A 144,179-nucleotide genomic window follows, 5' to 3' on the forward strand; every position below is an offset into this window, starting at 1 on the left:
CTTTCCCTTTCCTTAACCTCAAAGTCAAGTTGTTTTGACATCGCAAAAGTTAATTTGAGTTAACTGATTAACTCTGACATTGCTAATTGTAACATGTTAAAAAGGACAAATAAGGAGACATGGAGTGCTAGCTTCTCTGTTCTTTTCAGTGGGCTTCTTCCAATGGTCACTGACCAACATATGAAGAAGAGAGGTGTGCGCCTGCAGCAGTAACACTCCAAATGGTTACCTGGTTACAGAATGGCATTACAGAATTTGCAATTCCATATGTGGAAACATTGCTACTGCAAAATGTTAACACCACCTTTTCACATGTGAGGAGAATGACAATATTTCACCACCACATGTGAACTTGCAATCCCACATGTGAAAGTTAGATTTGCACATGTGAACATTTCTTACATGTTTAAACTGCAAATTAGATTTTTACATGTGAAGTGATTGTTTTTTATATGTGAAAATGTAATTCCATTTGTGAAAGCGAGATTTGAATGTGGAGTTTTCTTACATGTGAAACTGCAAATATGATTTTCACATGTGATTGATTATCACATGTGAAACTGCATATCCAATTTTCACATGTGAAACAGCAAATGTCACACGTGCGACTTCAATTCACATGTGAGGTGAAAACATGTTTTTCTTCTCACGTGAAAAGGTGGTGTTAACGTGTGAACTCTAAATGTAACGATTTCACTTGAAAATGCGATTGTACATGTGAAACTGCTAATTTGACATGTATTTTTTGTAAGGGTGGGATAATATAAGGGTGGGATAATATGTTATAAGATGGGCTACTAATACAAGTTATTTTACATTTTCAAAACAATCGTCTGTTATAATCTAGTCCCGCACTAAAACATCAATCTTAAGTACTGTAGGCCTCTCTGTCTCTCACTAACAATGCTGCTGTGAGACTAGCTCCATGTACTGTAGGAGTTGTCTGTGGTATTTTTCAATGAATGGAACACATCACATGATCTTAATCACCATGAGGCTTCACTCAAAGGCATACATGTTATTTTTCCCCTCTTCTCTTTTTAAGGTTGGAGAGAGAGAGTGAGCGGACATTCTTACTTAATTGGGATCTTGAGTGCATTTGTTTCCAATAAAGAGGTGTGGTTGGGTTGCATTCTCTCTTTTATCAGTTTTTCTCTTCTACTCTCTAAGAGGAGTGCCTGGCTGATCTGACTGTGCCCCTCTCCCAGCTATAGCCTCAGGATAGCTAGCAAACAAAGCTGTTGCATCTTGCCTCATTCATAAATAGTCAACTAAGAAAGCTTATTGATTCAGAATTAAGGGAGATATTCATCATGTGTGTTTAGTCGCAGAATATGAATAATGCTGCTGTTATGTTCCCTCAGCTGTCATCTCCCCCTTAAAAAAAAAAAAAAAGTTATAGCACTTTTAAGAAAATATGGAAGTGCCGTAGTATTGTCAACAAACTATGGGTGGGAGCTAAGACAAATAGAAACCAAAAGGTTTGAGGGATCTATACTTTATGTATGTATCTCTGCTATAGAATGAAAGCAACACCTGCAAAACATATGCATTCATATTGTGTAGCACTTGAATTTGGAATTTGAGAATGGACCTGGCACAACAAAATAAACACGTTGGGCTTGACGAGAATATTTATGCGCAGGCACCATGTTGCTCAGCACAGTATAATCCACCTGCAAATCATAAATAACTGAATGCACTAATAGGGTTTTCCCATTGCCGTGAGCCAGCCATCAACCCTTAGGTGCTGAAATATGTGATTTGTTGATGAAGTCATTCTGAGAGACACTTGGCCAATTCCAAAAAAACACATGTCAAATTAGTTTATTCACATGTTAAAAACTTTCACTTGAGAATTGGATATGCAGTTTCACAATTTTTTTTGTTTCACATGTAAAACAACTCCACATGTGAATATCGCACATGCACATGTGGAATTGCAAGTTCACATGTGAAAAACATTCCCGTGTGAAAATCACTTTTGCCGTTTCACATGTACGAATACTCCACATGTGAAAATCTCACTTTCACATTGGAGGTTGACGTTTATTGTCATGAATCTTGCCCTTGGGTCATAACTGAGCGATTTCCGCTAGATGGGCCTGCTGCAAAGTCAAAATGTATATATCTTAAAAATGTATAAAACAAAAATATACTTTTTGGTCTTGATTTAAGGTTAAGGTTGGGCATTAGGGTTAGCAGTGTTGTTATGGTTAGGGTTAAGGTTAGGGTTAGGTTTAAAATCAGATGTTATGACTTTGTGGCTGTGCCAACTAGTGACCAATCTGCAGAGCTGCCTCCAGGGCAAAATCTACTTTCATTTATAAAAATCCAATTTGCAGTTTCATATGTGAAAACTTTCACGTGATTGTTTTTCACATGTGAACTTGCAATTCCACATGTGAAAGTGAAAATCAAATGTGCAGTTTCACATGTAAGAAAACTCCACGTGTAAATCTCACATTTACACCAATGTTTGTAAACAAACACTGTATAGCCTAAAAACATGGTTAAAACTATCATTTTGATATCATGGATGATCAGTCCTTGCATGCATAGCATAATCTATGGATTTGAGTGGTTGCATTTCTCCAGCCATCCCTGAACTTTTTACAGAAACGTTGTTAATGTTTCAATTAAGGATTGCCGCTTTAAACACCTTTAATAGAGTAATAGTGTTATTATATGGTGCAATCCTCTAGTAAGTGATTGACTTTTGTGCCATTAATATCAAGCCAAACTTCTGAAGTCGAGAACAACATGGTGGTGGAAACACTTTTATGCGCAAATATTGATATAATAACTATCACATTTATAAAACACAGACTAGACAGCCAGTGCCGGTACCCTATACAATTATTAGTATTGCAAACAAAAATAATGATATTGAAAGCAAAACATAAACACAAAAGTATTGACAGCAAAACAAAATATTGCAAGGAAATACTTTTTTAATGAAAGAGCAAATTAATTGTAAATGGAAAAAATGTTTTCAATGACAGAAAAAAAGTATGATAGCGCAATTAAATAAAATGGCTCCATCTTTCCTGCAATTTTCCCTATCTTTGGTTTACGTTACCCTGGCCTTGGCTTTTGCTGCCTTTTTTCCAGTTGCAAGTTGTGGCATATTCATTCCAGCAACATAGCTCCATGCATCCCATTGCTGGATTACTCCTGAAGCTAAGCAGCGTAGATCCTGGTCAGTCCCTACATGGGAGACCAAATGGTGGTGGTGATAAAGAAATGTAATGTGGGTTGTTTTTTTCCCACATGATAAATTAACATGTGAAACTTCACACGTGTCTGAAACCCACATGTGTCTGACTCCTGAAAATGTGTTCACAAGTGTTCTTTTCCACGATTTGTTAATGTTTTTTTTTTTTTTTTGGGGGAGTAGGAGCTCAAAGATACAATGATGACAGTGTAGGGACATAGGGATTTGGGATTGGGCATCTCTTCGATGATGTTGGTGTGGAGATTTGAAGCCGATTCTGATGCATGCCATTGACGGCCGAAACGTCATGATTTTAACTTGAATTAGATTAATTAATCATCAAGATTTTAATTGTGAGCGAGAGTCGCGCTTATTCTTTCCAAAAGTTATCCAAACATTTTCTCAAGCACCAACCAACATGCACAAATGGCACATGAGCTGCTTTAAATTGCAACAGTATCAACCTTCAACTGATCTCTGATCCTAACATGAGAGGTTAAAGGTTGACTAATAAGAGTATCCCCACTTGGTATTCCTGAGACTAAAACAATCTGACACATTTTGGAACATGATGTTAAATAAAAAGGAAATATGTTCATGCTTGGATGAGGGTGTTGGAATCCTACGTACATATTTAATTAGGTAATCCAGATGCTTACAATATAATCTTCTTCAGGCTTTTACTGGCATATCTTTACAATTTATTCTACAGTATTGGAAGGTGAAGAAGAATTCCCACAATTACCTGGGATGCTTTGATGGACTTATATTACCATCTTGAGAGGAAACTTGTCGCTGGGAAAGTCTGGTTCTGAGAGACAGTCATCCAGGCCTATAGTTTTGTCTGTCTTTATTTTCATTACCACTATCATAACCACCATGTTGCTTAGCTATCTTTCATAACCATTAGCATAACCCTTGGCATAAGCAACATAAGCAGTTGCTGCTTAGGGCCCCTGGCCACTGCACACACCCCCCCTAAAAAAATTTAAACATTCTGAATTTACGGTTGAGAGATAGTATAGTAAAATGCACAAGGTGACATTTCAAAATGTGGTTGTGCATCAACAGTTTTTCTTTTTTTATGGCAGTCACTGAAAGTCACTCAGTGCAGACATGCATAAAGAGGACGGCCCCCATGTACTTGGCCACAAAGGCATCATTTGCTAAATTCACTCTTGTTTTGCATCAGAATCAACACAGTAAACTTGATCTCAATTCTCGCTCCAAGATGACGGCAATTTGAAAACACTTTTTTTATTTTTTTTTATTCAAATTTATTGGCACTTTGAACCATGTCACGCACCGTAATTTAAAAACTCTGTGGGTAGTGCTAAAAACAATGACGTAATTTCAGAAATCCTCCATCTTTATGCACCTTTGCCATTTGCCCATGTCATCAATTTTTTTTAAAAGATTGGCAAGTAAGTCTAGCCAGGTATCTAAACCTTGTAGAATTCATGGCCAAATTACCGACCGGGCATGCAGGGCACATACCCAGGGGCCCTGACCTCCCCATTGATTTTGTTACTCTCACTCAGATATCATATTAACATGGCATAAGTCATGGCAAAATGTGTAGAATTACAGGAAATTAGCTTTCAAACTACAAAAATGTCTCTCCACCCCTTGGCAAAATATGTACAATTGTAGGAAATTAGCTGTAAAACTGCAAATACTTCTCTCCATCCCATGGCAAAATGAGTAGAATTTCATGAAATTAGTTATAAAATTGCTAAATGTTCTCTCCTCCCCTTGGCAAAACGTGTAGAATTCAGGAAATTAACTTTAAAACGTCAATTTAGTTGTCAGTAATCTGGGGGGGTAATTATGAGCCTCTCCAACATAGCGGAATGCCTGCAACCAAGACGGATAAGGATTACGGCGCTCCGGGCTCTTTTTCTCCCTGATGATAAATACATATTTTCATCTACATCATAAGTGACAACTGTCTGAGTCGGGGGTGGATATTATTGAGTTTAACACACAGTTTTCCCCTGGATAGAATATGGTAAGTGGTTGGCTGGCTGGCAATTGATATTTGTTCTACTAAGTGGTTACAGAAACGAATTACGGTATTACCGTGATTAGTACGGTCTGGTGGATGATAATGATGTTGCCTGGCGATTCGTTTTAATGTCGATGTCTCAAAATTAATTTGATTTAACTTTTGATCTAGCCCACGACGCGCATTTCATGCGTAATGGACAATAACTTCATCCTTTAAAACTTGGACTTTGTTTCCTCTCACTGATCTTTTCATTCGTGTGTGTTATATTTGTATTCATGTATTGCAAACATCAATGTATCAGAACAACGTCACTGTGCGCCTTTATAGACAGCAACAAGTGATTGACATGACAAAGAGGTATGACCATATAATTAGGAATGAGAATAGGCTACGAGGATCTGTCACTCATACTGTGGAAATATTGTGGATAATTGTATTTTCATCATTAGCCTACTTCAACATGTCATTATTAGGCCTACTGATGGGACAATTATGCAAGTCATCTTATGCTGTGGAATGGTGACATGCTTACATTAGGCTGCATGCAGTGCCTTCAGAAAGTATTCACACCCATTTACTTTTTCCACATTTTGTTGTGTTACAGCCTAAATTTAAAATGGATTACATTAAGATTTTGTGTCACTGGCCTACACACAATACCCCATAATGTCAAAGTCAAATTATGTTTTTAGAAATGTTTACAAATTAATTAAAAATGAAAAGCTAAAATGTCTTGACTCAATAAGTATTCAACCCCTTTGTTATGACAAGCCTAAATAAGTTCAAGAGTCATAGTTTGCTTAACAAGTCGCATAATAAGTTGCATGGACTCACTCTGTGTGCAATAATAGTGTTTAACATGTTTTTTTTTTATGACTACCGCATGTCTGTACACTACACATACAATTATCTGTAAGGTCCCTCAGTCGAGTAGTGAATTTCAAACACAGATTCAACCACTAAGACCAGGAGGTTTTCCAATGCCTTGCAAAGAAGGGCACCTATTGGTAAAAAAAAAAAGCAGACATTGAATATCCCTTTGAGGATGGTGAAGTTATTAATTACACTTTGGATGTTGCATCAATACAGCCAGTCACTATGGCACGAAACCATGCATACTATTGGCACATAGGATGGGCCTTCAATGCTATAATGTGAGCATGGGCCCTATTCTGGAGAGGATGATTGGTATTCACCATGCAAAAAAAGAAATAATGGAATAGAATCAAGCAACACTTTAAGACAAGTTTCTCGAGATGACCTACCTAAATTAGTTATGTGTAATTAATTACATGATCTCCTTATAGTGTAATGTCCACATTAAATGATACAATCCTATGGACCCCAGGAAGAGTAGCTTCTGCATTTGCAAAAGTTAATGGGGATCCTAATAAAATCCTATACAGATATTTTATTACACACAATACGTTACAATATGGGTGAGATTAGAATTGGGCCTGTATTCCCAAAGCGTCTCAGAGTAGGAGTGCTGATCTGGAATCAGGTCCCCCCTGTCTGATTCATAATGATCTGAAAGGCTAAATTGATCCTGGATCTGCGGTCCTACTCTGAGACACGGAGAATACGGGCCCTGAAATGCTTTTTGAAGATGAAAAAAGGGACACACAATGCTCACACCCTGCATTGATGGCCAAATGATAGGCCTTTACAATAGGCTACTATATACAGTATATATGCAGTATATGTATATGTTGTATTGTCACGTACACCGGATAGGTGCAGGGAAATGTGCTGTTTTATAATAGGCTAGATCAAATAGATAATGGCATGAAGTACATGTTGCATTTCAACATCCCAGTTCACTTTGAGTTGGATAGGTAGTCCAAAACTGATTTTATTGACCCCCCAAAAAACATATTGTAAAGTGGTTATCCCACTGGCTATAAGGTGAATGCACCAATTTGTAAGTCGCTCTGGATAAGAGCGTCTGCTAAATGACGTAAATGTAAATGTAAATGTAATAACATGAATGATGATAGATTGACAGTAGGCCTCCAGTTAGTGGAGTCTTTTCCTGTTAAAGGGTGTTAGAAACACACAGACAGTGATATACTGTATAATACAAATTGTTATTTGAATCATCAGGCAATCATTGTTATTATAATGATTGAAAATATGTATTTTGATCTGACAGTGGCACGTACACATGACCCATCCATTACGCCTGTGTATCTGCTGAATGGGTAATACAATACATATCTACCTTAAGCTCCCCCAAAGTGTTTTGTTTGTTTGAAAGTGAACATGGCCGAAGTGTATGTTGACCATTCCTGTTAGAAAGCAATACCATGTTGTTAATAGGTGAGTGAACTATACACAACATAGGCCCACAATTTATAATGCCTTTATTACAAAGCCCTAGCCTACCATCTCTTGCATAATCTCTGAGGACATGACTTTTCGCAGTTCCTCACTGGCGGTGACTGCAGAGTGATGTTGGGACAGCAGGCATTGTTTGGCATGTCTTTACGCATCAGCACACAACAGAACGCTGGGGCTAGGGAGAGAGGGAGACCCCTAAGATCATCCAGTTCATAATAGACATATGACATCCGTTTATAGCTTACGTGTTGTTTAGCCTAAGTGGATTTTAGTGTAATGGATATAAAAAATGTTGCATTTCGTCCATTTTATTTGTGAGAAAGAATCAATAAACTCAAACTCAATATTTGTAGCATTATCCAATAAAGATTAGGCCTTTCCAATTGTGCGCTATTGTGAGCAACATGCAAAAACAAAAGTGTCATTTATGCTTATAATATTAGATTGATATGCTAACTGTAGAGAGTATTGATAGTTTTAAAAACTGTAGTTTTGTCGCACCTGGACTACTGTCCAGTCATATGGTCATCAGAGTGCGCAGCTGAACATTGTATGCTGGAAAACACTCAGTTTGTTATTTTTGATTAAAACAAAAACGCTATTCATAAATACGAATACAGGAATTGTTTCTGCGTGGATTCCACGACGCGGTTAGCTTTTAACAGCTAGGACCACTATTTCTTGTCCCGGAATCCCTCTTAAGAGACAGGTTGAAGCCTGCTTGACAGAGACGCTAAACTGCTAGCCATCAAGCTAACGAAGTTGGTACTAGATGAGTTATGCAATGGAGCCCTCTTTGTCTGGAGAACTAAATGAATGGTTCCAGCGCTCTAGGAGCTGTATCTATTACGCTTTGTTTCAGGACAAACCGGATCACTCGGAGTTCCAATGCGGCAATTGTTTACTTGCTGAGGATTATAGGCTTGAGGTGGCTTTCTTGATCACACAGGTCGCCAGCCTACATAAAAAACTGGGGAAAACGCAGAGTGGAATGTTTACATTTTCTAAGCAGGTGGCTGGACGGCGTTCGCGCTTGTTGCATGCATCTCCGCATTATCGTTTGTCGTTATCCGACTGGCCGGTGTTGCCCGGAGCTCCCCCATCTGATAGCGCCGTCGAAGGAGCACAGCATGAGGAGAAAGGCAATCAACGATGGTCGCATGTCACGATCCGTGGATGCCAAAGACAGCGACCTCCCGCAAAGCAATCTACACTCCCAACGAGAGGCCCGGAGCGGATACAAACAACGAATCGTTTCGCTGTCCTGGAGCCTGATCTTCCTGCACCTTCGTCGCTGGGGGTGCCTCTGTCTGCAGCCGCAGTGCCTACTACTACGATTTCGAAGTTGAGGTCGTCAACCTTCCGTCCCTACTCTGGATCGAGTGGGGCTTCTCCATCTGTCGGAGGCCTGCATCCTGTGAAGCGTGGGAGTGGGTGGATTTCCTCATCCTTCTCGCCAGCCGTGATTTTGGGCAGCTCCATGGTAAGAAATGTGATCGTTCCTGGTGCAAAAACAATGTCCTATCCCAGAGCTCGAGTAAATTACATTACTAAGCTGCTCCCGAATGTACTACGTCAGGACATGGAAATCGGACATGAAAATACAAATGTACATTACATCAGGGGCGTCGGTAGACACAATATAAGGAACGTAATTGATTTTCCCTCTAACTGCCCTGAATGCCTCTGCTGATCCTACAGCTATTGTGTGCAGTAATAATGTACCTAAGAACCAGATGTATACTGTTAGCACTGAGCCGGTGTGCCCGAGGAGGCAGTCCACTGTGTGCAGCTCACCCTGCACTAACATAATGTGATGAGGTGGTGTTGAAGGAGTCAGACGCAGGAGGGTAAATCACAGAATAACAGGCTTTATCCCGCAAAAGACAGGTTTACGCAGAAATGCGTCAAACAAACTCCAAGGCACAAAACAGGTGCTCTGGAAAATACAAGGCACACGGGAAAATACTCCCGTCGATAGAAAATACACGAGCTCCACCGAGCTTCACTAACCTCCACAATAAACAATCACCCACACAGACAAGGAAGCAGAGGGAACACTTAAGGACCAGGTGTGTGTGATTGAAGACAAGAAAACTGGAGTAATGATAAATGGATCGGCAGTAGCTAGTAAGCTGGTGACGGCAAACGCCGAAATCTGCCCGAACAAGGAGGGGAGGCAGCCTCGGCGGAAGTCGTGACAGTATCGGGGACGGGCAGGAGGACGCGGAGCAGGGCGAGCCGGATGGCGACGGTGGAAATCCCGTAACATGAAGGGATCGAGGATATCCCTCACCGGGACCCAGCACCGTTCCTCCGGACCGTACCCCTCCCACTCCACGAGGTACTGATTGCCCCCCACCTGACGCCTCGAATCCAGGATGGAACAGACAGAGTATGCCGGGCCCCCTCGAAGTCCAGAGGAGGTGGAGGGACCTCCCGCACCTCAGACTCCTGGAGCGGACTAGCTACCACCGGCCTGAGGAGAGACACATGAAACGAGGGGTTAATACTGTAATCAGGGGGAAGTAATAACCTATAAGTGACCTCGTTGACTCTCCTCAGGACTTTGAACGGCCCCACAAACCGCGGGCTCAGCTTCCGGCAGGGCAGGCAGAGGGGCAGATTCCGGGTCGAGAGCCAGACCCAATCCCCCAGTACAAAGACGGGGGCCTCACTGCAGTGGCGGTCAGCATTGGCATTCTGACGACGCACGGCGCATTGGAGGTGAACGTGGGCAGCATCCCACGTCTCCTCCGCGAGCCGAAACCAGCTCTGGTGCCACGGTGCCAGAACCGGTTGGTAACCTAGAACACACTGGAAAGGCGTTAGGTTAGTGGAGGAGTGGCAGAGAGAGTTCTGGGCATATTCTGCCCATGGCAAGAACACCGACCACTCCCCCGGCCAGTCCTGGCAGTAGGACCGCAGGAACCTACCCACGTCCTGATTTATCGTTCCATCTGCCCATTACACTCGGGGTGGAACCCAGAGGTCAGGCTGACCGAGACCCCCAGACGTTCCATGAATGCCTTCCAGACCTTGGACGTGAACTGGGGACCTCAGTCAGACACTATATCCTCTGGTACCCCGTAGTGCCGGAAGACGTGTGTAAACAGGGCCTCCGCAGTTTGCAGAGGTGTGGGGAGACCAGAAAGAGGAAGGAGGCGGCAGGCTTTAGAAAAGCGGTACACAACGACCAGGATGGTGGTGTTACCTTGGGAGAGGGGAAGATCTGTTAGAAAATCAACACTTAGGTGAGACATTTACATTTACATTTAAGTCATTTAGTAGACACTCTTATCCAGAGCGAGTTACAAATTGGTGCATTCAACTTAGGATAGCCAGTGGGACAACCACCACTGGGGGAGGGGGAGTGTAGAAGGATTACTGTTATACTATTCCAGGTATTCCTTAAAGAGGTAGGGTTTCAAGTGTCTCTGGAAGGTGGTCAGTGACTCCGCTGTCCAGGCGTCGTGGGGGAGCTTGTTCCACCATTGGGGTGCCAGAGCACCGAATAGCTTTGACTGGGCTGAGCGGGAACTGTGCTTCCGTAGATGTAGGGGGGCTAGCAGGCCAGAGGTGGGTGAACGTAGTGCCCTCGTTTGGGTTTAGGGTCTGATCAGAGCCTAAAGGTAGGAGGTGCCGTTCCCCTCACAGCTCCATAGGCAAGCACCATGGTTTTGTAGTAGATGCGAGCTTCAACTGGAAGCCAGTGGAGTGTGCGGAGGAGCGGGGTGACATGAGAGAACTTGGGAAGTTTGAACACCAGATGGGCTGCAGCGTTCTGGATAAGTTGTAGGGGTTTAATGGCGCAGGCAGGGAGCCCAGCCAACAGCGAGTTGCAGTAATCCAGACGGGAGATGACAAGTGCCTGGATTAGGACCTGTGCCGCTTTCTGTGTAAGGTAGGGTCGTACTCTGCGAATGTTGTAGATCATGAACCTGCAGGATCGGGTCACCACTTTGATGTTAGCGGAGAATGACAGGGTGTTGTCCAGGGTCACGCCAAGGTTCTTTGCACTCTGGGAGGAGGACACAATGGAGTTGTCTACCGTGATGGTGAGATCATGGAGCGGGCAGTCCTTCCCCGGGAGGAAGAGCAGCTCCGTCTTGCCGAGGTTTAGCTTGAGGTGGTGATCCGACATCCACACTGATATGTCTGCCAGACATGCAGAGATGCGATTCGCCACCTGGTTATCAGAAGGGGGAAAGGAGAAAATGAATTGTGTGTCGTCTGCGTAGCAATGATAGGAGAGACCATGTGAGGATATGACAGAGCCAAGTGACTTGGTGTATAGAGAGAATAGGAGAGGGCCTAGAACTGAGCACTGGGGGACACCAGTGGTGAGAGCACGTGGTGCGGAGACATATTCTCGCCACGCCACCTGGTAGGAGCGACCTGTCAGGTAGGATGCAATCCAAGAGTGAGCAGTGCCGGAGATGCCCAACTCAGAGAGGGTGGAGAGGAGGATCTGATGGTTCACAGTATCAAAGGCAGTAGATAGGTATAGAAGGATAAGAGCAGAGGAGAGAGAGTTAGCTTTAGCAGTGGAGAGCCTCCATGACACAGAGAAGAGCAGTCTCAGTTGAATGACCAGTCTTGAAACCTGACTGGTTTGGATCAAGAAGGTCATTCTGAGAGAGATAGCAGGAGAGTTGGCTAGAGACGGCACGCTCAAGAGTTTTGGAGAGGAAAGAAAGAAGGGATACTGGTCTGTAGTTGTTGACTTGATCGGAGGGATCGAGTGTAGGTTTTTTGAGGAGGGGTGCAACTCACGCTCTCTTGAAGACGGAAGGGACATAGCCAGCGGTCAAGGATGAGTTGATGAGCGAGGTGAGGTAAGGGAGAAGGTCTCCGGAAATGGTCTGGAGGAGGGGACAGGGTCAAGCGGGCAGGTTGTTGGGCAGCCGGCCATCACAAGTCGCAAGATTTCATCTGGAGAGAGAGGGGAGAAAGAAGTCAAAGCATAGAGTAGGGCAGTGTGAGCAGGATCAGTGGTGTCATTTGACTTAATAAATGAGGATCGGATGTCGTCAACCTTCTTTTCAAAATGGTTGACGAAGTCATCCACAGAGAGGGAGGGAGGGGGAGGAGGAGGAGGATTCAGCAGTGGTCTAAGGCGCTGCATCGCAGTGCTAGCTGTGCCACTAGAGATCCTGGTTCGAATCCAGGCTCTGTCGTAGCCGGCCGCGACCGGGAGACCCATGGGGCGGCGTACAATTGGCCCAGCGTCGTCCTGGGAAGGGGAGGGAATGGCCGGCAGGGATGTAGCTCAGTTGGTAGAGCATAGCGTTTGCAACGCCAGGGTTGTGGGTTCGTTTCCCACGGGGGGCCAGTGTGAAAAAATATATATAACAAAAATATATACATAACAAAAAAAAATAATGTATGCACTCACTAACTGTAAGTCGCTCTGGATAAGATCGTCTGCTAAATGACTCAAATGTAAATGTAAATGTGAGAAGGTGGCAAAGAGCTTCCTAGGGTTAGAGGCAGAGGCTTGAAAGTTGGAGTGGTAGAAAGTGACTTTAGCAGCAGAAACAGAGGAAGGAGGGGCGTACCAAGTGGCGTGGCGAGAAGCTGTCTCCGCACCACGTGCTCTCACCACTGGTGTCCCCCAGGGCTCAGTTCTAGGCCCTCTCCTTTTCTCCCTATACACCAAGTCACTTGGCTCTGTCATATCCTCACATGGCCTCTCCTATCATTGCTACGCTGACGATACACAACTAATCTTCTCCTTTCCCCCTTCTGATAACCAGGTGGCGAATCGCATCTCTGCATGTCTGGCAGACATATCAGTATGGATGACGGATCACCACCTCAAGCTGAACCCTGGCAAGACGGAGCTGCTCTTCCTCCCGGGGAAGGACTGCCCGTTCCATGATCTCGCCATCACGGTTGACAACTCCGTTGTGTCCTCCTCACAGAGTGCGAAGAGCCTTGGCGTGACCCTGGACAACACCCTGTCGTTCTCCGCTAACATCAAGGCGGTGACCCGATCCTGCAGGTTCATGCTCTACAACATTCGAGAGTACGACCCTGCCTTACACAGGAAGCGGCACAGGTCCTAATCCAGGCACTGGTCATCTCCCGTCTGGATTACTGCAACTCGCTGTTGGCTGGGCTCCCTGCCTGTGCCATTAAACCCCTACAACTCATCCAGAATGCCGCAGCCCGTCTGGTGTTCAACCTTCCCAAGTTCTCTCACGTCACCCCCCTCCTCCGCACACTCCACTGGCTTCCAGTTGAAGCTCGCATCCGTTACAAGACCATGGTGCTTGCCTATGGAGCTGTGAGGGGAACGGCACCTCCGTACCTTCAGGCTCTGATCAGTCCCTACACCCAAACGAGGGCATTGCGTTCATCCACCTCTGGCCTGCTGGCTCCCCTTCCTCTGCGGAAGCATAGTTCCCGCTCAGCCCAGTCAAAACTGTTCGTTGCTCTGGCACCCCAATGGTGGAACAAGCTCCCTCACGACGCCAGGACAGCGGAGTCACTCATCACCTTCCGGAGACATTTGAAACCCCACCTCTTTAAGGAATACCCAAAAAATAAATAAAAAAAATAAGAAAAAATAAAATAAAAAAATAAATTGTAAAGTGGTTATCCCACTGGCTATAGGGTGAATGCACCAATTTGTAAGTCGCTCTGGATAAGAGCGTCTGCTAAATGACGTAAATGTAAGGGAGTGAGGGAGTGAAAAGATGACAGGTCCGCAGGGAGTCTAGTTTTCCTCCATTTCCGCTCGGCTGCCCGGAGCCCTGTTCTGTGAGCTCGCAATGAGTCGTCAAGCCACGGAGCAGGAGGGGAAGACCAAACCGGCCGGGAGGATAGGGGACATAGAGAGTCAAAAGATGCAGAAAGGGAGGAGAGGAGGGTTGAGGAGGCAGAATCAGGAGATCGGAGGGAGAAGGATTTAGCAGAGGGAAGAGATGATAGGATGGAAGAGGAGAGAGTAGCAGGAGAGAGAGAGCGAAGGTTGCGACGGCACATTACCATCTGAGTAGGGACAGAGTGAGTAGTGTTGGAGGAGAGCGAGAGAGAAAAGGATACAAAGTAGTGGTCGGAGACTTGGAGGGGAGTTGCAGTGAGATTAGTAGAAGAACAGCATCTAGTAAAGATGAGGTCAAGCGTATTGACTGCCTTGTGAGTAGGGGGGGACGGTGAGAGGGTGAGGTCACAAGAGGAAAGGAGTGGAAAGAAGGAGGCAGAGAGAAATGAGTCAAAGGCAGACGTAGGGAGGTTAAAGTCACCCAGAACTGTGAGGGGTGAGCCATCCTCAGGAAAGGAACTTATCAAGGTGTCAAGCTCATTGATGAACTCTCCAAGGGAACCTGGAGTGCGATAAATGATAAGGATGTTAAGCTTGAATGGGCTAGTGACTGTGACAGCATGGAATTCAAATGAGGAGATAGACAGATGGGTCAGGGGGAAAAGAGAGAATGTCCACTTGGGAGAGATGAGGATTCCTGTGCCACCGCCGCGCTGACCAGATGCTCTCGGGGTATGCGAGAACACATGATCAGACGAGGAAAGAGCAGTAGGAGTAGCAGTGTTTTCTGTGGTAATCCATGTTTCCGTCAGCGCCAAGAAGTCGAGGGACTGGAGGGTAGCATAGGCTGAGATGAACTCTGCCTTGTTGGCCGCAGAATGGCATTTCCAGAGGCTGCCGGAGACCTGGAACTCCACGTGGGTCGTGTGCACAGGGTCCACCAGAATAGAGTGGCAGCAGCCACGCGGTGTGAAGCGTTTGTATGGCCTGTGCAGAGAGGAGAGAACAGGGATAGACAGACACATAGTTGACAGGCTACAGAAAAGGCTACAATAATGCAAAAGAGATCGGAATAAAATTAACTAAACATCTGGGGAAGCAAGAGAGCGGGGCCTCCCTCACTTACCTTTCACTGAAACACTCAAATATAACTCTCCCAACTTCCACTTTAGAAATTATAATTGTTGTAAACTACAGGAATAGACTCTAACTTAGTTTATTCAGCTAGCTAACTTGGTACAGTATTCTTCCGTGAAAACCGCCCAGGGCACCGTATCCTATGACACCATAGCTAACTAGCATGCTAGCATCCAATAACACACAGTTTAGCACCAATACTTGGTTACAACAAACTACCAATAGTGTGTTAACACACTAAACAGATAATTCGTGTCCGTGTCTAGTTCCTTTCATAACGCAGAATTAAACGTTGGCTAGCTAGCACAAAGTCAGTCATGCTAGCTACACAAGTGGACTACACATCTCGAATGTTCAGAAAGTGAAGCTTTACGTTGCAAAATTCTCATTGACTAAAATGATATTGTATTTAGTTGCTACAGTACTGCTAGCTGGTAGTGTTGGCTAGCTAGCAATGGCTGCGGTGTGACTTTGTTTGAAAAACGATGTCGCTGCGAACGAATGTAGCTGGCTAAAATGGTATTGTATTTAGTTGCTACAGTACTGCTAGCTGGTAGTGTTGGCTAGCTAGCAATGGCTGCGGTATTGACTTTGTTTGAAAAACTGCGTTGCTGCGAATGAATGTAGCTGACTAGCTAACCTCGATAGTTTCTCTATACTACACCTTTATCTTTGATACAAAGACATCTATTTAGCTAGCTAACATTACACTAATCAAATCGTTCCATTGTAATGTAATGTGTGTCATATTACCTGCGGAGCGAAGTACAGCATGACTACTCACTCCAACTCCATTAGACTACCGCTCAGCCTGGCGGAGCAGAACTGGTCGTTGAGAGACCATAGTCGTTGTGGAACTGGTAAAGGTTGTAACTTACCAGCTGGGAGGTGCCTAGGTGCCTTACTCTGGGCGCACACTGAGCAAGAGACATACACCCTCACATCCTTAGCCAAGGTAGGCCACCAGTATTTTCCGGTCAGGCAGCGCAATGTACGTCTGATACCTGGGTGACCAGAGGAGGGTGACGTGTGCCCAGTAGATCAGACGATCACGGATAAGAGCAGGCACATACTGTAGCCCCTCTGGACACTGAGGTGGAGAGGGATCCGTGTGTAATGCCTGCTCTATATCCGCGTCCATCGCCCATACTACCGGCGCCACAATGCAGGAGGCCGGCAGTATGGGGGTGTTGTCGCTGGGCCTCTCCTCTGTGTCATACAGCCGGGACAGTGCGTCTGCCTTCACGTTCTTCGTACCCGGGATGTATGATAGAGTGAAATCAAACCGGGTGAAGAATAGGGCCCACCTGGCCTGGCGAGGATTCAGCCTCCTCGCTGCCCGGATGTACTCCAGGTTACGGTGGTCCGTCCAGACGAGGAAAGGGTGTTTCGCCTGCGAAGTCCTGCGCAGTCCTTGTCCCCTGCCTCAGGTGGACCAGCCGCTCGCCTGCCTCTCGACCCTCGGGCGGGTGATCGAAGACCGCCCGGAAGAGGCGAGCGAACTCCCCGTAGTTCTCCAACGCGGCTCCTCCTTCGTTCCACACCGCGTTGACCCACTCCAGGGCTTTCCCCGAGAGGCAGGAGACGAGGGCGGACACCATCTCCCGCTCCGATGGGACCGGCTGGATGCTGGAGAAGTAGAGCTCCAGTTGGAGAAGGAATCCTTGGCACAGCGCCGCTGTCCCGTCGAACTCCCGTGGTCGGGATATCTGGATCCCTCAGGGTGCTGGGGTGTAGGTGGCGGGATCCGGTTGGCCAGCTGGTCTCGACGGATCGGGCTCTCTCCTCTTCAGGCGTTGGACGACCTGAAGAACCCTATCCATCGCTTCACCCAAGCTGGCTAGCATAGTTGAATGCTCCTGGACCCGTTCCACGACTCCAGGCATGCACGTCCCTCCCGCTGACTCCATAGCGGGTGGGTGATTCTGTGATGAGGTGGTGTTGAAGGAGTCAGGCGCAGGAGGGTAAATCACAGAATAACAGGCTTTACTCCGCAAAATACAGGTTTACGCAGAAATGCGTCAAACACACTCCAGGGCACAAAACAGGCGCACTGGAAAATACAAGGCACACGGGAAAATACTCCTGTCGATACAAAATACACGAGCTCCACCAAGCTTCACTAACCTCCACAATAAACAATCACCCACACAGACAAGGAAGCAGAGGGAACACTTATACAATGACTAATGAGGGAATAAGGACCAGGTGTGTGTGATTGAAGACAAGACAAATGGAGAGATGATAAATGGATCGGCTGTAGCTAGTAAGCCTGTGACGCCGAATGCCGAAACCTGCCCGAACAAGAAGGGGAGGCAGCCTTGGCGGAAGTCGTGACACATAAAGAACATGAGCACATCTACTGCTGCTAAGGTTCCCAGTAAAGCAATAAAAACAAGTAAGCATCCCAGAAGAAAAGTGCTCAAAATAGCCCACGTTAACATATGTAGCTTAAGAAACAAGGTTCATGAAATCAATAATTTGCTAGTAACAGATGACATTCATATTCTGAAACTCACTTAGATAATACCCTTTATGATACAGTGGTAGCAATACAAGGTTATAACATTTACAGAAAATATAGAAATGCCAATGGTGGAGGTGTTGCTGTTTATATTGAGAACCACATTCCTGTGAAGATTAGAGAGGATCTCATGTTAAATATGGTTTAAGTAATATGGCTACAGGTTCATCTGCTTCACCTAAAGCCAATTCTGGTGGGAAGCTGCGATAGACCACCAAGTGCTAACAGTCAGTTTCTGGATAACATGTGTGAAATGATTGATAATGTATGTGATATCAATAGAGAGGTGTACTTTCTGGGTGATTTAAATATTGACTGGCTTTCATCAGGCTGCCCAGCGTCGTCCAGGGTAGGGGAGGGATTTGGCCGGCAGGGGATGTAGCTCAGTTGGTAGAGCATGGCGTTTGCAACGCCAGGGTTGTGGGTTCGATAAAATAATGTATGCACTAACTGTAAGTCGCTCTGGATAAGAGCGTCTGCTAAATGACTTAAATGTAATGTAAATAATAGTGGACGATATTGCCACTCCTATTTGCCATATTTGCAATTTAAGCCTACTAGAATGTGTGTGCCCCCAGGCTTGGAAGGAAGCAAAAGTCATTCCGCTACCTAAGAATAGTAGAGACCCCTTTACTGGCTCAAATAGCTGACCAATTAGCCTGTTACCAACCCTTAGTAAACTATTGGAAAACATTGTGTTTGACCAGATACAATGCTATTTTACTGTAAACAAATTGACAACAAACTTTCAGCATGCTTACAGAGAAGGACATTCAACAAGCACAGCACAAATGACTGATGATTGGCTGAGAGAAATTGATGATAAAAAGATTGTGGGGGCTGTTTTGTTAGACTTCAGTGCGGCTTTTGACATTATCGATCATAGTCTGCTGCTGGAAAACGTATGTGTTATGGTTTTACACCCCCTGCTATAATGTGGATAAAGAGTTACTTATCTAACAGAACACAGAGGGTGTTCTTTAATGGAAGCTTCACAAACATAATCCAGGTAGAATCAGGAATTCCCCAGGGCAGCTCTCTAGGCCCCTTACTTTTTTCCATCTTTACTAACGACATGCCACTGGCTTTGAGTAAAGCCAGTGTGTCTATGTATGCGGATGACTCAACACTATACATGACAGCTACTACAGCAACTGAAATAACTGCAACACTTAACAAAGACTTGCAGTAAGTTTCGGAATGGGTGGCAAGGAATAAGTTAGTCCTTAATATTTCCAAAAACTAAAAGCATTGTATTTGGGTCAAATCATTCACTAAACCTTAAACCTCAACTACATCTCGTAATGAATAATGTGGAAATTGAGCAAGTTGAGGTGACTAAACTGCTTGAAGTAACCCTGGATTGTAGACTGTCATGGTCAAAGCATATTGATACAACAGTAGCTAAGATGGGGAGAAGTATGTCCATAATTAAGCGCTGCTCTGCCTTCTTAACAACACTACTGTTCAGTAGTGTGGTCAGGTGCCACAAAGAGGGACTTGGAAAAATTGCAGTTGGCTCAGAACAGGGCAGCACGGCTGGCCCTTAAAAGTACACGGAGAGCTAACATTAATGACATACATGTCAGTCTCTCCTGGCTCAGAGTGGAAGAGAAATTGACTTCATCACTGCTTGTTTTTGTAAGAGGTGTTGTCAAGCTGAATGCACCGAGCTGTCTGTTTGGAATACTGGCACACATCTCTGACACCCATGCATATCCCACAAGACATGCCACCAGAGGTCTCTTCACAGTCCCCAAGTCCAGAACAGACTATGGGAGGTGCACATTACTACATAGAGCCATGACTACATGGAACTCTATTCCAAATCAGGTAACTGATGCAAGCAGTAGAATCAGATTTAAAAAAACAGGTAAAAACACACATTATGGAACAACAGGGACTGTGAAGAGACACACACAAGGGTATTGACACATGCATATGCACACATTGTGATATTGTTGTACGGTGGTATTAAACATTTTGTATTGTAGATACATTGAGGGAAAAAAAGTATTTGATTCCCTGCTGATTTTGTACGTTTGCCCACTGACAAAGAAATGATCATTTATTTGAACAGTGAAAGACAGAATAACAACAAAAAAATCCAGAAAAATGCATGTCAAAAATGTGATAAATTGATTTGCATTTTAATGAGGGAAATAAGTATTTGACCCCTCTGCAAAACATGACTTAGTACTTAGTGGCAAAACCCTTGTTGGCAATCACAGAGGTCAGATGTTTATTGTAGTTGGCCACCAGGTTTGCACACATCTCAGGAGGGATTTTGTCCCACTCCTCTTTGCAGATCTTCTCCAAGTCATTAAGGTTTCGAGGCTGACGTTTGGCAACTCGAACCTTCAGCTCCCTCCACAGATGTTCTATGGGATTAAGGTCTGGAGACTGGCTAGGCCCCTCCAGGACCTTAATGTGTTTCTGCTTGAGCCACTCCTTTGTTGCCTTGGCCGTGTGTTTTGGGTAATTGTCATGCTGGAATACCCATCCACAACCCATTTTCAATGCCCTGGCTGAGGGAAGGAGGTTCTCACCCAAGATTTGACGGTACATGGCCCCGTCCATCGTTCCTTTGATGCGGTGAAGTTGTCCTGTCCCCTTAGCAGAAAAACACCCCCAAAGCATAATGTTTCCACCTCCATGTTTGACGGTGGGGATGGTGTTCTTGGGGTCATAGGCAGCATTCTTCCTCCTCCAAAGACGGCGAGTTGAGTTGATGCCAAAGAGCTCCATTTTGGTCTCATCTGACCACAACACTTTCACCCAGTTCTCCTCTGAATCATTCAGATGTTCATTGGCAAACTTCAGACGGGCATGTATATGCGCTTTCTTGAGCAGGGGGACCTTGCGGGCGCTGCAGGATTTCAGTCCTTCACAGCGTAGTGTGTTGCCAATTGTTATTGTGTTCGTTGTGCGTGGCTTATGCCTGCCCATACCATAACCCCAGCGCCACCATGGGGCACTCTGTTCACAACGTTGACATCAGCAAACCGCTCGCCCACACAATGCCATACACATGGTCTGCGGTTGTGAGGGCGGTTGGACGTACTGCCAAATTCTCTAAAATGATGTTGGAGGCGGCTTATCGTAGATAAGTTTACATTAAATTCTCTAGCAACAGGTCTGGTGGACATTCCTGCAGTCAGCATGCCAATTGCACGCTCCCTCAAAACTTGTGTCATTGTGTTGTGTGACAAAACTGCACATTTTAGAGTGGCCTTTTATTGTCCCCAGCACAAGGTGCAGCTGTGTAATGATCATGCTGTTTAATCCGATTCTTGATATGCCACACTTGTCAGGTGGATGGATTATCTTGGCAAAGGACAAATACTCACTATCAGGGATGTAAACAAATGTGTGCAGAACATTTTAGAGAAATAATATTTGTGTGTGTATGGAACATTTTTGGCATCTTTTATTTAATGAAACATGGGACCAACACTTTACATGTAGAGTTTATATTTTTGTTCAGTGTACATAGAGCCCTATTACATGGAACTCTATTCCCCATGTAACTCAGTCAAGCAGTAAAATCTGATAAATAAATAAAAAACTGGTAAAACTACACCTTATGTAACAGCGCGGACTGTGAAGACACACACACACACACAGGCACACACACAGTATTCGCAAACACACGCTAACACATGTACTCTTTACACACATACATTTTAATATTGTTATTTTGCTGTATTATTGATTTTGTATTGTAGATATGTTATGGTAGAGTAGTGTGTACTAATGTGTTGTGTTATGTTTTGTTTTATTGTGTGTCATTGTGATTGGACCCCAGGAAGAGTAGCCGCTGCCTTGGCAAGAGCTAATGTGGATCCAGAATAAATACAACATAGTATTAAGTATTTGATGTTTCTTAATTTGTTTTAGATGAAGGGTTGTCATATTCACCCTATTATGATGTCTGTTATCCACTTTACTGTCATTAGAACATTGAGACGGACTAATATTTGGAACCTTCCCCAGAAACGCTGTAATTTGAGGCCAAGCTACTTCCAGATCAGGCCCTGTTGGTAAAAAAAAAGTTCAAAACTGCAGTTCTGATATTCGTTGAGCCATCTCCAACAAACGAAGTGTGTTTTCTTCAAGAAATGCTGCTTCAATAAATACAGTTCCTTGTGGAAAACCAGAAACTCCAGTCTTGGTTGCGCGCAAACGTACAAGAGGGCTGGCTTTCTGAAATGCTCCCCTGAAGGTTGAGACGCACACACGAGGGTTCCCGGCTTGGGTGGTCGCTCTACTTTAGTGAGCTGTTGCTAAGCAGCTAATAATAGTAGTGTTTGCTGAGTAATTTTTGCCCTTCTGGAACCAATCAGATGCGAGAAAATCCGTCCATCTGACAGCCCTAGAGGCGGGATTTTGATTATTTTCGCTTTTACCCCTCCTCCTCTGTCTCCAAATGGAGAGAGGTCTTTTTTCTCCTCTATTGAATCTCAGAGTTCGCCGTGTCGCGCGGCCTAAGGGAAGAACACATAGAACACACAGAATGCTACGACCATCGAACGTTCCAAGCCGCCGTTTTGTAGATGGGAACGACTTTTTCCACTTTGCCGTTTAAGATAAATAACTTTTTTGAAAGAGAAACGCTGAATGTGCAAAGCGGTGGAGACCTCTGGATCACGAAATGTTGGGATGGAAGGCGCAGACTTTGACTCGCCGTCTCCAGCAGCAGTATGAAGTACTTTACGGGTGTGAGATCACCGAGAGTGAAACTGTGTTGCCTTGGGACATTACTACACGCTTTCGGGGAAATATTATAACGTGGAAAAGCAGAACCAGCGCGAAGTCTCCGCAACATGGCCTCGGCTGCTAATGCCTCCTCTGAGCAGGAAAACAGGGACCCCGATCGGCCGAGGATAACGCGGAGGAACAGGGGGAACTATCGCTCAACAGCGCCGGATTTGGAGTATTTGCAGCGGCCAAGTTACTGCGATGCAGCTTTCGCCTTGCAGCAAATATCCGAGGTGCTTATTATTTGACATGTTTGAGTGAAATGATATTGGTATGGTTCTACTATAATGAAACTGCCCAACAATGTCAAGTCGCTAGGTAACGGGATAGGGGACGAGCAGGGGAGAGGGTTTGGGGTGTAGAGCTATGCGGTGTAATCTATTTTGACTTTTCTCGCGTTTAGACCATTCCTGATCAATTTTTTTTAATATAGGCTACACATGATATAGGCTACACTAGGCTACAATGTTTCAATAACAGTCGCGCAACTAGGCTACACAGTGTATGCTATTTCCTACTTTTGCACAATTAAAATGTGCATAACAGTTTAGGCTTATGTGTTTTCGCACTGATCGAACACGATTTTAACTGCCCAGACGTCTGTACGATGTTATCTTTACTGGGGAGTCGTTCTCTTCTCTAAAGCAAAAATCCATGTGGCTACCCTCTTCCGTTCACAAATGTTATCGTATCCTAACTCCCTCCGTGATGGCTACTCCACTCCCCCAACGCAGATCACACACGCAGCTCTACAGGAATGGAATTGTGTGGTGTGTGATTTTGCAGCAGCGTAAAAACTCACGTGAACATTTTGGGGGATTAATAGCATCATTCGATACAATGTATCGCAACAAGGCTTGCGCTGTGTTACAATGTGTCACTGACTGACTGCAAGCCATGCTGCGCTTTCCCCTCTTGCCGGTGTGTGTGTGGTAAAAACAACAAAGTAACGGACTATAGTCCTGTCGTCCAAAACCGGTGCTTACGTCGCTGGCTCGCGAACTATCTCTTTCCTCTCTCGACGTAGGAGGTCCAACCACTGCCATTTTTGGCCAGAATAACAGGTCTACTCCGAGGTTCTTATTCAGAACAGTAAACATTGATGTACCATATTGAACACACTTCACGTGCACAGTATAGGGTAGCCTACATTAACATATCCCCATCATTGCTCTTATCATACCAATGTAATAACACATTCATTAACATGTATTTTATTCTATGATAACCGTGATGTCCTCTCCACATAACACTACATTCAATTAATCAACGATGATAAATATTTGACACTCCCAGCACTTGTTTAGGGAGTAATATGCGGCCTTTCTCTTGTCGCAGGGCAAAGCAACTGGAAGAAAAGCACCGCTGTGGCTGAGAGCGAAGTTTCAGAGACTCTTGTTTAAGTTGGGCTGTTACATACAAAAGAACTGTGGAAAGTTTTTGGTTGTGGGCCTCTTGATATTCGGAGCTTTCGCTGTTGGCTTACGGGCAGCTAATCTGGAAACCGACGTGGAGAAACTCTGGGTAGAAGGTAAGAAAATAATTTATAATTTTTCACGTTGAATCGCTTGTCTTTCCTGTTGAGAATAAACTCAAATCTGGGAAGGGTAGGGTGGGGTGGAGAGGGGTAGGGGGTCTTCCAAACAAGCCGGGGGGGGTGTTTATTGTATAGCAGTTTGGCAAGGAGCCAGGTCTAAACTTCAAAATATTTGTATTTCGTTTCATGTTATGGTTTTTGTTGCTTTGGATTCGTTGTTGTTGAGTGTAGATGCGCAAAGAAAGTGCACGGAGTAGCTCAACATTTTTCTTTACGTTAAAAGGAAAGTTATTATGAAATTCATGAGAAGTTTTGGAAAGAGGAAATGTTGTCAATGCCGCCATTTTGTGAGTGTGTGAGTGTGTGTGTGTCTGCCTGCCCCCAGCAGTTGAATGTGATCCACGCACAGCTCGGAGACTGTGTGTGGTCCCGTTTTGGACAGCTCTCAACTTTCCAAGAAAGATTTGTCTCCGGCTAAAATTGTGGACAGAAACGCATGTTTACAAAAGTAGATCATCTGAAACTCAGGGTTATGCTATTCTTTTACGAAATCCGTTATGTAGAATAAGTGTATTTGAGTTTGAAAGGGGGTCTTTGAGTATGGGGGGTGATTTTGGGGAAAGGGGGAGGGGCAGCGTTTTTTCGTCCTTTGATCTGCATTCCAGTAGTTTAGAAGGTGGTAGCCTATATTTGAGTCAGGTATGGGTCATCAATTGACTTTGTTTTGAAATGTGAGCAGTTTGAAAGAGATCATAATTTGGATTTATGATTGAAATGTTATTGCCATTAGTCCATGGTTATTTACATAATATATTTCAGAAGTGTCTTTATTTGAAACAGTAATAGGTTATTACTGTGTAATAATATGCACTATTATTTTAAAGCATGTGGATTTAGTCAACAACAGATTGTCTAATTAATCCCTTTAATGTCAATGTCCAAAGGCCTTTCCTTTGCTCACTATCCAATGGCTACTCTATAGTTTACTGTAGGGTTGGGCGGTATCCGGATTTTCATATGTCATGCCGTCCTTCTCTCATCCCGGGATTTACGGTATTACCGGTTTAGTACACAAGGGGGCGCCCAAAAATAATCAAAAAACCCCATTGGGCGTCTATTACCAGATTGCTAACAAAATTAGCACAAGTAATTGCGAATTTCTGTGGAGGCTGCTAGCTAAATATGCTAACTAGTGCAAACGAAAATAAATGAATGGCAAAGACAGGCAATCCAGCTCATAAAGTTATACATATACAGTGGGGAGAACAATTTGATACACTGCCAAAGTTCTGGGTTGATCCCTCACCTTCCTCATGATCATTGATGCCCCACGAGGTGAGATCTTGCATGGAGCCCCAGACCGAGGTTGATTGACCATCATCTTGAACTTCTTCCATTTTCTAATAATTGCGCCAACAGTTGTTGCCTTCTCACCAAGCTGCTTGCCTATTGTCCTGTAGCCCATCCCAGCTTTGTGCAGGTCTACAATTTTATCCCTGATGTCCTTACACAGCTCTCTGGTCTTGGCCATTGTGGAGAGGTTGGAGTCTGTTTGAGTGTGTGGACAGGTGTCTTTTATACAGGTAACGAGTTCAAACAGGTGCAGTTAATACAGGTAATGAGTGGAGAACAGGAGGGCTTCTTAAATAAAATAAAATAAATTGTTTCAATGGTATTGACGGTATTGAAAAACCATCCCGTGGCTATTTCCAAAGACCCCAGTATACGGTATACAGTTGAAATCTAGAAGTTTACATACAGAATCTGGAATCTAGAAATCTTGAAGTTTACATACACTTAGGTTGTTGTCATTAAAACTCGTTTTTCAACCACTCCTCACATTTCTTGTTAATAAACTATCGTTTTGGCAAGTCGGTTAGGACATCTACTTTGTGCATGACACAAGTCATTTTTCCAACAATTGTTTACAGACAGATTATTTCATTTATAATTCACTGTATCACAATTCCAGTGGGTCAGAAGTTTACTTACACTAAGTTGACTGTGCCTTTAAACAGCTTGAACAATTCCAGAAAATGATGTCATGGCTTTAGAAGCTTCTGATAGGCTAATTAACATCATTTGAGTCAATTGGAGGTGTACCTGTGGATGTATTTCAAGGCCTACCTTCAAACTCAGTGCCTCTTTGCTTAACATCATGGGAAAATCAAAAGAAATCAGCCAAGACCTCAGAAAAAAATTGTAGACCTCCACAAGTCTGGTTCATCCTTGGGAGCAATTTCCAAACGTCTGAAGGTACCGCGTTCATCTGTACAAACAATAGTATGCAAGTATAAACACCATGGGACCACACAGCCGTCATACCGCTCAGGAAGGAGACTCGTTCTGTCTCCTAGAAATTAACGTACTTTGGTGCGAAAAGTGCAAATCAATCCCAGAACAACAGCAAATGACCTTATGAAGATGCCGGAGGAAACAGGTACAAAAGTATCTATATCCACAGTAAAACGAGTCCTATATCGACATAACCTGAAAGGCAACTCAGCAAGGAAGAAGCCACTGCTCCAAAACCGCCATAAAAAAGCCAGACTACGGTTTGCAACTGCACATGGGGACAAAGATCATACTTTTTGGAGATATGACCTCTGGTCTGATGAAACAAAAACAGAATGTTTGGACATAATGACCATCATTATCTTTGGAGGAAAAAGGGGGCTGCTTGCAAGCCGAAGAACACCATCCCAAACGTGAAGCACGGGGGTGGCAGCATTATGCTGTTGGGCTGCTTTGCTGTAGGAGGGACTGGTGCACTTCACAAAATAGATGGCATCACGAGGAAGGAAAATTATGTGGATATATTGAAGCAACATCTCAAGACATCAGTCAGGAAGTTAAAGCTTGGTCGTAAATGGATCTTCCAAATGGACAATGACCCCAAGCATACTTCCAAAGTTGTGGCAAAATGGCTTAAGGACAACAAAGTCAAGGTATTGGAGTGGCCATCACAAAGCCCTGACCTCAATCCTATAGAAAATCTGTGGGCAGAACTGAAAAAGCGTGTGCGAGCAAGGAGGCCTACAAACCTGACTCAGTTACACCAGCTCTGTCAGGAGGAATGGGCCAAAATTCACCCAGTTTATTGTGGGAAGCTTGTGGAAGGCTACCCGAAACTTTCGACCCAAGTTAAACAATTTAAAGGCAATGCTACCAAATACTAATTGAGTGTATGTAAACTTCTGACCCACTGGGAATGTGATGAAAGAAATAAAAGCTGAAATAAATCATTCTCTCTACTATTATTCTGACATTTCACATTCTTAAAATAAAGTGGTGATCCTAACTGACCTAAGACAGGGAATTTTTACTAGGATTAAATGTCAGGAATTGTGAAAAACTGAGTTTGAATGTATTTGGCTAAGGTGTATGTAAACTTCCGACTTCAACTGTATATGGTATACCTCCCAAGCCCTGTTTATTGTGAACTTAGCTGATGGAGTTACAGTAAGGGAGTGTTAATAAAGCACAACAACATAAAGTGTTTTCTTCTTTTCTGGACCTATCTTAATGTTGCTCAGCTCCATGGTGCTTCACACACAAGCCTGTCAGCTGAGGCTGGCTGGCAGATGGTCAACTACAAATGTTTACAGACAAATTATTTCACTTATAATTCACTGTATCACAATTCCAGTGGGTCAGAAGTTTACATAGACTAAGTTGACTGTGCCTTTAAACAGCTTGGAAAATTCCAGAAAAGGATTTCATGGCTTTAGAAGTTTCTGATAGGCTAATTGACATCATTTGAGTGAATTGGAGGTGTACCTGTGGATATACAGTGGGGAAAAAAGTATTTAGTCAGCCACCAATTGTGCAAGTTCTCCCACTTAAAAAGATGAGAGAGGCCTGTAATTTTCATCATGGGTACACGTCATCTATGACAGACAAAATGATTAAAAAAAATCCAGAAAATCACATTGTAGGATTTTTAATGAATTTATTTGCAAATTATGGTGGAAAATAAGTATTTGGTCAATAACAAAAGTTTCTCAATACTTTGTTATATACCCTTTGTTGGCAATGACACAGGTCAAACGTTTTCTGTAAGTCTTCACAAGGTTTTCACACACTGTTGCTGGTATTTTGGCCCATTCCTCCATGCAGATCTCCTCTAGAGCAGTGATGTTTTGGGGCTGTTGCTGGGCAACACGGACTTTCAACTCCCTCCAAAGATTTTCTATGGGGTTGAGATCTGGAGACTGGCTAGGCCACTCCAGGACCTTGAAATGCTTCTTACGAAGCCACTCCTTCGTTGCCCGGGCGGTGTGTTTGGGATCATTGTCATACTGAAAGACCCAGCCACGTTTCATCTTCAATGCCCTTGCTGATGGAAGGAGGTTTTCACTCAAAATCTCACGATACATGGCCCCATTCATTCATTTTACACGGATCAGTCGTCCTGGTCCCTTTGCAGAAAAACAGCCCCAAAGCATGATGTTTCCACCCCCATGCTTCACAGTAGGTATGGTGTTCTTTGGATGCAACTCAGCATTCTTTGTCCTCCAAACACGACGAGTTGAGTTTTTACCAAAAAGTTATATTTTGGTTTCATCTGACCATATGACATTCTCCCAATCCTCTTCTGGATCATCCAAATGCACTCTATCATACTTCAGACGGGCCTGGACATGTACTGGCTTAAGCAGGGGGACACATCTGGCACTGCAGGATTTGAGTCCCTGGCGGCGTAGTGTGTTACTGATGGTAGGCTTTGTTACTTTGGTCCCAGCTCTCTGCAGGTCATTCACTAGGTCCCCCCGTGTGGTTCTGGGATTTTTGCTCACCATTCTTGTGATAATTTTGACCCCACGGGGTGAGATCTTGCATGGAGCCCCAGATCGAGGGAGATTATCAGTGGTCTTGTATGTCTTCCATTTCCTAATAATTGCTCTCACAGTTGATTTCTTCAAACCAAGCTGCTTACCTATTGCAGATTCAGTCTTCCCAGCCTGGTGCAGGTCTACAATTTTGTTTCTGGTGTCCTTTGACAGCTCTTTGGTCTTGGCCATAGTGGAGTTTGGAGTGTGACTGTTTGAGGTTGTGGACAGGTGTCTTTTATACTGATAACAAGTTCAAACAGGTGCCATTAATACAGGTAACGAGTGGAGGACAGAGGAGCCTCTTAAAGAAGAAGTTACAGGTCTGTGAGAGCCAGAAATCTTGCTTGTTTGTAGGTGACCAAATACTTATTTTCCACCATAATTTGCAAATAAATTCATTAAAAATCCTACAATGTGATTTTCTGGATTTTTTTTCCTCATTTTGTCTGTCATAGTTGACGTGTACCTATGATGAAAATTACAGACCTCTCTCATCTTTTTAAGTGGGAGAACTTGCACAATTGGTGGCTGACTAAATACTTTTTTCCCCACTGTACACATCTACACGTCCACTACAGCACATGCTTTTCAACCGTTACTATTTCCCTACACCGTGTTATTGTCTTGTTGTGTCAAGATGTCAGAACCCAGGGTCATCTACTGTAAATAGTTTAGCCAAATTTATTGGGATGACTGATGGCTGTGGTTTGCATGTACACACACAAGCGCATGAGAACACACACGCATACACGCACATGCGCACACACACACTGTTCCCAGGTCTAGGGACGTGAGGGGTACCAGATGCTAGTCGGGAGAAATGTGTTTGTTTAGATTAGACTGCACAGCTGAGGGATAGATTAGTACTGCCTGGACAGTGGAGGGCTGCTCTAGGCTCGGCCCAGCACAGCGGGAACTGTTGCCCAACGTGAAGAGGAAGAGAGGAAGGGAGGAGAAAGGAGGAGATTGGGATGAGAGGAGAAGAGCAGAGGAGGAGACAGGAGAGGAGGAGAGCAGAGACGGAAAGAGAAGAAGGTATGAGAAGAGGGGAGGAAGAGGAGGAGAGAGGGCGTCTTTTTTATGTTTCATTTGGACCCGTTCCTCTGCATGCGACCTCTCCATGACCCTACCGTTGAGCTCTGGCTATTAGGACACACACACACCATAGCAGATCTCTCATTGAAATGGAGTGAAGTTGCATGGGTGATCTCATGCTGTATTTCATCACCTGCTATGTTTAGTGTTCATCCTGGTAGTTCAGTAGTTTAGTACTGCAGCTCGTCTTATTCAAAGAGAATCACATTCAGCAGCATTCACAAAATCATTTGCTCAGTATACATAAACACTTAGACTGCACTCTCACTTAGACACATGAAGTTGTGTTTATCAGTCATATTGAGGGATGTACAGTTGAATCAAAAAGTTAAAAGTAGAAGGAGTAGAATGAAGTGACTGTTTCATCCAACAGGCAAAAATATTTGGTGCTCTTTTTTCCATCTTTGGTTCTCTTTGTGGCAAACAGGTTGATCTCTTGACTTGGCAGCAAATGCATAGATACATTTGTTTATAGATTAAATTAAGATTTAGGGCGCTGACCTTATACGTAGTAGAGGTAAATCAAGCTGTGTTTACATTGATGAGACCAGGGACATGAAGTGACTTGCCTAAACAGGAAGTTGTAGTGTTGTGGTGTGTTCTCCTCTTCTCTACTCCTCTTCTTCCAATATGGCTGCCAGGATACAGTGTTTTAATATCACCAAACCCATAGTGGTTTTCTTAATCTAATATGACTAATTTCCCTGTAGCAGAGACGTGTCTGAGTAGAAAAGAAAAGGAAGAAACTCCCTGGCCGCTCCTCCTCATGGTATGAAAGTGGAGCCATCCCCGGCCATTCTGGATTAACACAAACACAGGCCAAATTGTAAAGAAAATACCAGCGCCGGCTGAGTCTAATTAAAACAGTATGGCGTAAACATTGCTCTTCCTGTAGAGTGCCCCTGACTAGCTCTCTCCTAGAAGAGAATAGAGGAAAGGGCTGGGGTATGTGGAACTGGGCTTTGACATTGGGAGAGGAATTGGGCTAAAGCTATAGGAGCTATGGTATGGACCTGGGGGGTGGGGACAGGGGAGATGGTATTGGGCTATGGTTAGGGGAAATGTGGTGTCAACATTGGCCTTCTTGTAAAGCGGCCCCTCCCTCGCTGGAGCTGCGTTCTGAGAATGGCTGGGGTTTAGGGGAGAGGCTGGAGCTATGGTTAGGGGCTGTGGTGTAGGGTTTTTTGGTTGATGAAATTGTGTGTTGGGGCTGGGGCTGAGGCTGGGGCTGGGGCTGGGGCTGGGGCTGAGGCTGAGGACGTTGGTATGTTATGGAACTGGAACTGGGGATAGGGCTGTGCCCGGAGTGTAGACTGATGGAGTTAGGGCTGCAACTAGACCTACACTCTTATAAAAAAGGGTTCTTTGAACCTCTTTTTGGTTCCAGGTAAAAACCCTTTTTGGTTCAAGGTAGAACCCTTTTGGGTTCCAAGTAGAACCCTTTGTGGAAAGGGCTCTACATGGAACCCAAAATGGTTCTACCTGGAACCAGTAAGGTTTCTTCAAAGGGTTCTCCTATGGGGACAGCCGGATAAACGTTTTAGGTTCTAGACAGCACCTTTTTTTGTAAGAGTGTAGGGGAAGGGGGTTGGGATGAAGCTGGGGCTAGGTACTGTAGAGCAGAGGTTCCCAAACTGTTTCACTTGGGGCCCCCCTTCCAGCATTGGGGAACATCCAAGGCCCCCCCTGCGCGCGCACACGCGCCACGTTTATTTCTATGGGCACAAGTACTGTTCATGAAACAAACTGTTCACACCCCTCTTGTTGGTGGAGAGAATTTTGCACGTTTAAAGCTTATTTCCTGCAATTCTACACATTTTGTCATGGGGTGCAAAGAAAATGTTGCAGTTTTAAACCTAATTTTCTTGAAATTCTATACATTTTGCCACGTCTAATGTATATTCATGTAATATTTGAGTGACAAAAAAATGATAATATCTATGGGCTACAAAACCTAAATATAAAAACGTTTGCTGACATAGCCTAGTTGATCTGGAAATTTCTGACAAGTTATAAATAACGCTCAAAGGTATGCAATGACTAACATGACAATAGGAACTGATGATGCACTACCCAATTTCTATTACAACTTTGAAGAGTAAGTTTAAAGCCGAACTGAGTTCCTTAATTTTTATATATATATATATATATATATATATATATATATACACTACCGTTCAGAAGTTTGGGGTCACCTAGAAATGTCCTTGTTTTTGGCCATTAAAATAACATCAAATTGATCAGAAATACAGTGTAGACGTTGTTAATGTTGTAAATGGCTATTGTAGCTGGAAACTGTTTATTTTTAATGGAATATCTACATAGACGTACAGAGGCCCATTATCAGCAACCATCAGTCCTGTGTTCTAATGGCACGTTGTGTTTGCTAATCCAATTTGATCATTTAAAATGATTAAAGAAGCAAAAAAACTGGCCTTCTTGAGACTAGTTGAGTATCTGGAGCATCAGCAATTGTGGGTTCGATTACATGCTCAAAATGGCCAGAAACAAATAACTTTCTTCTGAAACTCATCAGTTTATTCTTGTTCTGAAAAATGAAGGCTATTCCATGCGAGAAATTGCCAAGAAACTGAAGATCTCGTACAACGCTGTGTACTCCTCCCTTCACAGAACAGCGCAAACTGGCTCTAACCAGAATAGAAAGAGTGGGAGGCCCCAGTGCACAACTGAGCAAGAGGACAAATACATTAGAGTTTGAGAAACAGGCGCCTCACAGGTCCTCAACTGGCAGCTTCATTAAATAGTATGCGCAACACACCAGTCTCAACGTCAACAGTGAAGAGGCGACTCTGGGATGTTGACCTTCTAGGCAGAGTTGCAAAGAAAAAGCCATATCTCAGACTGGCCAATAAAAATAAAAGATTAAGATGGGAAAAAGAACACAGACACTGGACAGAGGAAGATTGGAAAGAAAGTGTTATGGACCGACGAATCGAAATTTGAGGTGTTCGGATCACAAAGAATAACATTTGTGAGACGCAGACCAAATGAAAAGATGCTGGACGAGTGCTTGATGCCATCTGTCAAGCATGGTGGAGGCAATGTGATGGTCTGAGGGTGCTTTGGTGGTGGTAAAGTGGGAGATTTGTACAGGGTAAAAGGGATCTTGAAAAAGGAAGGCTATCACTCCATTTTGCAATGCCATGCCATACCCTGTGGATGGCGCTTGATTGGAGCCAATTTCCTCCTATAACAGGACAATGACCCAAAGCACAGCTGCAAACTATGCAATAACTATTTAGGGAAGAAGTAGTCAGCTGGTATTCTGTCTATAATGGAGTGGCCAGCACAGTCACCGGATCTCAACCCTATTGAGCTGTTGTGGGAGCAGCTTGACCGTATGTTACGTATGTGATGTGGTGGTGTTGAAGGAGTCAGGCGCAGGAGGGTAAATCACAGAAAAACAGTCTTTAATCCGTAAAATACAGGTTTACGCAGAACTGCGTCAAACACACTCCAGGGCACAAAACAGGTGCACTGGAAAATACAAGGCACACTGGAAAATACTCCCGTCGAACAAAATACACGAGCTCCACCGAGCTTCACTAACCTTCACAATAAACAATCACCCACAAAGACAAGGGGGCAGAGGGAACACTTATACACTGACTAATTAGGGGATTAGAACCAGGTGTGTGTGATAACGAGACAAGACAATTGTGATGATGATTGGGGCGGCAGTGGTTAGTACTCCGGTGACGACGAACGCCGAAGCCTGCCCGAAAAAGGAGGGGAGGCAGCCTCGGCCCGAAGTCATGACAACGTAAGAAGTGCCCATCAAGCCAATCCAACTTGTGGGAGGTGCTTCAGGAAGCATGGGGTGAAATCTCTTCAGATTACCTCAACAAATTGACAACTAGAATGACAAAGGTCTGCAAGGCTGTAATTGCTGCAAATGGAGGATTCTTTGACAAAAGCAAAGTTTGAAGGACACAATTATTATTTCTATTAAAAATAATTATTTCTAACATTTACATTTACGTCATTTAGCAGACGCTCTTATCCAGAGCGACTTACAAATTTGTGCATTCACATTGTAGCCAGTGGGATAACAACTTCACAATTAACCTTGTCAATGACTACATTTCCTATTCATTTTGCTATATTTCCTATGCAAACTCATTTCATGTATGTTTTCATGGAAAACAAGGACATTTCTAAGTGACCCCAAACTTTTGACCGGTAGTGTCAAAAATATATATAAATGCAACATGTAAAGTGTTGGTCCCATGTTTCATGAGCTGAAATAAAAAATCCCAGAAATGTTCCATCAAACAAAAAGCTTATTTCTCTAAAATGTTGTGCAAAAATTTGTTTACATCCCTGTTAGTGAACATTTCTCCTTTGCCAAGATAATCCACCCACCTGACAGGAGTGGCATATCAAGAAGCTGAGTAAACAGCATGATCATAGAGAGAGAGAGAGAGAGAGAGAGAGAGAGAGAGAGAGGAGAAGAGAGAGTCTGCTGAGAATGTAATAGGAGTGTTGTGCATGTCTGTGTGTCTGTGCAAGTGTGTGTGTGTGTGCGTGTCCAACATGTGTGCACACTGAGTGTTCTGTGGTTTATTGCGTTGTGTGTGTTGTGTTTTTACATGTGTCTCATTTGACTCCCATCCCTCCAGCAGAGGGCAGTCAGATTTAATCTGAGTTCTATTTCTAATCTATCTATGTTTATCAGTCCCATCTACTGCTGGGGCGTCTTATGGATCTGCTTGGGTTTTCACAGCAGTTAGTCTGGCCCTATTTAGTGTGTGTGTTCTTTGGAAAAGTTGCCATGCCTTGGTTGTGCAGCAACATGACTTTAAGTACAGAGAAATGTTTGTGTGACGTTGATGCACCGTTGCCCTTATGATGACGAATAAATCAAATCAAATCAAATTGTATTTGTCACATGCGCCGAATGCAACAGCTGTAGACCTTACCGTGAAATGCTTACTTACAAGCCCCTAACCATCAATGCAGTTAAAGAAATAGAGTTAAGAAAATATTTACAAAATAATCTAAAGTAAAAAATAAAATAAAAAGTAACACAGTAAAATAACAATAACGAGGCTATATACAGGGGCTACCGGTACTGAGTCAATGTGCGGGGGTACAGGTTAGTCCAGGTACTTTGTCAACAAATAATGTAATGTAGACAAGCAGTGGTGTTTCCTCCGATAGGAGTGGGATGGCAGTTCTGCTGGTTAGCTTGTTGTTGTGCTGCTGGTTGAGGCAGGTTACTGTAATGCTGGGTGACTATCAAATCAAATTGTATTTCTCACATGCGCCGAATACAACAGGTGTAGACCTTACCATGAAATGCTTACTTATAAGCCCTTAATGAGGTTTTAAGAAAATAAGAATTAAGAAAATATTTACTAAATAAACTATAGTAAAAAAAATTACAATAACAATAATGAGGCTAAATACAGGGGGTACCGGTACCGAGTCAATGTGCGGGGTACAGGTTAGTCGAGGTAATTGAAGTAATATGTGCATGTAGGTAGGGATAAAGGTAATGTGGAAAGAGCCCTGTCAATCTTTCTGTGGACGGGGGAAGAGAGGGAGAGAGAGGGAAGAGGAAGGAGGGAGAGAGAGAGAGAGAGAGGAGGAGGGAGAGAGAGAGAGAGCGGGAAGAGGGAGAAGATAGAAAGAGAAGAGAGACAGGGAAAAGACTTGTGGCTTCTTCTCAGAAGATTGTGGTGGTGGTGTCCTTGATTTAATTATCCTCGTTTTGATGTACAGTACCAGTCAAAAGTTTGGACACACCTACTCATTCAAGGGTTTTTCTTTATTTGTACTATTTTCTACATTGTAGAATAATAGTGAAGACATCAAAACTATGAAATAACACATTTGGAATCATGTAGTAACCAAAAAAGTATTAAACAAATCAAAATATATTTAATATTTAGAAGTAGCCACCCTTTGCCTTGATGACAGCTTTGCACACTCATGGCATTCTCTCAACCAGCTTCATGAGGTAGTCACCTTGAATGCATTTCAAATAACAGGTGTGCCTTGTTAAAAGTTAATTTGTGGAATATAGTTCCTTCTTAATGCGTTTGAGCCAATCAGTTGTGTTGTGACAAGGTAGGGGGGTATACAGAAGATAGCCCTATTATAAAGACCAAGTCCATATTATGGCAAGAACAGCTCAAATAAGCAAAGAGAAACGACAGTCCATCATTACTTTATGACATGAAGGTCAGTCAATACTGAAAACTTCAAGAACTTTGAACGTTTCTTCAAGTGCAGTTGTAAAAACCATCAAGCGCTATGATGAAACGGGCTCTCATGAGGACCGCCACAGGAATGGAAGACTCAGAGTTACCTCTGCTGCAGATAAGTTCATTAGTTAACTGCACCTCAGATTGCAGCCCAAATAAATGTTTCACAGAGTTCAAGTAACAGATACATCTCAACATAAACTGTTCAGAGGAGACTGCGTGAATCAGGCCTTCATGGTCGAATTGCTGCAAAGAAACCACTACTAAAGGACACCAATAAGAAGAGACTTGCTTGTAATAGTGATGTCTTCACTATTATTCTACAATGTAGAAATAGTACAAATAAAGAAAATCCCTTGAATGAGTAGGTGTGTCCAAACCTTTGACTGGCACTGTATATAGGAACTCGCACGCACACACACACACACCACACCACACCACACACACACACATAAAAAAACACTTGGGCTCCATTTTCTTTGTGTTTATCAATTGACTCCAAACAGGATTAAGCCGTCAGTAGAATAACATTGCAGCATGTTGTGTTAAACTTTACTAGTTGAAGGAATGTGCAGACGAGCTGGAGAAGGACTTAGTGTTTGGAAAACACCATGGCTGAGTTAGTGTGTGCTGAGGTTTGGCTCTGTTTTTAAAAGTTTTTTAAAGTAATTATTTTAATAGAATGTTTATTCCCAGTGACTTATATGGCGAAATAAAGATTAAATAGGCTTTAAAAGTTAAAACCTTAGTGTGTCTGTGTGTGCTGTAGAAATGGATGCTCTCCCATTCACAAACAACCTCCTGAGATAACTCCAAGTGCTGTGTTTACATTCTGCATTCTTTCAAACGCTCCTATTGAAAACCAGAGCCTATTGAAAACCAGAGCCCTGTGAATGACCGACCGCAAGACTCCTCCAAAACTCCCCCTCCCTGCCTCTCTCTCTCTCTTAGCTCCACCTCTTTTCCTCTCTGCTGAAAGTGTCTCTTTACTCTAACCCCTCCCCCTCCTTCCCCAGAATGCCAGATGTATTGCAGAGTTAGGCACAGCAATGTAAACACACAGCCCTGCCATGACAGTCAGGGTGGTCCACCCTCCCTCCTCCTCCTCTTTCCTCTCCTTCCCCTTCTTCTGTGCTGGCGGACAGAGGGGCGGGGAGTGTGAAGAACAGCAGAGAGAGAGAGAGGGAAGGACAGGGGGAGGGCTGGAAAAGGAGTATAGTAATGGTAGTGTGTTTGTGTTTTGACTCCAGGGCCAGAGGTACTGGGAGCTGGGGCTTGGTTGGAGTTTGAAACTGGCAGGGAGTTTAAGGCTCTGCTTGTGATTGATGTGTGTAGGTAGCGAGAGAGAGCAGACAGACTTTCCTACCACATACTCCATACACACAACGAAAAGCACAGTGTGACAAACCCTACCGGGATCCCAGCAGTTAGTGTGATGAGGTGAAACACCTGTGACCTAGTGGGGCAGTGACCTGGTGTAACTCTCTCCTACCCTCTCCTATCCTACCCTATCCTACCCTATCCTACCCTATCCTACTCTTTCCTATTCTACCCTCCCCTCTCCTCTCCTATCCTACTCTCTCCTATCCTCTCCTCTCCTCCCCTCTCCTCCCCTAATCTCCCCTACCCTATCCTACCTTGCCCTTCCCTACCCAACCCTGCCCAACTCTCTCCTACCCTTTCCGACCCTCCCCTGCCCTGGCCACACTACTGTACTGTGGGGTCCGCTGGAATGTGGGATTGTGGGATACCTGGAATCAGGAGGCCATCTTACCTAGGTTGAAGATATAAAGGCTAGGACAACCTAATTTAACAAACTAATGGGACCAGCGCAATTGCTGGATTCTACAGGATTAGCATTGAAAACGTGACCAGCGGTTGGGACATCAAGTAATAACGTGGCTGTAGATTGAAGAAGTGAGTGGGGTGTCATGGCGGACTGAAGACAGCGGTGCAGAATGCCTCAACATAAAAACGTAATATTCAATATCTGTAAGTTTGACTAAATATTAGCACTTCACTCCACATACTCGTGGGCAATAAACTTCAATCTAGATAACAACACAAAACAAATTATAAGGCTAGAGAAATGTATCGACCAATATCAACACCCAAACATGTCGGAGGGTAAACATGGATAACCAATCCCCAAAAGAAAACGATACTCCTCGACAGACACAGACGATTTATGCTTTTCACCACCGGGAGTGGTAAGTGTAGAAACCGATTTGCTAAAATTGATATATGACAAACTGGGCATACTCTCCTATAAAAAAAAAAAAAAATAATTGAACTAGTCAGTAAAGATATAAAGGCGAGCCTCGAGATGAGTGACGATAAAGCTGCGACAATGGAGAAAGAAACAAACAAGCTAAAAGGTACAGTCGATACTATTGAAACGGACATTAATGAACTTAAAAAGGAGAACATGTGTCAGAGAGAAGCCTTAGTTGAAATACAGACTAGATCTATGAGAGAAAATCTGGTACTTACTAGTATCAAGAAAATGAGGGCGAAGATCCTGAAAGTGTGGTGAAATAATTATTTCTTAAAGCGCTACAAATCCCAGGCGATACTGTCGAAAAAATCAAACTCGAACGTGTACACCGTTTCGGACAGAGAGGACAGAGATATGAGCGCCCAATCGTTGTCAAATGTGCATTCTTTAAAGATAAAATAATGATTAAAAGCCTGGAAAAAAATAGGCATTAATAATCAGTTCCCGAAGGAAATTGCAGAACGCCGCAAAGTTCTGTACCCACTCTTCAAGGTGAATAGATTAAAAGGGAAACGTGTAGCTCTCGTAGTCGATAAACTGTATATTGATAACCAAATGTTCCGAGACACCAAGACTACTCCATGGCTATTCTCAGTATTACAAAGTTCCCATAGAGGAGTGGAATAATGGAACAACCAATACTATCCATGGTAGGGATTGTAATATAAAAAACAGGAAAACAATCAAATACAACAATTGATAAAGAAATAAACTACAAATACACTACACCAAGATAGAGAATGTTGTCAAATGATTACTATTCAACTTTCTATTTTATAGTATTTATAAATAGATAAAAGACAGCATTAGCTTAATACATCTTCAAATATAAGGAACTGGAACACAAAAGTACTCAAAAGCCTGAAATTAGGTAAGAATCAACATGGTAGAGATAAACACACAGCAAACAGAGAACATAGAAGGCACAGTATGTGGGTATGTGCGGGTGTATTGTGATGGAAGGTGGGGTGTGTTTTTGTGTTTGGAAAAGTGTGGAGTTAAGTGAGTGAAAAATAACAATGGTTGCAAATGCCAGAGCTCATGTGTGTCTACAAGCAAGCGTTGTGACAGAGAGAGCTTTCAATTTTGAACAGATATGGGATATACAGTACCAGTCAAAAGTTTGGACACAGCTACTCATTCAAGGGTTTTTATTTATTTTTACATTGTAGAATAATAGTGAAGACATCAAAACTATGAAATAACACACATGGAATCATGCAGTAACCAAAAAAGTGTCAAATCAAAATATATTGTATATTTGAGATTCTTCAAATAGCCAACCTTTGACTTGATGACAGCTTTGCACACTCTTGGCATTCTCTCAACCAGCTTCATGAGGTAGTCACCTGGAATGCATTTCAATTTACAGGTGTGCCTTATTAAAAGTTAATTTGTGGAATTTATTTCCTTCTTAATGCATTTGAGCCAATCAGTTGTGTTGTACACAGAAGATAGCCCTATTTGGTAAAAGACCAAGTCCATATTATGGCAAGAACAGCTCAAATAAGCAAAGAGAAACGACAGTACATCATTATTTTAAGACATGAAGGTCAGTCAATACTGAACATTTCAAGAACTTTGAAAGTTTCTTCGAGTGCAGTTGCAAAACCCATCAAGTGCTATGATGAATCTGGCTCTCATGAGGACCGCCACAGGAATGGAAGATCCAGAGTTACCTCTGCTGCAGAGGATAAGTTCATTAGAATTACCAGCCTCAGAAATTGCAGCCCAAATAAATGCTTCACAGAGTTCAAGTAACAGACACATCTCAACATAAACTGTTCAGAGGAGACTGTGTGAATCAGGCCTTGCTGCAAAGAAACCACTGCTAAAGGACACCAATAAGAAGAAGAGACCTGCTTGGGCCAACAAACACAATTGATGGACATTAGACCGGTGGATATCCGTCCTTTGGTCTGGAGTCCAAATGTGAGATTTTTGGTTCAAACCGCCCTGTCTTTGTGAGACGCGGTGTGGGTGAACAGATTATCTCTGCATGTGTAGTTCCCACCATAAAGCATGGAGGAGGAGGTGTTATGGTGTGGGGGTGCTTTGCTGGTGACACTGTCTGTGATTTATTTAGAATTCAAGGCACACTTAACCAGCATGGCTACCACAGCATTTTGCAGCGAATATGCCATCCCATCTGGTTTGGGCTTAGTGGGACTATCATTTGTTTTTCAACAGGACAATGACCCAACACAGCTCCAGGCTGTGTAAGGGCTATTTTAACAAGAAGGAGCGTGATGGAGTGCTGCATCAGATGACCTGGCATCCACAATCACCCGACCTCAACCCAATTGAGATGGTTTGGGATGAGTCGGATGGCAGAGTGAAGGAAAAGCAGCCAACAAGTGCTCAGCATATGTGGGAACTCCTTCCAAGACTGTTGGAAAAGCATTCCAGGTGAAGCTGGTTGAGAGAATGCCAAGAGTGTGCAAAGCTGTCATCAAGGCAAAGGGTGGCTCTTTGAAGAATCTGAAATTTAAAATATTTTTCATTGTTTAACACTTTTTTTGCTTACTAAATTATTCCATATGTGTTATTTCATTGTTTTGATGTATTCACTATTATTCTACAATGTAAAAAAATAGTACAAATAAAGAAAAACCCTTGAATGAGTAGGTGAGTCCAAACTTTTGACATTCGGAAAGTATTCAGATCCCATGACCTTTCCCACATTTTGTTTCGTTACAGAATTATTCTAAAATAAATGTAATTGTTTTTTTCCCCCTCATCAATCTACACACAATTCCCCATACTGACAAAGGAAGAACAGGTTTTTAGAAATGCTTGCAAATGTATTAAAAATAAAAAACTGAAATATCACATTTACATTTACTTTTTAGTCATTTAGCAGACACTCTTATCCAGAGCGACTTACAGTTAGTGAGTGCATACATTTTTTTTGTTCATTCTGGCCCCCCGTGGGAAACAAACCCACAACCCTGGCGTTGCAAGTGCCATGCTCTACCAACTGAGCTACAGGGGACTATATTTACATAAGTATTCAGACCCTTTACTCAGTACTTTGTTGATGCACCTTTGGCAGCAATTACAGCCTCAAGTCTTCTGGGGTATGACACTATAAGCTTGGCACACCTGCGTTTGGGGAGTTTCTCCCATTCTTCTCTGCAGATCTTCTCAAGCTCTGTCAGGTTAGATGTCATAATTGCTGCACAGCTATTATGAGGTCTCTCCAGAGATGTTCGATTGGGTTCAAGTCCGGGCTCTGGCTGGTCCACTCAAGGACATTCTGAGAATTGTCCCAAACCCACTGCTGCGTTGTCTTGGCTGTGTGCTTAGGGTCTTTATCCTGTTGGAAGGCAAACCTTTGCCCCAGTCGGAGGTCCTGAGCGCTTTGAGGCAGGTTTTCATCAAGGATCTCTCTGTACTTTGCTCTGTTCATCTTTCCCTAGTCTCCCAGTCCCTGCCGCTGAAAAACGTCCCCACAGCATGATGCTGCAACCACCATGCTTCACCGTATGGATGTTGCCAGGTTTCCTCCAGAGATGATGCTTGGCATTCAAGCCAAAGAGATCAATCTTGTTTTCATCAGACCAGAGAACCTTGTTTCTCATGGTCTGAGAGTCCTTTAGGTACATTTTGGCAAACTCAAAGTGGGCTGTCATGTGCCTTTTACTGAGGAGTGGATTCCGTCTGGCCACTCTACCATAAAGGCCTGATTGGTGGAGTGCTGCAGAGATGGTTGTCCTTCTGGAAGGTTCTCCCATCTCCAAAGAGGAACTGTAGCTCTGTCAGAGTGACCATCGGGTTCTTGGTCTCCTCCCTGACCAAGGCCCTTCTCCCCCGATTGCTCAGCTTTGCTCGCTCACATTGTTGGTCCCATTGTTTAGAATTCTACCACATTCATGCAAAGAGTAATGGGATATTAGAATCCTCTCGTCCTAACCTGGGTATCTTCAACCTAGCATCTTACCAGGAAATGACAGACAGACAGACAGACAGACAGACAGACAGACAGACAGAGAGAGAGAGAGAGAGAGAGAGAGAGAGAGAGAGAGAGAGAGAGAGAGAGAGAGAGAGAGAGAGAGAGAGAGAGAGAGAGAGAGAGAGAGAGAGAGAGAGAGAGAGAGAGAGAGACAGAGACAGAGACAGAGACAGAGAGAGACGGACAGAGAGGCATGCTGTTGGAATAGGAACATGGAATAATACACTGAGTATACCAAACATAAGGAACACCTTCTTAATATTGAGTTGCACTCCCCAAGGGATGTTGGCCCATGTTGACTCCAAACCTTTCCACATTTGTGTCAAGTTGGCTGGATGTCCTTTGGGTGATGGACCATTATTGATACACACAGGAAACCCAGCAGTCTATGTCATGGAAAGAGCATGTGTTGTTAATGTTTTGTATACTCAGTGTATGTCCAACTATGTGATGTCATGTACATGTATACTCAGGGCTCTAAAGTTTGACCAATTTGATTGCATGTGCGACAAAGTATTTACAGTGGGGGGAAAAATGATTTAGTCAGCCACCAATTGTGCAAGTTCTCCCACTTAAAAAGATGAGAGAGGCCTGTAATTTTCATCATAGGTACACGTCAACTATGACAGACAAAATGAGAAAAAAAAATCCAGATAATCACATTGTAGGATTTTTTATGAATTTATTTGCAAATTTTGGTGGAAAATAAGTATTTGGTCAATAACAAAAGTTTCTCAATACTTTGTTATATAGCCTTTGTTGGCAATGACACAGGTCAAACGTTTTCTGTAAGTCTTCACAAGGTTTTCACACAGTCTTGCTGGTATTTTGGACCATTCCTCCATGCAGATCTCCTCTAGAGCAGTGATGTTTTGGGGCTGTCGCTGGGCAACACAGACTTTCAACTCCCTCCAAAGATTTTCTATGGGGTTGAGATCTGGAGACTGGCTAGGCCACTCCAGGACCTTGAAATGCTTCTTACGAAGCCACTCCTTCGTTGCCCGGGCGGTGTGTTTGGGATCATTGTCATGCTGAAAGACCCAGCCACGTTTCATCTTCAATGCCCTTGCTGATGGAAGGAGGTTTTCACTCAAAATCTCACGATACATGGCCCCATTCATTCTTTCCTTTACACGGATCAGTCGTCCTGGTCCCTTTGCAGAAAAACAGCCCCAAAGCATGTTTCCACCCCCATGCTTCACAGTAGGTATGGTGTTCTTTGGATGCAACTCAGCATTCTTTGTCCTCCAAACACGACGAGTTGAGTTTTTACCAAAAAGTTATATTTTGGTTTCATCTGAACATATGACATTCTCCCAATCCTCTTCTGGATCATCCAAATGCACTCTAGCAAACTTCAGACTGGCCTGGACATGTACTGGCTTAAGCAGGGGGACACGTCTCCATGGGGTGAGATCTTGCGTGGAGCCCCAGATCGAGGGAGATTATCAGTGGTCTTGTATGTCTTCCATTTCCTAATAATTGCTCCCACAGTTGATTTCTTCAAACCAAGCTGCTTACCTATTGCAGATTCAGTCTTACCAGCCTGGTGCAGGTCTACAATTTTGTGGTCCTCTGTAGCTCAGCTGGTAGAGCACGGCGCTTGTAACGCCAAGGTAGTGGGTTCGATCCCCGGGACCACCTATACACAAAAAAATTTATGCACGCATGACTGTAAGTCGCTTTGGATAAAAGCATCTGCTAAATGGCATATTATTGTTTCTGGTGTCCTTTGACAGCGCTTTGGTCTTGGCCATAGTGGAGTTTGGAGTGTGACTGTTTGAGGTTGTGGACAGGTGTCTTTTATACTGATAACAAGTTCAAACAGGTGCCATTAATACAGGTAACGAGTGGAGGACAGAGGAGCCTCTTAAAGAAGAAGTTACAGGTCTGTGAGAGCCAGAAATCTTGCTTGTTTGTAGGTGACCAAATACTTATTTTCCACCATAATTTGCAAATAAATTCATTAAAAATCCTACAATGTGATTTTCTGAATTTTTTTATCTCAATTTGTCTGTCATAGTTGACGTGTACCTATGATGAAAATTACAGGCCTCTCTCATCTTTTTAAGTGGGAGAACTTGCACAATTGGTGGCTGACTAAATACATTTTTCCCCCACTGTAGCTGTGGGGCCAGGAGTTTTATTTTGGGAGCACTGTGCAACTATGAAAAAAATCTCCTAGATAATAATTGTTGTAATGATAAAGCTACGCTGTACCGTTGTTTCCGAGTACCCTAGAGCAGGGTTCCCCAACTGGTGGCCCGCGGGCCAAATTTGGCCCGCCAGCAATATTATTTGGCCCCCCAAATCACCCAAAATGAATTATGAATATTATTTTCAAATCAAATCAAATCAAATCAAATCAAATCAAATTTTATTGGTCACATGCGCCGAATACAACAAGTGCAGACATTACAGTGAAATGCTTACTTACAGCCCTTAACCAACAGTGCGTTTATTTTAAACAAAAAAAGTAAGAATAAAACAACAACAAAAAAAAGTGTTGAGAAAAACAAAGAGCAGAAGTAAAATAAAGTGACAGTAGGGAGGCTATATATACAGGGGGGTAACGGTGCAGAGTCAATGTGCGGGGGCACCGGCTAGTTGAGGTAGTTGAGGTAATATGTACATGTGGGTAGAGTTAAAGTGACTATGCATAAATACTTAACAGAGTAGCAGCAGCGTAAAAAGGATGGGGTGGGGGGGCAGTGCAAATAGTCCGGGTAGCCATGATTAGCTGTTCAGGAGTCTTATGGCTTGTGGGTAGAAGCTGTTGAGCTGTTGAAATGTTTTCTTGATACAATTTTTTAAAGTCTCAGACCCGAGATGCAAAAACTCCCAAATGCAATGTCCCAAGAAGGAAGTTACCGTACCTAAATAATGCAAAAGTTACATTTTAACTTCATTCATGAGGAGAGAGAATGCAGGAGACAGTCAACTAATAAAGTAGGCAGCGGACCATTTTGTGGTGCTGAAACGTAAAGCTGCAACCGCAGCACAATCAATAGGAGGTGAACAGCACCTGGTGCTGAACATATAGCTAACTTCTTCTGTAAGTGTTGCACAGCAACAGATGGAGAAAACCTACACCAGTCGAGTAATTCATTTCAACAATAATCTTCATTTTAATTTGACTTTACAAACAAGAGTGCTTAATTGGAGTCTTTCTTCTGAGCCTAGATAAAATAACTTAACTGGTTGAGGTAGGCTCTGAGGCTTAACAGCATCTTTCACAATAAAAACCATATATGGGCCTAATAGAAGTGGGATATTTTTTATTACGCCTACTTACAATTGCAATTGGCCAAAAATGTAGCATCCTACATAAAACAATCATTTAAAGAAAAAAAGGTGATGTCTGTATCGGGATAGCCTGCTCCTTTAACGGCAGAACGAACAGAAAATACTGTCAGCTTGAGACCTAAATATCCCTGGATAAGCACTCACAATAATGTTAGTATTTACTAAATACAGTCATATAGGCCACTAAGTTACTTACTTAATGGGAAAAGTTGCATTTCCCCTCGGACACGTATATTGTGGATGTCGCGTGAGATGGGTGTGAATTTGATGCGCAGGCAGTCCTCGATTGAAAGCCGGTTCCTGTCGTGAGTCTATATTGCGTTCATAGAGGAAACATTATGTTATCAACCTGGTAACTTTACCAGTATATCCAAACATGTGGCTGTACAGAAAGGAAAAGGGATAGCTTATTTTTCAGGAGATCAATGATCATAGCAATGAATGAATGACAGATCTCTTGTTATCGTCACTAACTTGAAGTTTCTATAGAGACAGTGTACAATTTTCAACATAATGCATCTCAATAGGAAACCTAATATTCCACAAATGACTTTGTAATTTCAATGACAGGTATTGGTATCAACATTTTAGTTTTTATCATAAACTAATGTATTTACAGTGCTATATATTCGTTTTTAGGGCACAACATGTGCTTCAAAAGCCTTTATCTCAATCAATTAAAAAAATCATATTTTCTGGTGCTCCTAAATGTCATGTGGTGCTCCTAACTTTTTTAATTGGGAGCACCAGTGTGTGCTAGTACTACAAGGTGTTATAGCTTATAGATGTGATTACATACTTATTACATTTATGTCACAGCTTGTCAATCATGACACAATGATGCACTATTTATCAAAGCAGGGTTTGATTGAGTTGAATTGTAGTATAGTCAGGCTTTTTCAGTGGGTGTTGTTTTATTGTGCTGGTGACTTCATCATTGTGCATAAGACAGACACCATCTCCTTTGTGTGTTTATGTGAGTGTGTGTGTGTGTTTATGTGAGTGTGTGTGTGTGTGTGTGTGTTTATGTGAGTGTGTGTGTGTGTTTATGTGAGTGTGTGTGTGTGTGTGTGTGTTTATGTGAGTGTGTGTGTGTGTGTGTGTGTGTGTGTGTGTGTTTATGTGAGTGTGTGTGTGTGTTGTTATGTGAGTGTGTGTGTGTTTATGTGAGTGTGTGTGTGTGTGTGTGTTTATGTGAGTGTGTGTGTGTGTGTGTGTTTATGTGAGTGTGTGTGTGTGTGTTTATGTGAGTGTGTGTGTGTGTGTTTATGTGAGTGTGTGTGTGTGTTTATGTGAGTGTGTGTGTGTGTTTATGTGTGTGTGTGTGTTTATGTGAGTGTGTGTGTGTGTGTGTGTTTATGTGAGTGTGTGAGTGTGTGTGTGTGTGTGTGTTTATGTGAGTGTGTGTGTGTTTATGTGAGTGTGTGTGTGAGTGTGTGTTTATGTGAGTGTGTGTGTGTTTGTGTGAGTGTGTGTGTGTGTGTGTGTTTATGTGAGTGTGTATGTGTGTGTGTGTGTGTTTATGTGAGTGTGTGTGTGTGTGTTTATGTGAGTGTGTGTGTGTGTGTGTGTTTATGTGAGTGTGTGTGTGTGTGTGTCTAGTTTTCTTTTTGTTTCTCACACCAATTGATGTATCATTATCATTTTGGTCAACATCTTTATGGTTTGAACATGCGCGCGCGCGCACACACACACACACACACACACACACACACACACACACACACACTCCTTTCCTTCCTTTTTTTCTTCGTTCCTCACTTGAATCCAGTGGACTTGAATATGTTTTCTTCAGGGGAGAGGGAGCTGAATGCAGGCAGCAATGTGGAAGAATCTGTCCATTGAGGGCTGTGTGAGTGTGTGAATGTACACTTTGGGCCCAGGGCAGGCTGCATTGGGAGCTAGCATACTGCTAAATACACCCATTGGAGGGGTGCAGGGCTGGACAGGTGATTAGCATAATTAGGAGAGAGGGGCCATACATATGGTAGTTGGGGTGGGGGGAGGAGGCACTGGCAGCTGAGGTGTCACATTTGTGTCAGGTGGGGGGGTAGTATATTGTGCTACAGCTGTGAGTCAGAGCACCCCTCTCCTTCACTGTCGATCTCTCTTTCTCTCGTTCTATGAGGTGGGACTGGGTATGAATGAAGGGGAGGGGAGGTGGGACTGGGTGGGACTGGGTATGAGAGGAGGAGAGGTGAGGCGAGGTGGGACTGGTTATGAGGAGGGGAGGGGAGGGGAGGTGGGACTGGGTATGAGGGGAGGGGAGGTGGGACTAGGTATGAGGTGAGGGGAGGTGGGACTGGGTATGAGGGGAGGGGAGGTGGGACTAGGTATGAGGGGAGGGGAGGTGGGACTGGGTATGAAGTGAGGGGAGGCTGGGTATGAGGGGAATGTTGATGGTACAGTTGGACCCTGGCCTCTGACCCCTGTAAGTATCAAATACTTTTCTGGGCCACTCATGGACATTCAGAGAATTGTCCCAAAGCCACTCCTGTGTTGTCTTGGCTGTGTACTTAGGGTCGTTGTGCTGTTGGAAGGTGAACCTTCGACCCAGTCTGAGGTCCTGAGTGCTCTGAGGTCCTGCTCTGTTCATCTTTCCCTCGATCCTGACTAGTCTCCCAGTCCCAGCCGCAGAAAAACATCCCCACAGCATGATGCTGCCACCACCATGCGTCACCATAGGGATGGTATTGGCCAGGTGATGAGCGGTGCCTGGTTTCCTCCAGATGTGACGCTTGGCATTCAGGCCAAAGAGTTCAATCTTGGTTTCATCAGACCAGAGCATCTTGTTTCTCATGATCTGAGAGTCCTTTAGGTGCCTTTTGGCAAACTCCAAGTGGGCTGTCATGTGCCTTTTACTGAGGAGTGGCTTCCGTCTGGCCACTCTACCATAAAGGCCTGATTGGTGGAGTACTGCAGAGATAATTGTCCTTCTGGAAGGTTGTCCCATCTCCACAGAGGAACTCTGGAGCTCTGTCAGAATGACCATCGGGTTCTTGGTCACCTCCCTGACCAAGGCCCTTCTCCCCCGATTGCTCAGCTTGGCCAGGCAGCCAGCTCTAGGAAGAGTCTTGGTGTTTCCAAACTTCTTCCATTTAAGAATGATGGAGGCCACTGTGTTCTTGGGGACCTTCAATGCTGCAGAATGTTTTTGGTACCCTTCCCCAGATCTGTGCCTTGACACAATCCTGTCTCGGATAATTCCTCGACCTCATGGCTTGGTTTTTACTCTGACATGCACTGTCAACTGTGGGACCTTGTATAGAAAGGTGAGTGCCTTTCCAAATCATGTCCAATCAATTGAATTTACCACAGGTGGACTTCAATCAAGTTGTGGAAACATCCCAAGGATGATCAACGGAAACACGATGCACCTGAGGTCAATTTCGTGTCTCATAGCAAAGGGTCTGAGTACTTATTTAAATAAGGTATTTCTGTTTTTATTTGTAATACATTTGCAAACATTTCTAAAAACCTGTTTTGACTTTGTCATTATGGGGTATTGTGTGTAGATTGATGAGGGAAAAAAATAATTCAATCAATTTTAGAATAAGGCTGTAACGTAACAAAATGTGGAAAAAGTGAAGGGGTCTGAATACTTTCCGAATGCACTGTATCTATCCAAAATGGAGATGTATGGATAAACCACTTCTCCATTATTTTTGGCTCTATAACAAAGAACAAACAGCAAAACATATACATGATAAAATACAAATCTTAAAAAGTACTATTAAAGACTACCAGAACCCACTGGATTCTCCAAATACATTGAATGAACTACAGGACAAAATAGAAAACCCTCCAACCCAAAAAGGTCTCTGGTGTTGATTGTATCCTAAATGAAATGATCAAATATACTTAAACGCTTTAACATCATCCTCAGCTCTGGCATCTTCCCCAATACTTGGAACCAAGGACTAATCACCCCAATCCGCAAAAGTGGAGACAAATTTCACCCCAATAACTTGATATGCGTCAATAGCAACCTAGGGAAAATCTTCTGCATTATCATAACAGCAGACTTGTATATTTCCTCAGTGAAAAGAATGTACTGAGCAAATGTCAAATTGGCTTTTTACCAAATTACCATACGACAAACCACGTATTAACCCTGCACAAACTAATTGACAAACAAACAAACCAAAACAAAGGCAAAGTCTTTTCATGCTTTGTTGATTTCAAAAAAGCTTTTGACTCAATTTGGCATGAGGGTCTGCTATACAAATTGATGGAAAGCGGTGTTGGGGGAAAAACATACAACATTATAAAATCCATGTACACAAACAACAAGTGTGCGGTTACAATTGGCAGAAAACACACACATTTCTTTCCACAGAGCCGTGGGTGATACAGGAATGCAGCTTGATCCACACCCTCTTCAACATATCAACGGGTTGGCGAGGGCACTAGAACAGTCTGCAGCACCTGGCTTCACCCTACTAGAATCTGAATTCAAATGGCTACTGTTTGCTGATGATCTGGTGGTTCTATCCCAAACCAAGGAGGGCCTACAGCAGCATCTAAATATTTTGCGCAGATTCTGTCAGACCTGGACTCTGACAAAAATAATGGTGTTCCAAAAAAGGTCAAATTGCCAGGACCACAAATACAAATTCCATCTAAACACTGTTGCCCTATAGCACACAAACTTTACATACCTCGATCCAAACATCAGCGCCACAGGTAACTTCCACAAAGCTGTGAACGATCTGAGAGACAAGTCAAGAAGGGCCTTCTACACCATCAAAATGACCATAAAATTCGACATATCAATTAGGATCTGGCTAAAAATACTTCAATCAGTTATAGAACCCATTGTCCTTTATGGTTGTGAGGTCTGGGGTCTGCTCACCAACCAAGAATTCACAAAATGGGACAAACACCAAATTGAGACTCTGCATGCAGAATTTTGCTAAAATACCCTCCATGTACAACGTAAAACACCAAATAATGCATGCAGAGCAGAGTTAGGCCGATACCCGCTAATTATCAAAATCCAAATAAGAGCCGTTAAATTATACAACAACCTAAAAGGAAGTGATTCCCAAACCTTCCATAACAAAGCCATCACCTACAGAGAGATGAACCTGGAGAAGAGTCCCCTAAGCAAGCTGGTCCTGGGGCTCTGTTCACAAACACAAACAGACCCCACAGAGCTCCAGGACAGCAACACAATTAGACCCAACCAAATTATGAGAAAACAAAAATATAATTACTTGAAATATTGGAAAGAAATAACAAAAAAAACAGAGCAAACTAGAATGCTATTTGGCCCTAAACAGAGAGTACACAGTGGCAGAATACCTGACCACTGTGACTGACCCATAATTAAGGAAAGCTTTGGCTATGTACAGACTTATTGAGAGAAGCCGTCATAGGCAGATCTGACTCTCAAGAGAAGACAAGCTATGTGCACACTGCCCACACAATGAGGTGGAAACTGAGCTGCACTTCCTAACCTCCTGCCAAATGTATGACCATATTAGAGACACATATTTCCCTCAGATTACACAGACCACCAAAGAATTAGAAAACAAACCCAATTCTGATAAACTCCCATATCTACTGGGTGAAATACCACAGTGTGCCATCACAGCAGCAAGATTTGTGAGCTGTTGCCACAAGAAAAAGGCAACCAGTGAAGAACAAACACCATTGTAAATACAACCCATATTTATGTTGATTTATTTTCCCTTTTGTACTTTAACTATTTGCACATTGTTACAACACTGTATATATACATAATATGACATTAAACTTCCATTGTGAGTGTAATGTTTACTGTTTATTTTTATTGTTTATTTCACTTTTGTTTATTATCTATTTCACTTGCTTTGGCAATGTAAACATATGTTCCCCATGCTAATAAAGCCCTTAAATTGAAATTGAAATTGAAATCGAATTGAGAGAGAGCGAGAGAGAGAGAGAGAGAGAGAGAGAGAGAGAGAGAGAGAGAGAGAGAGAGAGAGGGGGGAGGGGGGGGGAGAGAGAGAGAGAGAGAGAGAGAGAGAGAGAGAGAGAGAGAGAGAGAGAGAGAGAGAGAGAGAGAGAGAGAGAGAGAGAGAGAGAGAGAGAGAAGACCTCCGAGGTGGGGGGAGTGGTGGGGTGTGATGTCAGCTCCTTAGAATCCCCTTCTCCCCCCTTTTACCCACTCTCTCCTCTTCTCACCCCTTTTACCCACTCTCTCCTCTTCTCACCCCCAGTTTGAGAATAGCAGGGACAGGGGTTCATGTTATGCAACAAACTAAATGCCCACACTGAAGGCTCGAACACAGTCACACACCCAACCCTATGTTGTGGAGGTGACTGACTGACTGAATGACTGGGGGAACCCTATGTTGTGGAGGAGACTGACTGAGGGAACCCTATGTTGTGGCTCTAGTCTAGTCACCACACCACACCACAGCACAGTACAGTACTGTCATCAATCACACTATCTTTTTCACCCGTGGTGGCACTGCTCAATGCAACAATTATGCAATCATTTTGATTTCTTTGTTGTTTTTGAGTAAGAGAAGATCAGTTGGGAAAAGCCCCTAAAAGAGGCCAGTATATTGTTGAGACAGTACTAGGGAGTAGTTGTGTTGGAAAGGAATGTCGAGTAGGCTATCTGAGGGGACCTGGTCCTGTGTTGGAGGTCAGAACCATTTAGGTAGAAAGGTGACACCTTGGGGATATGCGAATGCCGAAAAGCGACAATGTGTGAATATGTGTCATTAAAGAACACAGTTGCACACACCCACACACACACACACACACGAGCGAGCACATGCATGCATGTACACACTTTTTTGTTCCAGCTGGGGTGTTAATTTCACACTGAGGCTGGGCAAGTGCTGACCCCAAAACGTTGTAACCTCGTGAAGTGTGGAATTCTCCAAACCTGATGTCGTAATGTGCTGTTTCCTGTAGATATAGAGAGGGAGAGAGAGAGAGAGAGAGAGGGGGGTTGGAGAGGAAGACAGAGGGGGGGGGGGGGGGATGTGCGTATGTGTTTCTGTCTCTCTGCATTCCTCTTCTCTGTCCTACCCTCAAGTCATCTTTGTAATCTCCAGAAATGTGGGTGGCATTCTGGGTTTGGAATGTGTTCAGAACGTGACCGGGAGACCCATGGGGCGGCGCGCACAATTGGCCCAGCGTCGTCCAGGGTAGGGGAGGGATTTGGCCGGCAGTGGATGTAGCTCAGTTGGTAGAGCATGGCGTTTGCAACGCCAGGGTTGTGGGTTCGATAAAATAATGTATGCACTAACTGTAAGTCGCTCTGGATAAGAGTGTCTGCTAAATGACTAAAATGTAAATGTAAATGTAAACATTGGACTGTTTTTCCTCTGTACCATTTTCATTGGTCAGTTTGTTGCTATCCTTTTGGTGACTCCTTGCAGACTGAAGAGATCCTTCACTCCTGATAGCTGTGTCATAATTCAAGTATAGGTTAACAAGTATTGCAGTTACTCTGTTATACTGCACATAGGGCTAGGGTTACTGCTGGAAGTACAATGTAACCATGAGTAACCACAATACTGTTTCTGAACAGGACACACACACACACACACACACACACACACACACACACACAAACAAACAAACAAACAAACAAACAAACAAACAAACAAACAAACACACACAGAGTTCCATGAGTTATATGTAAATCAGTTCCATGAGTTGTAGGTAAATCAGTTCCATGAGTTGTAGGTAAATCAGTTCCATGCAGGTGTAGGTAAATCAGTTCCATGCAGGTGTAGGTAAATCAGTTCCATGCAGGTGTAGGTAAATCAGTTCCATGAGTTGTAGGTAAATCAGTTCCATGCAGGTGTAGGTAAATCAGTTCCATGCAGGTGTAGGTAAATCAGTTCCATGCAGGTGTAGGTAAATCAGTTCCATGAGTTGTAGGTAAATCAGTTCCATGCAGGTGTAGGTAAATCAGTTCCATGCAGGTGTAGGTAAATCAGTTCCATGCAGGTGTAGGTAAATCAGTTCCATGAGTTGTAGGTAAATCAGTTCCAAGAGTTGTAGGTAAATCAGTTCCGTGCAGGTGTAGGTAAAACAGTTCCATGCAGGTGTAGGTAAATCAGTTCCATGCAGGTGTAGGTAAATCAGTTCCGTGCAGGTTTTCATTTACAACTGCGACCTGGCAAAGATAAAGCAAAGCAGTGCGATAAAAACAACAACACAGAGTTACATATAGGGTAAAAAAACATAAAGTAAAAAAAAATACAACAGAAAATATATATACAGTGTGTGCAAATGTAGCAAGTTATGGAGGTAAGGCAATAAATAGGCTATAGTGCAAAATAATTACAATTAGTATTAACACTGGAATGCTATATGTGCAAGAGATTATGTGCAAATAGAGATACTGGGGTGCAAAAGAGCAAAATAAATAACAATATAGGGATGAGGTAGTTGGGTGGGCTAATTTCAGATGGGCTGTGTACAGGTGCAGTGATCGGTAAGGTGCTCTGACAACTGATGCTTAAAGTTAGTGAGGGAGATAAGAGTCTCCAGCTTCAGAGATTTTTGCAATTCGCTCCAGTCATTGGCAGCAGAGAACTGGAAGGAATGGCGGCCAAAGGAGGTGCACCACGGGTGGGTGCTGCTATGGTGACCAATGAGCTAAGATAAGGCGGGGATTTGCCTAGCAGTGATTTATAGATGGCCTGGAGCCAGTGGGTTTGGCGACGAATATGTAGTGAGGGCCAGCCAACAAGAGCGTACAGGTCACAGTGGTGGGTAGTGTATGGGGCTTTGGAGACAAAACGGATGGCACTGTGATAGACTACATCCAATTTGCTGAGTAGAGTGGTGTTGGAGGCTATTTTGTAAATGACATCGCCGAAGTCAAGGATCGGTAGGATAGTCAGTTTTACGAGGGCATGTTTGGCAGCATGAGTGAAGGAGGCTTTGTTGCGAAATAGGAAGCCAATTCTAGATTTAACTTTGGATTGGAGATTCTTAATTTGAGTCTGGAAGGAGAGTTTACAGTCTAACCAGACACCTAGGTATTTGTAGTTGTCCACATACTCTAGGTCAGACCCGTCGAGAGTAGTGATTCTAGTTGGGTGGGCGGGTGCCAGCAGCGTTCGATTGAAGAGCATGCATTTAGTTTTACTAGTGTTTAAGAGCAGTTGGAGGCTACTGAAGGAGTGTTGTATGGCATTGAAGCTCGTTTGGAGGTTTGTTAACACAGTGTCCAATGAAGGGCCAGATGTATACAAAATGGTGTCGTCTGCGTAGAGGTGGATCTGAGAGTCACCAGCAGCAAGAGCGACATCATTGATATACACGGAGAAAAGAGTCGGCCCAAGAATTGAACCCTGTGGCACCCCCATAGAGACTGCCATAGGTCCAGACAACAGGCCCTCCGATTTGACACATTGAACTCAATCTGAGAAGTAGTTGGTGAACCAGGCGAGGCAGTCATTTGAGAAACCAAGGCTATTTAGTCTGCCAATAAGAATGCGGTGGTTGACAGACGTCTGTTTCATTAATATAAAACGTAACAGATTTTCACACAGCTTTCTCAGCAAGGCTCTCTCACAGAACTTTGCGCATGTGTGTGTGCACGTGCGCAAGAGAGAGAGTGACACAGACACACACACACACACACAGATAACTGGACTTGGCGCATGTTTTCATCAGACACACACTGTCGGAAGTAGTCTAGAAGTGTTTTTACACAGGTATGCATACACAAAGTTGTCCCAGTGAAAATTAGCCAACGATATGCCAGCCAGTGGCATGGCTGTTGGAACACCAACCTGTCTTGACATTCTACATCATGTTAGTCTGACAATGGTCAATGGTGAGCAGAGATGATATGTGATAAAGACTGAGTTGAAATGCTCTGTGTCAACTATAGCTAGAATGCACGTTTGGTGAAACAGTGCCCCAGTGCCTTTTTTATTGTTTTGTTGATGAGACAGAGGAGGGGACTGTCCAGCAGTTGTGCTGTAAAAAAGAATTGTAGTACATATTCTGATGTTCTATCATGCATGCAGTGATGATCGAGGAAGTAACTTCTTTGTTGTTGTAATATCCCAAACGGACGTGGCTGTTTCACCAAATACGGATTCGAGCTTTAAGCAGGGTTAATGGACGTTGGCCATGCGCAGTAGATCAACTTGTAGAATCGTCAGGAAATTAACAGGAAATGATGGCCGATGTTCTGTGGTCAGGAGTGATAGGACGGCCACCTGCAGCACACGGCCGACGTTCTATTGGTCTGTCTTTCAGAGGCAGAGCTGGAGGCAATGATGTCTCATCCTAAAGGGAAAAATCACCCCAAAACAACTGGATAGCGTTATCTTGCAGCTTTTAGTAAATATAACAGTATGTCAGAGCGAAGCAGTGGCTAGCAGGGTTGGAGGACTTTGGGAGGTAGAGAGGCATGACTGGTACTGAAAAGCTGCTTTTGAAGCTGGAGGGGCTCGGAGCTCACGCACAGGGCTTAGCCCCACCATGCAAGGTAGTGAGGGAGGGAGGGAGGGACGAGTTTCTCCCTCCCTTTTTGTCTACGTAAGGCTGAGGCAGAGACCAAAGGCTGAGGCAGAGACCAAAGGCTGAGGCAGAGGCCAAAGACTGAGGCAGAGGCCAAAGGCTGAGGCAGAGGCCAAAGACTGAGGCAGAGGCCAAAGACTGAGGCAGAGGCCAAAGGCTGAGGCAGAGGCCAAAGACTGAGGCAGAGGCCAAAGACTGAGGCAGAGGCCAAAGACTGAGGCAGAGGCCAAAGACTGAGGCAGAGACCAAAGACTAAAGACTGAGGCAGAGACCAAAGACTAAAGACTGAGGCAGAGGCCAAAGACTAAAGACTGAGGCAGAGGCCAAAGACTGAGGCAGAGGCCAAAGACTGAGGCAGAGGCCAAAGGCTGAGGCAGAGGCCAAAGACTGAGGCAGAGGCCAAAGACTGAGGCAGAGGCCAAAGACTGAGGCAGAGGCCAAAGACTGAGGCAGAGGCCAAAGACTGAGGCAGAGACCAAAGACTAAAGACTGAGGCAGAGGCCAAAGACTGAGGCAGAGGCCAAAGACTGAGGCAGAGGCCAAAGACTGAGGCAGAGGCCAAAGACTGAGGCAGAGGCCAAAGACTGAGGCAGAGGCCAAAGACTGAGGCAGAGACCAAAGACTAAAGACTGAGGCAGAGACCAAAGACTAAAGACTGAGGCAGAGACCAAAGACTAAAGACTAAAGACTGAGGCAGAGGCCAAAGACTAAAGACTAAAGACTGAGGCAGAGGCCAAAGACTGAGGCAGAGGCCAAAGGCTGAGGCAGAGGCCAAAGACTGAGGCAGAGGCCAAAGACTGAGGCAGAGGCCAAAGACTGAGGCAGAGGCCAAAGACTGAGGCAGAGGCCAAAGACTGAGGCAGAGGCCAAGGACTGAGGCAGAGGCCAAAGACTGAGGCAGAGGCCAAAGACTGAGGCAGAGACCAAAGACTAAAGACTGAGGCAGAGACCAAAGACTAAAGACTGAGGCAGAGGCCAAAGACTAAAGACTGAGGCAGAGGCTAAAGACTGAGGCAGAGGCCAAAGTCTGAGGCATAGACCAAATACTGAGGCAGAGATCAAAGACTGAGGCAGAGACCAAAGACGGAGGCAGAGACTGGCATTTTATGAAACTGTACTGTCATTCTAAGGCTATTGGAACAGGTTTTGGTTAACGTCAGCTAGTGTGACGGGGCTGACAAGTCATCACATGTCTTATTGTTCTTTCAGGAAGGCTGATGCATACATCAATGTGATTGTAGAGTTTGTTATAAAAGGCAGTTTATTGTGTGTTTTTGTACATCAGACCAGGTTCTGAAAGTTGTGTATGTAATATGTGTTGGTGTGTGTACATACTAGACTGACCGTGTATGTGTTTGTCCTCTGGTGTGCAGTGGGTGGCAGGGTGAATCAGGAGCTGAAGTACACACGTCAGAAGATGGGCGAGGAGGCCATGTTCAGTCCCCAGCTGATGATTCAGGCACCGCGGCAGGAGGGCGCTAACGTGCTCACTGTGGAGGCACTACAACAACACCTGGACTCAGCCATCAAGGCCAGCAGAGTGCACGTTTACCTCTTTAACAGGTGACACACACACACACACACACACACACACACACACACACACACACACACACACACACACACGGTCAAACAAATGATGTTTTAGATCATTCATAGCTGTTGTGTAAGTGATATATTGAACGTCTCCTTTTCAGACAATGGAAATTGGAACATTTATGCTACAAATCAGGAGAAATGGTTACCGAAGCTCATTTTATGGACCAGGTAAGCATGAGTGAACTGAGTTTGTCTCTCTATTTCTACACCAAACACCACCTCTCATACAGAGGATTATAATGTGATTAGTAGTTGCAGAGCGTCAGTGGTAACATGGTGCCTGCTGTCTTCGATCAGATCATTGAGAAGATGTTGTGATATTACTATAATGTGATGTTATTATAATGTGATGTTCTACTGTACTGATTATAGCACCAGTGGTAACATGGTGTCTGCTGTCTCCTGTCAGATCATTGAGAAGCTCCACCCCTGTCTCATCATCACTCCGCTTGACTGTTTCTGGGAGGGAGCCAAGCTCCAGTCTGGAATGGTCTACCTCCCGTGAGTACACATTATACACATCACACATTATACACATCACACATTATACACATCACACATTATACACATCACATCACACATTATACACACCACACATTATACACACCACACATTATACACATCACACATTATACACATCACACATTATACACATCACATCACACATTATACACACCACACATTATTCACATCACACATTATACACATCACACATTATACACATCACACATTATACACATCACACATTATACACATCACATCACACATTATACACACCACACATTATACACATCACACATTATACACATCACACATTATACACATCACACATTATACACATCACACATTATACACATCACACATTATACACACCACACATTATACACATCACACATTATACACATCACACATTATACACATCACACATTATACACATCACATCACACATTATACACACCACACATTATACACATCACACATTATACACATCACATCACACATACACACCACACATTATACACATCACACATTATACACACCACACATTATACACATCACATATTATACACATCACATCACACATTATACACACCACACATTATACACACCACACATTATACACACCACACATTATACACATCACACATTATACACATCACACATTATACACATCACACATTATACACACCACACATTATACACACCACACATTATACACAGCACACATTATACACACCACACATTATACACATCACACATCACACATTATACACATCACATCACACATTATACACACCACACATTATACACACCACACATTATACACATCAGAGAGAGAGAGAGAGAGAGAGAGAGAGAGAGAGAGAGAGAGAGAGAGAGAGAGAGAGAGAGAGAGAGAGAGAGAGAGAGAGAGAGAGATTTTTTTTTACTTGAGATCCACAAAGAATTAGAAAACAAACCCAATTTTGATCAACAGTCTACCTGTATTTGTGAATGATCTGGTTCATTGTCCTCATGCTGATTGGATGTTGTGTGTGTGTGTCTCCCCCCTTCACAGCGGTAAGCCCCCTCTGCAGTGGACCAACTTTGACCCCAAGGAGTTTCTGACGGAGCTTCGGGCCCTGAAGTTCCAGGTAGACAGCTGGGAGGTGATGCTGGAGAAGGCTGACGTGGGCCATGGATACATGGACCGGCCCTGTCTCAACCCCCAAGACCCAGACTGTCCCCTCACTGCCCCCAACAAGAACACCACCAAGGTACACACACACAGGACGCAGAAACACACACATCCATGTATATGCTGTTTGTACACATGCATGCATGCAGACACAGATCCATTGACTATGTTGTTGTGTTGCAGCCCTTTGACCTCGCTCGCATCCTGACTGGCGGCTGCCATGGCCTCTCCAGGAAGTACATGCACTGGCAGGAAGAGCTGATTGTAGGGGGGACCACCAAGAATGGCACCGGACCACTACTCAGGTGAGAGAGAGAGAGAGAGAGAGAGAGAGAGAGAGAGAGAGAGAGGAGGAGAAAGAGAGAAAGAGAGAGAGAGAGAGAGAGAGAGAGAGAGAGAGAGAGAGAGAGAGAGAGAGAGAGAGAGAGAGAGAGAGAGAGAGGGAGAGGGAGAGAGGGAGAGAGGGAGAGAGGGAGAGAGGGAGAGAGGGAGAGAGGGAGGGAGGGAGGGAGGGAGGGAGGGAGGGTATACAGTGGATCTAGTGTCCAGGCAGCACATCCAGAGTTGAGCAGGAACAGCTGGAGCTCTTAGATTTCACTGGAATCTGCTAATGACTGCTAGATTTACTGCACTGCAACACACACAGCCTGCCACTTAAAACACACACTAACACTCAGTTGGCCAGGGTACATACTGTACATGTATACATAAACAAAGTGCTCTCCAAGTAACATTTAGTGTGCATCCAAAATGGCACCCCGTTCCCTATACATAGCGAATAGAGTGCCATTTGGGATGCATCCTTACTATAGGTCAGAATGCACAGTAAGCACTTTCTGCCTAGCCGGGTTAGGAGAGAACTGGACTATGGAGATCTGCTTGTGATTCTACAAATGCCCTGGAGATTTTCTAATTCAAGTGCAGTTTAAAGTAGGCTTGCACTGGATCCCTTTGCTCTAAACACACACTCACACAGTGTGTATTTCTTTGTTTTTGTGGTTGTGTTTTTGCTTGGTTGGCAGTGACGGGTCGTTATGGGTGTGGGTGTGTTTATGTTCATGCGTGTGTGTGTGAGTCTGGGTGAGTGTGTGTGTTCACATTAGTATGCGTGTGTTATTTAGCTGCCCACAGGGATGTTTAGATGGGTGGCGGGCGGCAGGCATGACGGGCATGGCATTTATGCTGCTGCTTACAGGGCATTTTGCTGCCTGGCATTGTGTCACTGCCCACAGTGGCACTACCCACGATGCCTACTGCCTACATCACCTTTACTAGTTTCATTACCCACAATGATGAAGGCGAATGTCAGCCCAGGATCTCTGTAACATAATAATAATATCAGCCCCGGATCTCTGTAACATAATAATAATATCAGCCCAGGATCTCTGTAACATAATAATAATATCAGCCCAGGATCTCTGTAACATAATAATAATATCAGCCCAGGATCTCTGTAACATAATAATAATATCAGCCCCGGATCTCTGTAACATAATAATAATATCAGCCCAGGATCTCTGTAACATAATAATAATATCAGCCCAGGATCTCTGTAACATAATAATAATATCAGCCAAGGATCTCTGTAACATAATAATAATAATGTCTGGTTGAATTTTATCTTTTAGATTTTAATAATTTTCATTTAGATTTTTAAGGTTAACCACATTACAATGATTTTGAGATATAAAGATGATATAATATACACTATATATTCAAAAGTATGTGGACACCCCTTCAAATTAGTGGATTCGGCTATTTCAGCCACAACCGTTGCTGACAGGGTTATACAATCGAGCACACAGCCATGCAATCTCCAAAGACAAACATTGGCAGTAGAATGGCCTTACTGAAGAGCTCAGTGACTTTCAACGTGGCACTGTCATAGGATGCCACCTTTCCAACTAGTCAGTTCGTCAAATTTCTGCCCTGCTGGATCTGCCCCGGTCAACTGTAAGTGCTCTTATTGTCAAGTGGAAACGTCTAGGAGCAACAACGGCTCAGCCATGAAGTGGTAGGCCACACAAGCTCACAGAATGGGACCGCCGAGTGTTGAAGCGTGTTGCGCGTAAAAATGGAGGAGGAATAATGGTCTGGGGCTGTTTTTCATGGTTCGGGCTAGGCCCCTTAGTTCTAGTGAAGGCAAATCTTAACGCTACAGCATACAATCACATTTGTGGCAACAGTTTGGGGAAGGCCCTTTCCTGTTTCAGCTTGACAATGCCCCCGTGCACAAAGCGAGGTCCATACAGAAATGGTTTGTCGAGATCGGCATGGAAGAACTTGACTGGCCTGCACAGAGCCCTGACCTCAACCCCATCGAACACCTTTGGGATTAATTGGAATGCCGACTGCGAGCCAGTCAAGTCCCCACAGCAATGTTCCAACATCTAGTGGAAAGCCTTCCCAGAGGAGTGGGGATTGTTATAGCAGCAAAGGAGGGACCAACTCCATATTAATGCCCATGATTTTGGAATGAGATGTTCGACGAGCAGGTGTCCACATACCTTTGGTCATGTAGTGTGTATATACAGTGGGGAAAAAAAGTATTTAGTCAGCCACCAATTTTGCAAGTTCTCCCACTTAAAAAGATGAGAGAGGCCTGTAATTTTCATCATAGGTACACGTCAACTATGACAGACAAAATGAGAAAAAAAATCCAGAAAATCACATTGTAGGATTTTTAATGAATTTATTTGCAAATTATGGTGGAAAATAAGTATTTGGTCAGTAACAAAAGTTTCTCAATACTTTGTTATATACCCTTTGTTGGCAATGACACAGGTCAAACGTTTTCTGTAAGTCTTCACAAGGTTTTCACACACTGTTGCTGGTATTTTGGCCCATTCCTCCATGCAGATCTCCTCTAGAGCAGTGAGGTTTTGGGGCTGTCGCTGGGCAACACAGACTTTCAACTCCCTCCAAAGATTTTCTATGGGGTTGAGATCTGGAGACTGGCTAGGCCACTCCAGGACCTTGAAATGCTTCTTACGAAGCCACTCCTTCGTTGCCCGGGCGGTGTGTTTGGGATCATTGTCATGCTGAAAGACCCAGCCACGTTTCATCTTCAATGCCCTTGCTGATGGAAGGAGATTTTCACTCAAAATCTCACGATAGATCGCCCCATTCATTCTTTCCTTTACACAGATCAGTCGTCCTGGTCCCTTTGCAGAAAAACAGCCCCAAAGCATGATGTTTCCACCCCCATGCTTCACAGTAGGTATGGTGTTCTTTGGATGCAACTCAGCATTCTTTGTCCTCCAAACACGACGAGTTGAGTTTTTACCAAAAAGTTGTATTTTGGTTTCATCTGACCATATGACATTCTCCCAATCCTCTTCTGGATCATCCAAATGCACTCTAGCAAACTTCAGACGGGCCTGGACATGTACTGGCTTAAGCAGGGGGGACACGTCTGGCACTGCAGGATTTGAGTCCCTGGCGGCGTAGTGTGTTACTGATGGTAGGCTTTGTTACTTTGGTCCCAGCTCTCTGCAGGTCATTCACTAGGTCCCCCCGTGTGGTTCTGGGATTTTTGCTCACCGTTCTTGTGATAATTTTGACCCCACGGGGTAAGATCTTGCGTGGAGCCCCAGATCGAGGGAGATTATCAGTGGCCTTGTATGTCTTCCATTTCCTAATAATTGCTCCCACAGTTGATTTCTTCAAACCAAGCTGCTTACCTATTGCAGATTCAGTCTTCCCAGCCTGGTGCAGGTCTACAATTTTGTTTCTGGTGTCCTTTGACAGCTCTTTGGTCTTGGCCATAGTGGAGTTTGGAGTGTGACTGTTTGAGGTTGTGGACAGGTGTCTTTTATACTGATAACAAGTTCAAACAGGTGCCATTAATACAGGTAACGAGTGGAGGACAGAGGAGCCTCTTAAAGAAGAAGTTACAGGTCTGTGAGAGCCAGAAATCTTGCTTGTTTGTAGGTGACCAAATACTTATTTTCCACCATAATTTGCAAATAAATTCATTAAAAATCCTACAATGTGATTTTATGGAATTTTTTTCCTCAATTTGTCTGTCATAGTTGACGTGTACCTATGATGAAAATTACAGGCCTCTCTCATCTTTTTAAGTGGGAGAACTTGCACAATTGGTGGCTGACTAAATACTTTTTTCCCCCACTGTATATATACATTTACATTTTAGTCATTTAGCAGACGCTCTTATCCAGAGCGACTTACAGTTAGTGAATACATTTTTTTTTATATACTGGCCCCCCGTGGGAATCGAACCCACAACCCTGGCGTTGCAAACGCCATGCTCTATCAACTGAGCTACATCCCTGCCGGCCATTCCCTCCCCTACCCTGGACGACGCTGGGCCAATTGTGCGCCGCACAATATATATATATATATATATTAGGAAATTATCCCGTGACCCCTAGTTTGGGAACCGCTGCTCCAGTGTATCTGATATGTGTTCTCTTTGTTGTGTGTGTGTGTGTGCGTGCTTGTGTGTGTGTAGTGCCCAGGCGTTACAGACAATGTTCCAGCTGATGACTCCTAAGCAGATGTTTGAACACCTGAAGGGCTATGAGGAGGTGTCCCATATCAACTGGAACCAAGATAAGGCTGCTGCCATACTGGAGGCCTGGCAGAGGAAATACTCAGAGGTAATGGTGTGTGTGTGTGTGTGTGTGTGTGTACAGTGGAGTAAACTGTACTAGGAGCCATACAGAGTGTACCGTAAACACATGCTGCGTGTAGAGAGAGGGGCATTCCTGTCTATGGCAGACGTAATGTGCACATTCCAGCCCCTGTCCTCCCCTCCTCCTCCCCTTCCTCTCCCCCTCTCCCATCCCTCCCCCTCAGTCCAGTTGCTCCTGTGTGGGCCTCAGAGGGAGAGGGGAGAGGACAGGGGGAAACGGTCCATCTCTGCCCTAGTTTGGAGGCAGCATTAGCAGCAGCAGCTTATGATATAAAACACTATGGCTGTGATAGTTTCAAGAAGGCCCTAGCAATGCACTGCAGATGTATCATGGCAGGGTTTTTTCTCCATCATGGTAGGGTGCACATTTTAGTTTTAGCCCAGCATTAACACATGTGAAGTCTGGGCCTCCAGTATAGCCCATGGCCCTTATCTATAGCTGAAGTCTGGGCCTCCAGTACAGACCGTGCCCCCTATCTAAAGCTGAAGTCTGGGCCTCCAGTACAGACTGTGCCGCCTATCTAAAGCTGAAGTCTGGGCCTCCAGTACAGACCATGCCCCCTATCTAAAGCTGAAGTCTGGGCCTCCAGTACAGACCATGCCCCCTATCTAAAGCTGAAGTCTGGGCCTCCAGTACAGACCGTGCCCCCTATCTAAAGCTGAAGTCTGGGCCTCCAGTACAGACCGTGCCCCCTATCTAAAGCTGAAGTCTGAGCCTCCAGTACAGACCGTGCCCCCTATCTAAAGCTGATGTCTGGGCCTCCAGTACAGACCATGCCCCCTATCTAAAGCTGAAGTCTGGATCTCCAGTACAGACCGTGCCCCATATCCAAAGCTGAAGTCTGAGCCTCCAGTACAGACCATGCCCCCTATCTAAAGCTGAAGTCTGGACCTCCAGTACAGACCGTGCCCCATATCTAAAGCTGAAGTCTGGGCCTCCAGTACAGACCATGCCCCCTATCTAAAGCTGATGTCTGGGCCCCCCAGTAGGCCCTGTATTTGAACTTGCAACCTGGGGACCCTGGTACACTGTAGGCCCCATATGTAAGCCTGGTCCGCCAGTAGAGAGTGGGCCCTGTAGTGGTGTGTGGCGGTGGGTTAGAGTTGGGGGCTGTGCAGGGGAGAGCAGGACATCTGGAACACATTAGGCAGGCGCTGAATCTTTTGAACACACACACACACAATCTCTTTCCCAGCTGCGGACCCATTGGTGGCTCATGTCTGACATCAACTGGTCTTTGTTTTTAAGGTCTCGACCTCTGCTCCGTACGATGTGACCCTGTGTGTGTGTGTGTGTGTGTGTGTGTGTGTGTGTGTGTGTCAGCAATTCATTTTTGGGGCCAGTGTTCAGTGAGAGGGAAGAGGTGTGATAATTTGTGTGATTTTTATCAATGAAATACTGCTCTTCTAACCATCAGTGAAAGAGTCCAGAGCATTGAGTTTTTCGTGTGTGTGTGTGTGTGTGTGTGTGTTTATAGAGGTCACAGCTGCAGTACTGTACTCTCCTAGAGACTCTCCTACTCACTCTGTAGAGTTGTTTGCTTTTACATCATTTACACTATTCAACCTGTTATTTAGCTGACTCTCTCTCTACCTCCCTCTCTCTGTCTCTCTCTCTACCTCCTTCTACCTCCCTCTCGCTCTCTCTCCCCCTCCTCTCTCTCTCTCTCTCTCTCTCTCTCTCTCTCTCTCTCTCTCTCTCTCTCTCTCCCCCTCCCTCATCTCTCTCTCCTTCCTCTCCCTCCTCCCTCCCTCTTTCCCCAGACGGTACAGCAGAGTGTAGCAGCCAACTCGTCTCAGAAAGTTTTGACGTTTACCACCACCACTCTGGAAGACATCCTCAAGTCTTTCTCTGATGTCAGCGTCATACGAGTGGCCAGCGGCTATCTGCTCATGGTGAGAGTAACACACCTGGGGCTCAACACACTAAATGAACTGTGTGTGTGTGTGTGTGTGTGTGTGTGTGTGTGTGTGTGTGTGTGTGTGTGTGTGTGTGTGTGTGTGTGTGTGTGTGTGCATGCTTGAATGCTTGAGTGAGTGTGTGTGTGCAAGCGTGTGTGTGTGAGTTAACACACTCTCTCTCTCTCCCCTTTGTGTAGATGGCTTGTGTGTGTGTTAACTTTCTCTCTCTCTCGCTCTCTCTGTGTGTAGTTGGCCTATGCGTGTCTGACCATGCTGCGCTGGGACTGTGCTAAGTCTCAGGGAGCTGTAGGACTGGCTGGTGTCCTCTTGGTGGCGCTGTCTGTGGCTGCAGGCCTGGGGCTCTGCTCTCTGCTGGGCATATCCTTCAACGCTGCCACCACACAGGTAGCACACACACACACACACATCCACATACAATCAGTCAAAGGTTACAAACACCGCCTCCTGCACATACACAGTGTCCCGTGTAGCTCAGTTGGTAGAGCATGGTTGTGGGTTCGATTCCCACGGGGGGCCAGTATGAAAATGTATGCACTCACTAACTGTAAGTCGCTCTGGATAAGAGCGTCTGCTAAATGACTAAAATGTAAAAAAAATACTGTAGGCAGGTAATACATAATTCAGACTTCAGTCACACAACAGACCGACTAACTGGTATGTTTGTGTGTGTTTCAGGTGCTTCCATTCCTGGCACTAGGTGTAGGTGTGGATGATGTGTTTCTCCTGGCCCATGCCTTCAGTGAGACGGGACAGAACAAGAGGATCCCCTTTGAGGTGAGACACAACAACAACATCAACAACAACAATACAATGCTTCCACGCTACACTGATCACACAGGGCACGGCTTCTTCAATCCCAGCCTGTAAGCAAAGTAGGAGAGCTAATCTGGGACCAGTTTTGCCTTATTTAAAGCATAATGAATATGATTGTATGAAGGGGGAATCTGATCCTAGATCAGCACTCTGAGACACTTTTTTTTGAATATGGGCTCGGGTGAGTGTCCCATGTCTAAATGTGTCCTTGATTAGAGGGGAAGATTGAAAACAAACCTATTCATCCCCCTTTCTCCCTCTGTCTCCCCCTCCTCTTATCCCTCACCTAGAGGAATGCATGTGAGCCTGTCTTCACCTGTGATGCAACATCAAACACACACACACACAGCCAGACATTCAAATGTCTATAGGAGCGTACTTTGTATACACTAATGCACTAATACACTAATAGGATGTGGGCTCTCCTAAATTTGTGCAGAACAGATCTTGAGGTCTGGTGCACTGAAACGTTTTGTAGAGTGTGTGTGTGTGTGTGTGTGTGTGTGTGTGTGTGTGTGGAAGGGGATTATTTTCCGTCTCCATCATGCAAAGGGAAAAACACAGACATGTATTTGCTTGTTTTTGCTTTCCCCCGGCTTCCTCTGTGTGGCGGAGATGAACAGTAAACAGAGATGAACCTGATCTCTTCTGTCTGAAACACTCACACACTGTGTGTGGTCCTTCACGTCCTCAACACTTCACATACACTAGCGTTGGGCGACGTCAACCTTCGTCCTATCGTGATTATGTACTCATAAAACATTGTGATATATGATTTTATCGCCCCCTATTGGCCAACCCCCAATTTATTTATTTGTTTTATTTTGCGCTGCTTTGTTCTGTCTATCTTAAATTCCATTTGCGTTGATATCCCTCCCTCCCCCCCCTGTTGATATCCCTCCCTCCCTCCCTCCCTCCCTCCCTCCCTCCCCTATTATTTAATTGGCGTCATGATGTATCTCCTCTGGCAATGCATTGGGTTTTGTAGCCCCCTATCTAAACAGGTTGAAAATGGAGCTCTCTCTCTCTCTCTCTCTCTCTCTCTCTCTCTCTCTCTCTCTCTCTCTCTCTCTCTCTCTCTCGCTCTCTCGCTCTCTCGCTCGCTCTCTCGCTCTCTCGCTCTCTCGCTCTCTCTCTCTAGGACCGTACGGGGGAGTGTTTGAAGAGGACAGGCGCGAGTGTAGCTCTCACCTCCATCAGTAACGTCACTGCTTTCTTCATGGCAGCTCTCATCCCTATACCTGCCCTACGAGCCTTCTCTCTGCAGGTACCTGTGTGTGTCTGTGTGTGTGGTTGTGTGTGTGTGGTTGTGAGGCACTTTTTCTTGACTTCATTCATAAAACTGAAAGTTATCCCCCCTTTGTGCCCTGATTGGTGATTGGCCCAATATCTGTCCAGATTGTGGCTGAGGTCCACGTAACCCTATCCGTGTGTGTGTGTGTGTGTGTGTGTGTGTGCTTGTAGTATCAGTGTGGGAGGTGGTTAAAGGGGCAATCTGCAGTTGCTACATCCATTTGTTCATATGTATATGAATTATTTTACTTAGAAATGCCTCATGAGCTTAGTTCAACTGTCATACCCCATCAGAACCCATCAAAACATGGTCAAAACTATAGTTGTTATATCATGGATGGTCAGTCCTTGCATCCATAGCTCTGTCTATGCATTTGAGAGTGGTTACATTCCTCCAGCCCCATCCCCATCCCTCAGCTTTTTACTGAAACAGTGGTGGGTGGCTTTAACTTTTTTATGGTTGTTTGTTATGGATGGGGGGGGGGTTGACTCACATCTGTCATTCATTTTTGAAGAGAGAGAGAGAGGGGGGGGAGAAGGAGGGGGGAAAGTGTTAGATCGGATACGCTGTGTGTTTGAGAGATCAGTCTTTCTCCTCATCTCTTTCTCTATCTATCTCTCTCTATCTCTATCTCTCTCTCTCTCTCTCTCTCTCTCTCTCTCTCTATTTCTCTCTCTCTATTTCTCTCTCTCTATCTCTCTCTCTCTTTCTCTCTCTATCTCTCTCTCTCCCTCTCTCCTGATACAGGCATGGCGTTACTCTCCTCTCACTCTCACAGTGAAGCCAATATTAGTATGTGTGGACAGATGGCTTTAGTACAGGGGTCTGTTATACATGCTCTACTTACCCCAAAGGTCTGATTGAACCAGGACACACACACACACACACACACACACACACACACACACACACACACACACGCACAACACTTGTTCACAAATCCAAGCTATATAAGCCCACTTACCTGACACACACATTTGTGCGCTCACATACGCATGTACAGTGTCTTCAGAAAGTATTCACACCCCTTGACTTTTTCCACATTTTGTTGTGTTACAGCCTGCATTTGAAATGGATTAAATTAAAATGTTGTGCCCCTGATCTACACACAATACCCCACAATGTCAAAGTGGAATTTTGTTTTAGACATTTTTACAAATTAATAAATTTTAGTGTTTAACATGATTTTTGAATGATTACCCCATCTCTGTAACCTACACATTACAATTATCTGTAAGGTCCCTCAGTCAAGTAGTGCATTTCAAACACAGATTCAACCACAAAGACCAGGGAGGTTTTCCAATGCCTCGCAAAGAAGGCACCTATTGGTAGATGGGTATAAAAAAAAGCAGACATTGAATATCCCTTTAAGCATGTTGAAGTTATTAATGATGCTTTGGATGGTGTATCAATACATCCAGTCACTACAAAGATACAGGTGTCCTTCCTAACTCAGTTGCCGGAAAGCTCCACTATCTGTACTGGGGTCAGCTATTGGCCACCTGGCGTGTGTGTGTGTAGAGGACATGTGATGTGTTTGTGGGTCGCTCTCTCTCTCTCTCTCTCTCTCTCTCTCTCTCTCTCTCTCTCTCTCTCTCTCTCTCTCTCTCTCTCTCTCTCTCTCTCTCTCTCTCTCTCTCTCTCTCTCTCTCTCTCTCTCTCGTTGTGTAAGGAATTGAGACTTTACAACGAGCTAAGGAATGAGTGAAGGAGGGGGAGTGGTGTGTATGTTTGTGTGTGTGTCTGGTTGGTGTTAAGGCGTGGTTACAGTGGGAGGTAATAGGGTGCTGTAAACTAGCAGTGAGAGTGTGTGTAGGGGTGTGTGTGTTGTCTGCGAGCCATAGCGCCTGCTCATCACCTCAAGCCCTGCAGTCCTCTGTCTCCCTGGGTGTTCTGGCACACACACAGGACTAGTGTGTGTGTTCAGTGGTCTGGCAGCTACACAGGATCCAGATTGTGTTCTGGGCAGGAAGCCAGCCTAACCCCACCCTCGTCTCTCTACGTCTCTCACTCTGTCTCTCTATGCTCCCGTTCTCATTTTGGTTTTAGACATGTTTACAAATTAAGCATTTTTAGTGGTTATTAGACTGTCAAAATTGTAACTACATTCATCAAAAGAACACGACTGCCTGCAAAAAGATTAGTGCAACCATACTTGTCTCTTGAGTCCAAGCAGACAAAACAGAAAGTTAGTCTGTGTTTAAAAAATCCCAGTACATCAATACATTTTCTTTGCAGTCGCTAAATCATGATGATCAAAATTGTAAATACAACTATCCAAAGGTGCAGCATATGGGCAATTACTCTCATTGTATGCATATTTCACCAAACAATTTCATACATACTGTATCAAATCAAAAAGTATTCCTGATTTAAAAAAAGGAAATAAACAATAGGTACATTGTGTGCTGGATTCATGTTTTCAATACAAAGGTTGGTTTTCTCATAGTTTTATAGATGTTCCATTGGCGCACAGAAAGACATTCCACACTAGAAATAAGGAAAGGTGCATGAGTGTGCAGAGCTGTCATCAAGGCAAAGGGTGGCTATTTGAAGAATCTCAAATATAAAATATATTTTGATTTGTTTAACACTAATTTTGGTTACTACATGATTCCATATGTGTTATTTCATAGTTTTGATGTCTTCACTATTATTCTACAATGTAAAAAAATAAAAAAAAATAAAGAAAAACACTTGAATGAGTAGGTGTGTCCAAACTTTTGACTGGTAGTATATGTTTCAACACAGATCAAAAAAATGCTTGTACGTGATTGAGAAAAACTGTAATGACTGAAAGGTACTACAATGTGTAGTATAGTATTCTACAGTACACTACTACATTCTATAGTAAGCACTACACAATCGAGGGATACTGCAGTGTGGAGTATAGTATTCTACAGTATACTACAATTTAATACAGAATACTATAGCATTAAGTACTATAGTATTCTATAGTACACTGTAGTATTTTCTTATGTGGGTTAACTCACTTTATCTCTTACTTCAGTGGTATGATATGAAATATGTACACTTTGTGTGTGGGTGCGCGTGCCGGTATGCGTGTATGTGTGTGTGTGTATGTGTGTAAGTGTGTGTTTAGAGGGGCTAGTGTGGTAAGGATAGGGTTAGGAACAATATGAACTACCCCCTTCCACCTTCACACAAGTCATGGCAGCCTGATAAGTTCATTGAAGCCCTTGTTCCCTGTGTGTGTTCTCGCTGACCAGGCTGCGGTGGTGGTGGTGTTTAACTTTGCCATGGTGCTGCTCATCTTCCCTGCCATCCTCAGTATGGACCTGTATCGCAGAGAGGACCGGCGTTTTGACATCTTCTGCTGCTTCTACAGGTAACACACACACAGATACAGACACGCACAATACCAACATGTTTCAAGCAGACCACCATAGTCCCCGTGCCCAAGGACACTAAGATAACCTGCCTAAATGACTACCGACCCGTAGCACTGACGTCTGTAGCCATGATGTGCTTTGAAAAGCTGGTCATGGCTCACATCAACACCATTATCCCAGAAACCCTAGACCCACTCCAATTTGCATACCGCCCCAACAGATCCACAGATGATGCAATCTCTATTGCACTCCACACTGCCCTTTCCCACCTGGACAAGAGGAACACCTACGTGAGAATGCTATTCATTGACTACAGCTCAGCATTCAACACCATAGTGCCCTCAAAGCTCATCACTAAGCTAAGGATCCTGGGACTAAACACCTCCCTCTGCAACTGGATCCTGGACTTCCTGATGGGCCGCCCCCAGGTGGTAAGGGTAGGTAACAACACATCTGCCACACTGATCCTCAACACGGGGGCCCCTCAGGGGTGCGTGCTCAGTCCCCTCCTGTACTCCCTGTTCACCCATGACTGCATGGCCAGGCACGACTCCAACACCATCATTAAGTTTGCCGACGACACAACAGTGGTAGGCCTGATCACTGACAATGATGAGACAGCCTATAGGGAGGAGGTCAGAGACCTGGCCGTGTGGTGCCAGGATAACAACCTCTCCCTCAACGTGACCAAGACAAAGGAGATGATTGTGGACTACAGGAACAAAAAAGAGGACTGAGAACGCCCCCATTCTCATCGACAGGGCTGTAGTGGAACAGGTTGAGAGCTTCAAGTTCCTTGGTGTCCACATCACCAACTAACCATCATGGTCCAAACACAACAAGACAGTCACGAAGAGGGCACGACAAAGCCTATTCCCCCTCAGGAGATTGAAAAGATTCGGCATGGGTCCTCAGATCCTCAAAAAATTATACAGCTGCACCATCGAGAGCATCCTGACTGGTTGCATCACCGCCTGGTATGGCAACTGCTTGGCCTCCGACCGCAAGGCACTACAGAGGGTAGTGCGTACAGCCCAGTACATCACTGGGGCCAAGCTTCCTGCCATCCAGGACCTCTATACCAGGCGGTGTCAGAGGAAGGCCCTCAAAATTGTCAAAGACTCCAGCCACCCTAGTCATAGACTGTTCTCTCTGCTACCGCACGGCAAGTGGTACCGGAGTGCCAAGTCTAGGTCCAAAAGACTTCTCAACAGCTTCTACCCCCAAGCCATAAGACTCCTGAACAGCTAATCATGGCTACCCGGACTATTTGCACTGCCCCCCCACCCCATCTTTTTACGCTGCTGCTACTCTGTTAATTATTTATGCATAGTCACTTTAACTCTACCCACATGTACATATTACTTCAACTACCTGAACTAGCCGGTGCCCCCGCACATTGACTCTGCACCGGTACCCCCCTGTATATATAGCCTCCCTACTGTTATTTTATTTGACTTCTACTCTTTTTTTCTCAACACTTTTTTGTTGTTGTTTTATTTTATTTTTTTATTTAAAATAAATGCACTGTTGGTTAAGGGCTGTAAGTTAGCATTTCACTGTAATGTCTGCACCTGTTGTATTTGGCGCATGTGGCCAATAAAATTTGATTTGATTTGACACACGCACAAACACATACGCACACACACACTATGAGCTTGATTCAATCTGTAATGCTGAAGGGCTGCGCTACAGCGTGATAGAAATATAAAGCCAGTGTTCCCATGTTAGCGTAGGCTGCATTCATGGTGAACGCTGCATATGTCGGCTCAATCAGAAATTATGTTTAAATTTCAATCGCGGTATAGCGCTGAACTTCAGCGAAATGGACTGAATCGAGCCCTCTATATCCCTCCCCACCCTGTGGCTGAAAAAGGTTTATTGTGTGTTGTGTTTTTCCATGTGATTACAGCTGAGTGTCTCTCTCTACCTCAAATCCCCCTCACTGATCATTTAATGACTGTTTAGAGTTTTCTGTCTGTCTGGCTGGCTGTTTATCATTCTCTCTCTTTAGTAAACATCAACTGCCTGCCTGTGCATGTTCAGCTGCAAAACACTCACAGAGGCACACATTAAATACACTCACAGAAATACACACATACTGTATACCAAACATCTCCAGCCCCAGTGCTAACTGTCTGTCTGTCAGTCTGTCTGTCTCCAGCCCCAGTGCTAACTGTCTGTCAGTCTGTCTGTCTCCAGCCCCAGTGCTAACTGTCTGTCTGTCAGTCTGTCTGTCTCCTGCCCCAGTGCTAATTGTATGTCTGTCAGTCTGTCTGTCTCCAGCCCCAGTGCTAATTGTCTGTCTGTCAGTCTGTCTGTCTCCAGCCCCAGTGCTAACTGTCTGTCAGTCTGTCTGTCTCCAGCCCCAGTGCTAATTGTATGTCTGTCAGTCTGTCTGTCTCCAGCCCCAGTGCTAACTGTCTGTCAGTCTGTCTGTCTCCAGCCCCAGTGCTAATTGTATGTCTGTCAGTCTGTCTGTCTCCAGCCCCAGTGCTAACAGACTGTCTCTCTGTCTGTGTCCCTCCAGCCCGTGTACTAACAGGGTGATCCAGATTGAGCCCCAGGTCCACCTGGATGGAGCGGATGGCAGTCGCTACAGCCCCCCTCCCCCCTCCTACCACACCACCCCTCCCACATACAGCAGCTCACCCCCGTCCTACAGCAGCCATGGTTTCTCCCAGCAGACTCAGATCACCATGCAGTCTACTGTCCAGCTGAGGACAGAGTACGACCCCAGGACTCAGGCCTTTTACACTACGGCCGAACCCAGATCCCAGATATCTGTACAACCCTTTACACCCACGACTGTAGCCACCGGCCCCGCCAACAACCCCAATGCCAGTCACGCTGGTCACAGAAACAACAACCACCACAGCAACCATCTCAGCCGGAGTGGGAGTAGCAGTGGTCACGTCAACCTCAACAACAACAACGGTAGCCGTGGTTCAGGCTCGGTCCCGTTCCCTCCTCCTCCCCAGTCGTCCTCTGGCGTCCCCACTGTCTCCCCCCAGGCGGGGGAGGGGGTGTGTGTGTCGGGGGAGAGTGCCAGCTCCACCAGGGATCTGCTGTCCCAGTTTGGAGGGGCCTCTCTGGGGCTGCGCTGTCTGGAGCCCCCCTGCTCCCGGTGGACCCTGGCCTCCTTTGCCGAGAAGCACTACGCCCCCTTCCTACTGCAGCCCACCACCAAGGTCAGTCTGTCTGTCTCCCTGTGTGTGTGCGTGTTCCTCACTAGCAGTGGCTAACTCTCCCAGCCTGCTGAGTCAGAGCTAGCTAACCACAGAGCTTCAGTAGTGATTTCCAGTATGTTCCAGTACGTTCAAGTAATCATATATCTTAGAGCAGGGCTAGACCAGACCAGGCTTTCAGTCTGTGGTCAGTATCTGACTAAAAACAGTTCTCTCTTCTCTCCTGGGTGGGCCCTTAACCTGACCTCCTGACGTAACTGACTCAGCCTGTAGTCAGACACTACATTAGTCTGGCTGGAGTGTTGAGATGGGTCACTAAACTGGGATAGTAAAACAGGTCCTGATAGTGGTAGCTAAGTGGTGTGACTACGTCCCAAATGGCACCCTATTCCCTATATAGTGTACAACTTGTGCACTTAACACTCATCTCCAGTTCCCTTTGGAACATTGGATGTTTCTGTGGTCGTTGGGTTTCAGTCTGTAAAGGACCACCCGTGTTTGATGTAGTGCACTTATCTCCCTCAACCCACCCCCCCTCCCTCTCTCCCCCCTTGCTCCCTCCCCCCTTGCTCCCTCCTCCCCTCCATCCCTCCCTCCAGGTGGTGGTCATCCTGTTGTTCCTGGTCCTGCTGGTGGTCAGTCTGTACGGGACCACCCGGGTGCGAGACGGGCTGGAGCTGACAGACATCGTTCCCAGGGAGACCAGCGAGTACGACTTCATCGGGGCCCAGTTCAAGTTCTTCTCTTTCTACAACATGTACGTGGTGACCCAGCGGGCGGAGTACTCCCAGGCCCAGCCCCTGCTCTACCAACTGCACCGCCGCTTCAACACAGTCCGCTATGTACTGAGAGAGGACAATGGACAGCTGCCACGCATGTGGCTCCACTACTTCAGGGACTGGCTACAAGGTGAGACAGACGGGGATACATATACAGTACTTGGAAATATACAGGCTTGCACGCACACACTTTGTTGTTGTCATATTTGGCAGCCATCCTCATTAGCTGCAGTTGTTTTCCAGCAACATGAACTAAGCCTTCAGGCTCTTTGTAGACAAGTGCACAACACTGGTGAGGGTTGAAGTGCTTGTACATGTACGTGTGTATATTTATCTGTGTCTGCGAGTGTGTGTGTGTGTGTGTGCGTGCGTGTGGCTGTGTGTGTGTGTGTGTGTGTGTGTGTGTGTGTGTGTGTGTGTGTGTGTGTGCGTGTGGCTGTGCGGGGAGCTGCAGAGTGGTTGAGTTACAGAGAGCTGTGTTTAATATTGCTCAGTGAGATGGCTGGACAAATTGGACCCAGACAGCGAGCAGAGGGAGACCTAATACACTGTCCCAGAAACAAGCTACTGGCCAGGGGGAACATACAGGGGAAGAGGGGGAGGTCAGGAGGAGAGAAACACGATGAGAGAAAGAATGAATGAGTATTTGTGAAGTGGAGATAGAGAGCATGAAGGAGAGAAATTAAGAGGTAGAGAGAGATATTCTCAGCTAGTTCTACTCTCATACAACGCACTAAGTAGCACAGTGTGCACCATGTCCCAACGTCTTTTAACAAGGCATTTGGTGAAGTCTCATAGTGTACTGCGGGGGAGAAATGTGTGTAATTACACAATCATTATCCCTCTGTGTGTGTGAAACAGAAACACATTGACCAGTAGGCTCTGGATTACTAGTCTCACAACTCAACCATTTGGAAGAGATTGAACACTTTCAACACTTTGTGCTGAGATTCAAGTTCAAGCAGACATAAGCATGCAAACAACCCACAGCCATACACAGAGAGAAAGACAGAGAGAGACCTGCTGCTGGTGTTGTTGCTTACACAGTCTCACTGCAGAATTTGACATTCATCCACTTTCTCCAAACATCAAATTTCGAACTTACGGGTTACATTTACATTACATTTTAGTCATTTAGCAGACGCTCTTATCCAGAGCGACTTACAGGAGCAATTAGGGTTAAGTGCCTCGCTCAAGGGCACATCGACAGATTTTTCACCTAGTCAGCTCGGGGATTAGATCCTGCGACCTTTCGGTTACTGGCACAACGCTCTTAACCGAAATGTTAAATGTAGGTACTCATTCTGAATGGTTAAGGTAAGGGTTAAGGTTTGGGATAGGGTTAAAACCAAAAAGAAAAAACTGTGTCCACACCTGGGATCGAACACACAACCTTGTAATCCAGAGTCATGGGCTTACTTGATGGTAATAGCGCTCACTGTTTCCCCTAGTGGCCGGTTTCAAAGGCATTTCCCGACATCCTCAGGACATGGATAGACATCCAATTTTGACGTCAATCTTGAACGACCTGGCTGGTCTAGATTTGACATTTCATGCAGTTTTTGTATTCTGATGATGGAATTCTGAACACGTCATGCGTCTACACCTACATTTAAATGTGTCTAACGTGTCCACAGTGTGTCCGGATTCCCTTTTCCTGTGCTGTATTCAAATGCCAGTATGTGTTCTGCAAACGGTGGAACAGGCTAAATCTGATAATAACACAACTACCACTTGATGGCAGTAGCCATCTACTGTAACTAACTAGCCAGCTACCCTATGTAGCTAGCCAGCAAGCTAGCTAGCAAAGCTAAAGGGATTACAAACAGATTAGCATAACTCTACCCAAACAATTTCTTTCTTCTAAATAAGCTAGCTGGCTAGCATTTACGAATAATAATAATAATAATAATATGCCATTTAGCAGACGCTTTTATCCAAAGCGACTTACAGTCATGCATGCATACATTTTTGTGTATGGGTGGCCCCGGGGATGGGTGGTCCCGGGGATCGAACCCACTACCTTGGCGTTACAAGCGCCGTGCTCTACCAGCAGAGCTACAGAAGAAAGCAAACACGTTCCTCACATGCTAGGAACATATTTCCTTCAACGTTTAATGAAGTTGCATGTAAGTGCCAAGTGTAGACACAGCCTGAGGTCTTGGGGACTGTGTAATTGTGAGAGAAAGAGAGGTTGTCGTGAGACTGAAATGGAGCGGGTTCTACAGAAGATGTCATTACTGTGTTGTATGGCTATATCTAGTCAATATCCCCATAGGCCAGAGCTCAAAGTATGGTGATCTCCTTGAAGAGAGACTTCACATGTTGTTGTGCTCTGTTTTTATTTGTGTCCGATTGGTCATGCTCCTATTGACTGCTGCTGTGTCTCTGTTGGCTGTTTGAGGAGTGCAGTCAAGGCGTGACCGTGGTCTGCTTTTAAAGGTTCCCTTGAAGGATGCAGTCATACCCACCAGTCGTTGTGGAAAACATAGTCCTGTTTTGGATATGTGGTCATGTTTTGTGTGTCTTTTATAAAATAGTATTGTCCTGTTTTGCAGTGTGAATGTAATCAACGTTCCCTCTAAGCTGCTCGCGTGTGCGGGCACGCAGTAGCCCTGAGACTGCCGTGCAGAATAAATATTAGCCCACAGAGAGAAGCACGAGATTTAATGAACTTCACTCAACTTTCTAGAGCAGTGGTCACCAACCGGTCAATCGCGATCCACTGGTCGATCTCCAAGGCATTCATAGTCGATCACCAAACATTTCTGTAAAAACCCATTGATAAAGTGTTTTCTTTCTTCGTCTCGGGCTGTTTGCGGTAGATGCATCTGATTCAGCTGCCCTGTGAGCCGGGTAGGCAACTGTTGCCATTTTTAACCATTTCATGTGTCTGAAGGTACAAACTCTGCATTCCCGGCGGGCCCGGAGAGCAAATCAAGTGCACTATAGGCCTACCTATAGTGCACTTGATTTGAGATTAAAGCGAGAGCTGCATGTAGCCACGTGTGCACATTGTGTTCATACCCTTTGCTAGTTAGTGAGTTATTTGCCCAGTTATAGATCATTTGTAGTCAACAATAGGGGAGTGATTGCTTCCTTCAAGAGCACAAAACGTGTACATTTCTAGACATCTTCGAAAAGCCAGTCAGGTAAAGACCTTTTTTTGTCTTAAAGGTGCAGTGTTGTATTTTGAGACAGGCTTGAATAAGCTAAGTAGCCAATAGGCAGAGGGTAGCATAATTTGTCTGATTCTCTGTAATAAATAATAATAATGCATTTTATTTTGTAAAGTTGTTTCTTGCATCAAACAACACGAACACATTTTCAGTCATCTCCTTGTCTGAAGGACAAGTGGATAAACAGGTTAATGTCAAGCCCTGCATGTTTTTTTCAAAAGTCTCATGGAATCTAGGCCTACATTGAACACCACACATTGGCTGCTACTGTGGGCTGAATGATAGAACAGCTATTTCCAATGTTATGGGATGCATTTTCTCCATTGTTTTTGATGGTAGGCCACTCTGGTAGGTCTACATTATGATCAAATAGCCACAGTAGCCTACTTGGCCACTGTTAAAACTGTAACTTAAAGCAGGTACATCCTCAGTGTTCACAGTAAATGCGCACTGGAAGTGACATTTTCAAGTTTGCGCTCAGCAGACCTGAAATTTGCTCAGCGCCTAAATAAATACATGGAATGTAACGTGTTGATAGTTCTGTTGGTCTTGGTGTAGAATGTGGTCCTGTTTTTGATGTGGTCATGTTTGTGTGTTCAAGTCAGTTTTGTAGACTAGAGTGGGGTTGTGTTTAACATGTTGTGATGTATGGTTATGCTAAGGTTGTTTTGTGATGTTTGGTTATGGTTGTGTTGTGGTCGTTTTGTGTGTTGTATGTATGGTTATGTTATCGTTGTTTTGTGTGTTATGATGTATAGTTTTGCAACGTGGTCTCAGAGCATTCCGTATTATTCTGTAAGTAAATCCAAGATACTCCATTTAGTATGATACGTGTTAATTTGTGGATGTCCATCATCGATTTCGTATATGTTACAAATTACAATTCATATGATAAGTTACGAATCTACACATTGCAAAATATGTTACGAATTGCAATTTGTACAATTTGTTAAGAATTTGCAAAAATTACAATATATTACCAATTAACAAAACGTATGATATGTTACGAATTCCAATTTGTTTTGCTATCATTAGCTAGGTGGCTAGCACTAATGTTAGCTAGCTCTATGAGTTAAGGTTAAGGTTAGGAGTTAGGTTAAAGGGTTATGGTTAGGGGAAGGGTTAGCTATATGGTTTAAGGTTAGGGTTAGGGGAAGGGTTTGCTAAAAGGGTTAAGGTTAGGGTTAGGGGAAGGGTTAGCTAACATGTTATGTAGTTGCTAATTAGCTCAAATGCAAAAGTTGTCCGTGATGATATTCGAACACGCAACCTTTGGGTTGCTGGACATTCGTGTTATAAGTCTACCCATCCACCCTGACCAACCACCATCCTTTCGATTTTGCCATAGCCCTTTCCTGCAGTCAAATGACCTAGTGGCCTCATGGGTGGAATCTTATTCATATTTAAAATAATTTCATAATTAATAAACATTATTTTAAAAAAAACCTGCTGAAAATGTCAAACAGTTTTGTTATATTTCAGTCTTCTGTGATATATATATAAAGTATAATATTGGGATGGAAACTCAAAATGGAATACATTTCAACTCTATATCTGACAAGGTACAGGTGTATTCTTTTTTGTAAGCCCATAACGATGTGTGTGAGGTGTATACTTTTGTTTCAAGATAGATTTGTTTACGAGTACCAAGAAACACTGTGTGACCCTGATTTAGCCCACTGCAGTAATTATTAACCCTCTGTCTTATGTAACCATACCAAACATAACATCAAATCAAATCAAATTGTATTTGTCACATGCGCCGAATACAACAGGTGTAGACCTTACCGTGAAATGCTTACTTACAAGAAAATATTTACTAAATAAACTAAAGTAAAAATAAATAAAAATAATAATAACAATAACAAGGTTATGTACAGGGGGTACCGGTACCGGATTTGTACATGTACAATTGAAGTCGGAAGTTTACATACACCTTAGCCAAATACATTTAAAATCAGTTTTTCACAATTCCTGACATTTAATCCTAGTAAAGATTCCCTGTCTTATGTCAGTTAGGATTACCACTTTATTTTAAGAATGTGAAATGTCAAAATAATAGTAGAGAATTATTTATTTCAGCTTTTATTTCTTTCATCACATTCCCAGTGGGTCAGAAGTTTACATACACTCAATTAGTATTTGGTAGCATTGCCTTTAAATTGTTTAACTTAGGTCAAACGTTTCGTGTAGCCTTCCACAAGCTTCCCACAATAAGTTGGGTGAATTTTGGCCCATTCCCCCTGACAGAGCTGGTGTAACTGAGTCAGGTTTGTAGGCCTCCTTGCTCGCACACACTTTTTCAGTTCTGCCCACAAATCTTCTATAGGATTGAGGTCAGGGCTTTGTGATGGCCACTCCAATACCTTGACTTTGTTGTCCTTGAGCCATTTTGGCACAACTTTGGAAGTATGCTTGGGGTCATTGTCTATTTGGAAGACCAATTTGCGACCAAGCTTTAACTTCCTGACTGATATTTGAGATGTTGCTTTAATATAGCCACGTAATTTTCCTTCCTCATGATGCCATCTATTTTGTGAAGTGCACCAGTCCCTCCTGCAGCAAAGCAACCCCACAGCATGATGCTGCCACCCCCGTGCTTCACGGTTCGGATGGTGTTCTTGGGCTTGCAACGAACCCCCTTTTTCCTCCAAACATATCGATGGTCAGTATGGGCAAACAGTTCTGTTTTTGTTTCATCAGACCAGAGGACATTTCTCCAAAAAGTACGATCTTTGTCACATGTGCAGTTGCAAACCGTAGTCTGGCTTTTTTTATGGCGGTTTTGGAGCAGTGGCTTCTTCTTGCTGAGTGGCCTTTCAGGTTATGTCGATATAGGACTCGTTTTACTGTGGATATAGATACTTTTGTACCTGTTTCCTACGGCATCTTCACAAGGTCCTTTGCTGTTGTTCTGGGATTGATTTGCACTTTTTGCACCAAAGTACATTCATCTCTAGGAGACAGAACGCGTCTCCTTTCTGAGCAGTATGACGGCTGCGTGATCCCATGGTGTTTATACTTGCATACTATTGTTTGTACAGATGAATGTGGTACCTTCAGGCGTTTGGAAATTTCTCCCAAGGATGAACCAGAGTTGTGGAGGTCTACAAATATTTTTCTGAGGTCTTGGCTGATTTATTTTCATTTTCCCATGATGTCAAGCAAAGAGGCACTGAGTTTGAAGGTAGGCCTTGAAATACATCCACAGGTACACCTCCAATTGACTCAAATGATGTCAATTAGCCTATCAGAAGCTTCTAAAGCCATGACATCATTTTCTGGAATTTTCCAAGCTATTTAAAGGCACCGTCAATTTAGTGTATGTAAACTTCTGACCCACTGGAATTGTGATACAGTGAATTATAAGTGAAATAATCTGTCTGTAAACAATTGTTGGAAAAACGACTTGTGTCATGCACAAAGTAGATGTCCTAACCAACTTGCCAAAACTATAGTTTGTTAACAATACATTTGTGGAGTGGTTGAAAACGTGTTTTAATGTTTCCAACCTAAATGTATGTAAACTTCCGACTTCAACTGTAGGTAGGGGTAAAGTGACTATGCATAGATGATAAACAGCGAATAGCAGCAGTGTAAAAACATAGTGGGGGTGTATCAATGTAAATAGTCCGGGTGGCCATTTGTTTAATTGTTCAGCAGTCTTATGGCTTGGGGGTAGAAGCTGTTAAGGAGCCTTTTGGACCTAGACCGGTATCGCTTGCCGTGTGGTAGCAGAGAGAACAGTCTATGACTTGGGTGACTTGAGTCTTTGACAATTTTTAGGGCCTTCCTCTGACACCGCCTGGTATAGAGGTCCAGGATGGCAGGAAGCTTGGCCCCAGTGATGTACTGGGCTGTACTCACTACCCTCTGTAGCGCCTTATGGTCAGATGCCGAGCAGTTGCCATACCAGGCGGTGATGCAACCGGTCAGGATGCTCTCGGTGGTGCAGCTGTATAACTTTTTGAGGATCTGGGGACCCATGCCAAATCCTTTCAGTCTCCTGAGGGGGAAAATGTGTTGTCGTGCCCTCTTCACGACTGTCTTGGTGTGTTTGGACCATGATAGTTATTATTATTATTATTATTATTATTGTTATTATTATAGTTTGTTGGTGATGAGGACACCAAGGAACTTGAAACTCTCGACCCGCTCCACTACAGCCCCGTCGTTGTGAATGGGGGAGTGTTCGGCCCAACCTTTCCTGTAGTCCACGGTCAGCTCCTTTGTCTTGCTCCCGTTGAGGGAAAGGTTGTTGTCCTGGCACCACACTGCCAGGTCTCTGACCTCCTCCCTATAGGCTCTCATCGTTGTCGGTGATCAGGCCTACCACTGTTGTGTTGTCAGCAAACTTAATGATAGTGTTGGAGTCGTCCTTGGCCACGCAGTCGTGGGTGAACAGGGAGTACAGGAGGAGACTAAGCACACACTCCTGAGGGGGCCCCGTCAGCGGCCCGTCAGGAAGTCCAGGATCCAGTTGCAGAGGGAGGTGTTTAGTCCCAGGGTCCTTAGCTTAGTGATGAGCTTTGTGGGCACTATGGTGTTGAACGCTGAGCTGTAGTCAATGAACAGCATTCTCACGTAGGTGTTCCTTTTGTCCGGGTGGGAAAGGGCAGTGTGGACTGCGATTGAGATTGCGTCATCTGTGGATCTGTTGGGGCGGTATGCGACTTGGAGTGGGTCTAGGGTTTCCGGGATGATGGTGTTGATGTGAGCCATGACCAGCCTTTCAAAGCACTTAATGGCTATTGACGTGAGTGCTACAGGCCGGTAGTCATTTAGGCAGGTTGCCTTCACTTTCTTGGGCATAGGGACTATGGTGGTCTGCTTGAAACATGTAGGTATTACAGACTCGGTCAGGGAGAGGTTGAACATTTCAGTGAAGACACTTGCCAGTTGGTCCGTGCATGCTATGAGTACACGTCCTGGTAATCCATCTGGCTTGCGGCCTTGTGAACGTTGACCTGTTTAAAGGTCTTGCTCACATTGGCTACAGAGAGCGTGATCACACCGTCATCTGGAACAGCTGGTGCTCTCATGCATGCTTCAGTGTTGCTTGCCTCGAAGCGAGCATAAAAGGCATTTAGCTCATCTGGTAGGCTCGCTTCACTGGGCAGCTCGCGGCTGGGATTCCCTTTGTAGTCCGTAATAGGTTGCAACTCCTGCCACATCCGAGTGTCAGAGCCGATGTAGTAGGATTCAATCTTAGTCCTGTATTGACGCTTTGCCTGTTTGATGGTTCGTCTGAGGGCATAGCGGGATTTCTTATAAGCGTCCGGATTAGTCCGATTATTGTACCGTTCCTTGAAAGTGACAGCTCTAATCTTTAGCTCGGTGCGGATGTTGACTGTAATCCATGGCTTCTGGTTGGGATATGTACGTACGGTCACTGTGGGGACGACGTCGTCGATGCACTTATTGATGAAGCCGGTGACTGAGGTGGTATACTCCTCAATGCCATTGGATGAATCCCAAAACATATTCCAGTCTGTGCTCGCAAAACAGTCCTGTAGCGTAGCATCCGCGTCATCTGACTACTTCCATATTGAGCGAGTCACTGGTACTTCCTGCTTTAGTTTTTGCTTATAAGCAGGAATCAGGAGGATAGAATTATGGTCAGATTTGCCAAATGGAGGGCGAGGGAGAGCTTTGTATGTGTGTGGAGTAAAGCTGGTCTAGAGTTTTTTTTCCCTCTGGTTGCACGTGACATGCTGATAGAAGTGAGGTCAAACAGATTTAATTTGCCTGCATTGAAGTCCTCGGCCACTAGGAGCGTCGCTTCTGGATGAGCATTTTCTTGTTTGCTTATGGCGTTATACAGCTCGTTGAGTGCGATGTTAGTGCATCGCTTTGTGGTGGTAAATAGACGGCTACGAAAAATATAGATGAAAACTCTCATTGGCCAATAGAACGGATGGTTGAGGCGGGTTATCCACTCGCCGATGAATTCTCACAAGGCACCCCGATCTCCGCCCCCTGTATTTCTGTCTTTCATTCACACGAATGACAGGGATTTGGGCCTGGTCTCGGAGAAGCAGTATATCCTTCGCAGCGGACATATTAAATAAAAAATCTTTGTCCAGATCGAGGTGAGTAATCAATGTTCTGATATCCAGAAGCTCTTTTGAAATCAAATCAAATCAAATTTATTTGCCACATGCGCCGAATACAACAGGTGTAGACATCACAGTGAAATGCTTACTTACAAGCCCTTAACCAACAATGCAGTTTAAGAAAAAAATAGTAAAAAAAAATAATTAAAGAGCAGCAGTAAAATAAAATAACAGTAGGAAGGTTATATACAGGGGGTACTGGTACAGATTCAATTTGTGGGGGCACCGGTTAGTTTTTGGTCATAAGAGACGGTAGCAGCAACATTATGTACAAAATAAGTTACAAACAATGCGAAAAAACACACAAAATAGCACAGTTGGTTAGGAGCCCGTAAAACGTCAGCCATCCCCTCCGGTGCCATTATCATATTCTAATTTGAGTGTCCCAGATTTATGTGTACTATGTTACGTCTAGTCTATGAGACCAGTCTGAGTTTTGTTATGGTTGTGTTATGGTTGTGTTGTGGTTGTGTGTCTACAGCTCTGCAGGCAGCGTTTGACCAGGACTGGGAAGCGGGTCGGATCACACAGAGCAGCTACAGGAACGGTTCAGACGACGGGGTCCTGGCCTACAAACTACTGGTACAGACCGGACGCAGGGACAAGCCCATCAACTTCAACCAGGTGAGAGCCATTTATTAATATCAGGCTAAACCGCTGCTACCAGGTGAGACTGGTCTCCAACCCATCTATTAAAACAAAGTGAGTTTGTGATCAAAACCCATTCATTTCAACTAGGTGGGAGGACAGTATAACGAAAATCCTTTATCTAAACCAGGTGGGTGTGGGATCGTAAGTCATTCACTTTAACCAGGGGATTACTTGATGATTACTCCACAGCAAGCCTGTCAACCTCTGTCCTTCTAATCTCTTGTCCTGACATGTAGCAGTGGTACAGTAGGATTGTACAAAATTAGATTTGACTAAGCCTCGGAGAATGGGATACTGAGTGATACACAGGCCATTTTGTCGTGTGTGTGGGTGAGTCTTTGTGCAGGTGTGCGTTGTAATGGTTTTGACTTAACTTGAGGTTAGTAGGGGTGCAAGGTAGGTCGGTCTACCAGAGAAATTGTATGAATTTTCCTTTTGTTTTGTGAGTCTGTCTCATCTGTCAGTCATAGTCTAGACCAATACAAAGGACTTATGTAAAAGTCAGTGTTGTAAAATACACCCTTAAACAAATAAATAACTGTTATTTTGCGTTGGTTGTGTATTCAAAATAAATGATCTCACAAACATAAAACAATCTCAATAATAATACCTTTGGTTCACTTGTAAATGCCCCCTACCTCAGCATTAAAACATTTGCACGGCCTGGTAAATGATTAGAGTGAATCCCAAGTTACCTCAGTCGCAAGCAATTGTCCATTCATAAATTCAAAATGCAGTAACCACCCGTTCCACACAGCAATACCAATGATAAGGATTCACTATATTTTCACCAACAACTGAACACATAACCCAAACCAACACGGAGTAAATCACAATAAAGCGAATGAAATACCACTTGAAAAAAGTTGCAATTGGTCAGTCAGTCAATCCAATCCGCCAACAGATCTCCAGCGGAGAAAGGCAACGTAGAACAGCTGATACCAACAGAGATTTGTCCAACAATAGAAATGAGTGGGGCCGTTCTTTGTTAATGTTACGACACGGCTACAATGCACACTGTTAAATATAACAAAACAAAACGGTCTAAAGGAGCTATGGAACTGAGGGTTTGACTACCTCATTCGCACCACCATCACCCATTTTTGTGCAGCTGATGCTGGCAATTTAATAGGGAATGAAAGGGGAAGCGCAGCGTTGGGAGGAGAAGCACTGAGGCAGTTCAGACAAATTTGGGTCCGTCATAGGTTTCTCTCTCTCTACCCCTTCTCTCTCTTGCTGATGACTTTACCAAGCCCAGGAATTTACAGCCCACACTGGGACTGCAAACCCACCTCTGAAAAAGCTATTAAGCCATTTTCTGCTATCTACAGGCTAGAGATGCCCGACTCTAACCATAGTGTGTGTTTGTGTTCCCTTCTGCTTCAGATAAGACCGTTTAACAGCTTTACAGTGTCCCTAGGTCCTAGCTGGGTGTGATAGTAAGCCGCTAGAGAGAGGAAGGGGAAATAGATGTCATTATAAACTGGCTGGTTTGAGCCCTGAAATGCTGATTGGCTGAAAGCCATGACAAAACATGTATTTTTACTGCTCTAATTACGTTGGTAACCAGTTTATAATAGCAATAAGGCACCTCAGGGGTTTGTGATATATGGCCAATATACCACGGCTAAGGGCTATGCCCTAGCACTCCACGTTGCGTCGTGCTTAAGAACAGCCCTTAGCCATGGTATATTGGCCATATACCACACCCCCTCAAGCCTTATTGCTTAAATATAACACCTCCTGAAGTCTCAAGGTATGTGTTGGTGTGTGTGTGTGTGTGTGTGTGTGTGTGTGTGTGTGTGTGTGTGTGTGTGTGTGTGTTGGTGTACCTGGTGTACCCTAGATTCCCCACTATTTAGATAATTGTGTAGCCTAGCAGTATCTCCCAAATTGTGTTCTGCTACATATGTTGTTCTGTTAGTTGGATGGGCTTTTGCCTTTGGTTAGTTGATGGTGAACCACTGGCCTAGATGTCACAAAACAGTCAGGGCCTGGGAGGCGTGCTGGTGTGCGGGCAGCCCTGTGATGTCACTTCACACTGCAGGGCGAGGGGCCCGCCGACCGTGCTCCATGGGCTTCCCATGACAGCTTGAAGTCATACAGTTATTACGTATCCTTAATGCAAGAGAGACCTCTCTCTCTCTCTCTCCCCCTCTCTCCTCTCCCATCCCTCTGTTGAGAGAGAGAGAGAGAGAGAGAGATAGAGAGAGAGAGAGAGAGAGAGAGAGAGAGGCGCTGCCTTTGCTACTGCTATCAAGAGCCCTTTTGTTCTCTGTCCGGATCCGACTAGGGTGCAGGGCATTCTGGGTATCCGTAGGGGTCAGGAAAAGCAAGCGCGAGCAACATTTGTACAGATGCTGTGTTCTTTTTATAGCTTTACTCCATTTGCAGGGTGGCATTTTCTTCAGTGTTAACAGCGAGGTTAACTGCACACAGACGTGCACAGGGACCCCAGCCAATGTTTTTATTGTTATGCTAACTCAAGCTATTTTCTTCGCCACCTAAAATCTCCTCACCTCCCTCAAAACCTACCCACAGGACTCCTCCTCACCCCTGCCTCTGTGAACGAGGGATTTATTGTCATGAGAAGGGTGAGTGGCGTGGAGCGGTGTGCAGTAATGGCTGCACCTCTAAGGAGGTAGCTAGCTACGACCCACCACTCTCACAAGGGAGTGAGCTACAGCCCTCAGAGAGTCCCGAGAGGGGGAGTCTAGCGCTAGCCGCTAGGCTAGTTAGCTCTGTGGGGAGAAGGAGCTACAGTAGCTAGCTGCTTCTGTTAGGGAATGGAGTTAGTCGTAAGAGAAATGTGCTAGCTAGTTTGATGTGATGAAGCAGTGTGTAGTAATATCTGTAACGTTCAGGAGCTAGCTACTAAGGCCTGAGCCATGAGAGGGAGGGAGGGAGGGAGGGTAGCTTGCTACTAGCCAGCCCTGTTGTGGAAGTGAGGTAACCAGATAGTTCTGTAGGGGAAATGAGGTAGCAATGTGAGAGAAAGTAGAGAGGGAATCTAGTTATCTCTCAGAGGGCTCGGAGGGTGCACACTATATCAGGGCTGTGCGAGCTAGCCTTTGCTAGTTAGTTGTGCTGGAGAGGTAGGCTGGTTCCCAACACATTACCTGCATGTTTTTTTTGTTCTCAGGAGACTAACACATCTGACCGCCCCTGAAAAGCTGATTTGACATTTCCATTTTCCATGTTTAAATGTAGGCCTAATAATTCTGGGAAGCTCACCGAGAAGTACGGGAATTTTCAAAAGGCACCAGTGTTTGACTGTTTACTTTTCTTTTGGTTGGAGAGAGGTAGAAATATTTTCGCTTATTTTTAAAGCGGGTACGTTTTCTCATGCTCATGCATGGGTATAATTTCTGCGGTGGGTTCATCTGGAGGAAGTTTTGGGTCAACATGTCATTTCTACAATTCACGTCCGTTGCTAACCACCAATGCATGAGCATCAATAACATTTTATTTTATTTGATATATCTCTCTCTCTTTCTCTTCCACCATCTCCTCTTCTCTTTCTTACTTCCTTGTCCTCCCTCCCCCTCATCTTCCCTCTCCTCCTCTCTTTCTTACTTCCTTATCCTCCCTCCCCCTCATCTTCCCTCTCCTCCTTCTCTCCCTCTATCCTTCTTTTTAATTATTAACTATTCTCTAGCTGACTAGGCAGCGCTTGGTGGATGCGGATGGCATCATCAACCCGGTGGCGTTTTCCATCTACCTGACGGCATGGGTCAGCAACGACCCGGTGGCGTACGCAGCCTCGCAGGCCAACATACGGCCACCCCCCCCGGAGTGGCTCCACGACCGCACAGACTCCATGCCCGAGACACGCCTCAGCAGTGAGTGACCAATCACAGCACACTTTACTATCACAAACGCCTTTCAGCGGCCAATCATATCAGACACGCTTTTTTGCTCTCATTAATTATTTGGCACTGGCCTACAGATTTGGCAATTCAATTGAAAAAGACTGAGACTTTATTTAAGAATTGTGCAGGAACAATTGTTTTCTACCTCTAGAGTTGAATAAAATACTGCTTTATGGTGACATGGAGCTATCCATCTGTTTGTGTCACTAAAGACAGTCATATACGTTTATGCACTACTTGTTAGCCTATGTTTTGTGGCCTAGCTATTCTGTGGGTTTCACCTTGAGCATAACATTTTACCTCTTTTGCTCAACTTCAATTCCATAGGCTTGTATTACATTAGAGCTGCAGTTATGTTAGAGTACCTGTTTGACTCATTCCATCTGTGGAGTTACTGACCCTTATCTGCTTTCTGGTTTTAACTGAGGTAGTTTACAGTATACTGTACTGAGCTGTGTGTGTATGTGTGTGTGTGTGTGTGTGTGTGTGTGTGTGTGTGTGTGTGTGTATATGTGTGTGGGGGGCAGGGAATAGCGCACTGTGGTACTCTAATGGTGCCTGTGGTGAATGTCATAACTCTTACCACCATAGGCCCCTATGGATTGCACACACACACACACTTAAAACTCTATGACCCCAGAACTGCCTACACCCTGTTTTAATTTCCTTACCACACACACAGAGAGAGAGAGAGAGAGAGAGAGAGAGAGAGAGAGAGAGAGAGAGAGAGAGAGAGAGAGAGAGAGAGAGAGAGAGAGAGAGAGAGAGAGAGAGAGAGAGAGAGAGAGAGAGAGAGAGAGAGAGAGAGAGAGAGAGAGAGAGAGAGATGCTGTGCAGAAGAAAAATACGATTGGTTAACAAGCAAAGGCTTTGGTGGGATAGGCGATTAGCTAACAAGCAGGAAGTGCATTACAGGGGTGAAGATGTGATTGGATAACAAGCAGTGAGTGTAAATATGATTGGCTAAGCAAGGTAGAGAGCTTGGCTGTACAGGAACTCCCAGTCCTAATGGACATTTATATTGGAGATTATAATGGGCCAAACCATGTTAGCAAGTAGTGCTGGCTGATCCTCCAGGCACTGGAACACACAAGCACACACACACCACAGAGAGTCTTTGCGGTGTCATTTTTGGGATGTTTTTGATCAAACATATGTTTTCGAAATAAAAGTCTTTGTAATAAAAAATCCTAGGTAAAGCAATGTGGAATGGATTTTATAGTGGGGGTGTGGTGGATATAATATATTATAGTGGGTGTTGTGGGTATATGTACACTGCTCAAAAAAAATAAGGGAACACTTAAACTCCAAGTCAATCACACTTCTGTGAAATCAAACTGTCGACTTAGGAAGCAACACTGATTGACAATACATTTCACATGCTGTTGTGCAAATGGAATAGACAACAGGTGGAAATTATAGGCAATTAGCAAGACACCCCCAATAAAGAAGTAGTTCTGCAGGTGGTGACCACAGACCACTTCTCAGTTCCTATGCTTCCTGGCTGATGTTTTGGTCACTTTTGAATGCTGGCGGTGCTTTCACTCTAGTGGTAGCATGAGACGGAGTCTACAACCCACACAAGTGGCTCAGGTAGTGCAGCTCATCCAGGATGGCACATCAATGCGAGCTGTGGCAAGAAGGTTTGCTGTGTCTGTCAGCGTAGTGTCCAGAGCATGGAGGCGCTACCAGGAGACAGGCCAGTACATCAGGAGACGTGGAGGAGGCCGTAGGAGGGCAACAACCCAGCAGCAGGACCGCTACCTCCGCCTTTGTGCAAGGAGGAGCAGGAGGAGCACTGCCAGAGCCCTGCAAAATGACCTCCAGCAGGCCACAAATGTGCATGTGTCTGCTAAAACGGTCAGAAACAGACTCCATGAGGGTGGTATGAGGGCCCGACGTCCACAGGTGGGGGTTGTGCTTACAGCCCATCACCGTGCAGGACGTTTGGCATTTGCCAGAGAACACCAAGATTGGCAAATTCGCCACTGGCGCCCTGTGCTCTTCACAGATGAAAGCAGGTTCATCTGTGACAGACGTGACAGAGTCTAGAGACGCCGTGGAGAACGTTCCAGCATGACCGGTTTGGCGGTGGGTCAGTCATGGTGTGGGGTGGCATTTCTTTGGGGGGCCGCACAGCCCTCCATGTGCTCGCCAGAGGTAGCCTGACTGCCATTAGGTACCGAGATGAGATCCTCAGACCCCTTGTGAGATCATATGCTGGTGCGGTTGGCCCTGGGTTCCTCCTAATGCAAGACAATGCTAGACCTCATGTGGCTGGAGTGTGTCAGCAGTTCCTGCAAGAGGAAGGCATTGATGCTATGGACTGGCCCGCCCGTTCCCCAGACCTGAATCCAATCGAGCACATCTGGGACATCATGTCTCGCTCCATCCACCAACGCCATGTTGCACCACAGACTGTCCAGGAGTTGGCGGATGCTTTAGTCCAGGTCTGGGAGGAGATCCCTCAGGAGACCATCTGCCACCTCATCAGGAGCATGCCCAGGCGTTGTAGGGAGGTCATACAGGCACGTGGAGGCCACACACACACTACTGAGCCTCATTTTGACTTGTTTTAAGGACATTACATCAAAGTTGGATCAGCCTGTAGTGTGGTTTTCCACTTTAATTTTGAGGGTGACTCCAAATCCAGACCTCCATGGGTTGATAAATTTGATTTCCATTGATAATTTGTGTGTGATTTTGTTGTCAGCACATTCAACTATGTAAAGAAAAAAGTATTTAATAAGATGATTTCATTCATTCAGATCTAGGATGTTTAAGTGTTCCCTTTATTTTTTTTGAGCAGTGTATATTATAGTGGGGTGAGGTGGGTATATGTATATTATAGTGGAGTGAGGTGGGTGTAAAGATATTATAGTGGGGTGAGGTGGGTGTAAAGATATTATAGTGGGGTGAGGTGGGTGTAAAGATATTATAGTGGGTTGAGGTGGGTATAAGATATTATAGTGGGGTATTTGTATTTATTAAGGATCCCCATCTGCCAAGGCAGCAGCTACTCTTCCTGGAGTCCAGCAACATTAAGGCAGTTACATACAATTTAAAGTATTACATGACATTACATTTCAGAACACTTTACCCAATACATTTAGTGTGTTCCCTCAGGCCACTACTCCACTATCACATATTTACAATACAACATCCATGTGTACGTGTGTGTAGAGTGTGTGTCTTATCATGTGAATGTGTGTCTGTGCCTGTGTGTGTGTGTGTCTCTTCAGAGTCCCCGCTGTTACATAAGGTGTATTTTTATCTTTTTTTAAATCTGATTCTACTGCTTGCATCAGTTACCTGATGTGGAATTGAGTTCCATGTAGCCATGGCTCTATGTGTGTGTGCCTCCCACAGTCTGTTCTGGACTTGGGGATTGTGAAGAGACCTTTGGTGACATGTCTTGTGGGGTATACATGGGTGTCCGAGCTGAGTGTTAGTAGTTTAAACAGACACCTCGGTGCATTCAGCATGTCAACACTTCTTACAGAAACAAGTAGTCATGAAGTCAATCTCTCCTCCACTTTGAGCCATGAGAGATGTACATGCATATTATTAATGTTAGCTCTCCGTGTACATTTAAGGGCCAGCAGTGCTGCTCTGTTCTGAGCCAATTATAATTTTCTGAGGTCTCTCTTTGTGGCACCTGACCACACGACTGAACAGTAGTCCAGGTGCGACAAAACTAGAGCCTGTAGGACCTGCCTTGTTGATAGTGTTGTTAAAAAGGCTTTATTATGGACAGACTTCTCCCCATCTTAGCTACTGTTGTATCAACATGTTTTGACCCAGACAGTTTACAATCCAGGGTTACTCCAAGCAGTTTAGTCACCTCAACTTGCTCAATTTCCACATGATTTATTACAAGATTTAGTTGAGGTTTAAGGTTTAGTGAATGATTTGTCCCAAATACAATGCTTTTAGTTTCTGAAATATTTAGGACTAACTTATTCCATGTCACCCATTCTGAAACTAACTGCAGCTCTTTGTTAGGTGTTGCAGTGATTACATTCGCTGTAGTAGCTGATGTCTATAGTGTTGACTCATCCGCCTACATAGACACACTGGCTTTACTCAAGGCCAGTGGCATGTCATTAGTAAAGACTGAAAAAAGTAAGGGCCTAGACAGCTGCCCTGGGGAATTCCTGATTCTACCTGGATTATGTTGGAGAGGCTTCTACTAAAGAACATCCTCTGTGTTCTGTTAGACAGGTAACTCTTAATCCACAATATAGCAGGGGGTGTAAAGCCATAACACATACGTTTTTCCATCAGCAGACTATGATCGATAATGTAAAAAGCCGCACTGAAGTCTAACAAAACAATATTTTTAGCATACATTTCTCTCAGCCAATTATCAGTCATTTGTGTAAGTGCTTGTTGAATGTCCTTCGATAAAAGCATGCTGAAAGTCTGTTAGCATTGTAAAATACTATATTTTCCAAAAGTTTACCAACGGTTGATAACAGGCTGATTGGTCAGCTATTTGTGCCAGTAAAGGGGGCTTTACTTCTCTTAGGTAGCGGAATTACTTTTGCTTCCCTCCAGGCCTGAGGGCACACACTTTCTAGTAGGCTTAGATTGAAGATATGGCAAAAAGGAGTGGCAATATCGTCCACTATTTTCCATCCAAGTTGTCAGACCCCGGTGGCTTGTCATTGTTGATAGACAACAATACTTTTTTCACTTCTTCCACACTCACTTTACGGAATTCAAATTACAATGCTTGTTTTTCATAATTTGATCAGTTATACTTGGATGTGTAGTGTCAGCGTTTGTTGCTGGCATGTCATGCCTAAGTTTGCTAATCTTGCCAATGAAAAAATCATTGAAGTAATTGGCTATATCAGTGGGTTTTGTGATGAATGAGCCATCTGATTCAATGAATTATGGAGCTTAGTTTGCCTTTTTACCCAAAATTTCATTTAAGGTGCTCCAAAGCTTTTTACTATAATTCTTTATGTCATGGGGTGGGTATAAGATATTATAGTGGGGTAAGGTGGGTATTGTATATTATAGTGGGGTGAAGTGGGTATAAGATATTATAGTGGGGTGTGGTGGGTATAAGATATTATACATTTACATTTTTACATTTTAGTCATTTAGCAGACGCTCTTATCCAGAGCGACTTACAGTTAGTGAGCGCATACATTATATTTTTTCATACTGGCCCCCCGTGGGAATCGAACCCACAACCCTGGCATTGCAAACGCCGTGCTCTACAAACATCCCTGCCGGCCATTCCCTCCCCTACCCTGGACGACGCTGGGCCAATTGTGCGCCGCCCCATGGGTCTCCCGGTGAAGTGGGTGTAAGATATTATAGTGGGGTGTGGTGGGTATAAGATATTATAGTTGGGTGTGGTGGGTATTGTATATTATAGTGGGGTGTGGTGGGTATTGTATATTATAGTGGGGTGTGGTGGGTGTAAGATATTATAGTGGGGTGTGGTGGGTATAAGATATTATAGTGGGGTGTGGTGGGTATAAGATATTATAGTGGGGTGTGGTGGGTATAAGATATTATAGTGGGGTGTGGTGGGTATAAGATATTATAGTGGGGTGTGTTGGGTATAATATATTATAGTGGGGTGTGGTGGGTATAATATATTATAGTGGGGTGTGGTGGGTATAATATATTATAGTGGGGTGTGGTGGGTATAATATATTATAGTGGGGTGTGGTGGGTATAATATATTATAGTGGGGTGTGGTGGGTATAAGATATTATAGTGGGGTGTGGTGGGTATAATATATTATAGTGGGGTGTGGTGGGTATAAGATATTATAGTGGGGTGTGGTGGGTATAAGATATTATAGTGGGGTGAGGTGGGTATAATATATTATAGTGGGGTGTGGTGGGTATAAGATATTATAGTGGGGTGTGGTGGGTATAATATATTATAGTGGGGTGTGGTGGGTAAAATATATTATAGTGGGGTGTGGTGGGTATAAGATATTATAGTGGGGTGTGTTGGGTATAAGGAAGCAGAGGGCACATGACATGACATGGGGAGCATGACGTTAGTTTGATCAAGGCTGGGCCTCGGGCCCTACGGGAGAGAGTCTGGACCCCACTAGAACATGTGTCTTAGCAATGTTGCAATAGTCACTGCAAACCAAATGGTGTGTTTGTGTGTGTGAGTGAGAGGTAATGGTGATGATTCAAAGTTGTAATTACAGCATATCAACGTCAGGCCTGATGCTCTGCTGTCATTATCCCATCATTAGGCTGAGACTGGAGAGAATGGAACCCATGGTGCACTTGTTTGAACTCTACCATACCTGCACCCCCTCTGTGTAGTTCCTGCCGCCGAGCCCATCGAATATGCACAGTTTCCGTTCTACCTCAACGGGCTCCGCGAGACCCCCCAGTTTGTGGAGGCCATCGAGTCGGTGCGAGCCATCTGCAGTAACTACAGCCGCCAGGGCCTGCCCAGCTACCCCAACGGCTACCCCTTCCTCTTTTGGGAGCAGTACGTAGGCCTCAGACACTGGCTGCTGCTCTCCATCAGCGTGGCGCTAGCCTGCACCTTCCTCGTCTGTGCCCTCTTCCTGCTCAACCCCTGGACTGCCGGCATCATCGTGAGTACACACACTCAGACGCAGAGATATACACACACACACACACAGATACATACACACAAAGAGATACCAGTGGCGACCCGTCATTCAGGGCAGCCCCACCTGTTTAGTTGTTGCCAGTTTTGCATGTTATTTTGGCATTAATACGTGTCACATAATTTTTTTAAATTAAGTTAATAAAGCCGCATACACAAATATGGTCTCTTTTTTGCTTTCTTGAGTAAGGAAGGCAGCTCCAAAATGCAGATGTTTCAGCCTAGCTTGTGTTGTGGCTTTGCTGGCATGCATCTAAACAAAATGTTTTGAGTTTGCCCTACCAAGATTGACATGCTAAAATCGCCACTGAGAGATACACACTCACTCGTGCGTAGGGTTACAAAAGGAGGGTATATTACAGAAAACATTTTAAGTTTACCAGTAAACTACCAGAATTGTTGTATCATTCAAGGATTTTATGTAATCTATCACAAGACATCTAGTGGCCCTTTTGGGTAGTTCAGATTATCACAGGTGTCTGTAATTATCTCTGGCCCACTGTGTGGCCTTATCACAAGTAAAATAATTAAATAAGATTATTTTGAAATAAAAACAATTTATGACAAAGCTGTAAAACATGATCCTAAATATAAACCATCAACTTAGTGAATACCATTGGTGTTTAATAAGATGGTTTCAGCATGAAATATCCTTTATATATATTTTTTTACACACTTTGATTTATTTTACTATGTCAATATGTATTTGTTGTCAATGTTTTGCTGTCAAACTGGTGGAAATTGTGAAATAAATCAATAGTTGGAAGAGTTAATAGAAAATGCAATTGTTGCTATTTTCTCTTGAACCATACACTCTTAGAAAAAAGGGTTCCGAAAGGGTTCTTCAGCTTTCCCCATAGGAGAAACCTTTGGTTCCAGGTAGAACCCTCTGTGGAAAGGGTTCTCCATGGAACCCAAAACGGTTCTATTTGGAACCAAAACGGTTCTTCAAAGGGTTCTCCTATGGGGACAGCCGAAGAACCAGTTTAGGTTCTAGATAGACCATACACTCTTAGAAAAAAAGGTGCTATCTATTTGTAACGATGACGCTGGGAGTCAAGAAGCAGGTGGTAAGTTGAATAAAACAATGAACATGGAACGATACCAAACAGGAGTATTGTCTGGACATGAAACACATCATCAATACTGTGTGGGGAATTAACCTAAGGGAGTGACAGATATAGGGGAAGTAATCAGTGAAGTGATGGAGTCCAGGTGAGTCTCATGATGAGGCGCAGGTGCGCGTAATGATGGTTGTCAGAGCCAGTGATTAGTAAACCGGCGACGTCGAGCGCCGGAGAGGGGGTGCTGGAGTAGACGTGACACTACTAGAACAGGGATCATCAACTAGATTCACTCGCGGGCCGATTTCTTTCTTGAGCGGATGATCGGGGTCCAGAACATAATTACAAATAATTAGTAGACTGCAAATTGACCGCAAGAAGCCCAAATAGATATAATGTTTGACTAAAACATAATCATTTCAGACCATGCTTACATTTGTATACAATCACGTCTCTCTATTATGCGTGGGAATACTTGAGAACAGATTTAAAATCACTTGGAGCTGATTTCCTGGTGTTTTTACAGTCCATGTCCAACAATGAAAATGCTAATATATACATATATATATTTTGGATTTTTTTTTTGGCTCAGAAAACTTGGGGGGCAATATATAACTACACGTGGGCCAAATCTGTCCTTTGGGCCGCCAGTTGGGGAACTCTGTAAACTCATGGACAATATGTACACAGATATAATAAATGAATACTATATATACAGTACCAGTCAAAAGTTTGGACACACCTACTCATTCAAGGGTTGTTCTTCATTTTTACTATTTTCTACATTGTAGAATAATAGTGAAGACATCAAAACTATGAAATAACACATATGGAATCAAGTAGTAACCAACAAAGTGTTAAACAAATCAACATATATTTTATATTTTAGGTTCTTCAAAGTAGCCACCCTTTGCCTTGATGACAGGTTTGCACACTCTTGCCATTCTCTCAACCAGCTTAATGAGGAATGCTTTTCCAACAGTCTTAAAGGAGTTCTCACATATGCTGAGCACTTGTTGGCTGTTTTTCCTTCACTCTGCCGTCCAACTCATCCCAAACCATCTCAATTGGGTTGAGGTCAGGTGATAGTGGAGGCCAGGTCATCTGATGCAGCACTCCATCACTCTCCTTCTTGGTCATATAGCCCTTACACAGACTGGAGTTGTGTTTTGGGTCATTGTCCTGTTGAAAAACAAATGATAGTCCCACTAAGTGCAAACAAGATTGGATGACGTATCGCTGCAGAATGCTGTGGTAGCAATGCTGGTTAAGTGTGCCTTGAGTTCTAAATAAATCACCGACAGTGTCACCAGCAAAGCACCATCACACCTCCTCCTCCCTGCTTCATTTTTACATTTACATTTTTAGTCATTTAGCAGACGCTCTTATCCAGAGCAACTTACATTATCTATTTTTTTAATTAATTGTTTATACTGGCCCCCCGTGGGAATCAACACCATGCTCTACCAACTGAGCTACATCCCTGCCGGCCATTCCCTCCCCTACCCTGGACGAATTGTGCGCCGCCCCATGGGTCTCCCGGTCGCGGCCGGCTATGACAGAGCCTGGATTCGAACCAGGATCTCTAGTGGCACAGCTAGCACTGCGATGCAGTGCCTTAGACCACTGCGCCACTCGGGTTCATGGTGGGAACCTACTTTGCGTCTCATGACGTGCCGTCATCATTGCTTTGCACAAAAAGGGCTTCACAGGCAAGGATATTGCTGCTAGTAAGATTGCACCTAAATCAACCATTTATCGGATCATCAAGAACTTCAAGGAGAGAGGTTTGTTCAGGAATGGCAGCAGGCAGATGTGAGTGCATCTGCACGCACAGTGAGGCGAAGACTTTTGGAGGATGGCCTGGTGTCAAGAAGGGCAGCAAAGAAGCCACTTCTCTCCAGGAAAAACATCAGGGACAGACTGATATTCTGCAAAAGGTACAGGGATTGGACTGCTGAGGACTGGGGTAAAGTCATTTTCTCTGATGAATCCCCTTTCCGATTGTTTGGGACATCCGGAAAACACCTTGTCCGGAGAAGACAAGGTGAACGCTACCATCAGTCCTGTGTCATGCCAACAGTAAAGCATCCTGAGACCATTCATGTGTGGGGTTGCTTCTCAGCCAAAGGAGTGGGCTCACTCACAATGTTGCCTAAGAACACAGCCATGAATAAAGAATGGTACCAACACATCCTCCGAGAGCAACTTCTCCAAACCATCCAAGAACAGTTTGGTGACGACCAATGCCTTTTCCACATGATGGAGCACATTGCCATAAGGCAAAAGTGATAACTAAGTGGCTCGGGGAACAAAACATCGACATTTTGGGTCCATGGCCAGGAAACTCCCCAGATCTTAATCCCATTGAGAACTTGTGGTCGATCCTCAAGAGGCGGGTGGACAAAAAATAAAATAAAAATTCGGACAAACTCTAAGCATTGATTATGCAAGAATGGGCTGCCATCAGTCAGAATGTGGCCCAGAAGTTAATTGACAGCATGCCAGGGCGGATTGCAGAGGTCTTGAAAAAAAAGGGTCAACATTGGAAATATTGACTCTTTGCATAAACTTAATGTAATTGTCAATAAAAGCCTTTGACACTTATGGAATGCTTGTAATTATACTTCAGTATACCAAAGTAACATCTGACAAAAATATATCATAACACTGAAGCAGTGAACTTTGTGAAGACCAATAATTGTGTCATTCTCAAAACCTTTGATCACGACTGTACTTGAAGAAACTTTAAAAGTTATTGAAATATTCCGTATTGACTGACCTTCATGTCTTAAAATAATGATGGACTGTCGTTTCTCTTTGCTTATTTGACCTGTTCTTGCCATAATATGGACTTGGTCTTTTACCAAATAAGGGTGTCTTCTGTATACCACCCCTACCTTGTCATAACAAAACTGATTGGCTCAAACGCAATAAGAAGGAAAGAAATTCCACAAATTAACTTTTAACAAGGCACACCTGTTAATTGAAATGCATTCCAGGTGACTACCTCATGAAGCTGGTTGAGAGAATGCCAAGATTGTGTAAAGGGTGGCTGCTTTGAAGAATCTCAAATATAAAACATATTTTGATTTGTTTAACACTTTTTTGGTTACTACATGATTCCATATGTGTTATTTTATAGTTTTGATGTCTTCACTATTATTCTACAATGTATAAAATAGTAAAAATAAAGAAAAACCCTTGAATGAGTAGGTTTGTCCAAACTTTTAACTGGTACTGTACATATTAATAAAAATAATAAAATAATAAATTACCAAAGATATAATAGATTGCCATAGATTTTCTGTTAATTACCAAATTTCCTTTGAACAAATATAACATGTCTCTAGGCACATTATTCTCTTCTCCTCTATCCTGCAACTCATCCCCGGATCCTTGGTGTACAAAAAATGTCAATATACACTACCAGTCAAAAGTTTTAGAACACCTATTTAGAACACCTACTCATTCAAGGGTTTTTCTTTATTTTTTACTATTTTCTACATTGTATAATAATAGTGAAAACATCAAAACTATGAAATAACACTTATCATGTACCCAAAGAAGTGTTAAACAAATCAAAATATATTTTATATTTGAGATTCTTCAAATAGCCACCCTTTGACTTGATGACAGCTTTGCACACTCTTGCCATTCTCTCAACCAGCTTCATGAGGTAGTCACCTGGAATGCATTTCAATTAACAGGTGTGCCTTCTTAAAAGTTAATTTGTGGAATTTATTTCCTTCTTATTGCGTTTGAGCCAATCAGTTGTGTTGTGACAAGGTAGGGGGGGGGTATGCAGAAGATAGCCCTATTTGGTAAAAGACAACTCCATATTATGCTAAGAACAGCTCAAATAAGCAAAGAGAAATGACAGTCCATCATTACTTTAGACATGAGGGTCAGTCAATCCGGAAAATTTCAAGAACTTTGAAAGTTTCTTCAAGTGCAGTTGCAAAAACTATCAAGCGCTATGATGAAACTGGCTCTCATGAGGACCGCCACAGGAATGGAAGACCCAGAGTTACCTCTGCTGCAGAGGATGAGTTCATTAGAGTTACCAGCCTCAGAAATTGCAGCCCAAATAATTGCTTCACAGATTTCAAGTAAGACACATCGCAACATCAACTGTTCAGAGGAGACTGTGTGAATCAGGCCTTCATGGTCGAATTGCTGCAAAGAAACCACTACTAAAGGACACCAATAATAAGAAGAGACTTGCTTGGGCCAAGAAACCCGAGCAATGGACATTATACCGGTGGAAATTTGTCCTTTGGTGTGGAGTCCAAATTGGAGATTTTTGGTTCCAACCGCATATGTATTTCCCACCATAAAGCGTGGAGGAGGGGGTGTTATGGTGTGGGGGTGCTTTGCTGGTGACACTGTCTGTGATTTATTTAGAATTCAAGGTACACTTAACCAGCATGGCTACCACAGCATTCTGCAGCGATACGCCATCCAATCTTGTTTGGGCTTAGTGGGACTATCATTTGTTTTTCAACAGGACAATGACCCAACACACCTCCAGGCTGTGTAAGGGCTATTTTACCAAGAAGAAAAGTGATGGAGTGCTGCATCAGATGACCTGGCCTCCACAATCCCCTGACCTCAACCAAATTGAGGTGGTTTGGGATGAGTTGGACCGCAGAGTGAAGGAAAAGCAGCCTACAAGTGCTCAGGATATGTGGGAACTCCTTCAAGACTGTTATAAAAGCATTCCAAGTGAAGCTGGTTGAGAGAATGTTAAGAGTGTGCAAAGCTGTCATCAAGGCAAAGGGTGGCTATTTGAAGAATCTCAAATATAAAATATATTTTTATTTGTTTAACACTTTTTTGGTTACTACATGATTCCATATGTGTTATTTCATAGTGTTGATGTCTTCACTATTATTCTACAATGTAGAAAATAGTAAAGATAAAGAAAAACCCAGGAATTAGTAGGTGTTCTAAAACTTTTGACCGGTAATGTACCTGGTAAAATATTGGTTAATTAACAGTATTCAGCTTGACAGGCCCCATACAATTATATTCAGAATTTTCCATAATTCTGTTTTCTCTGTTTTATTTTTCCTGGTTTAGAAATTCTTTCATTTTTTTTACTCTCAATAATACAATTATTCATAGAGAAACAACAGAAAATGATTTTCTGAATCCATGTCAATGCTTAAATCACACAAAATAAAATGTTTCAGGTCTGGAAAAAAAACTAGCACATTTGTATTTTTGAGGGTAGTAACCCTTTTAATTGTGCATCTAGCAAGAGAGGAATGTGTTGATCTAGCAATGTTTCTGGTGCACATGTAGTTCTGTCAGGTAAGCCTACTTTCCGGTTAACATTTAATTTAGAAGGTTATTGGGGAAAGTCTTTCTTTTTACCCACACGACGGTTATCATTAGCATCTAGTACTGAGTGATTAGTGTTTTTGAGGTCGGTTCGGTTTCGGTTCGATTATTACAAAATAATCACGGTTTTCGATTTCAGAAAAAAAAAAAAAAAAAAACATTAAATAATGCACTATGCATTATGTGGGTTGAATGCTGCAACAACACAGAATAACACAATTAATACAAATCCCGTGATGGTAGTGACTGCCCATTACTGCTTATCACTTATTAATCATTATTTATTCACACTTTACTTTAATAAAATATTCAGTTGTTATGTATAGTACATTTGTTTTATTTGATGACTATTATTTCATTCTAAGTCATCATCTCATCTCTATAGAGCTGCTGCCTATGGTGTCTGACAAAATCACTATTTTAGTAGTTCTAAATGAAAGTCAGATAAATGAATAGCAGATTATTTTTTTTGTAAATAAAGGCATATGACTGCTGAATATCAACTATCAATTACTTAGATCATGTATTTTCAGGTATAGATATTTTGCAAAGCAACTGCTCTCTATCCCTGTCAATCATGCATTCTTCTGTCTCTTCTCTCAGTGTCTGCCTGACCTACCTTAGTGTGCCAGACAGTAACATAACATAGCAGGGCATAAAAAATAATCACACAGAGGTGCGCAATTTAGGTGCGCAATTTATGGCCATTGTAGTTCATTACCACGTTTTCTGCGCTAAACTATGTAGAATAGTGGCCTGTTGGAAAGGACAACTCCCTACTACATCGCACAGTTCGGGCTTGATCTGATTTAGCTCTCGAGAAACGTACTGCGCAATGTACGCATTGAGCTCAGAATCCCCCAAACAAAATGGAAATCAAATAATTGAACCAATGTTGGTCAATTAGTGTTTAGAACGAAAAATAACTGACATTTCGGTTGATCGCTCGGCACTATTAGCTTCTGGCTACATGGAGTGATAAAGAAACACGCGCACCAAACAGACAGACAGGGGCAATATTGCTGGAAATTAATTGGCAGATATTGTGTTACGTTTGGCTTTTTATGTCAATGTGGCTTTTATTGGATAGTAGCCGGGAGCTTTATGTTTGACAGTTTGCGATGGAACAAATTAAAAAATGCATGTACTTTCAGAATTGCTTGGCGAGCTACTCATAGGTGCTCGATCTACCCGTTGGAGACCCCTTCTCTAGCTTTACAAAACAAATAATAGGACAAGTTATGGCGCGGCTTCAATTTGAACAATTTTCTTTGTCCAGAACAGGCCACCTGTATCCTTACTTACACCCCCTATCCCCTGCCTCCTAACCTCCATAGCCAAACCCTTACCCCTGCCCTTACCCCCAGCTACAGGCCACACACAGACACACAGACACAGACACACACACACACACACTAGTGATGACTTTGACTCCAGGTATCGATTCATAAAAATAATATATATATATATATATATATAATCGCTAGGTCTGGTATTTGTCATCCTATAGCTTGTTTTCCATCTTCTTTTTAAATAGTGGACCAACATGTTTTCGGCACTTTTCCATGACTGATCAAAACTCGTTTTCTCATGATCTCTCTTGTCTGTCTGCAGCAGACATATATAGTGAGCAATATGCTTGGAACATCAAATCGCAATAAAATTGCAGTATCGAATCAAAATGTATTGTATTGTGAGGTCCCTGGCAATTCCCAGCCCTGACACACACACACACACACACACACATTTTGTTCTTCCACTAATCCCGTACCCTAACCCTAATTTTAACCCTAACGCTAAATCTAACCCCTAAATTTAAAATAGCCTTTGTCTTCATGGGGATGTGTTAAATGTCCCCATGAGGGAGAGTTTCCTTGTTTTACTATCCTTGTGGGGACTTCTGGGTATTTTAGGCCCCAACAAGTATAGAAGGACCAACCCGCACACACAGACACACATGTTTTACTGTCTTTTGGTTGGGACGTTAAACGGGTGACCTGACTCTCTGTGGTCACTAAATATCACATTGCACTTATCGTAAGAGTAAGGGCGTTAACCCCGGTGTCCTGGCTAAATTCCCAATCTGGCCCTCTAATACCATCATGGCCACCTAATCATCACTAAACCTAACCCCTAAGCTTTAAAATAGCCTTTGTCCTCATGGTGATGTGGGAAATATCCCCACGAGGGAGGATTTTCCTTGTTTTACTATCCTTGTGGGGACCTAAAATCCCCAAAAGTCCCCACAAGGATAGTAAAACAAGGAAAATTCTCCCTTGAACCAAGAACCAACCCCCCCCTGATTCTCTGTATCCTGGTCTTGTCTCTGATGACCGTGGAGATGTTTGGATTCATGCTGGGCTTGTTCTCTGGGTTAAAACTGTACATGGTCTCTAATTGTCATTAACGGTTGTGTTGCGGTCTGTCTGTTTCAGGTCCTGGTCCTGTCTCTGATGACCGTGGAGTTGTTTGGTATGATGGGGCTGATAGGGATCAAGCTCAGTGCTGTTCCTGTGGTCATCCTCATTGCCTCTGTAGGCATCGGAGTAGAGTTCACTGTCCATGTTGCTCTGGTGAGTACATACACACACACAATATCTTTTACTATCCTTGTGGGGACCTACAATCCTATTTTCCATAACCCCTAACCCAAAACTTACCCTAACCATAACCCTAACCTTAAACCTAACCCCTAACCATAACCCTAACCTTAAACCTAACCTTAAACCTAACCGTAATCCTAACCTTAAACCTAACCTTAATCCTAACCTTAAACCTAACCTTAAACCTAACCCGTAAGCCTAAAATAGCTTAAAATAACACACGCACACACACACAAAGAAAGTGTTTTGTATATTTACAAATGACATTATAGTTTGACTGAGGAGTTGTGTGTGTATGTGTGTGTGTGTGTGTGTGTTGCAGGCGTTCCTCACAGCGATAGGAGACCGTAACAGACGGGCAGTGCTGGCGTTAGAACACATGTTTGCTCCTGTGTTGGACGGAGCCTTCTCTACTCTACTAGGAGTCCTCATGCTAGCAGGCTCAGAGTTCGACTTCATCGTCAGGTGAGTGGGACCAGTTGTGGAACACAGACAGACACACACACGAACACACACACTCATGCACAAAGACTACATGCACACTCTCATACACACATGCACATACTCATGCAAAGAGACTCATACTCTCTCTCTCACACATGCGCAATCTCTCACACTATTTCTAATACACACTAGTGTTGTCACGATACCAGAACTTTTACTTCGATACCAATACCAAGTTTAGTATCAAGATTATTGATATCATCATGATGCTCAATACCAAAATGATACCAAAACGATAGCACTGCAAAAAAAAGAAAGCATATTATCCCTATCAGTCCCGAGACCCCAGCAAAAATCTGCTATTCATTTATCTGACTTTCATTTAGCTGCATGTCCAGGCCTTATATTTAGCCTCACAATGAAGTGTTTGCCATTTTATTTTCAGGACAAGCAGGGCTACAAGTAAAACACAAAACAATTTGACATAAACAATTGCATGTTTAAGTTTTATTGACAAATGTCATTTTAAAAAATGTCAGCAAAAGCCTGATAAAAATGAATTTATATGAATGCTGTAAGTACATTAATTGTTTGCTCACTAAGAAATTAATATCAAACTAGTCAGTGACAACTGTGTGGAGTTTGTGACAGCAACTATGTGAGCTCTATGTCCTGGGATTTCCTATGATCTTCTATGTAGAAGAACCCCCTAACTTCTAACAACTCTTGTGTAGCTTGTGAGCAAAACATGTTACATGTGCACGTTCGTGAGAGTCTCATCTTTTCATAAATAGCTTTTAATAGTTTGTAGCTCAAACCATTCGGACTCTACACACGTTCTTGTAATACAAAACGGCCCGGGCTCCTTCGGGATCTGCCCTTGTCTCACAAACACCGCTCTAGCCCAGCCCCCATTAATCACACAGACTAATGTTTGGTATTTATGGATGCAGAAGAATTAGATGGATCCAATAGTACAGAAGTCTGAAGCTCAAACACACAATGTTTATAAGGGATTAGATGTCCAAAACGCACCGGCGTTACAGTGGGACTCATTGGGTTAACCAAGGTCACAGAATGGCACTTGATCCAGAAAGCTAAACTCAGCTACTGCTCTGTTCAATCGTTCAATATCATTACATTTGACATTTCTGACGTAAAAAAAAAATCTGAGACAGCCGTGTATGCATTAATGAATCAATTATACAATCGTACATTTGACTTTGTTTTTACCAATCTAACTACATAACAACATAATGGTAATAATTTATTTGAATGACAAATCTCAATTGATAAACTGGGTAAATCAAGATGTAGCCTACGCCTATTCACATGAATGCATATTCAATAGGAGTGTGTGCATGCATTGAGTTATTGAGCTTGTTTGGGCTGATTTCAGAGGATAGGGATGACAAACAATCTGTTTCCATTTTGGGACTTATTTTATTGTACTGATCATCATCATTTGCATAGAAGTAGCTTATTTTATAAAAGTGTGCGCTGTCTCTTTAACCAGTAATGACCACATTCACTAGGCAAGAGGGGGGCGGCCTGGAGTCAGTTCGCTGAGGCAATAGATAATCTTTGGGAGAGATGTGAGAGAGATACCGATTAAGTGAATTAATTACGTTTTGGTGGCAGCCAGCTTTAAAATCAGCATATTTTGCGTTATGGTTTGCATATTATCACAAACAAAGTACTAGGGTAGTGAATTGAAGATAGCTTCAGCTGTAAGCTAGCAAGAAAAGTTAGCCTACAAAGCTGAAAGCTACTGTTATCTTCTTGCATTGTAGTTTTCTAGCCTGTATGGACATTGTTTTGAGAACAGTAATGGACAGTTTCAACATTTCTAAATGGCGGTGTCACAAGTGTGTTAACTTCTGTGATTTTTTCTGTGGTGTTTCAGTGGCGTCAGTCGAGCGTTAAGGCTGTGCCTGAGCCTGCGTGTCATACAGGAATCTACCTGAAACACCACTCATCCGTGAAGGCCGCTTTTCCCTCCATCCCTTTCTATTCTTCCTGCCCTCTTTTTTATTTTCAAGTCTTCACCCCAACCTCTCATGCCCTGTTACAACACTATACCTCCTCTCTCTCTCTCTCGCTCGCTCTCTCTCTCTCTCTCTCTCTCTCTCTCTCTCTCTCTCTCAATCTCTCGCTCTCTCTCTGTCTCTCTCTCTCTCTCTCACTCACTCTCACTCTCACACACACATGTCAATACTACTGTAGTTGAGGGGAAGGATGGGAGAAATGGAAATGAAAACTGACACAATGTGGGGGTGTGGGGGGATGAGCAAAAGTTCCTATTATTAAGTGCTAAGCATATTGGCTCTAAATTTAAAATGTTCATTGGTAGCACTGGTGCTCCCAATTTAAAAAAGTTAGGAGCACCACATGAATTTTAGGAGCACCAGAAAATAAGATTATTTAAATTGATTGAGATAAAGCCTATATTGGGCCTATATGAATTCTAGCTACTTTTGAAGCACATGTTGTGCCCTAAAAACTAATATGTAACACTGTAAAGACATTCGTTTTTTATAAAAGCTAAGATGTTGATACAAATAGCTGTCATTGAAATTACAAAGTCATATGTGGAATATTAGGTTTCTACATTGTGTAAAAACACTATTTTCCAATTGAGATGCATTACATTGAAAACTGTACGCTGTCTCTAAAAATGTCAGATTCGTGACGATGACATGCAAGAGATCTGTCATTCATTGATTGCTATGACCATTAATCTGCTGAAGAAGCTATCCCTTTTCCTTTCTTTCTGTGCCCCAAAATGTTTGGTTATATTGGTAAAGTTACCAGGTTGTTAGCTAGCTAGCCAATGACGTAACATGACTGAACAAAGTGTAAACAAATGTAGTTTTAGAATGGCCCACGAAATGGTTTATGCGGTCCCGGCGATCTGCTATAGCAGGGATACTCAAGTACTATTTGAGAGGTCCGGTCACACATTTCCTAAGTAGCAAAGGTCCGGATGAATATCGTCATTTATCGGCATAGTAACAAACCCACACTTCACAACCCATGCGACCCCAAACTGTTCATACCCCTCTTGTTGGTGGAGACATTTTTGCTGTTTTAAATCTAATTTCCTGCAATTCTACACATTTTTCCATGTCTTATGTGTGTTTATATGATACCAGGGGTTGAAGCCAAGTTATTAATATTTTTAAATACTTTTCTTGTTGGGACATGCGGTCTGCCAGTTGGGGGCGCTATAGAAAGATGAAAATGTTGACCGGTAATATGGGTCAGATCTTTTGACCTGGTTGGGCTACAAGCGAGTTGTTTTCGCTGTAGTAATACTGCAACCATGGCGCTCACTTTGTACTCTAGGGCACTCGGAAACAACGGTACAGCGTAGCCTTATCATTAAAACAATTATTATCTGGGAGATCTTTTCCCTAGTCGCACAGTGGGTGCTCCCAAAATAAAATTTGGTCTCACAGCAAAATATTTTGCAGCATATACGACCAAGTTGGTCGCACTTTAGAGCCCTGGCTAAGCATATCTTGGAACAGTGACTAGGTTATGTCCACAGACTACTGTCTAAGTAGCCATTAATGAGGAAGCTTTGGAAGGTGGGTGATCTATCCCTTTAAGCAAATAGGGCCACCTCCCAAATAGGGTCTGGAAACACACACACACACACACACACACAGTCCTGCTCCCTGACCTTGTTATCATGGGGGTCAACGATGGCATGCTTAGGAGTGAGAGTGCACACACATACACACACACACTAACCCTTCTCTCCTCATCTCCTCTGGTCCACTCTGTCTCTGTCTCTGTCTCTGTCTCTCTCTGTCTCTGTCTGTCTCTCTGTCTCTGTCTCTCTCTGTCTCTGTCTGTCTCTCTGTCTCTGTCTGTCTCTGTCTCTCTCTGTCTCTGTCTCTCTGTCTCTCTGTCTCTGTCTCTCTCTCTGTCTATGTGTCTGTCTAAGTCCATTTGAAGTCTGGGGTGTTCTGTAGCTGAATACTGCAGAATAACAACCTAGCCTGCCCCAACTTTTTTGCTCGCGCCAAAATAAAAGTTTCCCTGTCAACCCCTCAGCACGGTGTGTGTGTTTGTGTGGGTGCTTGTGTGTGTATGTGTGCTTGTGTGTGTTCCAGTGCAGATGTGGTCCTCTGTAGCTCAGCTGGTAGAGCACGGCGCTTGTAACGCCAGGGTAGTGGGTTCGATCCCCGGGACCACCCATACACAAAAAAAATAAAAATGTATGCACACATGACTGTAAGTTGCTTTGGATAAAAGCGTCTGCTAAATGGCATATTATTATTATTATTAGATGTGGCTTTAAACCAAGGCAGAAGCTCTGTGAGTTCAGCTACTTTACCCCTCTCAGAGTGTCAAGAGAGGCCAACAGTGAGAAGAGGGGGGAAAGGAGAGAGAGGAGAAGAGAGGGGGGGAGGGAGAGAGATGAGAAGAGAGGGGGGAGGGAGAGAGGAGAAGAGGGGGGAAAGGGAGAGAGGAGAAGAGAGGGGGGAAAGGGAGAGAGAAGAAGAGGGGGGAGAGAGGAGAAGAGAGGGGGGAAAGGGGAAAGAGGAGAAGAGAGGGGAAAAGGGAGAGAGTGGAGTAGAGAGGGGGTAAGGGGAGAGAGGAGAAGAGAGGGGGAAAGGGAGTGAGAGGAGAAGAGAGGGGGGTAAGGGAGTGAGAGGAGAAAAGAGGGGGGTAAGGGGAGAGAGGAGAAGAGAGGGGGAGAGAGGAGAAGAGAGGGGGAAAGGGAGAGAGATGAGTAGAGAGGGGTAAGGGGAGAGAGGAGAAGAGAGGGGGAAAGGGGGAGAGAGGAGAAGAGAGTGGGAAAGGGAGAGGGAGGAGAAGAGAGGGGGGAGAGAGGAGAAGAGAGGGGGAGAGAGGAGAGGAAGGGGGAGGGAGAGAGAGGAGAAGAGAGGGGGGAAAGGGTAGAGAGGAGAAGAGAGGGGGAAAGGGAGAGAGAGGAGAAGAGAGGGGGAAAGGGAGAGAGAGGAGAAGAGAGGGGGAAGGGGAGGAGAGGTGAGAGGGGAAAGGGGAGAGAGGAGAAGAGAGGGGGAAAGGGGAGAGAGGAGAAGAGGGGGGAAAGGGAGAGAGGAGAAGAGGGGGGAAGGGGAGGAGAGGGGAAAGGGGAGAGAGGAGAAGAGAGGGGGGAAGAGAAGAGGGGGGTAGGGGAGAGAGGAGAAGAGAGGGGGGAAGGGAGAGAGGAGAAGAGAGTGGGGGAAAGGGAGAGAGGAGAAGAGAGGGGGAGAAAGGGAGAGAGGAGAGGAGAGGGGGTGAAAGGGGAGAGAGGAGAAGAGAGGGGGGAAGGGTAGAGAGGAGAAGAGAGGTGGATAGGGGATAGAGGAGAAGAGAGGGGGGAAAGGGGGGAAAGGGAGAGAGAGGAGAAGAGAGGGGGAAAGGGGAGAGAGGAGAAGAGAGGGGGATAGGGGAGAAGAGAGGGGGGAAAGAGAGAGTGGAGATGCTGTGGGTTTGTTCTCCCTCTCTTCATTCATTCAAAAGCATGGGACTATCTCTAACAAAAAAAGTATATACAAAACCTGTACATGTTCACTTCATTCACAATAACATGCCCCATACAGTGTTTGACATGTTATTGTGTGGCTGGTTGGTTGATAGAGATGACACCACAGCTGTCAGCTAAACACAAACTCCCACACACACCCTGTCCCCAGCCTCCTTCACTGTAGCCCCAGCCTCCTTCACTGTAGCCCCAGCCTCGCTCACTGTAGCCCTAGCTTCCTTCACTGTAGCCCCAGCCTCCTTCACTGTAGCCCCAGCCTCGCTCACTGTAGCCCTAGCTTCCTTCACTGTAGCCCCAGCCTCCTTCACTGTAGCCCTAGCCTCCCTTACTGTAGCCCTAGCCTCCTTCACTGTAGCCCCAGCCTCCTTCACTATATCCCCAGCCTCCCTCACTGTATCCCCAGGCTCACTGTCTGCATCCCCAGCCTCCCTCACTGTATCCCCAGCCTCCCTAACTGTATCCCCAGCTCCCTCACTGTAGCCCCAGCCTCCTTCACTATAGCCCCAGTTTTCCTCACTGTAGCCCCTTCCTCCCTCACTGTATCCTCAACCCCTGTCCCCAGACTCAACCCCTGTCCCCAGACTCAACCCCTGTCCCAAGCCTCAGCCCCTGTCCCATTCCAACCGCTTCTGGGATGAACAATTTAACAACTAGATGAAGGGTCACACACACGCACACACACACTTACACACACACACACACACACACACACACACACACACACACACACACACACACACACACACACACACACACACACACACACACACACACATACATACATACACTGAAGATTTAATTACACAGGGTGGTCATACCTAATACACTGGAGATGTAATTATACAGGGTGGTCTTACCTAATACACTGGAGATGTGTATTAGGTAAGAATTCCAAGATGGCATAGCAGTGCGGTCGTGTTTTCTGTAGTGTCCTCATGTAAATAGCCTGTTTTTTGTCTTTTTGTCTTTTTCGTATATATTTCTCAATCTCACTTTCCATCCTTTAACTAAATATACTTTCCTGCAACCCGCCTCACCCAATGTGGAACGGATTCTATTATTTCTATATACCTTTTTATCTAGAACCTCCGGCTGAAACTAGCCAGCTAACTAGCTACTTGCTATTAGCCACCGTTAGCGGTCTTCACCATTGTCCGTGGCCTGCACTACCTCCAGCCAGCTCTAGCCTGGACAATTATCGGCCAGTCTGCACATCGCGCTATCGAGCCAGAGCATATCGGATTTTCTGCCGGAATCACTGAATCACTGGACCTTAACACCGGATCATCGCAACTAGCTAGCTGCAACCGCTGTTGTTGTTGTTGGCTAATCACCACTGTCCCGAAGCGAGCCCCAGTTAGCCTTGAGCTAGCCTCGAGCCAGGCCCATCTCCCGGCTATCTACCTCTCTGTCAACCGGACAGGACCTCCTAGTGTTGACACGGATCCCCGCCGATCAATCACGACTGGTCTGCCGACGTAATCGTCGGATGTGGTTTCAACAGGCTTCCCGTTGCGACGACCACGAAGATCCATCTGCTAGCCCCGGCCCGCTAGCACACGCAATCAACAGCCGTGCCTCCTGCTCGCCTGTGCCGTAGCAGCCACTCCCGGACTCACTTATTGCTGTTCACTGGACCTTATGATCACTCAGCTACACAGCTGATGCCTGCTGGACTGTTTCTTTATACGGTACCCCATCCTGTTTATCTGTTTAGCCTCAGCTCAAACTTTCGTCGCCATTACCAGCTGTTGTCTTAGCTCTCTCGAATAACACCTGTGATTGCTTTATGCCTCTCTCCCATGTCAATATGCCTTGCCTATTGCTGTTTCGGTTAGTTCTTACTGTACTTTTTCACTGTAGAGCCCCCAGTCCCACTCAACCTGCCTCAGATAGCTCCTTTGTCCCACCCCCGCACACACGCGGAGACCGGCTCAATCGGTGCCTCCAGTGAGGCTATCTCTTTCATCGTTACCCAACGCTTAGGTTTACCTCCACTGTACTCATATCCTTCCATATCCTTGTCTGTACCTTTTATTCTCTGTACCCAACGCACTAGAAGACCAGTTCTTATCCTTATTCTAGCCCTCCTCTGTTCCTCTGGTGATGTAGAGGTTAACCCAGGCCCTGTAGCCCCCTGTATCACTCCTACTCCCCAGGCGCTATCATTTGTTGACTTCTATAACCACAAAAGCCTTGGTTTCTTGCATGTTAACATCAGAAGCCTCCTCCCTAAGTTTGAGGTATTCACTGCGTTAGCACACTCCGCCAACCCTGATGTTCTAGCAGTGTCTGAATCCTGGCTTAGGAAGGCCACCAAAGATTTAGAAATGTCCATTCCCAACTACAACATTTTCCATCTAGATAGAACTGCCAAAGGGGGTGGAGTTGCAATCTACTGTAAAAATCCACCTTTCCAGAAATAAGTATCTCACTGTTGCCGCTTGCTACAGACCCCCCTCAGCCCCCAGCTGTGCCCTGGACAGCATATGTGAATTGATTGCCCCCCATCTATCCTCAGAGTTCGTATTGCTTGGTGACCTAAACTGGGATATGCTTAACACCCTGGCCATCCTACAATCTAAACTAGATGCCCCCAATCTCACACAAATTATCAAGGAACCTACCAGGTAAAACCCTAAATCCGTAAACATGGGCACCCTCATAGATATCATCCTGACTAATTTACCCTCTAAATACACCTCCGCTGTCTTCAACCAGGATCTCAGCGATCACTGCCTCATTGCCTGCGTCCGTAATGGGTCCGCGGTCAAACGACCACCCCTCATCACTGTCAAACGTTCCCTAAAACACTTCAGCGAGCAGGCCTTTCTAATTGACCTGGCCCGGGTATCCTGGATGGATATTGACCTCATTCCGTCAGTAGAGGATGCCTGGTTGTTCTTTAAAAGTGCTTTCCTCTCCATCTTAAATAAGCATGCCCCATTCAAAAAATTCAGAACTAAGAACAGATATAGCCCCTGGTTCAACCCAGACTTGACTGCCCTTGACCAGCACAAAAACATCCTGTAGCGTACTGCATTAGCATCGAACAGCCCCCGCGATATGCAACTTTTCAGGAAGTCAGGAACCAATATACACAATCAGTTAGGAAAGCAAAGGCTAGCTTTTTCAAACAGAAATTTGCATCCTGTAGCACTAACTCCAAAAGGTTTTGGGACACTGTAAAGTCCATGGAGAATAAGAGCACCTCCTCCCAGCTGCCCACTGCACTGAGGCTAGGAAACACTGTCACTACCGATAAATCTACGATAATCGAACACTTCAACAAGCATTTTTCTAAGGCTGGCCATGCTTTCCACCTGGCTACCCCTACCCCGGCCACCAGCTCTGCACCCTCCGCTGCAACTTGCCCATGCCCCCCCCCCCCCACGCCGCCGAAATTGTCGCAGCCCCTATTACCAGCCTGTTCAAACTCTCTTTCGTATCGTCTGAGATCCCCAGAGATTGGAAAGCTGGCTTTCGACTCCGTCAATCACCGCATTCTTATTGGCAGACTAAATAGCCTTGGTTTCTCAAATGACTGACACACCTGGTTCACCAACTACTTCTCAGATAGAGTTAAATGTGTCAAATCAGAGGGCCTGTTGTCTGGACCTCTGGCAGTCTCTATGGGGGTGCCACAGGGTTCAATTCTCGGGCCGACTCTATTCTCTGTGTATATAAATGATGTCGCTCTTGCTGCTGGTGACTCTCAGATCCACCTCTACGCAGACGACACCATTTTGTATACATCTGGCCCTTCATTGGATACTGTGTTAACAAACCTCCAAACGAGCTTCAATGCCATACGGCACTCCTTCTGTAGCCTCCAACTGCTCTTAAACGCTAGTAAAACTAAATGCATGCTCTTCAATCGAACGCTGCTTGCACCTGCCCGCCCGACTAGAATCACTACTCTCGGCGGGTCTGACTTAGAATATGTGGACAACTACAAATACCTAGGTGTCTGGTTAGTCCGTAAACTCTCCTTCTAGACTCACATTAAGCATCTCCAATCCAAAGTTAGATCTAGAATTGGCTTCCTATTTCGCAACAAAGCCTCCTTCACTCATGCTGCCAAACATGCCCTCGTAAAACTGACTATCCTACCGATCCTTGACTTCGGCGATGTCATTTACAAAATAGCCTCTAACACTCTACTCAGCAAATTGGATGTATTCTATCACAGTGCCATCCGTTTTGTCACCAAAGCCCATATACTACCCACCATTGTGAGCTGTACGCTCTCGTTGGCTGGCCCTCACTACATATTCGTCGCCAAACCCACTGGCTCCAGGTCATCTATAAATCACTGCTAGGCAAATCCCTGCCTTATCTTAGCTCATTGGTCACCATAGCAACACCCACCCGTAGTATGCCCTCCAGCAGGTATATCTAACTGGTCATCCCCATAACCAACACCTCCTTTGGCCGCCATTCCTTCCAGTTCTCTGCTGCCAATGACTGGAACGAACTGCAAAAATCTCTGAAGCTGGAGACTCTTATCTCCTTCACTAACTTTAAGCATCAGTTGTCAGAACAGCTTACCGATCACTACACCTGTACACAGCCCATCTGTAATTAGCCCACCCACTACCTCATCCCCATATTGTTATTTACTTTGCTCATTTGCACCCCAGTATCTCTATTTGCACATCATCTTCTGCACATCTATCATTCCAGTGTTAATACTAAATTGTAATTATTTTGCACTATGGCCTATTTATTGCCTTACCTCCACAACTTACTACATTTGCACACACTGTATATAGATTTTCTATTGTGTTATTGACTGTACGTTGTGGTTATCCCATATGTAACTCTGTGTTGTTGTTGTTTTTATCGCACTGCTTTGCTTTATCTTGGCCAGGTCGCAGTTGTAAATGAGAACTTGTTCTCAACTGGCTTACCTGGTTAAATAAAGGTTAAATAAAAAAATAAAAAAATATATGTAATTATACAGGGTGGTCTTACCTGTTAAACTGGAGATTTCATTAGACAGGGGGGTCTTACCTAATACACTGGAGATTTAATTAGACAGGGGATTGTAGAGCGCCGGGAATTTCACAGCAGGGACTTAGCTGGAAAGAAGGGAAAGATAGAAAGAAAAAGGGAAAGAAAGAGAGGGAGGCCAGGGAGAGGACCCTTTCCTTCTCCCTCCTTCCCCCTGCCTCTTCTTCCCGCTCAACCCCCTCCTTCCCCCTTCTCCACATTCCTCACTGCTGTATTTTCTTCATGTTTTCTTATACACTGCACACCCCAGAAAAGTGCCCCCTCCCTCCCTCCTTCTCTAACCCTTTTTTTCCATGCCTTTGAATTAACCAACTCCAGTTAATTGTGCTTCCTTCTCTTTCTCTGTGCTGCTTTCTAAAGACTAACCCTCTTTGGCAGGACTTGACAGGTACATTTCTGTTTTCTACTAAACCAACGTGTGTGTGTGTGTGTGTGTGTGTGTGTCACGATCGCTTAAGGAGGAGGACCAAGGCGCAGCGTTGCGGGTGAACATATTTATATTTATTGACTAGATCACACGATCAAAACAAAGAACGAAACGTGAAGTCCTTCGATACACAAACCAAAAGGAACAAGAAACCACAAAACACAAAGTGCAAGACAAACAGTTAAATATGGCTCCCAATCAGAGACACCCAGCTGACACTCGTTGCCTCTGATTGGGAGTCACTCAGACCAACATAGAAAAATAAACATAGACTTACACACCCTGGCTCAACATAACATAGTCCCCAGAGCCAGGGCGTGACAGTGTGGTGTCTTTTCAGGCATGTGTAATGGTTGATCTAGTGCATGTTTATCAAAGCCTCTCTCCTTTTGTTCTGTGGTTGCTCCAGTTATTCTCTTTGTGTACACAGACACACACCCACCCACACAAACCACACAAACAAATGCACACACAAACACACGCTCGCTCGCTCGCACGCACACACACACACACACACACACACTCATGTTGGCTATCATGTTGGCTATCATGCTTACCCTGTTGTTTTGCAGGTGTGTCTTTGCTCTAATGTCTGTGTTTGGTGTTCATTGTGGTTGTCACAGGTATATCTATGTGATGCTGCTAATGTTCCGCTGGTTATGTTGTTCAAAGCTTCTGCCAAAATGACCACAGAATGTTCGTGGTTGTGACTCTTTGCTACCTATCTTCTGTGGTGTTGGTGTATGATGGTTGATGAAATGTCGTGCCCATATTGCCCATATTGCCTGTCTTAACAGTAGACTGTGTTGGTTTGTTGCAGGTATTTCTTTGCTGTGCTGGCCATCCTGACCATTCTGGGGGTGCTGAATGGTTTGGTCCTTCTCCCTGTGTTGCTGTCTTACTTTGGCCCCTATCCAGAGGTCAGATGGTTTCTCCTGCAGAAATACTCACACCCAGAGACCTATAATGGCACGCACACACACATTTTTTACACACAAATATTTTTTACACACACATTTTTTACGCACATATTTTGGTGAATCAACGCTAACATTTAATTGAATGTTCTAACACGAGCTCATCATAAAACATTTTTGCAGAATAGTTTGTGTAAAAAACAAAGGAATAAAAATAATTGCCTCATCTCCTCACGCCTCCCTCCTTACTCTGTCCCCCTCAGGTGACCCCTGTTGATGGCCGTATCCAGTTACCCACCCCGTCCCCAGAGCCCCCTCCTCACGTGGTCCGCTTCTCCGTCCACCCCTGCCACACCACCTCAGGGACGGGGACAGGTACAGGCTCTGACTCGTCAGACTCTGAGTACAGCTCCAACACCACGGTATCAGGCATCAGCCAGGAGCTGCAGCAGTACAACCTCCCCACCACTAGAGGCAGAGCTGGGAGAGCAGAGGAGGTGCGACTAGGAGCTGTGCCAAGAAGGACAGCTAGACAAGGAAACACCACGGCCTACTCTTTTTCTTCTGTAAGTGCTTCGGATAATGCCCACACACACACACGTGACATAAGCTCACACTCTCTGTTTGAACATGTTGAACATGTGTACAAGTTGTTCTGATTTTCTGATCTCTCTCCTGTCAGTCGGTGCTGCCGGAGTCGGGTGCCCACCCCGGTGCATCCCGTCGCTTAAACAAGAGGGACCTACAGTCACTGCCCCGAGCCCACCCGCGCATGGACGCTTTTGAAATTGCTACTGAGGCTGGAGGCCATTATGGCTCCGGGGGCCATTTTGTCTCGGGAGGCCACAGAGAATGCTCTGCAGGGCACAGAACCCGTCCATCCCACAACCCCCGGCACAATCGCCACCAACCTCCCCACCCTAACCCCGCCCCTACTTACTGCCAGCCAATCACCACGGTAACGGCCTCTGCGTCAGTTACCATCGCTGTCCACTCTGCCCCTCCCCCCACTCAAAGCCCCACCTCCTCTTACCCAGGACACACTGCAGCGGACAGTTACCACACAGCAGGTGGCGCAGAGCCCGAGCCTGCCTTCCAGGACCCCCATGTGCCACTGGAGGTCCATACGGGTTGCAGAGGAACCAAGATGGACGCCAAGGTGGAGGCCATGGAGCTCCAGGATGTGGAGTGTGAGGCAGCTGAGAGCGACTGTGGTAGGAGGGCAAACTGAGGTGAGCCCCAATGGAGTTTGTAGCTTCTCAGGACAATGAAGTAATTCACATGTTGGTATTACATCCACAAAGGATTTGCAATGAATGTTCCTTTTCCTTCTTTCGTTTTATTACTTGCAAAAATGTCCCTATTCAGTCCTTCAAAACCCTTTTTACTGCAAACTGAACATAATATATTGAGCGTTGTGCCTTTAGAGAGTGAGATGTGTTTGTTGTCATGACAGTTTTCTAACTGTGTGTTGTCTGTCTCTCTGTTGTTCCAGTGGAGGAGAGCAGAAGCACAACGGCCAAAGATGGACTCCCTCTCTCACTCAGTGGCCCGACACAGTGCAGCGAGACACATAACACAGTGGTGGCTAGTGCCATGGTGCTCATTTTTACTGTAACCCCGTGGATGTTTGTCTTAGATATCTCTATCCATATTTAAAAGATGTATACTTATGTAAATATGAACAAAAAAGTAGCTATAATGTAGCTCCTTTTTTTTACAGACTGGGGACGTAATTTGCTATGGCGTGTGTGTGTTTTTGGTTTTACTGTCCTTGTCGTGACCAGAAGTCATCACAAGGACAGTAAAACAAGGAAAATGTGAGACATTTAGCTGGTCCCCACAAGGACAAAGGCTATTTTAAGCTTAGGGGTTAGGTTTAGGGTTAGGGTTACAATTGGGGTTATGGTTAGAATTAGGGTTAGGAGTTAGGGTTAAGTTAGGGGTTTGGGGTTAAGGTTAGGGTTAGGTTAAGGCTCAAGGTTAGGGGTCAGGGAAAATAGGATTTTGAATGGGAATCAATTGTTTGGTCCCCACAAGGATAGTAAAACAAATGTGTGTGTGTGAGAAATCTCTGATTACTGTTGTTCACTCATCTGTGGATCTGTGCCATGAGGAAGCTTCATCTAGACAATACATTTCAGCATACATTGTTGCTGCTTAAGATATTTTGTAATAATGTATAATAACTTGTATAATAATTCTATGCAAATGTTTATTTTACGTTAGAAAGTGAGTGAGTGTGTAAACGTGATTGTGGGTTTGTGTGTGTGCGTGGGTGGGTGGGTGGGTAACTCATCGGATACATCTCTAAAAAGAAATAGACTAACAATCACGTCAAGTGAAACTACTCAATAACTACACAGGGCATCTATGTGTGTGTATATGTGTGTGTGTGCAGGTGTGTATGTTTGTACGAGTATGTGTGTGTATGTTTGTGTATAAAGGTACTCTTTTTTTAAATAATGAATTTGCATATCACAAACCTGTGGTAGTTATGAAACAATTACTGTTGAACTCTGACTCACGCTATGCGTGCTATTTAAGACGAGCAAATATGTAGAAGATATAAAATATGTTTGTTGTGACTTGGCTGTCCATCGAACTCAATTACCCATCTCCCATTTCCTCTGGTGATGTCATAGCTCTCGGCAGCCATCTTATAGTAGAATGAGTGAGCGCAAAATTATCACTCCCATAGTTAAAGTGGAACTGACAGTGTTTTAACTACTTTATAGATATGAAACAAACAGACAATCATAATATCAGTAAAAAATATAAAATTCCTAGTTTATGCTACAAAATAAAAAAGGTTATATTTGACTCAACGTTCCATGACGTACACTAAGGCATTGTTGGCAGAATAGATGGATACAGTTCAATGCATGATTAATATAATTCACCAATACATTTCTTGGTAGTCCAAAAAATATTGCTATCAGGTTTGAAATCACAGCTGGCCTGTTACATTGTTTGCTGACTCCATTCAGGATGCACTGTTTCAGTTTCAATGACTCAATATTTTGGACAAAAACTGACGATTGTAACTAAGTCTGGGAATGTCAATACAATTAAACTAGCAAGGGCAATGATCACAAGTCAGTCATAATGTGGCTAATAGGCTAGCGTATCTATTTATGTAGCAAGCTAAAAACACAGAGCCTTATGTTAGCTAGCTAGCTGCTAGGAGGATGTCATGTCATGCCATTGAAGGAGTGGGTGAGTGACTGTCATTTTTCCCTCATATCGTTTTTCGGTGGCTATAGCCAGGCTAGGGATGCAGGTGTCATTTGGTTAGCTAGTAAGAACTTGAACGACTGTTATCCAGTTAGCATATCTCTTGCATTCGCAAATTCTCTCTGGATATCTATTCTGATTTCAGAGCACTCTCGTCTGAGTGTGCCAGAGCGCAGAATAACTGATGAATTTACGAACACGCAACACCCACTGAATATGGAATATGACCGGTATCAGTAAACGTAGGGAAAAAAAGTAATAGTTAGTCACGAATGCTCTAGATAACATGTAAACAGCCTAATCAGCTCTGCTAAGGCAAGTAAAATGATCAGAGTGAGGTGTTCTCACATTTGTGTCTGGAAGTAGCAAGTTAGCCAACTTTAGCCAGTTAGCTTGGGTGCTTGGTTGGGACAAGCATGCAGTGGCAGGCAAGCTGCAGAAGGATGAGTAGTCTACAATTCCCCATTGTTTATCAGTGCAATTTTGATGGCCAACTAGCTGAAAAAGTTTGAGATGGTTTATCTAATGTTCCTTCGTTAGATTTTAGCTCATCTTGCTCTGGCTAGCATTAGTTGTTGATCTCCCAAGTGGCGCAGCAGTCTAAGGCACTGCATCTCAGTGCTTGAGGTGTCAGTACAGACACCCTGATTCGATTCAAGGCTGTATCACAACTGGCCGTGATTGGGAGTCCCATAGGGCGGTGCACAATTGGCTCAGCGTTGGCTGGTGTACGCCATCATTTTAAATAAGAATTTGTTCTTAACTGACTTGCCTAGTTAAATTAAGGTTACATTTGTTGTTGATGTGCATAATTGAGGGAGAGAGAGCCTATCTATTCATGGTTGTTTGATCAATAGGACTGTAAAGTTCCCAAATGTAGGAGGACTCCCGTTGTGTTTACATATTTGCAGAAATCCATTTAGGTGTATTTTGTGGCTTTTGGCGAATGCATTCTAATGATCTAAAGTCGCGCTGTTGCAACTGCCTGTAAACACACAGTCCAGTTCAAAGTGAATGATGGCAGGCCCGTATGGAAAATGGTTTGTTTGTGTAAATGCCTACTGTAGCTCGGATTGGCTATAGCGCACCGGTCTGTGTAGACTCTGGTCTTGGACGAGACAGATGTTTTTATTAGGTTTTATTTACTGCAGTGTCTATTAATTGTCAAAACGCATGGCCGCTTTCCCACTTTATATTGCTATAGAATTTTCACAAATGCCTTAGTATACGTAATTCCCAAACATTCTAAGAATTTATAAAAATGTTTTTAAAAGTGTAATATTCTTCCTGGGGGTGTATATGAACATATTTATATAAGATGTTGCCAAAATGCTGTCAATTCCACTTTAATGCATATTGCAATTGGTGGGCAAAATCTATGGTAGCAAGTCAAGGCCATTATGGAGGATATTGTTGTGAAATGTACAGCTTTGTTAGTTTCCTTTTTTTTGTCTTAAAAAAAGAAAAATATGAATGCGACTTCTGTTATTCTCACTGTAAATATACATTGTTGTCCTATCTCTAGTGATAAGCTACAGCTACGGTATTACCCTACTCAACATGGCACTTGACTGAATTACACGTTTAATTCACAAGAAACTCTTTCTCTCTCCACCCCTGTCTTTCTTCCTCTTTATCCAATAAGCTACCCCGTCCAGAGAGCTGAAGGGTTTAGCACCATCTGGTCTAACAATACTGTGTGTGTGTGTGTGTGTGTGTGTGTGTGTGTGTGTGTGTGTGTGTGTGTGTGTGTGTGTGTGTGTGTGTGTGTGTGTGTGTGTGTGTGTGTGTGTGTGTCCGTCCTCCTCTCTCTGCCCTCCTCAGAGACAGCAAAGACAACTGGGCACAATTTATCCCCAGCCGTCCCCACCCAACCTCACCTCGTAAAAATCCATAACATAACGCCATGACACTAATTGGAAGTTCCCCCTCAACTGCCAAATGGCACAGGCCAAAGCCTCAAGGGTCAGGGTTCACTAAGCCCTCCCGCCACCCACCTCCCCATCACGCCCAGTTTGTGTGTGTCAGTCACATCTTTCCAGCTCCCCCATACCCCCCCCCTCCACATACACACATACTTCCTGTCCAACACATGTAGCTATGTGTCTCTTTTTGTGTGTCAGCTGCTTGAGTCAAATTCTGTTTCTTTTTTGGGTTTTTGTTTCATTTTCTTCTGATGTCACATTGGCAATAATGGAGAGAAATCATGGCTGGCAACTCTTTTCTTAATTTTTTACATGTTTTGTTTCTGTTTGGTTTTTCAACGTTGAATTTGCGATATTTATATTTTTGTATTAAAATATGTTTTTGTTTTATTTACTTTCAATATTGGTCATAAATGCCAGTGGATAACAAATGCAGGGATTTTTATGTCTATTGAAAAACACTATTACAGTTGTTGTTTTGACATGAATGGAGTTCAATCTGTATAAAGTGCTTACTAATGTTAAGTAGGGGAAAAAGAGTATATAACATTTACACTACAAGACTCACCATAGCTCTTAGAGGATTTTAAAAGGAAAAAAAAGAATCTATGGTTTTCTACAGACTGCCATTTGGTCTTGGTTGGCGAGGATATATGTTGTTTCAGTTACAAAGATAAATGTATGCCATATAATTTATTTATATGAAAATGTATTTTTGTAGTGTACATAGTTGTTGTCAAGTTATTTGACAGAAGTATATTTTTAAAGAGTTTATATGTAATGATACCATAACAGAGAAAATTCCTACGGTGCACACTTTCATTGCTAACTGGCTCTCTGACGACATTGACTGACTCGTCCCACTCAGTATTATCTATCATAGGGGAGAGAAAACTCAGCAAGCTGTTTCTATGGGTATGTGAAAGGCTAGCCATGAAAGTAGAAATTGTACTAGCTTTCTAAATATTAATGTTCAAACACTGATAGAATTCTAACAATTAAAAATATAACTTATTTGTCTCTTTTTTTATAACTTTAATAAATGGATCTTAAACAAATCGTTTGTTGTTGACTTTGGGTCGATGATTTCAGAAATGGTGTTGATATCCTGAAACACAGAACATCTTCTCTGCCCTCCTCAGAGACAGCTGTCACGGATCCCCCCGGTACTGCTGCTCATTCCGTTCACCAGTTCCAGAGGTCTACGTCACCGGCTTTCTAGGCGTCACTGACATGGATCATTACCACCAACCCCGGACTGTCTTGTCTCATTAAGCACACCTGGTTCCCATTCCCCCTGATTAGTATGTGTATATACAGTGGGGAGAACAAGTATTTGATACACTGCCGATTTTGCAGGTTTTCCTACTTACAAAGCATGTAGAGGTCTGTAATTTTTATCATAGGTACACTTCAACTGTGAGAGACGGAATCTAAAACAAAAATCCAGAAAATCACATTGTATGATTTTTAAGTAATTCATTTGCATTTTATTGCATGACATAAGTATTTGATCACCTACCAACCAGTAAGAATTCCGGCTCTCACAGACCTGTTAGTTTTTCTTTAAGAAGCCCTCCTGTTCTCCACTCATTACCTTTATTAACTGCACCTGTTTGAACTTGTTACCTGTATAAAAGACACGTGTCCACAAACTCAATCAAACAGACTCCAACCTCTCCACAATGGGCAAGACCAGAGAGCTGTGTAAGGACATCAGGGATAAAATTGTAGACCTGCACAAGGCTGGGATGGGCTACAGGACAATAGGCAAGCAGCTTGGTGAGAAGGCAACAACTGTTGGCGCAATTATTAGAAAATGGAAGAAGTTCAAGATGACGGTCAATCACCCCTCGGTCTGGGGCTCCATGCAAGATCTGACCTCGTGGGGCATCAATGATCATGAGGAAGGTGAGGGATCAGCCCAGAACTACACGGCAGGACCTGGTCAATGACCTGAAGAGAGCTGGGACCACAGTCTCAAAGACAACCATTAGTAACACACTACGCCGTCATGGATTAAAATCCTGCAGTGCACGCAAGGTCCCCCTGCTCAAGCCAGCGCATATCCAGGCCCGTCTGAAGTTTGCCTTTGACCATCTGGATGATCCAGAGGAGGAATGGGAGAAGGTTATGTGGTCTGATGAGACAAAAATATAGCTTTTTGGTCTAAACTCCACTCGCCGTGTTTGGAGGAAGAAGAAGGATGAGTACAACCCCAAGAACACCATCCCAACCGTGAAGCATGGAGGTGGAAACATCATTCTTTGGGGATGCTTTTCTGCAAAGGGGACAGGACGACTGCACCGTATTGAGGGAAGGATGGATGGGGCCATATATCGCGAGATCCGTAAGAGCATATATATATACTTCCCTCAGTAAGAGCATTGAAGATGGGTCGTGGCTGGGTCTTCCAGCATGACAACAACCTGAAACACACAGCCAGGGCAACTAAGGAGTGGCTCCGTAAGAAGCATCTCAAGGTCCTGGAGTGGCCTAGCCAGTCTCCAGACCTGAACCCAATAGAACATCTTTGGAGGGAGCTGAAATCCATATTGCCCAGCGACAGCCCCGAAACCTGAAGGATCTGGAGAAGGTCTGTATGGAGGAGTGGGCCAAAACCCCTACTGCAGTGTGTGCAAACCTGGTCAAGACCTACAGGAAACATATGATCTCTGTAATTGCAAACAAAGGTTTCTGTACCAAATATTAAGTTCTGCTTTTCTGATGTATCAAATACTTATGTCATGCAATAAAATGCAAATTAATTACTTAAAAATCATACAATGTGATTTTCTGGATTTTTGTTGTAGATTCCGTTTCTCACAGTTGAAGTGTACCTATGATAAAAATTACAGACCTCTACATGCTTTGTAAGTAGGAAAACCTGCAAAATCGGCAGTTTATCAAATACTTGTTCTCCCCACTGTATGTGCCCTCTGTTCCCCATTGTCCTTGTCGATTATTGTCCCATGTCCGTTGGTCTCGTGAGTACTGTGTATTGTGCTCTGGTTGTTTACGGGTCTCGTCCCGTGTATTGTGTAGAGGTTACACCTCACTCTTTGTTTGGGTTACATCCCTTTTATATTTATATACAAATGTTTGTGTTGGGTAGAGTAATAAAACCCTTAATATGTATTCCTGCGCCTGTCTTCTAATCATTATACAACGTGACAACGGCAAAGACAACTGGCCCCAATACTGACCTCACCTCGTAGAAATCCACAACATAAGGCCATGACAGTGCTATGTGAGGTATGTACATAACATACGATAAGATACTGTACTTACCACAAATTACAACACCTTTTCATAATAGTAAAATGCACAGAACATGTTTTTGTTAAAGTGCCACTCGTTTTGAGCAAAATAGTTGTTGTTTTTTACCTCCATGAATATTGTTTAACATGTACTGTATGGTTTCACACTTTATATTATCTTGAACCGATATAATTTTAATGAGTAGTTACTTTACTTGATGTAAAGTGTTGCCAGAATCCTTGTTGATTATGGAGCATTTCCCCCTGTACATCACTAGGTCAAAACCTTTTAGGTGAACACTGTCAGGTACAACCGCCCTGTCCTTGTCTCCTCTCCTCTCCCGCCTCTCCATTGGAACGCGCTGACATCTGGTCCTGAACCCAGCAGCTCCCTCTTACAGCCAACTTCACCTCCCTCATTCCCTCCATCCCTCCCTCCGCTCCCCTGTTCGGCATGAATTTGATGGACAGCTTTATAGACTGCAAGGAAATTGGTTGTAGTTACATTTCAGCTGGTCTGTTCGGAGTAATGAAAAGGGGCATGTGGCCTTGAGCTAACAATGATGAAGACCCAGTCAGACTCAGGTTCAGGCTCAGTCTTAGGTGACCTCCTCTCTCTGTTTACTGACTGGCTAATTGACTGACAGACTAGCTGACTGACTGGCTGACTAACTGGCTGACTGACAATGACTGACTGACTGGCTGACTGACAATGGCTGGCTGACTGACTGAATGACTGACTGACTGAATGACTGACTGACTAGCTGACTGAATGACTGACTGACTAGCTGACTGAATGACTGACTGACTAGCTGACTGAATGACTGACTGACTAGCTGACTGAATGACTGACTGACTAGCTGACTGAATGATTGACTGACTAGCTGACTGAATGACTGACTGACTAGCTGACTGAATGATTGACTGACTAGCTGACTGAATGACTGACTGACTAGCTGACTGAATGACTGACTGACTAGCTGACTGAATGATTGACTGACTAGCTGACTGAATGACTGACTGACTAGCTGACTGAATGATTGACTGACTAGCTGACTGAATGACTGACTGACTAGCTGACTGAATGACTGACTGACTAGCTGACTGAATGACTGACTGACTAGCTGACTGAATGACTGACTGACTAGCTGACTGAATGATTGACTGACTAGCTGACTGAATGATTGACTGACTAGCTGACTGAATGACTGACTGACTAGCTGACTGAATGACTGACTGACTAGCTGACTGAATGACTGACTGACTAGCTGACTGAATGACTGACTGACTAGCTGACTGAATGACTGACTGACTAGCTGACTGAATGACTGACTGACTAGCTGACTGAATGACTGACTGACTAGCTGACTGAATGACTGACTGACTAGCTGACTGAATGACTGACTGACTAGCTGACTGAATGACTGACTGACTAGCTGACTGAATGACTGACTGACTAGCTGACTGAATGATTGACTGAAGAGCTGACTGAATGACTGACTGACTAGCTGACTGAATGATTGACTGACTAGCTGACTGAATGACTGACTGACTAGCTGACTGAATGACTGACTGACTAGCTGACTGAATGACTGACTGACTAGCTGACTGAATGACTGACTGACTAGCTGACTGAATGACTGACTGACTAGCTGACTGAATGACTGACTGACTAGCTGACTGAATGACTGACTGACTAGCTGACTGAATGACTGACTGACTAGCTGACTGAATGACTGACTGACTAGCTGACTGAATGACTGACTGACTAGCTGACTGAATGACTGACTGACTAGCTGACTGAATGACTGACTGACTAGCTGACTGAATGACTGACTGACTAGCTGACTGAATGACTGACTGACTAGCTGACTGAATGACTGACTGACTAGCTGACTGAATGACTGACTGACTAGCTGACTGAATGACTGACTGACTAGCTGACTGAATGACTGACTGACTAGCTGACTGAATTACTGAAGTCCCGGCTCTTAACCTCTTAACGATCTGACCCTTTTTTTCAATTTTCACCTAAAATGACATCCCCAAATCTAACTGCCTGTAGCTCAGGACCTGAAGCAAGGTTATGCATATTCTTGATACCATTTTAAAGGAAACACTTTGAAGTTTGTGGAAATGTGAAATGAATGTAGGAGAATATTACACATTAGATCTGGTAAAATATACTACAAACAAAAAAACATGTTTTCTATTTTTTTTTTTTTATCATCTTTGAAATGCAAGAGAAAGGCCACAATATAATATTGCAGTTTAGGCGCAATTTAGGTTTTGGCCACTAGATAGTAGCAGTATGTGTGCAAAGTTTCAGATTGATCCAGTGAAGCATTGCAATACTGGACTATTTTCTATCAAGTCTGCCCAAATGTGCCGAATTGGTCAATTGATACATTTTCAAGTACATAACTATAGAGAACATACAAAAATGAGTTAGTAATAAAAAATATAAGTTTACACACTCCCAGGAATGTCATACATGATGGATCATTAGCTTATACACTAACTTTCACACAACTAGATGGCCGGGTGGGGTGGGTGTGGAGCCAGAGACAGCATGGGTTCAAACTGTAGAAACCAGTTCCTACATTTCAACATAAAAATTGATTTTATCAAACAAAACTATGCTACATTTTATCTCTGGGACCCTTAGGATGACAAATCAGAGCAAGTACATGATTTACTTTCAGAGGTGAATGTATCAAACCAATTGTCGTGATAAGTTTTATGTTGTTGTGCACTCTCCTCAAACAATAGCATGGTATTTTTTTCACTGTAATAGCTACTGTAAATTGGACAGTGCAGTTAGATTAACATGAATTTAAGCTTTCTGCCCATATAAGACATGTCTATGTCCTGGAAAGTTTGCTGTTACTTACAACAGTCATGCTAATCACATTAGCGCACGTTTGCTCAACCATCCCGTATACGGGACTCCGATCCCATAGAGGTTAATGAACAAGTGTTTCCTGTACCTGTCCTTTCAGCCCTGAGCTCTGGATGATGGGGGGAATGGGAGGGAGGAGAAGAGAAGGAGAGAAAGGGGTGAGGGCTATTTAAGAGGTTGAAACTCCCAGAGTAATGGACTATTCAACTGTGGCTCCCTGCCCAGGGTCTGTGACAATAGACGTAGAAGTAGTTTATTTTCTCTCCCTCTTTCTCTCTATCGATCTCTCTCTTTCTCGCCCTCTTTCTCTTCCTCTTTCTCTCTATCGATCTCTCCCCCTTTCTCTCTATCGATCTCGCTCTCTTTCTCTCTATCGATATCTCTCTCTTTCTCTCACTCTCACTCTCTCAAGCCTCCAAAGACAAATTCTTATCTTAAACATTTGTGATGAAGAAAGCTTCACTGTGAATTACTAAATCCACTGCCTTTCCCCCCCCCTCCCTCCCTCCCTCCCTCCCTCCCTCCCTCCCTCCCTCCCTCCCTCCCTGAAAGGCTTGTCCGTCATCACCTGCCACTAGAGCTGAACCCTTTAAGTGTATACACTCCTCAACATGAGTAATTGCTCTGTTGACATGACTGGAATGGACACGCACGCGCACCCTACACACACACACACACACACACACACAATCTCCTGCCAGGGCCAGATTTACACATTCTTTATGCAAGTGGAGAAAGGGATAACTGTGTTGGAGACATCAGATGGTGTGCTGATACGATATGACTCCACATCCAGACCAATGGAGCTTTACCTCCGAGGCCTCACTGATACCTTGAAAACCATTCAGGTGTTTCCAAAAGCTTGTCTTGAGTGTCAGCCACATCTTACACAAAAGATGTAACAGTAGTTTCAGCTTGATTCCTATGACATTAACTGTTCTCAGCCAATGACATGTCTAACCTGACTTATGTATGTTGTTGCAGTTCAGTTGGCAAGACTAAACCAAACTACAGTAGGCCTAGAATGATCTGATTATCTGTCCAAATCATTTGCTAATTGTATACACTGAGTGTACAAAACATTAGGAACACCTTCCTAATATTGAGTTGCACCCCTTTTGCCCTCAGAACACCCTCAATCCGTCGGGCCATGGACTCTACAAGGTGTCGAAAGTGTTCCACAGGGATGCTGTTGATTCCAATGTTTCCCACCTTTGTGACAAGTTGGCTGGATGTCCTTTGGGTGGTGGACCATTCTTGATACACACAGGAAACTGTTGAGCATGAAAAACTCAGCAGCGTTGCAGTTCTTGATAAAATCTGGCACCTACTACCATACCCCGTTCAAAGGCACTTAAATATTTTGTCTTGCTCATTCACCCTCTGAATGGGACACATACACAATCCATGTCTCAATTGTCTCAAGGTTTAAAAGATTTCTTTAAAATCCTTAAGAGTCTATTGACACACCCATGTGTCAATCTAAGTAACATAATTTTAAAAATCCCCATAAAATCAGTCAGTTTAAGCTAGAGATATAAGTGTTGGCTGTGTCTCAATCCACCTATGTCAGCCTTCCGCATATGCGGTGGAATGTGATTGAGCTACAGTGGTGTTTGTCAGACCATGAGACATCCCAAAAATAGGTCTTCTCACAAAAACTTCTGTAGGGTCCGAACGGTTTGGCCTACAAACTCATGAACACAATGGTGTTCTCCGTTCTGCTCTATGACCCCCACAAGTGTCACGGGACTCGTCTGAAGTTGGTAACGCTGATGTGCCAACTTCTGTCTGTAGCGTCCGAACCGTTTGAGCTACAAACTAATATGACCCCACTATGGAAAGGGGAGACTCTCACGAACATGATGGTGTTCTCCATTTTGCTCTAAAAGTGTTACGGGACTCGTCTGAAGGTAACCCATACAAATGAATGGAAGTATGGAGGTAGTTTTGTGCCCCCAAAAATATGGGGTTAAATATGTGTCCCCAAAAAATATTTGCTGAGCTTTCTTATACTGTATCTCCTAGACTGTCTTTTTTGCCATTTATTAATGTCTTATTCAATGCGTTTCTATGGGCTATAGTAAATGCAATATTTTATCATATATGTGTTTATAAATATTTGTTATACCTAAAGGGGTCCTACAATTCAAAATCAAATAGCTAAATGGTCCATGGTATGACCATCTTAAAACAATTCCATATGTTAGCTTAGTACCCCCCCCCCTTCCCAACAGCTTAGACTTTTAGAGGTTAACCTGAAGTGGATTTCACAAGTGACATCAATAAGGGATCATAGCTTTCACCTAGATTCACCTGGTCAGTCTATGTCATGGAAAGAGCAGGTGTTCCTAATGTTTTGTACAATCAGTGTATATTAGTAATTCAACTATCCTACAGACACTGTTACGCTGGTGATACTGTATGCTTTCTGGATTGTTCAGGGAGAGCGTAGCTATTGATGTGGGAGAGTCTGAGCTGGGCTTGAACCAGCGATCCTGCATATAATGGCCAAATCCTTTCACCACCTGTGCCATGAAGATCCTGACCTGTTGGCAGAGGTGGTATTTCGTTCACATCCAGGGAGGCTCCAGAAGCACATTGTGTTGCAGCATGGGAGGCTTAGCCTGGCCTGGCATGGCTTGGTCTGCTCTCCCAACTAGGGATCCGTTTGATTTGGCTGACTGTTCACAGAGAGACAACAGTAGGGTGTTCAGGAGAATGTGGGGTCTGTAGTCCCACTGGCCATCCCTTATATTATATAACCCACAGCTAGAACTACAGCTCCAGATACAGCAACCTCTGCTCTGTTCTGCTCTGCTCCGGGTAATAACACATTGAAGGACCCATGTGAGGATGCTGAGACCTATTTCTGCTATTTGATCATGCGAGCTGTGGACATATCTGGGGAAGCGTTGACCCAGACTGTGTGTGTGCGTCTCTTTCGCTCTCATTCTGGGAGTCATTACAGTTGGAATTCAGAGTGCTGAAATCTGACCTCTCATCGTTACCCACATGAAAAAATACTGTAGTGTATTCTATGGTAGGAATACTAGAGTGTTTTTGTGGACTTACTGTAGTGTGCTGTAGTATTTACAGTTTACTATAGTATAAATACTGTAGTAAAAAATAGTATTATATACTATAGTAATTACTGTAGTGTTTTTGCAGACTGCAGTACACTGTAGTATTTACTGTAGTGTTTTTGGGGACATTACTGTAGTATTTACTAAAGTGTCTTTCTCCTTGAAGAAAACTACCGGAGAAATACTAAAAGGACTGGGATCTGAACTGGGAGTTCAGCGCTTCTGCTCTTTTATATAACCTGTAGGGAACACAATATATGGTCTGTACTTGACATGTAGATTTCTCACTTACAGGTGGCACAAATTGGGATATGGGGGAGGGGAATTGGCAGGAAATATGCAAATGTGGCTGTAGTGGTTAAGTGGACTGCAGCTTTTTTGCCAACATTTCTGTAGTATTTACTACAGTGTATTTTGTGTGGCTAATACTGCAGTATTTACTATAGTATTCAACAGTATACTACAAAATTATATACTAAGTACTACACATGATCGATGGATACTCCAGTGTGTAGTATAGTATTCTACGGTGTACTACAGTTTACTACAGAATTCTACTGTACTGTAGTATTCTATAGTAAACTGTAGTATTTTTTTATGTGGGTTTGTAAGAACAGAACAAGACAAAGGAGGACAGACAACAGAGGGGAGGATGGTGTAGAAGGTGTTTATTCAGTGTGGTGTTAGGAGCTGTGGCCCAGCTGCTAGACTGTCGTAAGCCATACGCTGCCATTTGTCATCTGCATGTGTCCTGTGTGTGTGTTTGTGTGTGTGTGTGTGTGTGTGGTGTGTGTTATTGGTTTTTCTATACTTGTGGGAACCAGAAGTCCTCATAAGGATAGCAAAATAAGGAAAATCCGTACAAGTGGGGACATTTCGCCAGTCCCCACAAAATAAACTGCTATTTTAGGCTTAGGGGCTAGGGTTAGGGTTAGGAGTTAGGGGTTAAGGTTAGGGTTAGGTTAAGTTTAGGTTTAGGTTTAGGGTTAGGGAAAATAGGATTTGGAATGGGAATCAATTGTTTGGTCCCCACAAGGATAGTGAAACAAACTTATCCAAATAGCAATTTAAAGTTTTTAAATTGTATGGAAATGCAGTAAATGAGTTTAAACTTTCTTAACATTTCTTGGATGGGGGTTGGAATGAAAACCCCTCAGCACACCGCTGCATGTTTAGACTGACTCATTCCGCTCCAGCCATTACCATGAGCCCTGTGGTGTGGGTGGATGGGTGGATGTGTTTTTGAGCGAGAGATAGAAAGTGAAATGTGTGTGTGTGTGTGTGTGTGTGTGTGTGTGTGTGTGAAGCCAATGTGCTCCGTCTCCCCTCTCCAAGAATCTCTCCATATTCCTCTCTCCCTCCATATACTTCTCTCTCATTCTCTCTCTCCCCCTCCCTACATCTCCTTCCGTCTCTCTTCTAACTGACAACCATCTGGTTATGTGAATGTAGAGATTGGCTCCAACACGTTAGTCTTTAAGATGATGTACATGTGTTTATGGTGAAGATGACAAACTAATGCTGAATGTCCTTTATTCTTCCCTTTGGTTTATACACTACAAAAGGTATGTGGACATCTGCTCGTCGAACATCTCATTCCAAAATCATGGGCATTAATATAGAATTGGTCCACCCTTTGCTGCTATAACAGCCTCCACTCTTCTGGGAAGGCTTTCCACTAGATGTTGGAACATTGCTGTGGGGAGTTGCTTCCATTCAGCCACAAGGGCATTAGTGAGGTCGAGCACTGATGTTGGGTGATTAGGCCTGGCTCGCAGTCGGCGATCCAATTCATCCCAAAGGTGAATTTCTGTATGGACTTCGCTTTGTTCACAGGGGCATTGTCATGCTGAAACAGGAAAGGGTCCTCCCCAAACTGTTGCCACAAAGTTGGAAGCACAGTATCGTCTATAATTTCATTGTATGCTGTAGTGTTATGACTTCCCTTCACTGGAACTAAGTGGCCGAGCCCGAACCATGAAAAACAGCCCCAGACCATTATTCCTCCTCCACCAAACTTTACAGTTGGCACTATGCATTCAGGCAGGTAGCGTTATCCTGGCATTCGCCAAACTTAGATTCGTCCACCGGACTGCCAGTTGGTGAAGCATGATTCATCACTCCAGAGAACGCATTTCCACTGCTCCAGAGTCCAATAGCCACAAGCTTTACACCACTCCAGCCGATGCTTGGCATTGCGCATGGTAATCTTATATTAAGCAAACGAGATGGAACGATTTTCTTGTTGTTTAACCTCTTAAGGATCTGACCCTTTTTTTCAATTTTTGCCTCAAATGACATACCCAAATCTAACTGCCTGTAGCTCAGGACCTGAAGCAAGGTTATGCATATTCTTGATACCATTTGAAAGGAAACACTTTGAAGTTTGTGGAAATGTGAAATTAATGAAGGAGAATATAACACATTAGATCTGGTAAAAGATAATACAAACAACAAAACATGCGTTTTCTATTATTGTTTTTGTTCCATCATCTTTGAAATGCAAGAGAAAGGCCACAATATAACATTGCAGTTTAGGCGCAAGCAGTGTGTGTGCAAAGTTTCAGATTGATCCAGTGAAGCATTGCAATACTGGACTATTTTGTATCAAGTCTGCCCAAATTGTCACGATCGTTAACGGAAGATACGGACCAAGGCGCAGCGTGATAAGCGTACATTTTATTAAGTACTAAACTCACGACAAAACAACAAACAAACAAACAAAACGTGAAGTCCTAGGTTACACAAAACAAACCTTAACGGAACGAGATCCCACACCGACTAGTGCCAAACAGGCTGCCTAAGTATGGTCCCCAATCAGAGACAACGAGCTACAGCTGCCTCTGATTGGGAACCACCCTGGCCAACATAGATCCAAACGATCTAGAACCTAAACATAGAAAAACTTAACATAGAAACTACACACCCTGGCTCAACATTTAAGAGTCCCCAGAGCCAGGGCGTGACACAAATGTGACGAATTGGTCAATTGATACATTTTCAAGTACATAACTATAGAGTACATACAAAAATAATATGGTAATACAAAATATAAGTTTACACACTCCCAGGAATGTCATACATTATGGATCATTAGCTTATACACTAATTTTCACACATCTAGATGGCCGGGCGGGGTGGGTGGTTGTGGAGCCAGAGACAGCATGGGTTCAAACTGTAGAAACCAGTTCCTACATTTGAATATAAAAATTTATTTTATCAAACAAAACTATGCTACATTTTATCTCTGGGACCCTTAGGATGACAAATCAGAGCAAGATTACTGAATGTAAGTACATGATTTACCTTCAGAGGTGAATGTATCAAACCAGTTGCCGTGATAAGTTGTTTGTTGTTGTGCACTCTCCTCAAACAATAGCATGGTATATTTTTCACTGTAATTCTACTGTAAATTGGACAGTGCAGTTAGATTAACAAGACTTTAAGCTTTCTGCCCATATAAGACATGTCTATGTCCTGGAAAGTTTGCTGTTACTTACAACAGTCATGCTAATCACATTAGCGCACTTTAGCTCAACCGTCCCGTATACGGGACACCGATCCCGTAGAGGTTAAATTTACAGACAGCCAGGACCTTGGCCCAGGGAACACTTCAAAACTCAGAAAATATTAATAGTAAAGTACAGATACTCCTTAAAAAAAATCATTAACTAGTACTTTAAAGTACTTTTACTTAGTTACTTTACACCACTGCACACACACACACACACACACAAAAACATTACCCTCCTCTTTGTTTAAACTAAGGCTGTTTGTCTCCGCCAGCAAACATGCAACGATGTATGGGAACAGATACGTCATCTAAAGAGGAGAAAAAGAGAGGGAAGGAGTGGAAAAAAACAACAGTTAAATACTTTCATGTGTATTTGGGAGTGTTGCGCGAACATAAGATTCTGTTAATCCCAAAAAATGACGCCATTTGATTTCACACAACCACTTTGCCTGTATTCTCTCCAAGAGGCAAAGTCTCTCTTTCTCTCTCCCTCCCTCCCTCCCTCCCTCCCTCCCTCCCTCCCTCCCTCTCTCCATCTCTCTCTCATCTCTCCATCTCTCTTTCAAATGGCAAAGAGAGCGAATGAATGACATGACAGAAAGTCAGGAGTAGTGAAGAGGATGGCTCTGAAGCTTGTAAACACTTTAGAATTCGTTATTGTTCTACCCATTCACAAACGGAGAGTAGAGGAGAGGAAAGGGTGATTCTTTCCTCCATCTCTCCTTATTGATTCTGGCACTGTGACAGATGCCTAATGAGGAACAGGGCTGGAGGAGCTGAGGACCCCAGAGGGAGGGACCCACTGTTTGAATCAACACACGCACACACACACACACTCACACACATACACATTCACAAATACATGCACGCACTCGCATTCATGAACACACTTTCCACTGCATACACTTACAGTGACACATACACACACACACAGGCACGCTGGTATCCATGCACTCACTATCCACTCATAGATAGCCTTATAGTGACACACACACACTCAACACACATACTGTACATTTCACTCTCTCTCTCGCTCTCGCTCTCGCTCTCGCTCTCAATCTCATCTCTCTCTCTCTCTCTCTCTCTCTCTCTCTCTCTCTCTCTCTCTCTCTCTCTCTCTCTCTCTCTCTCTCTCTCTCTCTCGCTCTCTTTCTCTCTGTCTAAAACACATCCACCCACACCAACTGTACATACAGACCACTGGAATACAGCACAACTGAGTCAGTCTAAACATGCAGCGGTGTGCTGAGGTGTTTTCATTCCAACCCTCATCCAAGAAATGTTTCAGAAAGTTTAAACTAATTTACTGCATTTCCATACAATTTAAAAACTCTAAAATGTTATTTGGAGAACAGCAAAAACAAGCAAAAATGATCCCAGGCATTATCACATTGGTTGCTGTAGCTTCATTCACCTCAGTCCATTTACAAACACATAGCCTATTAGCCATACAATTAGCAGCTACAAATTAACTCACATTAACTCTTAAAAACTGTAATTTAATACGTACAGAGGAATCTGTTAGCAGAAAAAAGTAAACAAATAAGTTTGATTGAAATATATTTTTTGCAGTTTTACATCTATTTTCCTGCAGTTCTACACATTTTGCCATGGGGTGTGGAGAAAGGTTTGCCATTTTAAAGCAATTTTCCTGCAGTTCTACACATTTTGCCATGTTAATATGATATCTGAGTGAGTCACTAACAAAATCAATGGAGGTCAGGACCCCTGGGAACGTGCACTGAGTGCCTGGTCAGCAATTCGACCATCATTACTACAAGTTTAGATAGCTGGCTAGACTAACTAGACTAAGGCCTAGATTCAATCAGATCAAGTGTTATCCGGCGATAGCCGACACCCGCATAGCTGATATTTTGGTGGTGTCAGAGGTGAAAATCAGTTAGCAGCTGCTCTTGATCATTGTCGCGAAGCCACACCCGTCCCACTTGCATTAGAAGTTCAGAACGTGAAAGTGTAGACTATATAGAAATAATGACGCTCAAATTGAAAATCATTCAACGAAATAATGAGGATTTCTGTCAGCCTAATTGATGTGTAGATTACATCTCACATTCCAATGTTCGAACTTTAAACAAGGCTGCATGGGATTTCTCGTAGTCCTTTCCTGCAGTCAAATGACCTAGTGGCCTCATGGGTGGAATGTTATTAATATTCTTCATAATTCCATAATTTATACACTTTTTTTCTTTACGTCGAAAATCCGGTGTTTCTATGTCAAACGGTTTTGTTATATTTCAGTCTTCTGCGATGTATATAAAGTGTAATATTGGGATGTAAACTCAAAATTTAATACATAAAAAATTAAATAAGCCCATAACCATGTGTGTGAGGTGTATACTTTTGTTTCAAAGTAGATTTGTTTAAGACTACCAAGAAACACTCTATATGACCCTGATTTAGCCCACTGCAGTAAAAGGTCAATGCGACTCCGTGCAGCCAATGGCAATGTCGGCTTTAGGGATAATGCCAGGAGCTGCTTGTGGATTTGACAGCTCTAACGCCGTTCCACCTCCGACACCGTAAAAGCATCAGCTATGCGGATGTCGGCTATGTGGATCTGATTGAATCGGGCCCTAATTTACTAATCTAAAAACTGACATAGGCTCGTTGCAAAGGTTAAAAATTGCACCTGTCACACCAGCCTTCACTTTGGCTCCCCCTCCTGTCCAGCTCAGGCGTTCGGCGTTGCCAGCCTTCTAGCTGCTGCTGAACCTGCTGCTGGCAAACGCCCTTCACTCATCAACCCCGGACTTGTCTCGTCATCATTACACACACCTGGTTCCAATCCCCACTCTATCAATTGTCATTTGTCTTTGTCGGTCATTGTACATGTTGATTCCTGAGAGGAATCTCGCCTGCTATTTCCTGAGTACTTTATATTTTGCACTGTGCGTTTCGTCCCGCTTTAAGCTATGGTGCTTTAATAAATTTAATAGTTCTGAACCTGCGACTGCCTCCTGCCTAATCATCTCTACACCTTTGACAGCACCTTGTGTATTCTACTATTATAACTCTCAACAGTAAGTTGAGACCCCAACTGAGTTCCTAAAAAAAAAACATAAATAAATATATATATAATTAAAATAAATGTCTGTAGTTATGGCCCTGATCCTGGGGACTAATTGAAAGCATACAGTGGGTATAGAAAGTCACCAACCTCTTTCAAAATGTTCACCTTTTGTTGCCTTACGGCCTGAAATGAAAACACATAACATTTGACTTTTTCCGGCTTTATTTACACATAGTAACCTACAATATCCAAGTGTTTAAAAAAATCAACAAAACTTCAGGCCTTTATGGCAAAGACTGGTGTGCATGTGACCACAATATCACAAGCACTCCACAAATCTGGCCTCTATGGGAGGGTGGCAAGAGAAAAACCACTCCTCAAAAAAAGCCACATCAAGTCTCGTTTGAGCTTTGCCAAAAAGCACATTGTAGATTTTGAGGCCAAGTGGCAAAAGGTGCTGTGGTCAGATGAGACCAAAATGTAACTTTTTGGCCTGAACACAAAACGATATGTCAGGCAAAAACCAAATACATCTTTCCACCCAAAGAACCGCCTACAGTAAAGCACGGCGGTGGCAGCATCCTGTTGTGGGGGTGTTTCTCTTCAGCAGGGACTGGAGCACTTGTCAGGATAGAAGGGAAATGGACAGTGCAAAATATCGACAGATTCTTGAGGAGAACCTGCAGCCCTCTGTCAGGAAGTTGAAAATGGGAAGATGGTTCACGTTTCAACATGACAGTGACCCAAAGCACAACAGCAAAGCAACCATACAGTGGCTGAAGGACAAGAAGGTGAATGTCCTTGAGTGGCCTAGTCAGAGCCCCGACCTAAATCCCATCGAGAATCTGTGGAATGACTTGAAGAGTGCAGTCCATGAGCGGTCACCATGCAATTTGACTGAGCTTGAACAATTCTTCAAGGAAGAACGGGCAAAAATTGCACAATCTAGGTGTGCAAAGTTAGTAGAGACATATTCAAAGAGACTCATGGCTGTAATTCAAGCAAAAGGTGGTTCCACCAAGTATTAACTCAGGGGGGTGTTCACTTATCCAAATACGGTATTTTACTGTTTTATTTTTAATACATTTTTAGAGTTTTTTATATACTGTATATTTTTTCGCTTGGATATTGTGGATTACTGTGTGGGAATAAAGCCGGAAAAAGTCTGATGTGATGTGTTTTCATTTCAGGCTGTAATGCAACAAAAGGTGAACATTTTGAAAGGTTGCGGTGTCTTTCTATACCCACTGTATGTGTGTATCGCATCTGAAGGGTCAATCAGGGAATCTCTCAACTCAGACGTCCTGACTCAAGAGTGAGCGTGTGTGTTCGTGCGTGTGGGAGCCCAGCACTGGTTCAGATTGGTCTCACCTCTTCAGCCAATCCCCTGCTTCCTCACTTAGCAATAAAGGCATGCGCTCCAAAAATGCAAGGAATTACTGTAAAGTCTCTCTCTCTCTCTCTCTCTCTCTCTCGCTCTCTCTCTCGCTCTCTCTCTCCTCTCTCTCTCTCTCTCGCTCTCTCTCTCTACCTCTCTCTCTCTCTCTCTCTCTCTCTCTCTCTCTCTCTCTCTCTCCCTCTCGCTCTCTCTCTCTCTCTCTCTCTCTCTCTCTCTCTCTCTCTCTCTCTCTCTCTCTCTCTCTCTCTCTCTCTCTCTCTCTCTCTCTCTCTCTCTCAGGGTGTCTTATTCACTCACTCCCAAATGAACCTAGACCCTCATAGATCTGCAAGGCTCTGATAGGTAAGAGATCCACCTCCAAGTGGTAAGTATATAGTTTCTCCGCATTGATTACACCGATCTGGTCCTTTCACATCCCCACTAGTGCCTAGAAGGTAAGGGGCAAGGGGGACTGTGCTGGTGTAACCCTTGGACTCACACAGAGAGCACTGGTATGTGGGGCACACACACAGAAGCCACACACAGAAGCCACACACGCCACACACACAACAAGTGTACACCACACACACAAGCACACCCATATACACAGAGTGACTGAGAGTGTCTGATAAACAGCCTCTGTAAAGGTTTTAATGTGAACATAAACACGTTTATGAGGGAGTGCTGGCTGCTTTTAACAGACAGCATTGACAACTCTACCTCTCTCTACAACTCTACCTCTTGTTCATCTTCTCTCTTTCTCTCTGAGGTTGAGAATAAAACCAAGCTGGGGAGAGAGAGAGAGAGAGATAATATATATCCCATATCTTTTGGGTGATATACCACAGTGTGCCATCACAGCAGCAAGATTTGTGACCTTTTGCCACAAGAAAAGGGCAACCAGTGAAAAACAAACACCATTGTAAAAACAACCCATATTTATGTTTATTTATTTTCCCTTTTGTACTTTAACTATTTGCACATAATATAACATTTGAAATGTCTTTATTCTTGTGGAACTTTTGTGAGTGTAATGTTTACTGTAATTTTTTTGTTGTTTATTTCACTTTAGTTTATTATCTATTTCACTTGCTTTGGCAATGTTAACATACATTTCCCATGCCAATAAAGCACTTAAATTGAAATTGAAATTGAATTGCGAGAGAGAGAGAGAGAGAGAGAGAGAGAGAGAGAGAGAGAGAGAGAGAGAGAGAGAGAGCGAGAGAGAGACTGATACCCTAGCTCCTGGCTCCCCTAACTGGAGGGCAGATAGGGCTGGTTCTGGCTCTGGTTCTCCCTGGGACTTGAACAGCCAGGACAGCCATGTCCCAGGCCCAGTGACATCCTGTTGGGGTTGGGGTTGGATGCTTCCCCTGACTGGAGAAAGCTTGGCTTGGGTTTCAGGGGTTTGGAGGAGCACCAATGGAAAGAGAGTAATTATGCACATCCAAACATGGCAGAGCAGCTGGACAAAAACTGGCCAAGAAAAGACAGTGAGCTTAGTGATAGATCTTAGTTAGGTAATGCCTGAGAAATACCATTTTGCTTCTAATGTTGTTGCTGTTTCAGTAAGCTTCAATAAGCTTATTTAATTAAACAATCCCATTTGAGAGCAGCAAACAGTGGGAAGAGATGTGAAGTTTAGGGTGGAGCCATGGGGCTGTGATTTAGGGTGGAGCCATGGGGCTGTGTTTTATGGTGGAGCCATGGGGCTTTGTTTTAGGGTGGAGCCATGGGGTTGTGTTTCAGGGTGGAGCGATTGGGATCTGTTTTAGGGATCAGCCTCAACCCAGCCTGCTTCTCTGCCACCCACTTAGTGATGTCATATCTATGGCCACTCCACAGCCACCGCCCCACAAACACGCTAGGGCACACACATGCACACACTGCACACACGTGCACACACACACACATGCGCACACACACACATGCGCACACATTTGCGCACACACACAAAGACTCAAACCGCAGCCACCGCCCGCTGCGTGACAATACTTATGCTGGCTCTGTTGTAATGACAGCGTTGCAGTACAGTAAAAACACACATGGTTTCCACTTCAAGCACCAAACCACACACACTCGTATGTATGGGGTGTTTTTTTGCTTTCTTTTTCCCTCATTTGTTATTTAGGGTTGCCAAAGACTTTGTTCCAAAGCCAGATGCTGATATTTTTTCAACCCTACACAACCAGAGGAATCTAGCCCTGCTTGACCCAGATTTTGGCCCTGACTGATAATTAGACTGAATCTGATTCTAAACTTAGGGAGTACATGTGTTTACTTGCATTTTTTCATGGAGACACTAATTTTTAAAGATATTTAATTAATTAGAGGTACTTCAGTTCCATGTCACTAATAGTTTAAATCTGGCTTAATATCTCTTTTATGGTGTTGTCAGAGCAATATAAATCAGCTTCACATCACATTGGTATTGTTATATTGTTAAAATCAGATACACACACACACACACACACAGGCTCACACACAGTCATGCAGGTACATAAATTCACAGGGAGGTATTTCAAATGCTCTCAAAACAAATATTTTCTCAAATCAATGCAGTGCAAAATCAGTACAGTTTTGTTAAAGCCATGTTTCCATTTAGCAAGCAGGCCGCAGGCACCACCCAGGATTGGAAGAACAGCGTTCTCTCGCTCTCGCATAACCCCCTCTCTCCCCCTCCCTCCCATCTCCCCCCTCTCTCCCCTCCCATCTCTCCCCCCTCCCTCCCATCTCTCTCCCCTCCCCTCCCCTCCCATCTCTCTCTCCACCTCCCTCTCCCCTCCCATCTCTCTCTCCCCCCTCTCCCCTCCCATCTCTCTCTCCCTCTCTTGTTCTAACCACAGCAGTGCTAATGTCTAATGTGGAGCCATAATACCACTTAAGACACATTCCCCATCTCAAAGGCTGCCTCTGCTGCTTCTTTCATCACACACACCCTCTCTGTTCCAACACCCATACGTAATACACACACCCTCTCTGTTCCAACACCCATACGTAATACACACACCCTCTCTGTTCCAACAACCATATGCAATACACACACTCTCTCTGGTCCAACACCCATACGTAATACACACACTCTCTCCGTTCCAACACCCCTACGTAATACACACACCTTCTCTGTTCCAATACCCATACGTAATACACACACCCTCTCTGCTCCAACACCCATACGTAATACAAACACCCTTTCTGTTCCAACACCCATACGTAATACACACTCTCTCTGTTCCAACACCATTACGTAATACACATTCTCTCTGTTCCAACAACCATACGTAATACACACACTCTCTCTGTTCCAACACCCATACGTAATACACACTCTCTCTGTTCCAACACCCATACGTAATACACACACTCTCTCTGTTCCAACACCCATACGTAATACACACACCCTCTCTGTTCCAACACCCATACGTAATACACACACTCTCTCTGTTCCAACACCCATACGTAATACACACTCTCTCTGTTCCAACACCCCTAAGTAATACACACACCTTCTCTGTTCCAATACCCATACGTAATACACACACCCTTTCTGTTCCAACACCCATACGTAATACACACACTCTCTCTGTTCCAACAACCATATGCAATACACACACTCTCTCTGTTACAACACCCATACGTAATACACACACCCTCTCTGCTCCAACACCCATACGTAATACACACACCCTCTCTGTTTCAACACCCATACATAATACACACACCCTCTCTGTTCCAACATCCATACGTAATACACACACCCTCTCTGTTCCAACACCCATACGTATCACACACACCCTCTCTTTTCCAAAACCCATACGTATTACACACACCCTCTCCGTTCCAACACCCATACGTAATACACAAACGCTCTCTGTTCCAACACCCATACGTAATACACACACCCTCTCTGCTCCAACACCCATACGTAACACTACACACTCTCTCTGTTCCAACACCCATATGTAATACACACACCCTCTATGTTCCAACACCCATACATAATACAAACACCGTCTCTGTTCCAACACCCATACGTATCACACACACCCTCTCTTTTCCAACACCCATACGTATTACACACACCCTCTCTGTTCCAACACCCATACGTAATACACACACCCTCTCTGCTCCAACACCCATACGTAACACTACACACTCTCTCTGTTCCAACACCCATACGTAATACACACACCCTCTCTGTTCCAACACCCATACATAATACAAACACCGTCTCTGTTCCAACACCCATACGTAATACACACACCCTCTCTGTTCCAACACCCA

General features: G+C 43.9%; 1 protein-coding gene across 2 annotated transcripts; it reads left to right on the top strand.

Moving 5' to 3' along the window:
- Positions 1–22,484: 22,484 nt before the first annotated feature.
- Positions 22,485–119,440, top strand: LOC121559464 (protein patched homolog 1-like). Of its 2 annotated transcripts, XM_041872708.2 has the most exons (24): positions 22,485–22,998; positions 24,104–24,296; positions 57,878–58,067; positions 58,202–58,271; positions 58,513–58,604; positions 59,662–59,860; positions 59,965–60,086; positions 64,256–64,403; positions 66,203–66,334; positions 66,590–66,745; positions 67,037–67,135; positions 68,316–68,441; positions 71,699–71,817; positions 74,352–75,012; positions 75,609–75,918; positions 85,565–85,707; positions 89,393–89,576; positions 95,921–96,201; positions 105,085–105,222; positions 105,575–105,717; positions 117,466–117,565; positions 117,826–118,128; positions 118,245–118,794; positions 119,058–119,440. In XM_041872708.2, exons 1-23 carry the CDS (start codon positions 22,831–22,833, stop codon positions 118,791–118,793), a joined length of 4,626 nt encoding a protein of 1,541 aa, XP_041728642.2. In that variant the 5' UTR covers positions 22,485–22,830; the 3' UTR covers position 118,794; positions 119,058–119,440. The 2 variants fall into 2 exon arrangements, with proteins under 2 accessions (XP_041728642.2, XP_045082777.1); XM_045226842.1 differs by lacking the exons at positions 117,826–118,128; positions 118,245–118,794; positions 119,058–119,440 and adding an exon at positions 116,579–116,606 and having other exon boundaries at positions 117,466–117,526.
- The last annotated feature ends 24,739 nt before the right edge of the window (positions 119,441–144,179 follow it).

The sequence above is a fragment of the Coregonus clupeaformis genome, chromosome 18 (assembly GCF_020615455.1).
Source record: "Coregonus clupeaformis isolate EN_2021a chromosome 18, ASM2061545v1, whole genome shotgun sequence".
NCBI classification, from domain to species: domain Eukaryota; kingdom Metazoa; phylum Chordata; class Actinopteri; order Salmoniformes; family Salmonidae; genus Coregonus; species Coregonus clupeaformis.

Excerpts from the sequence above, each read along its gene's own strand:
- LOC121559464 (XM_041872708.2), top strand. The coding sequence starts at position 22,831 with ATGGCCTCGGCTGCTAATGCCTCCTCTGAGCAGGAAAACAGGGACCCC. Across the intron at positions 58,068-58,201 it reads CACGTTTACCTCTTTAACAG|ACAATGGAAATTGGAACATT; the intron begins GTGACACACACA and ends TCTCCTTTTCAG. Across the intron at positions 118,129-118,244 it reads CGGCCTACTCTTTTTCTTCT|TCGGTGCTGCCGGAGTCGGG; the intron begins GTAAGTGCTTCG and ends CTCTCCTGTCAG.